This window comes from Thalia democratica, chromosome 6, assembly GCF_965202585.1.
Source record: "Thalia democratica chromosome 6, ktThaDemo2.hap1.1, whole genome shotgun sequence".
Lineage (NCBI taxonomy): Eukaryota > Metazoa > Chordata > Thaliacea > Salpida > Salpidae > Thalia > Thalia democratica.
In genome coordinates, this window is record NC_139170.1 from 15230331 (window position 1) to 15374509 (window position 144179).

Here is a 144179-nt window from a genome sequence, read left to right on the forward strand (position 1 = left end):
TCAATACTGCATACCGGTTATAAAATTTAGTTGATACAAATCATTAACCATAAAAAGTTGATAACAGCAAAAAATAACAAAATAGTTTTTAAAACGTAAGTACTGACGAAAATATTAAAGATTATATACCATTGCCAGTCAAATTAAAACAACTAAACATAATTTATGTAAATTAGATCTTAAACTTAAACTGCTGGTCAGTCGAGTCAAGAGCAAAAGTGAAATTAGAGAAGAACAAGAAAAATCAGTTTTGTACTTAACAAATATTTTGCAAATGGCAACTGATTTTGACCTGATAACGAGGTTTCCGGAGTTAAGAAAAGTTAAACAAGTAAAAGTGAGTTTAAAAGTTTAACTTATTTTAATATAAAAACAATTTTTATTACGACTAAGCTTTGAACTATTTAAGCTAAAAGGAGTTATCTAAAATCTTTATTTAAGTGTAAACCATTTTGTCAAAAACGAAATTTAAAGTTTTGTTTAACTTAAACGTGCTAAATATATACATTTAAACCTTATTTCAACTTGTAATTCAAACTTTATCTATTTAACAAAGTTTAAAACTTTTATAATTGTACATTTAATTTTGTAAGTTACATAATTATTGAACAATGTATTCCAAAACTAAGATATTTTATCAACTTAACAAAAACTTCAATTTGTATTTTGCGTAGTTATAAAATACAAGTGTTAAATTAATTTGTAGTTATTATTTTTAAAATAAAATTTCAATTTTACTGTTTTTCATTTCGAAATAAATTTTAATGTAAAATTAAAACGAGTTAACGTGTATTAGTTTTAAACTTAGTTTACAACTTTGTTTAGTATACAACTTAAACTTGTCTTTTTTTATCATTTTTTGTTATATATTTAATACTTAATATTTCATATGTTCTTTTTTATAAAAAAGTTTTACTATAAAACTATGTACAGATGTATACGAGTATGAATAAATCAAGTAAGAATTACGCTTTTCTTCATTTTCATTCCGCTAAACAGGCAGCCATTGCACTTCAAGCCATAAATAATAGAAGCTTTCTGGGAGTTGTCATGTCTGCACGTTACGCTAATCAAAAAGCAAAAAAGAGTTAAAAACAAGCGTTTCTGAAAAAATATTTTAATTTATATGTTAAAGTTATTAATATACTTAGACTTTTAGAACAGTTTTTTGTGTCTTTTATGTCTCATTTTACAAAAGCAGTTTATGTTTTTATCATGTCAGCTTCATACAAAAACAAATTAAAAACTAGTTTTTTTATAGTTTTTAATTGTTATAAATACTTAACTATTGAAATATGTTTTACTTTTTCATAAGTATTTTTAAAATTTATTACAAATATTTTCTTCATTTTAACTAATAAATATATTTCTTTCAAATGTAAATTATACTTTTTCATATAAAATATAAGAACAGTTTTTATTTATTATTAGCTTTCTGCTTAAGTTATAAAAATAACCTATGATTGATTATTATTAAAGTTAATTCAAAAAAAATCAAAAACTATTTATGTTATGCAGATATTTTTAAAGTTTTAATAAATTGAAACTATGTTTAAATATTTGATATTTTTACAAGTCGGATCACTCTTTTTAACTAAATAATGTTTAGAGATTGAGATACTTTCTTACGCTGCAAGTTGTTTAAACTTATAACTACTTAAAATAAATGTATTTAAAAAATATCGTGCATTTTTTAATAGGAATATACTATTTTGCTATGTACAAAAAACAAAACTAAGTCTGCTATGCCTTACACTGCAGTTAAACCTGCATTTACTTCGTTAAAAGCATTTCTATTACCAACAAACGCTTGCATCATATTCAATTTTGAACTTGTGTATTTTCAACAGACCTTTGTTATTACTTTATCTGTTCTTAATTTGGTTCTAATATTGAAAAATTGGAGTTTGTTTCCACCTAATCCATAAGTGAATTTTATTGAATTATGTAGTTTGTTTAACTTTTTGTGAAAGTTTTCAAATAAAACATTTTTCCTGAAAATTACAGAATATGTCATCCACATATCGGAGGTATAGCACTGGATTGTTTTCATCTTAGGTATTGAACAAAATTGAATTTTTGGTATTGAATTTTATCTTCAGACAAACTAGTAAAAATTCTGGAAAAAATAATTAAACCACATATTCCAAAACAGTTTTGTGTTGAAAATAATAAAGAGTATTTAGAAAAACTCTCCAAGTACGAACTTAAAGATGGTAACTACTGTATTAACTTTGGCGTAGTTTCATTATTCACCAACGCACCATTGAATGAAACATTACAGATGATAACAAATGGAGTAGCTAATAGTACCATACCGAAATCAAATAAGATCAAACTTTTAAAATCTGTTACTGGAAACTTTCTTCAGTATACTAAGAAATTGTTTACACAAACAGATAGTGTAACTATTATACTACTACTATAGCAAATTACTTTATGCGAACACTGGAAAAAATATGTTTAATATAAAATACCAAAGATGAAAACAATCCAGTGCTATACCTCCGATATATGGATGACATATTCTGTATTTTTCAAAAAGATGTTTTTTTTGAAAACTTCCACAAAAAGTTAAACAAACTACATAAATTAATAAAATTCACTTATGAGTTAGGTGGAAACGAACTCTTATTTTTGAAATTAAAATCAAATTAACAACAGAAAAGTAATATGTATTAATACTACTTATGTATGTATTAATAACAAAGGTACACAAAAAAGAAATTGATACAGATGTTATTTTAAACTTTAGTTCAATGACACCATATAAAAAGAAAGGGGCTTTATACTATGATTTGTGAATAGAGCAAAAATTATAGCTTCTACTGATAAAACTTACAAACAAGAAATCACAGTCTTAAAAAAAAATTTTAATTGGTTAGTCAAAGATATTTGTTGATGACGTAATTGAAAGATCTGTTATTGACAATAAAGAGTGTACTAATGAAAAACTAAGGATTTCAAGCTTTAGAAACATTCAAAAGTACCTTACATAGGAAAACCAAGTAGTGGATATAAAAAGAAACTAGAAAAAATATCAAAGAGTTATATAAAAAATTTAAAAGTTGTTATTTTTACAAGAAAAGTAGGTTATTATTTCAGCAAAAAAACAAGACACCTCACGAATTGAAATGTAATGTAGTCTACGAATATAAGTGCTCTAAGCATAAGAGCATCCAACAAATTGGATTAACTTCGAGAGAGAGTCAAAAAACATTCAAAAGGTAAAAAAAGCTGTATCTGACCACATTAGTTATTGTTGTATTTGGAAAAATAACTGTTAACAACTTTTGTATTTTAAATAAATGTAGAAATAAACTTGAGACCCTGATCAGCAGAGCTATTTTAATTAAACATTATGATCCAATTTTAAACAAAGAATTAACTAAACCGGGTATTTCCACACACTAAGAATTTTTGATTAGTTACATATATATCATTTTACCATGTATAAGTACTGATGTAGCCTGTAATTTTACTGTGGTTTATAATTTTAATGTACAACTGTTTATACATATCTTATTACTTCGTCTTATTACTAAGTCGAAACGGCGTCTAATAAACTATAGATTTGCAATGTGTATCTCTTTAAAATGGTATTTAAAAACTTAAATATCTCCTGTATATTATTACATTGTCCAACTAGAATATGTTTAGTAAAATGAATTTATCTCAACATAAGAGTTTAAGACTAAAAAATAAGCATCTTTTGAGTGATTCAGACTAAACCGGTTTTTGAGTATCAGTGCCTGCGAACTTCAAAATCTATGTTTTTAGGTTTACTATTGTATTAATAAAAATAAATTTCAAGTGATTAAGCTTGTAAATTATAGAAAAGTTTTTAAACTTCGTTTCGTTGTTGTACTTTTAACTAGTAAGTTTGCTAAAAGAAACTATAACTAATATAAAAAAAAACAAAAGTCTACTTACGATGAAGCGTAATTAAAAAACTTAACATTTAACCAGCTTAAATATTTCTTAGATATTTTAGCATATTAAATGATGAAGTTCTTAAATGCATTTTTAAGGTCAACCTAAGTTAAATAACGTATTGAAAGTGTTTAATTATCATTATTTTAGTAGTAGTTTTTATAAAAGTGTCCTTTTTAACGCCTATCTTAAAACTTATATAGTTTCAATACTTTTTAGTTCAAATTTGTTGTTAAGCTTTTATTTTTGAAATAACTAAAAAGGAGCACATTACTGTAAAATAAAGAATATAATATTTTTGAAAATATAAACTCAAAAAAAATTTAAAGTTAGAAAAGTGTTGATATCATTTGTTAAAACATTGTTAAAAAAAATATATATAAACTGAATTTAAGTGTAGAAAAATTTAAATGTTGGTGAAAAACTTTAAATATTTGCAATTTTTTAAAATCTACTAACAAAAGTTTATTAAAATAAGACTACATCATATAACTATTTTTAGATTTTTTATCTTAAAAAATAAACAATTTTAATAAACGAAAATTACTAAATTTATTATCATTTTGTTGAGTGAAATTTTTATAAAAATATAAAATACATAAAAGATGCCAAAAAAAAAATATAACCTTATTTGTTTAAATTGCAAGAGTAAAGAAAAAAACCATATAGTAATTTTTAGCTAACCCTCAATTAAACAGTCAAACAATTTTAAACTAAAGAATTTATTTTTGATTTGTTCCCTAAAAAATTATAAATTGATGTTATACTGTTTTTAGATATATCTATTACAATTCTAAAAATCACTAATGGTTGTTTAAAACAGTTTGAATCTTCAAGTTATTGTAAAGTTTATTTTTCTATACAATAGAGGGTTATATGATAACAAACCTATTAACATACTGATAAAATTGTTTTATTTTCCATTTAATATTGTTTAATTTAAGTTCGTTTAAAAAATCTTATTGCTCTCTAAAAGTAATGTAAAATCCAGCCCCGCTGTTTTTATAGTCAGAATCAAAAGTTATAAAATGATTCCAGACATCTGAGAAAAACCAGTGATGACTAAATTTACCGTAAGACGGGTAAATATTTGTGTATGTGCGTAGAGGAATGTTGCTTGCAAAATTACCGGAATAGATGGTTAGGTTGTCATTTTTTCCAAGGCCATGTATACCTAGACTTACATAAACACGTTTACCAGTTGTTGGAGTTTGCGAAATCGTCCATCTGCAGCTTAAATTTTAACCATAGGCTTTTCTAACATGTAGTCCGGGCGACGCAATAGAGTATCTGTTTCCAGGCCAACTTCTGAGCTGAAAGTCGTTACAAACGGAAGTTTGCTTTATTTCTTCAGGGCTGATATCTTTATCAAGTTCTTCAAATTCAATGAAAAATGATGAGTAATTAAAATAACAACCGCCGTCGCAATTAGAATCAAACTTGTAGTTTACAAGAACGTTACTGCTATCTGTATAAAAAACGTACTCATTCATTTTATCAGTAGAAGTAAACCCTGCAATTTGTTGTTCTCCACCAAAAATTCCAAGGAAATTTTTGAAGTGAAGACTACCATAGAAATTACTTAAATACACTTTTAACTTGAATGTTTTATTTTCGTTAGAACTTAGAGTCCAGTTAAACTCATCTATACCGTTAGTTATGTTATAATTTTTCGGAAAAATTATTCCGTTTCCTGAAGACCTTTCCCATCTTTGTGGTATTTTTGTTGGATATTCCAGTGTTTCTTTGTAGCTTATTTTAAAACTTTTCTTAACTTTATAAGACCTCTGATCACTATCAGAGAAAAAAACAATAAGAACTTCAGAAGAATTGATACTACATCTACGGTTTGTTCTATTCCTCTTAAATAAGCAATGAGTGTTTCGTTTGAAACTTTAGAACTGTTATACAAAGCAATGTAATCAGTAAGAAAATATACATTAACTATTTCAACTTTTATTCTAAAACTTTTTCCTCGATTAGTTTTCAATAACCATTTGCAGTTAGAGTTTTGAGGATAGTAATTAGGATAACTGAGCGAAAGTATATCACCAGATCCTCTTAGAAGCATAGGTACGCTTGAACAACTATTGTTAGGTACTGAGTCTGTATATGAATATGTTGTGTAACTTGTCTGATCTCTTTTTTCAGTGTTTACTACTGGGTTCTGCGTAGTTGCTTGATCATTACCTCGAGTAAAAATTAACGAACATTTTAAATCCACCGACATTAACGCTGCAGTCCGTTCTAAACACAACACTGACATAATTATCGTCTGTTTCAAAAGTCTGATTGCTTTAAAGCGTTAGAGTTAGTAAAATCAAAAAATATTTTAAGCTGTTAATCTTTTTAGAAAGCATTTGCAATGGAGTATAGTAATAAAGTTCAAAGTTCACATAGTTTTGTGAATTCACGAACACGTTGGAGGTTACTTCCTGCTGATTTTCTTCCTCTGCATTAAAAACTCCATGTTCTTCATCTGTAAAAAAGTACTTAAAAATATAGACAAAATTTAAAAACAGCTGCATTAATTTCAAACATTTATAAATAAAGTAAACGACCCCGAAGTAGCTACAAACAAAGTATACTTTACGTATTTTAAAATTAAGAAAGTAAGTTAAAACCTAGCATATTAGTATTTAAAAACAACTATAAATTCAACTTTTGCTACATTTAAATATGTAAAATACATAAAAAACGACACAAATTTAAAAAAAGCATACCTAGTATTTCCTGATTACGACTTCTTCGGTTTCTTTTGTGCCGAAACGAAACCCTGTAGTAGTGTAGTCACTGATCAAAAGACTTTCATCCATTTGTACTTTTGCGATAATATTTTCCTTTGCATACCTGTTATTAAATATCTTTATTTCTGATTTCAGCAACTGAAAAACAAATAGATCAAAAAAGAAACATACATAAACAATTAAAATATTCATTTTAAAGTACTTTTTATACATACGAAGCAGTGGCGTAGCGTGGTATTTTGGTCAGGGGTGCGCAAATTTTTTTCTCAAAAAATCCTCTGAATGAAAACTTTTGTAATTAGCTATAAAAAAACTTTTTATAAGTAATATAGTTGAAATAAATTTATTAATTAAAATAAGTTCGTTAACTGTTTTAAAAAATATTTATATATTACAAAATTAAACAATTAAACAATTAAATAAAAGTATAAATTTCATTAGAATTACTTAGACTTGCAAAAATGTAAACTTACTAAATAAAAATTGTTTTTATTACTTACAGTAAACTTTATATCTTTAAAAATTAATATATTCAATAAAAGGAAAGTATCTGTTTTATTTACGAAAAAAATATCAACCTCTTTAATATACAATACAACAGTGATAACAACACCTCATTGCACATAATTTTAATAAAGTTACACAGAAGTTAAAATAGACTTTATAACTGTTATTACAGTTTATTAAAACTTTGTAAAATAGTTAAAAGTATACTTTTTAAATTTAATTCATTTGATTGTACTTGTTTAAAATAAAAATCACAAACAAAGTTTATTTCTCATAGGCCGACACGCTTTTTCTTGTATGTTTACAAAAATAGAGTTCAGAAAACTAGCAGTAGTCTTAACAATGTAGCATAAAATTTTTTTTTTTTTATTGTTTAATTTTTCTTTAAGCGTGACGTATTTTTGTAAACTTTTTTTAGAAAAATAATCTGCCATAAGGTTATACTACAGCGGTGCGCTTTATTAATTGCGTGCTTTTTGAGTATAAATTCTTATGAAGTTAATGAACTTATAAAATTTTTCCTTATGGAGTTTTTCATCAACATCGGTGCGCATTTGCAATTACGCACCGAATCAGTATATTGAGTAATAACATATACTTTCCTAACTTGTCTATAATTGGTATTCAAAATTTCGTTCAACTTTTTGAATACTAGATAAACATAGTTGAAAAAAGGCAAATTAAGCAGAAAAAATAAACTATAAAGGATAAAGATATTACATTCTTTTTTTTACATTTTTCTTTTTTTGGGTGGCACGCATGCGCCAGTGTCCCTCCCCACGCTACGCCCCTGATACGAAGTATTAATACTTACTGTGTTGTTGTATTCATTTAAAAATTCTTCATTAGCGACGTCATGACTAATTTTCGCTGCACAATACTTCTTTATTACGCAACGAAGCATAAAAATAAGTTTCAACTTTAGTTTCCCCATTTCGGCTATAATTAAAACGAAAATAGAGATAAAGCTTATAAGTATAAGTTAATAACTAAATGAGATTAACATTAAACTTTTGTAATAAAATCGTGGTACTTTTTCAACTATACTAATTTGTTAATGAAATATATAAGATTTTTATAATATAAGATCTATCTAACTTTTTGAGTAACCTAAAATGTTGAAACTTCACTATTTAAATATGTTTGTATTTAAATCGATTTTGTATCTTTTTAAACTTTTTTTTATTCTTCTCAAAACGTATAAAAGCAAAATTTACAAAATTTTTTAACTAAGGTGTTCCACTAAAAACACTTTACTTGCAGCTTAATAAAATCTAAACACTTATAGACTTTAAAATAGCATGTAACAAAAAACTGTTTAAGGTTTGGTTTAGAATAGGGGTGGGCAACGTACGGCCCGCGGGCCGGATCCGGCCCCCGGAGTCAAAATGACCGGCCTCCAAACCTTTTATAAATTTAAATGGAATCCGGCCCGCGAACAAAATTTATCCGGCCCGCTTAGGAATTTTCAAAATGTATATGAAATCCTACAAGCCAATGTAAATATCAAAAAAGTTGTACAAAACCTTTTTTAAATTATTTTCACAAAATAAACTGTAAGACTTTAACCTGAAAACGTTTTTTTAAATGGCTTTTAATTTTTGTAGTAATAAAAGCACTTTTTTGTTATAGTACTTTGTTTTGTTTCAAGTCAATTGAATTAATTCTTTCTCAAATTATCCGAAATAATTGTTTGCTGAACTAACTTTGATGGTCTTACCTATCATAATGATTTTCATAAACAATGACATGTAAAAAATTGATGTCTTTCCCAGATGTGTAGTGAGTTGTTCTTATAAATGTTAAGAAAAATAGTTTTTAATAACATTGACAACTACTTTAAGTAAAACTGCTCAACTTTACATTTAGTAGTATATTCCAAGTTGAGACTACAGTTTGCACTCTTTTCTGCTATTGATATTTCAATTAAGAAATTTTTGATTAATTAAATGGTTAAGTTTAATGATGACTAACTGATGACAACATTTCAAAACAATATCTCATGAACTTTAAATACGATTTGTTTAGGAAATTTATATGTGTATGTTTGTAATGATAGTTTACAATCTAACAAAATTTGAATGAATTTTTATAAGTTTTTTTGAATAAGAAAATAGTAATTTGATATTATAATGTTAGTTAATTTCTGAATAATATTATTAATGTAGTCTCGAGTCAAGGATTACCAAATTTAGATAATTTCGAATAGTTAATTATGTTTAATGTTTTAGTTTGAAATCTTAGGCTCGAGTAATTTTTAGTAAGTAAAATATTGTTTTTATAAAACTAACTAGTATTAATTCGGTCCAGAGTTGTAATAAATACAGAATTATGAGTACTTAATAAAAATTAACTTAAAATTTTATACTTGAGAACTTTGGTAATTAATAAATTGATTCAAAATTTTAAAACACCAGATCAATTAGCATCTAGCCGTATCCAAGTCTTTTAAAGTTAGTTCTATTCGGATACGAACCTTGTCTAAAATTAGTATTTAGCCGGATCCGGATAATAATGAATAAAGATCCGGATCTAAAAAACGATCCAACTGAATCCGGTAGATCACTTACTCGAGCTGCTCCGGCCCGCTGAGAACTTTTTTTTTTTGGATCCGGCCCGTCAATTATTTACGCTGCCCACCCCTAGTTTAGAGTAATAAAGTTTAAGTATTTGTCGTTAAGCACGATAATACAAAAGAAAACATTTATTGAAGCAATGAATAAATACTATGATCTTTTACATCAAACACGTTTTAGCAAAGCCTTTAGTATAGCAAAAACATAAAATTAATTAAGTAATTGATATAAATTTACGTTATGTATTCTATTATTGCTAACATATGTAGCTTATATTAATTTAATGTAGACTGATGGATGTTTAGTTTGATCCAGTTTTTCAATAATTGTTAAAGTTACGAATATTCTATATCATACATATTTTAATAAAACTTGAAAAAATTACTTAAAGCTATAATACTTATGAAAAACAAAAAAACTAAAATTATTTAGTCATTTTCAAACAACAAATCGGTATTGTATGCAGTCCTTGAATTTTCATGTATTAATGGTTAAAAAAGTCTTAACGATCGAAGTTTTTAAAAGAAGATTTATCTGATAATTTAAGCACTATTTGTGTTCGTAACTTTTTTTGGGAATAATATTTTAGTTTAAATATAGACGTTTTTAGTTAATAACTGCAAAACTCGTGGTTTTTTCTTATGTTTTTTTAACAATACTGTGATTAAAGTTAAGCTCATAAATCTAACTTCATATTTCATTAAAAACAGGTAAGTCATTTAGTTTTAACATAATAAATTTTGAAAAGTATGTTAATTGACACGTTAAGAAAATTATTCATTACATACATGTATAGAAATTAAAAACATACTTATCTTTATTAACATTTAAAATGAAGCAAATGCTAAAGGAGTTTTAGGTAGTTAAAACGTAAAGTATTTCATATGTATAAACATTATCATTAATCATCTGCTACAGGTATTTAAAAAACTTTACTACATAATTTCTTTTATATAATTATATTTTACTGATAATTGCTACAATAATTAAAATTTGTCATAGCTATGAGATTGCTTTTGTACTTTTTTGAAAATAATTCAAATCATTAAACTTTTTCTGATTGTAAAAACTTAACAATTTTTTATTCTATAGTTTAAGAAAATTGTAAAATTCAAGTTAAAACTTAATAACTTTACAGAAATAATGGTAATTTGTTTTTTAATATTTAGTATATATATTTTTTATTTTATTTTATTTTAACAAGTTTAACAACTTTGCACACAAAACTAAATTTACATAACTATAAAAAGCTTTTTTTTGTAAGTTGTCTTTTCAAGTTTCAACATTTTTATATAGTGAATTTATATAACATATAAATATTACAAACAGCTATGACAATGTTTTATCTCTAATCACAATCGGTTTCAAAAAGTTCTGTTTTATACTTTTTAAAATAAAGAAAGGTTTACAGATGTTCATTGATTAAGTTCAAAATAAACCACGTTTATATGCAAGCATGTTTGCTTCAAAACTAATGAAAGTATTTATTGGCATACGTATGTGTAGAAGTTAAATAACAACCAACACTAAAACAACTAATCAATTAAAAAAAAGATCCTGCAAAGATTCAAACAGAACTTTTCGAAAGTAAGGAAATAAAACAAGCAATGTATATAAAAGTAACTACTCAAGAAAACTGCATTACAACGAAGTAAACTTTACTGTGAACAAAACTTGCTTTTTGAGTAAAGTCATAAACACAAATGGATAATCAATTATAAACCGAATTGGCTCAAAACGATTTGCACATCTACCAACTTGCATCATATATACTATTACTGAAGCAGCTTTAGTTCCTTTTTCACTTGCCTCAATAAAAGCTTTGTGAGCTACTTTATCTACAAAAAGTCTCCCATTTGTATGCAGAGCATCTTCGGACATTGCACTAAAATCTGACTTTTTTCATCAAAAGCATTTTTTATTCCCAACGTACGTAGAGTTTCGTTCAATTTACTCATATTCAGTTTTGAATTTCGGCATTTTCAATAAAGCTTTTTCACTTCTAAAATTTTTATCGTCTTTAATTTGTTCAATTGTTTTGACGTTTAATTTTTTGGTTACATTTTTTAATCCAAATCTTTCATCAGGTAAAATTACCAGCACAGTTAAATCTGGTTGCTTGTAAAAAATTTTCACTCACTTATAGCCTTTTTCGTAAACAGAAATATACAAAAAGCAACTTTCTTGAATTATCATTTTTGCAGTAGAAGTTTTCTTTTGTGAACAACAAAACTTAGCATTGTAGATGTTTCCTGGATAGAATTTGTTATACCAATCAGCTTTGAAGTAGGTACAACTGACTACAACACATGTAGTATTAGGGTGCAACTTAGTAAACAAATCTTTAATTTTTCCATCAGTATAACTTAAATCCCAATCATTGATTATAGCTTTTGACTTTTCAGCGTTGTTCATGTAGTCTAAGATTGCATTTGACATCTAAAAGCAGATTCTATTTAACTTTTGTACTTTGCAACCATCTGAAACTTTTTCAATAGAAAAACAGAATTAGCAAGCCTAGTTTGCTATTATTCGTAGTTGGAGTTTATTACGTTTTTTTAGCACTTCAAGGTTACCAAGAAGTTGATTATCTTCTAGAAATCCTAGTGCCTCTTCAAGCTGCTGCTTGGTTGTTACATTAGAACCTAATAGTAGCATTGAAAGAGGAAGGCAAATGCTCAGTGGTTAATAGAAAATATTTATACGTTCACCAATGCTTTCATAAAGCTTCTTAAAATGTTGACATTAAACGAATTAATATTCATACTGGTTTTTAGACACCATAAAACTTTAATTATGAAGTTTCTTGTTATCATAACTGACTAAATTACTTATAAAACTATACTTATGTTTTACCAATTAATAAAGGGTTTATTAAAAAGTTTGTTAGGTATAACAGCTTATTTTTACAATTTAATGTTTTATAGCCATATACAACGTTACATAAAAACTCAATGTTTATAACGGTTTACTATAATTTCTAACTCGCTATCATTTCTAACCCGATCATTTCTAAGCCGATTACTTCTAACCCAATCATACCTAACCCGATCGTTTCTAATCTGATCTAACCCGACAACTTTTAACCCGATTTGTATTGATATGTTTATTTATTATTGTTCTAAAATAAGGATTTGTTTTAAAATGAGGATTTGAAAATAAGAAAACATAAATAGATATGTTTGATGGTAGTAAACAAGACGAATAAAACTATATTTTTTTGTAAAGTCACTAATATATATTTTTTTCCAATAAGTAAGTTTATTAAATAAATTATTGTAACTATAAACTTACTTTTTGAACAGCTTAATACATTTTTTTACAAAAAAAGTGTGCGCTGTTACTTTAACACAAAAAACAAAATTGTTGATAAACAAATGTTTTTTGTGGACTTACAAAATATCTGTTTATCAAGCCAATTTATTTAAAAATTCAAAGTTGCCATTTCATCTTACTAAAGACTTAAAGAATAGCATTAAACCAAATATTTAAACTGAACTTATGCATAACTACATTAAAAATTATAAGATCTTTTATCTAAGCCAACCATTATTTAATACAAAATAATAATTAACTACGGCTCTATGAAAGCTTAAATTTATAAAAAAAAAATTATATACATTCTTACTTCAGTTTGAAATTGGTTCTAGCCTAAAGTGAAATTTAAATAAACTTCCTTAAATTTATTTGTTTTTTAAACTTTTTTTGTAAATTAGATGACTTACAAGCATTAATAGTAAAAGATTAAAGTTTTAGTAGCTATGTCATGTAAGAATGAAGGTTAACAAACATGCAAAATTTGGTTTAAAACTTAAGTATACTTAAGTTGTTAATTCTGACAGAAAATAATTAGTCGATGGAAGTTATATACTTCAACGACTATAACTTTTTAACCTCATAAAGAAATTATCAGAAAACAAAGTTTATTATCAAGATGAAAACGATAAACAAAAAATTAAAGTTAATAAGAACAATTTTTTTTTGCTATTTCATACTAAAAAATTTTTTTATAATTTTCAAGTTTGTTTCTACGATATCTGTCTATAGCATAAAGTACGTGTAATTACAAGAAATAAAACAAAAAACAACTTAAGCACCAAAATAATCAAAAAATTTGAAAATCTATACTTTAACATCCATATATCCCCACGTGTTGGCAATCTTGTGCTCCCGAACTCAACCAATGTTTTCTCCTCGCAAAACTCGACGGTGGCCCTCACGTCTTTGCTCGTTTCGCTCAGCGTGATCACTTTGCTCTCCGGCACTCCCCTTTTGCCGGGAGCGTTGTTTTCCACGGTGTTCGCCTTGTGCTGGTTTTTGTGGAAGGATTTTTGCGGGCGATCGCAGTTTAAAGCGCACTTGCGGTACGCCATTCGGTTGCAACTCCTTTCGAACATCCCGCCGCACATCGGACACTTCCCCGTGTTCGCGCTGATCCACACCGCGCTTTTGTCGTTGAACTTCATCAGCTACCTCTCGAGCTTTTTGCGGTCCAATGGGTCGTGCGTTGTATTGCACGTTGCAGTTGCGGCGGAAATCTTTACACCTGATTATCACGTCACAGTCGGCTCCGGGGCACTACGTGGTATTTTTGTTGCTGTCCATGTAAAACATGGCCAGTAAGCGCAGGAACTTTAATTAAAGTTAGTCATCTGCTAACGTGTTTAAAATAGTTTAGAAACTTACGAGCTGCGCGCTTCCTGTACAAAAGACGTGACTTATTCTGTTATCAACGTTTTCAACCGTTTAACATTTCAAGCATCTTTGCAAAACACGCATCCGCAATTAAGGTTAGCCGTTTGTCGGGTCAAAAATTATCCACGAAAATTTCACGCTCTAAAGCGGAAGAGTCGTTTTGAACTGGTAAATCTTCGACCTTGGGCACTTTTTCTTTCGATTCTAACCTTAGGAATTCAAGAGCTGTTTGGAGATCCCACTGGTTTTGTGGTCTCTGGTTTGGTGACACTGTCTGTATTAAAAGTCAAGTTTTAAATTTAAAATGTTATGCTTTCTATAATGTCGGTTTGGGTCAGCTGTTCAAAAACTGAATCTTTAGTCTCCTTTCTGACAAGCTCCTGATCTTTTCAAAGTCACTGTAGTTACATTCAAAGTCACTGTAGCTTTTTTATAAGCGCTGTAATTATTTTCATATTCACTATAATCAAAACTCGATCAGTTAAAAATAGCATTTCTGTATTTAAAGACATTTTCTGCTATTTTTTTTTTAGTAAATTGAAACTGTAAAGGTTAGATTTGTTTTTTAAATGTACAACAGTTGCTAGAAAAGTTTTAATAACTATTTTAATTTGATTGAATGAAAGTTTTGAACATTTAATGTACAATGTACGTAGCTAAGTAATTTTACATAATTTCAAATTTTTAGTTAGTCATTTAGTTTTTTTTTACATTTTTTCACCTAGATTTAGATACTTGAGTATGCTTTATAGCTGTGTTAATAACTCTAGCGTTGAACCTTTAAAATAACTATTATCACTTTAATATAGTCTAATACATATCTAAAACTAAGCAGATATATTTTTGACTTTAAAAAAAATGTTTAATTTCAAAAAGATGGTTATATAACCATTGATAGTATAAACATTTATAAATATACAAAATATGACTTGTTGAGATTGTCTAATAGTTGAAAATCTATATTATTTTTAAAAACAAATTTTTTATCTACAATACTATGTCAGCAGCATAAACTCATAATTCCATATTTTATTAGAGTTGATCCAGTCACAGTGTTACAGATTTTATCTACACATAACTATATCAAAACAAACCTATCATGAAGTTAAAAAGTAAAAAGTGACAGTTAACAGAATTATACTAAAACTACTTATAAAAACTCATAGTTTATTGAAAGATAAAAAAAGATGCTAAAAATATTTGGTCCTAGGACCTGGTGCACAAAGAACCTTTCGGTTATCGAGTCGCACACCACCGATACCTTTTAACGTCTTGTTAAGGACTATATAATAAATATATATTCCTATATAGTGTCCAGTCGGATATATTGTCGAGTCGAAATAGTAAATATGTATTATTTTTAATTTTAATTTAAACTAAGTTATTTTTCATATAACCAAAAACACTTAAATTGATCTAGTTTTTAGTTTTTAATCTAGTACTTATACTTTATACCAACAAATTAAACACCTATGAATTCATTTAACAAAACTTTGATGTCACCTGCTCCCTAGGAGTCAAACAACAATTAAATTTACATTCTGTTAAAAAATATTTCGGATTTATAAACTTTTCTTAAAATAAAACAGCTTCTTGTTAATCTTTTAAGAATATTTAGTTTTGAAACTTACGTAGTAAAGACTAATTCAATTTTTTGTAAACCGCGATGTAATTACCATTAACCGATTGTGTACTTTGACACCGCAATATTCATTTGTTTAGAATTAAATTGTTTATTGAACGATAAAAAAAGCGATCAAAAACTTTGGTGTAAGGACCTGAAGTACAAAGGAACCTTTCGGTTACCGAGTCGTACACCACTGAAAGCCGACATGTAAACTTAAGTTTTGTTTAATAAAACTTTGCCAAAACTAAATTTTTAATTTTGTTTAAAACAAGCATATATAAAAGTCATGACAATATTTGTAAGGATTTTAGTTTTATTTTTTTTATTCCATCAATGTGTTCAGCTGAAAAAGCAATATTAAACTTAAAAACTTTAAAAATTACAGAAGTTGCAATGATTAATTGAATTTTTTGATTAAATCTGTTAAAGGGTCTGACAAATAAATAATTTCACGTGAAAGTTTATATAGGTCTGTAAGCACAAAAAATGCATTTTTATTTTAGTGTATAGTATTAATTTCTAAAGCAAATTTTTAGGAACTTTAACGTAACAAACAGTTCACTTCTAAATAAAGTTGTTTGAAATAATATTATAACTTTTCAGAATTATTTATTAGTTTTTTGTATTTTGAAAAAAATTCTATATCTATGCTTAGTTTAACATTTTCAAACATGTCGTAGTATAAACGACGGTAATAAACCTGAGAAGGTATACTTTAGCTTATTTTTTTTGTCTAACTTTATAATGACATAATTTTGTATTGTTTTGTTTATTTTAACATATTTTATCTTACTTTAAAGTTTAATATTCAGACAAAAATAAAATTATTGTAATTTAGTGTAGTGTAGGCTGTAGGGTGGTCAGTAAAGGAAAGGGATCTATTTAAAACAGCGTCTCTAAAAGTGAAACTTTTAATACACTGTACTTTTTTTATTCTTATTATAGGTGGAACAACACCTCCAGCTTTCTACCCTACGCCTCGCCCCTGATAGCTAGTATAGTATCTCATTTGTTTTTTATTTTAAAAACTGTCAAAGTTAATTTGTATAATGAAAAATAAATATTTTTGTGTTATATATGCATTATAATAACAAAAACAACTTTGTTAGTTTAATTTTATTCTACTAATAAAATATATATTTATTAAAAATTTGTATCTATGTCCCTAATGTTTCTTAAAATAGAAAAAGCAAATGAATTGGTATGTCGTTCAATGCCCTAAAGGTCTTTTTACAAACTAGGTCTATTGACCATATATATTAGTGTCGATTTTTTCACGACCAATATACTTATGTAAAATTTCTATATTGTTATTCATTCCATAAAGGCTAAATTTAAAAAATTAAGGAACAAAAGTTATGAAATCCTCGCAATACAGTTTAGGCATGTATGCATTATATTATTTCTGATAAACTCAGTTTAGCTTAATTTGATAAAATTTGAAAAAAAGGAAAAATTACAGTTTGCTTTTCTCCTAAAGTGTTGTTATGTAAATATAGCTTAACTTCAGTGATTGCAGTCTGAAGTTTTGACTTCAATATAGTCAAATTATTTAAGTAAAGTTTTTAGATCTTTACTTATAAATTAGTTATGAAAATTTTGAACTGTATCAGTATGCTCACATAGATATTTGATGCTATTAAGACTTAGAATGTCTAGACTAGAGTTTCTCAAAGTTGGCAAAGAGGCTTCCTTGGGGGCCATAACAGAATTTTAGGGGTCATTAGCAGCAAAGTGATCAAATGGGGGCAGTGAGGTCATAATTTAAAACTTACACTTGATTTTGTGAAGCTTATGATGACGAGTAAAAAAAAAGTTATGCGCTTAAATGGTAGTTTTTTGAGAAACCTTGAGAGAAGGCCATAGCTTTTTTAATTTCTTTAAAGGGGGCCTTTTAGAAAAAAAAAACTGGGAAGCCGTGGTTCAGACAGCTTGAAGTAATAACATATATATAATAATGTAATTTTAATTAAACTACTTTTAAGTAAAAGGGTCAAGTTTAATTTAAGCTAATTTTGAGGAAACATTTTTAAATGCTGTACTTGTAGTTAGTAATGAAAACTTTCTCAAAAACTACTCAGGATATTATTGTAAAAAACTTTAAATCATTTATAAGTGGCAAGTATAAATATTATTTCTTTATGCAAGTGATATATTGTTCAAAAAAAGTGAAACTAATAATAATGTTTTGTAACTTAAATAACCAGAAGTATGGTTTCTATTTTAAATATTGTATATAGATTACCAGTAATTTTTTAATGATTTTTGGTAATTGTATCATCAAGCTGTCATTTATTGTAAAAAGATTAGTATTAGTTTTATAAATTCTAAATCTATTGCTGGTTTAGTTTTTAAAACGTAGCAGGTGAAATTATACATGTTGAAAGCTTCAGTTTTATTACTGAAAGATCTTTTTATACAACAGAGCCTTTAACTGCATTTTTGAACATTTGTTTTTTGTGTTTAATCAGAGCTGCCAAAAGACTGGGAATCCTGGAACTTGACAATTTAGGTCCAAAAAATAGGAAAATCCTAGAATTTTAAACTTTTTTTTAAATAAAAAGTAACAAAATTTTAATTTGATAAAAATAATCTGTCATAAAAATAAAAAAAACATTGTATCATTAATTTTTTCTTTAAAAAACACATTTAAGTAGTTTTACAGTATCTTTTCAATGTAGTTATATCATTTAAGACATATTTTTTAACTTAATTTTAATTTTATACTAAAAATAAACCAAAAAACTTCTTTTTTAAAAACCTGGAACAATACAAAAGCCTGGAAGAAATTGACAAAAAACTTTTAGCAACCCTAGTTCAATAAACTTCTTAAAAGAATAAAGCTATTTGTTGATTTTATACCATGAAGTATGGATAAGGCCAAACCTGTGACAATTTTTAGGCCTTGGAAAAAAAACTTTGTCTTGTTCACCTGATTCAAGTAATCATGTGATGTTTAAATAGATAATCATTTCCTGATTATTAATCAGTTTATGAGTTAAATTTGAAAAAAAAGTTTACCAGATTGCATAGGTTTTGAAAACTCTTAAACGTTAGGGCTAGGATTTGTAGAAATATTAGGGTAATTGTGAAAAATAGACAGGGTTGTGAAAAAACCTAGAATCCTGGAATCTGGAAAAATTTGAAAAAACCTAGAATTTCAAATAAAAGATGCTAAAGAACCTGTAATTTTAAGCTACTTTTACATGTAAAGTAATAACATTTTGATACAATACCAAATCCAAATAAGAAAAAGAAATCCAATAGAGAAAAATATACTGTGCTGGAAGGAAAGACTTAAGGTAATCTTAAATCAATTTGTATTATGATATATTACAAAAAACTTACTATATTAATAAAAAAGTTTATGTATCATTAAATTTATTTTTTATTAAAAACTATTTTTAAGTAGCATTACAGTATCTTCTTGATTTTGTTATACTATTTAAGGGAGTTTTTTACTTTAAATTTAATTTTGAACTAGAAATAGAAATGAAACTTGTACTTACAAAAATCTGGAAGAAACTCAGAAAACCTGGAGAAAATTTTCAAAAGACCTTTGGCACCATGAGTAGAGAATAATTTTTTTGATTTATGATTTTTTGTGTAAAATGATGTTTCACTCAATTAATATAGAAATATTAATAGATCCTAAGTCATAACAAATATCTCAAAACCAAAATTAATATTTTTTGAGACATTAAGGCTTAGCTTAAGTTTACAAAAAAAAAAAAAAAAAACTGTTAAAAAAAGATTAAGGCAACTATGGATAAAACTATTTTAGTTTCAATAATGTTTTTTTTTTAGCACCAGCCTTCAGCTTTTATACCAGTTTTCATTAGTTTTTTGTTATGTTAAGTGTAGTTTGTAAACTTAAAAACTTAAACTAAGCTTTAATGTCTCCATAAGTACTTATTTTGAGTTTTAAATAGTTTTAAATATTTTTTCTAGGTGAGGATCTTAATATTATTTATTAGTTAAAAACTTTCTACTTGTATGCAAGTTTAGATCTTTAATTGTTACTCTCAAACTAAATTAAAATTTTTCTAGATATTTATTCTGAACTTAAGACTAGTTTTTTTTAACTTAATTCTTTTTTTATAAGTTATATTTTGCCTGAAGTTATTAATTACTTGTTATTGTAATGATGTAAAAGGTATTAATCCTGATTTGAAGTACATGTTTAGTAATTTAGTTTTAATTGTTTAACTTATTTTAAGCTTAAGTTAAGGCCATAGGGGGGTCCAAACCTTTTTTTTACAAAAATTAACTTTGGCTTTTATATGAAAGCTTTAAGTACAAACTACAAGCTAGTTTTTTTAGAATTCAAAAATGTCATTTAACTTTTGAGATATTTTATTTTTTGTAAAAAGTTTCCGATACAAACATATGGACCACAAATTTTTCAGGGTCAAATTTCTTGGAAATTTTATAAATCACTAAAAATCTATCTCTTCCTTCATTTTTAAAGCAATCTTCTTCGAATTTTCAGGAAATGTCCCTTATATTAAAAGAAAAAAAATTTACTTATGAATTTTGCTAATATTAAAAAAAAATTATAACAAAAGTTAAAAACAAAAGTTCCTTTAAAACAAAAAAAATCTTAAAATTTATTAAAGTCCAAAGTAATGTTTTTTGTTACTGTATAAAGATTAGACTGAAAGTTTGAAGAAGATTGCTTGAAAAAAGTAGGAGGAGATAGATTTTAAATAAAATAGTCTTTTTTTGCTGTTTTAGGGAATGCTTTCCATAGGGAACCTTTTATGAGGTTAGAGTTTGACTGGACATATCCCAAAATATGATACGAATTTTTTTAAAGGATATAAAGGATCTTGAAACAAATTAGATCAACTTGTAAAAAACATGGCTACCCCCTATTGCCTTAACTCAGACTAGTTTTTGGTCAATAAGGCTGACTTTTTCTTCAAAAAGTAACTACCCTGTATTAGTATACTATAATGTAATATAAGATGTAACGTTAAAAGACGTTAAATCCTAGAGATCCTGATAAGCTAAGCTTATCAGAATATATACCACAGATGTTTTTGTGTTAAAACTGTGTGAGTCGGAATAAAGTTTTAACACAAAAACATCTGTGGTATAATGTAATATATAAATTTAAAAATTTTGTTGTATGAAATGTGTATTTATTAACTAAGTAAAATAGAATAATAGCTAAAAAGTAAAAATTACAACTTTAGCTTTGTAATTAAGAAAAATGTATATTTTTTCTATTTATATATATATGTACAAAACAACTTTAAAAACTTTTGTCATTTCCTAATTTTAGTGTATAGTTTTTGGATTAAATTATTTTTAATTTCAAATTTAATGATATTGGGACAAAAATGGGTTGTTGGGACAAGTACATTAAAGAAGTATTTTTTAAAACTATGCTTAGTTTAATTTAATTTATTTTTATTTTAGAATTAGTAATTTATATATCAGCTTAAATGTTTTAACTGGTCTAAGCACAAAAAATGAATTGTTTTAACTCAATTGTGTAATAAACTTTAATGACACAAGTTGTACAGCTACCTAGTACATATTTAAAATATCTTTAGCTAGCTTATGTTAAAATCCAAGTAAAAAAGAAGTATGATGTAAGTTTGTTATATAAAAATTTGAAGTCATACTCATCTGTAACAAACATACTTCAGAGTAGCCACAAATTAGGATAACTCAAGTTAGTTTAAATAGTTTTAAAACTTAGACAGGGTTCGTGCGCGTCAGGCTAAATCAGGCTAAGTCAGGCTAAATCAGATTTTTTATTAAAAAACTTGAGAATTTCAGTTTTTCTGATTTCAAATGCTTGAAAATTTTTGATTTTAAATTGAGAAATCTTTTTAAGATCAAATTGAGATGTGAATTTATTACTAAATGAAGATTTAGTTATTAAAGACAAAATTAGTCAGTATTTGTAAAAATAAATGTTTAATACCTTTTGTTGAATCTCTAAAAAAAATAAAAATATTTATTATTTTGTTTTGAGTAGATTATATACGTCAGTATTATAAAAATTCATAAATAAAAATACAGTTTAAACATTACAGTTTAGTTCAACAACTTAGCTGTTTGTTTGAATTTGTTTACATCAGCTATCTTTTTCAGAGCTTAGTTGGTTGAACTGTTTTAATATCTAATTTAATAGCTTTATACCAAATACTTTTTAAATAAAAACTCTTAGCAGTTTATTCATATATTTTACTGTTTGTTCAAAGTTATTAGAGATATTTACAACACTATAACTTAGCTTTAAGATATAAGTACTAAGTTTTGTGGGAGTACAAATTTTAGGTACAATTCATTTATCTTTACAAGAACAAAATATTAAATGTTTTTTTTTAAATTTAAGTATACACTTTTTAAATCTGGTATGACATCAACAATCAATGTATTTATTTAGAGTTTAGGGTTTATAATTATGTACCCATTTGAAGTATTAGTCAAAGTACTATATTAAAATTTTTTTATTTATTTTAATACTCGTGTAAGCATTTTATTTCAAATTTTTATAAAACACAACAATGTAAGTCGTTTTATTATAAATCTTTGGGTTATAATGTTTTTACTTAGTGCTTAATTAAATTGAAAAGTTGTTTTAAGTAATATATATTAAATTTATACTCTAGTAATATATTAGATATAGCACTTACATTGAAACTTGTCACTGAATTTGTTATGTTAAGGGCATAGGGGAGGTCAATCACCTTTTTTACAATTTTGTCTTATTTTATTGAGTTGTAACTAAGCTATGAGTTCCTTTTTGCAGATTTTTAAACCTAAAAATATTTTTAAGATAAAGGTGGTTGAAGTCGGAGACTACAATAGTACTAATCAAGACCCCCCAATACCAAAAATGACTTCTAAAAAGGATTTTCCTTACTTTGAAAAAATGTCAGGCTAAACTGGCCTCAGTCAGGCTAAATGAAAAAAATTTTGCCACAAACCCTGCTTAGACTAACTTAAGCTAGTTTAAAATTTTTAGAAAACTATGTATTAATTAGGCTTTTTGGATTTTTTCAGTTGAACTCAGGTTAATTTGGATATTTTTTGTAAGTCTCAGCGATACATGGGCTAATTAAACATTTTTACTCAGGCTAGTTGAAAAAATTTTTCTAAATTATAGGCTAGATTTTATGACTTAATTACTTTTTTCACAAATTCTAAATTTTAATGAAATCTTTTTTGTTTTTTAGGTACTTAAGCTTTATTAATAGTTTTTAATTTTTGGCTTATAATAATGTTTTATGTCATTTTTTTTCTTAAATTCAGGCTTGCTTGATGTAACTCATTTTAGTTTTTGGTTTACTACGTCCTTAACAATGACATAGTAAAGTACCTGTATCCAAGTGGTGTTTGAATCAATAACCAAAAAGTTTTTTTGTACACGATGTCTTATGGCCAAATACTTAGAACGCTTTCTTTGTCGTTCATTAAACAATACTAGTGGCAACCATGTAAAAATTACTTGTTTTTTTTTCTTTGACTTCAAATTTAATTATTTTAGTTAGAAGTGAGTGTGACTAAGGCTTTTTTGCTTGTAAGTTACCAACTATAACTTAATAGTTTTTTATTTACATTAATTAAATAAAAATGTAAAGATAACTGAAGTGTGTATTTCAACATTGCTAAATATATATATTTTTTTTCAATCAGACTATGTTAATAAATAGTTTATAAAAATATGGCTGCTTCATCAAAAGGTTTCATGCCTCTCCAAATAAAAAAATATTCTCTTGATCAAGATTATATTGTACATTCAAAAGATGTCCTTGGTCTAGGTATCAATGGAAAGGTCTTGGGCTGCACGCACAGAGTAACGGGACAGAAATGTGCTTTAAAGGTGTGTATAATTTTTTTAGAGACTTAAAAATAGATTAATAAAAGAATAACGTTTATTAAATCTATCATTACTATCTTCAATTAGTGTTAGATAGGTCTGTTTATTGTTTGTTGTTTGAATTAAGTAATTTGAAACAAATTTAATATAAAATTAAAATAAATTTGCAAAAACATTTTATGTCTTTTAAATATCTTTGAAATATTTAAATTGTTGCATAACATGAAACCTAAACCTAAGAAAATCCTTTAGTCTTAAAAATTTTAAGATAACTGAGAGTAAGTTTTGAATTAGGTTTTAATCTTTTGAATGTTGTTTTTAAAACAGATAAGTTATTTATTTTTGTTTATGAACTATAAATTGATATTTTTGGAAATTAGATTGATTATAAATTTATATTGAAAATTTCAAAGGATAAATTCAAGGTTGCCATAGATTCAGGCTAGTTTGAAAATATGGGTGACAAGTTAGTTTAACCTGTAGTCCTGATGTATCAATAAGTTCAAGTTTTCAGTTGTAAGTTCAGTATAATTAATGACTGGTATTTTTGTTTTTTATACATAAACTCAGGCTTTTTTTGGTGAATTTTAGATTCTTATATTTGTTTGCAGACCTTTTGATGTAAGCTTATATGACAGTAATCTTTACTTTTTTATAGTTATATCTAAATAAATGATATAGTTTTTTATACTTCTATTGATTACTGTTTTCTCACATTTTGTATTGATAATAAGTACTGTAATGTTCAGTTTTGTTGACTTATCTTTTATCAAAAAAAAAAAAACAGATTTTGACTGATTCAGCAAAAGCGCGCAGAGAAGTTGACCTGCACCACAGAGCTGCCGGCTGCAAGCACATTGTTCGCATTGCTGATGTGTTTGAAAATATTTTCATGGACAAAAGGTGCCTCGTCATCATTATGGAGAGGTTGGTTAAAATCATTGAAGCTATGGTAAACTTTGTTAGTGAAAACAACAAGCGTCATTTGTTGCTTAATTATTTTAAAGGTGTTATTCAAGATTTCTGTTATGTTATTAATTAAAGTAAACAAATTATTAAGTTCTAATTTTTTACATTTTTTTATGTTTAGATATTGCAATATATTAAAACAGTCTTGTGAAAAATTTTCTCTAAACGATTTTGTTATAATTAATATAATTTTTCCAATTTATGTTAGTACAATGTTTGTAAGATTTTAATATTTAGGCAACTTTAAACTCTAACATTTTTTACTATTACTTGATTATGCTGTATTACTTTCTATGCAAAAAATTTTTTAAATTAAACTTAAATACACTTCATTTATGCTAAAAAATAAAAAAAAAGTTGCAATGCCTATTTTGTTGCGGTCATGGTTGTGTTTTTTTAAAAATGTTAATAAATGTTGTGTTTTTATAAACATTTTTTTAATTGGAAGTTTGAAAAATTAAAAAGTTATTTTCCTAATGTTAAATTGTTGATGTTATTTTTTTTAATAAATATCATTAACTCAAGTAAAAAAAAAGTTATAGTTGTTTGTTTCTAGGGCTATTGAACCATCTTTATTAAATTTTTAGATATTCATTTGTATTGCAACCCAACATTTTTAAATAATAACTACAAAATCTAATTCTTTTAACCTTAGAAATTGGTTTCTTTTTTTTTAATGCAACATGTTCACTGCATTATACTTTTTCACTTACTATAAAGTTAAATCAAAAAAATGTACAGAATGCAAGGCGGCGAACTTTTCAGTTTCATACAAGAAAGAGCAGAGTCTGCATTCACTGAAAGAGGTTTGTTGTTTAAAAAAAATATTTTATCAGCATACTTAAAGATAAATACTCGAATTTTTAACATTAAATTTTTGCTTTTCTTTAGTAATACTATAATACTACCATGTTATTTTTGTAAAGAATTTTAAAAATGACTTAAGTTTTTAGAATCAAACTTAATACTGCAAGTTATGTTTATAAGTTTTTTTCGTATGTTTTTGTAACTTTTTTATTTCTCAAAAACCAACTGTTTTTTACATAAATAAAACTGTTTTATTAGGTACCTTTTTTAATGTTGATAAATGCTTTTAACCTAAATCAGTTTTGTGTGAATACAAAAAAAAAAGATCATTAACTAAGATACTTTTAGGCTGGTTTAAAAAATAAAAATATCAATAATAACAAAGTAATATTTAAGTAGTTCCAAAAATAGTTACTAATTGTTTAAATTATATATGGCCTTATATAACTTTAAATTATTAATATTATACTTCAATAATATTTTAATTATTAAATACTTTTAATTGCAGTAGTGGTTGTTTAATAGTATTTTAGTACAAAGTTGATAAGTTTTATCGACTAGATTATAGTATTCTTCATTAATTTTACAGCATTATACACTCTATAAATGTATAAATGTTGAAATTAGAATAATTAAACCAAGTAAAAATTAAAACTAGTTTACTTAAGAGAAATTAATTTTCTAAGTGTTAAACCAAATATAAAATTACGTAAAAAATCATAAGATGCAGATTGTGTTGGTTTTTAGTTTGTATATTTTATTAACATGAAAATTTACGTCTTTAGACAAGCTAAATGGTTAAAGTGAAAATTGCTTACGAAATAGTTTAGAAAGCATGTGCTTGTTTTATCCATTATGTGGAAGTATTAGAGTTTATACTGATTTTGTTTGTAGTTTCAACATGTTTATGAACAAATTCAAAAACCATTTTTATTGTTTTGCTTCAACTTTTGCTGACGTTGTTCAGTATTTTTACAATCTGTTTTTAAGTTTCAAATATTTATTATTATTTTCCATTTACATAAAAGTATAAGCTTGGATGATGTTTTTATAGTTGCTTTATTTTAAAAAGATAATGTAACGCTATTTGCTGTTGTAGAATTATTAGCTAGACATACTGATCATTAATATGTGAACTATGTTAATGCAATCACTTAATGAGTAATTTCTCAAGTATATGTCAGTCATGACTTTTCATAAAATTCTTTATGAACATCGTGAGTTTATGGATTTTAATTTATAAATAATAATTATTTTTAAAAGTGTTGTATGTTTTTCAAAAAATCTAGGATTAATTAGTTTTAAATTGTTTTTATATTTTTTTAGTTTACAGTATAAGCTCATTAAAGTAAAAAAAATACCTTGAAAAATACAAGCTATAGTTTTATTGCAAACTACCAAACGTGTTTACTAAATGTTGTGTTTTAATATTTAGTTTCAGAAATTTTGCAAATAAGGTTTCACTATTTTGTAGATTACATCATTAGTAAAAACATGACTAATATGAATTTTAATTATATTTATTTTTTATCAGTAGTAATGAAGTTTTATAAGTTTTAATATTCTAATGTAAACAATGTTTTTGGTAATTTATGCTTTTTTCTCATAAAGTTATTAAATAAATTGAAGTTTTATACAATGCTTAAATTATTTCAAAAAAAATTACAGTTGTTGTTGTAATAAAATCGGTAAAAAATATTATAATTGTGAAAAAAGTTACAAACAAACTCACTTTTTATTTACTATATGGGTATAAATTAGGGGTTGGCAACTTTTTGAGTTTGCGGCCCCGGTTACAAGAAAAAGTCCTTCGCTGACCAGACTTGCTAAAAAAGGTCTTCGTAGTTTTAAAAGTTGTACTAAAAATAGCTCTTAACTAGAAAAATTCAAAGTAATCATTTCATAAGCACTAATGTGAACTTGCAATAAAGCAAAGAGCAAGTTTCAAAATACTGATTATAAAAAAGAACATTTTTATTAGATTTGCAGAATTTTTTTCAAGCTTTAAATAAATTGCCGTATAGAGATTTCTGCTTAGCGGGGCGAAAGTTGTCCATCCCTACTCTAACGTTGTAAATGAGCCTTTTAAAACATTGGGTATGTTTTAAGTAGTTTTTTTTTTTGCGTTAAAAACTTAAAGTTTGTTGCCAACAACTCAGACTAGTTCAAAAAAAAAGTCTAAAAATATCTCATCATCAACTCAACTAGTGATTTATGTCATTAAAAAACGTCAGCATTAGTGATTTTAGTAAAATTTGTTTTATCATCGAATACTTTAAACTTTCAGTTATGCCGCGTCAACTCTTTTACACAAAAAAAGTAAATATCAAACAAACATTCCGAACTCACATTATGACATCATAATCACAGAGGCGTCGCAGATCATGTCTGACATCGGGAGCGCGATCAAGTACTTGCACGACCTCAACATAGCGCACAGGGACGTCAAGCCGGAGAACCTGCTGTACTCGTGCAAGGAGGTGGGCAAGGCGATACTGAAACTCACTGATTTCGGCTTCGCGAAGCTGACCACCGCCGTCAACTCGCTCAACACCCCCTGCTACACTCCTTACTACGTTGGTGAGTAACTTGAAAAAAAAAAAGTTGCCGAATGTTATGTCTTGTTTACGAATGCTAGTAACATTTTGTTGTTACAGTTTTACATAACTTTTTTTAATATATTTTGTTGCAGATTAAATGTATGTTTTGTTTTGCATTATTTTTGATTGAATAAAGTTTTCATTAATAAAATTATGTTTAAAATATGAATTATTCTTTGAAATTAAGTGTAACTAAGAGTTTTTATTAGTTTTAGATATACAACATTTATCAAAAGTCTTTTTAGTAACTAAAAAAAATGAATACAAAAGTAGTACATGCATATAAAAATTTATTCGTTTTCAAGTGTTTTAATTAGCTAGTTTTGAATTTTTATAATTTATTTAAAGGTACATATAACTCAAATAACAATATATATTTCGTGCTTAACTCTTCAGTTGTTTACTAAGAATAAAAATAGTTTCATTGTAACTAAAACTACTTATGTTTTGTTAATTACCCTTTGCTCATTATTATTACTTTTACATTGATTTCCTTTTGACTATATAAACTGGATTAAAAGATTTATTTTTATTTCTTAGTAAACAACTGAAGAGTTAACCACGAAATATATATTGTTATTTGAGTTATATGTACCTTTAGAATAAGTTATTGAATTGTCAAAAAATGTTTAATTTTTATAATTTGTTAATTTTTTAAATAAAAACACAACTTTTTTAAGGACCGTAAAACTAATATGTTAAAACTATTTGCAGCACCTGAAGTTTTAGGATCGGAAAAATATGACAAGTCGTGTGATATGTGGTCAATTGGGGTCATCATGTATATCCTGTGAGTTTAATGTATCAATAGTTTGTTTTACTTGGAGAATAAATGAGTAAATGTAGTATTATTAGAAAGTCTTTTAAAGATAAATTTATTTTAATTATATCAGTTTATATTTTTACAAAACATTGGCAGTTAGTAATAAAAATGATTATTGTTTTATTCTTTAAACTTTAAAAGCATTAACATTTTTAGTTTTTGTATAAATATATGTAATACAACTTCTTCAATTTTTACTTTCTCAGTAGTTTAAAATATGCACAAATTCTATCATATTCTAAATACTTTAACTAGAAGTGTCAACTTTCAGGATATAATCGTTAAATAGCGTAAAAGTGTTTGAACCTTAAAATAAAGATGTCAAGTTTATTACTAAAATCAAAAGAGAAACCCCATATTTTAAAAAGAAAAACTATTTTTCAAAGTGAAAATTCTCTATTAAAAATTTTTGAAATTCGATAAGACTAAATTATAAAAAAAATAGTAAAGCATGTGTTTTAGATAAATTACGCTTTTAATAGTCCTTTTAAACCTTTTTGCGGGCTTCTTTTGTTAGAAGCCTGTTTAAACATCTGATTTTTATTACTTTATAAAAACTTTTTATTTTGTTATACATATGATATATCTCAAAACTTATATACAACCCATGGAATCCGGTAACTTGTAAAAATATTAAAACTTAAATATCCCTTAAGTTAAACTTGTATTGCAAATATAAACTTTTTCTTAGTGTAATGTACTTACAATCAAGCTAGACTGGTCTTAATAACTGTATTAGTTTTTTTTTTGTTTAAGATAATTTGTTATTTAAAATATTTAAATGAATAAATAACATCAGATTTTTTTAAAAAGATTATAATAAAAGTGCTAGTGAAAGTTTTTCTTGTTATATAATTTTAACTTTTATAGTTAAAGCCATATTATATAAACATACGACAGGGCTAGGTTATGACCTAATTAGTTTTTTTCAATTATGCAAATAATAACAATTAAATGTGTGTATTTATCTATGATGGTTATGTGATAATGTTTTTTGTATTTTTTAGTTAAACTTACTTTTGATAAAATCTGATAAGATTTAAAAAAGGATAAAAAAGCTTTAAAATTTTAAAAAGATATTTGTAAATTTGGATTTCTCACAAAACAAGAGAAACTGTATTTACTTAGTGATGATTTTGCTTGTTCACTCAATATTTGCTTTTTAGTGTCGATTGAAGTTGAATGTATTATATGGCGTTTTTTATTTTTTATTTATTTACTAAATATTAATATTAGAAATTAATATTACTGTACATTTCACATTAGAAATTAAAAGCAAACCAGAAAATAAAAAAAAGTTTACTGTTTTACTTTAATTTCTAATAACTTAGTGTTTTTTTCTAAATCTAAAACTTAGTCCTGTTTGTTGTATAAAAGTTACCCAAAAACTTTATTTTCCATAAGTAACTTTTAAAACAATACGTTATGATATGTATGTTTTCAAATGTATTTATATAAAAACTAAAGTATTGTGTTTGCTTTTACGTTTAATTTATTGACTTAAAAACTTCAGTTTTGCGCATAATATCCTCAAAATATTACTTGAAAAGTTTGACCTTATAATTTTCACTTGGTTTCATTCAAATTGTAATATCCTGCATTTATTTTTTTAATTTACATTTAAAAAATTATACTTAAGAGCCCTACAGGGTGAAACTCTATATTTAGAATGTGTTAATAAAGTCTCAATTAGTTTCATTAAGAAAATAATCTTTTATAACTATGTTTGAAAATTTAATAATTTTTAAAACTATTTTCAATTTTATAAATAGTTTACAATTTCAAACAGAATTCGTTGTTTTCAATGTTAAATAGAAATCAAAACAATAAGTAAATTAATCGACTTAACGAATGAAATAAGTTTTGTAAGACGAGCATTTAGTTTGTGGTGTGTTGTGTTTTGAAATATCTCCAATGACGTAATTCTCTATTACGCAAGCCTTTATGACGCAATAAAGTAGCAGTTTTCACCTGCTAAAACAACTTTACATCTGCAATTGATTATAAAAAAAACAAGTTTTACTAATTTCAAATTTGGAAAAAAAAAGTTGTCGATAGAATTATTTCACGTTGGTCATTTAAATTGGTGATTTTAAAGTAGTTTTCAAAGTAAACTTTTGAAAGTAAAGTTTATCCATTTTTCATTAAACTAAAAAAACAGTTTTTGTTTAAATTTTCAGCTCACTATCTAGTAGTTAGGATATAATTTGTAAAAATTTCCACTCCCATATTAGAAAATTTGAGTTAATTTCCATCCTTTTATCCATCTCAATTAGTAATCCTTGTCATGAGCTCCTCATACCGATTGCCATCTTCACAACGCTCCTTCAAACATCCGAGTTCGAAGAAGCTGACATGTGTCGTGCAGCACAAGTTCGCAGATAAATCTGTTAAAAACCAGTAAATTTCAAACATTTTCACACGAGAACTTCCACCTAAAGCGGCTCGTCACTCGTGCAGCTTAAATCTGGCACATTTTCGTCGACACACTCTGTTCGCTTTAATGCGAGAAAATTGCAGTTTCATGTGGCAACTGCTAATAAATAATGCAGTATGTATACAGTACCATATCAAAAAGTAAATTATTTTAGATGTAATACAAGCGCTAATATCAATCACAGTGAAAATTGTTGGACGTTGGACTTCCTTCACACTAAATTCCTTATTTGTCACTATTGATTATTATTTGAACAACCAGTAATGTAGTTCTTCTTATTTTTGATTAACAAACACGGTGAAACATATAGCAAAATACTCTGCTTAATCAATTGATTAAACACAAATAAACATTATTTTTACAATAAATTTTAAAAATCTGGCAATTTTCCATTTTCGCCACACAACTCATTGTGGCGTCATATAAGAGCAAACACTGTTTGAAGTGCTGCACTTGCGTTGGTGTTTTCATTCGTTGCTATTTGCAAGCACTTTGGAATTTCGAGCCACACACAAAACACGAGGCATATTTTCTTTAATCTTTTTACGATGGCTCGTTATTCGCACTTTCAAATGTTAAAGCAGATAATAAGTGTCGCTTCGTAAATGTTATGTCGTTCAAATGAAGTATTTATTTGTGTATGAATGTAAAGTTTTTTGTTTGGTACTTTACTGATGAATTTATTTCAAAATTTGTTAATCTTCGGTCAATTTTAAAAATATTTTGCCTAGATGATATTTTTTTTTGTTATTTTCTTTATATAGTTGATCGGATTACTTTACATTTCCTTTTTTTATTTAGAAAATTTATAGAAACTAATCAGTATTGCTAGATTAATAAAATTTAACCCTTAAAAAACGTTTTGTAAAAGTTACAATAAAATAGTTTGGTATGAAATTTATCCTATTACTAAATTCTCACGCAGATACACATTTTTACTTTAATACTTTTTGTTCTTTTCTTTTGCGGTAAAAGCATACTCGATTAGTATAAATTACAGATAAAGCACACAATTTAGTCTTTTTTTTCGCAAATCAATATACACAAAACTATATGCTAGTGTTTATGCTGGTTTCAGTTTGTATTAGCCTCACTTAAAATAAAAAGCTCCCAAATAAATTTCAAACGTACATTAGACATATGTGCATTTTTCAGGTTTTAAATGAAAACTTTAGATTGAAAACAGACTCCATTATAAACTAAATGTTTTTTTTTATAAAAGTTTAAATTTAGTGTAAAAAAGGTAAAAAGGTCATTAGAAGTTTTCAAAGTATCCTGATTATTTCAATTTGTGCAGGTTGTGCGGGTTTCCACCATTTTACAGCAACCACGGTCTGGCAATATCGCCGGGAATGAAGAAGAGGATCAGAAACGGCCAGTACACGTTCCCCTCCCCGGAGTGGGACGCCGTGTCCGAGCAAGGTACATTGTTTGTAAAACTAGAAAATAATTTATTAATCAGTCCATATATATAACATTAAGTGGAGAATTTATATTATGATCTATGAAAGAAAAGTACATAATCCGTATGTACAGCAATTGTAATTGCTATACGAAATTAAAAGTTACAGTTTATTTAGTTACAGTAATTTATAAATTTTCTCTGTTTGATATAGTTTGTTGCGGATAGATTTTTACAAAGTGATCTATACAAGATTCCATACCAATAACTTGTAAATACAAAAATTATGTGTTTTAGTTTATTTTAGAAATTTAATAAGTTTCGTAAACATAAGTAATTGAATGAAGTCAATTCGATATTTTAAGATGTGGTATTATTTATTTGTTTTGATGTTGAAGTTGCTTGAGCAAATATTTTTTTTTCAACTAAATTAGTTGCTGATTATGTATATTTTTAAAATTTGAGTAACAGTCTAAAGATATATTTTGATAATCAAACTGAGTTAGTAAAAAACAGTCAGCCATACTAAATACGAAATTTTAGTTAAGTTTGTTTTTTAGTCTTTCTAGTAAGCAATGTTTTATCAGATTACTCTTTATATTGCTAAGTTTAATAGCAAGTATTGACATAATTGTGTTTAAAAAATAAAAGTTAATACTAGGAATTTTTTGCTTCAATACCTGTCATTGTTAGACAAAAAAGTTGTTTTAAAATCTATTCAGGGTAGTAGAAATCAGTTTATATAATATTGCAGAAATTTTAAATTGAAAAATAAAAAATGATTTTTAATTATATTACAGCATGTTTAAGGTTCGGCTTTTTTTTGTTCTACCAGTTTCCTATAAAGTATTATGTACTTTACATATACATGTACATTGATTTTAAAGTTTAAGGAAAATTTTGGAACTAAACAATACTTATTGATTTTTTTTTATATCAACATGGCAAATAAACATTTGCCAACAATTTTGTGAGCTCATTAATTATTAAAGAACTGGTTGTTTTAAAATAAAAAAAAACATTACTAAAAAAATTATTATAAATTCAAGTTGTTTATAATCAAGTTGGATTTTTGTTTTTTATAGTTTTAAAGCAAACAATTATATTAAACTATGTTTTGAAAAAAAAAAAATAAAACGTGAACATTTTTTAAATATCGCATTAACATTTACCATATGTTTCCGTTTATTTTGATATTTTTGTGTGATATGTCATTTGCATAATTAAGATACTTGATTGATAATATAAAGCTTATTTTATAAAGTATTTAGTCTTTTGTTTTGTGGTTGGTATTTGCTAACATGTTAAAATTTTGATTTTTTATAATGATATCGAGACTAGTTAAAAAGTTTGCTCGTTTTTGTATTATTCATTAAAACCTTTTTTGTATTTTTTAATATATATTTTTTTGAATTTTTTGCTGTAGTTTGATTAATTTCTTGTTGTATTTTTAGCTTCTTGTTGGTCATAATTTGACATTTAAAAGTTAGATTCAAATAAATAAATGTTAAAAATTTTAATTTGAAAAGAATTTTTAAAAATTATATAATAATTTGTTTAAAACTAACAAAAAGACACGTAAGAAATGTTTTGCTGATATACTTAAAAAATATTTTTAACTTTTAACTGTTAGCTGAGTGCTCTCATTTTAATCAGAGTTTTCCTTTTATGAACTGATTGTGAAATAAAACCATATGTCTAATGAGATTTCTATGGTTTATGGGAATTTTGTAGAGAAAATTTTCTAAAGTCTGTGTGCTTTTTGAACTTATTTTTTTTTGAAACTTTAATTCAATGTTCAATGAAAAAATTCCACACGTTTGATATATTGAATTCGTAATGTGTTTGAAAATAAATACTTCTAGTAAGTAGTTGGTATTTTAGTATGTGTCTGATAACTTCAATTAAATATATATAATTTAGAAATTACTTCTAATTAGTATAAAATTTAATCAAGTAGAATTTGGTTTTTTGCTTCCATAAAATAGTTTTTAGGTTTAAATTTTGCCTAACTAATGTTAAGTTGTTGAAATATCAATAAAATAATCGTTGTTTTGAAAAATATTTATAAATGGTGTTATATTGAACATGTCTAATATATAAAAATATTTCTTATCAGGCTACATAACTAAAGTAATAGTATAATTGAATGTTAAGTAAATATGTTTTGACATGTAAACACATAGTTTAAAAAACGTAAGGTTTTATGTTTTTTATTATTGATATATCTATGTTGTATATAATAAAAATAATTAAGTTTTTTTTTTTTTTAATTTTAATTCCATAATTGTTAACGTTTTTAAAAACCAATTACAAAAACTGTTGCTAAACATTCGAATTATTTTAAAAACAGTTTTTACGTTTTAAACACAATATTTTTTGAGAACTAACAGTAACTGCATTCACATATCATCTCCTACACTACAAAAAACACTTCACCACTTAATCTTGTTTACCACAAGTTCAAAATATAAGTATGGCATAATATAATATGTAGTTTGTTTTGTTTTATATTTTGGTATTTTTTGTCGATTCGTTATTACAGGTTAATGTTTTTGTCAATAGAAGCGTTCCTTTTCAAATTGCAAAATTATTGATGCATTATTCTTAATTTCACCAAAGAAAACTTTTTTACGACCGCTAGGTTTTTTAATAAATTGTTTTAAATAACCGAACTATTTGTGAGTCTAAATTTTTCTAGATTACTAGGTTTAATTGTTATAAGTGATGACTGTTCTACTCTTTAAGTAAATCAGTTTGCTGGAATAAAAAAAAGAATCCTTGAAATTAATTTCTAGTATAAAATATATGTATATAAATTTAATTATATTTTAAACATCAGTTTTATTCAGCTGTTTCGTATATGAGATATTTCTATCTCAGATAAGCTAAAGTTTGTTAAACATGTTTCACAGAAATTTAGAATTTAAAATGTTTATAATTAATATGACGTAGTAATTTTTAAAGGTTTTTTGTGCAGTAAGCTAAGTTTAAAAATACGCTGATTTTAGTTTTGTTACTGGCTTAAGAATTGTGCATTTTGAAAAAGTTTTAGTGATTGCTAAAAATAATTTTGTAAAGTGTAGAAAATGAAGGTTGTATTAGAAAAATGTTTTAAACTGCTCGTGTGCGAGGCTTAATTTTACTTTGATTAGATATTTAGTTAGGTTTAATTTTGCTAAAATAGTTTTTTTGGTAATTAATAAATATATTTTGTCTTTCGCTTTTCTTTTTTAGTGTTATGGTCTTGTCTGTTAAAAAAAAATCTGAATTATTTCAATAAATACTTAGCTCCAATTTAACTTGTCGAGCATTATTGACCAAAACTTTAAATTTTTTTTTGATATATGTATATATACAAAGAAATAAAAATGATTTGTAATTTAAACATTTTTAGTATTTTTACAAGTGTTTTTATTCTTTTTTAAAGGTAGTAGTTATATGGTTGTATCATTGTAATATTTGATCATGTTCTATTTAAATGATGCACTCAGTCTTCTAAATACTAATAAGATTTTAATAAAGTTCAAACATTAATTTATTGTTTTATGACTATGTTAAAATCAATTAATTTAAGAATCATTAATTAGCATTAGGTTATTATTTACTATAATTGTATATAATATACAATTACAAATAAATTTATTCTTTCAAGACTTTATTTTACAAACTAAGTTTCGGTTAAAGACCTCGTCAGTGCTTAAATAAATCTTATTCAAATAGGATAATTCAAATAAAATATCTTTATTTGTTTTCTAAAAATCAAAACATATAGTATAATTATAAGTTATAATTAACGCTTTATATACTATTAAAAGAGCAAAAAATACACTAATCTTAAAATCTAGTAGAAAAGCAAAGTTTACCGCATACTTTTAGTTTTATGTTTTAATTTTAAAATGCTTAAAAAACAAAGCTGACACAAAAATGAGTTAAAACACAATACAAAAAAATAACTGCGCTTGCTCAAACCTGCGAAGTGAAGTGCATAAGCTCTAATTATTTCTAATAAATATATTAATGCGAGCTTCAGTGTAACAATGCGGTGCGCTTTTTATTCTGCTATAAGCGGCCGGTGATGTAATTTACAATGAGCACTTTTGTGTTGATCACAAAACTTTGCAGCAAAACAACTCATCAGAAAGCTGCTGACCACTGAACCGGAAAAGAGAATAAAAATAGAAGAATTTATGAAAACACCTTGGGTCATGGTATGTTCTTGTTTGAGCGGCGCGTGTTTATTTTTAGAATACACAAAATATACTTAATTGATAATTTACATTGTAACTTTGTAGAGTTGTTATATTGATTTTTTTTTTAATAACTGCTTTTGTTTTACAGTAAAATAAAGTTAACAAATTAGTTTAGAATATTTGAATTTATTATGTTGTAGCAAAATGTAGTTTGGTAAAACTTATTTGTATTAAAGCAAGATATTTTAACTTCATAAAAAACAGTCGGGTACTCACTTATTATAATAACATATACTAATTATTTTCCTATAATTTATTAAAATTAATACAGGGTGGTAGCAACGTTCCACAAACACCACTTTACTCTGCAAGAGTTCTCAAAGAAGAAGAAGATCAATGGCCTGAAGTACAAGTAAGATATTGTATTAATTAATATTTCTCTCATAGTAATATACGAAGTTTTTAGTTTAGGGTTGGGCGTCATTTGAGGTCGGTTGGCTTAACTTTTGTTAAATAAAAGTATTCCTGGACCGAGTATTTTTGTATTTAATAATCATAAAAGGACTCTGTAAAAAAAAACTATAGTGAAATAAAAAATTAATATGTACTACATTGCACCAAAAATCTATTAAAAGCACGTTATTTGTTATAAGAAAATTTCAAGTATCTTTTGTTTTCACAATCTGCTCTAAGCTAAAAAATACTAAAACCTCAGGTAAGATCCTGTATTTGGGACATAGACCAGTATTAATAAATTAGTAGTATAAGTACAGCTATTTATTTAATTGATATTTTAAATAATTAGCTTTAACACTTGTCAAACAATTAGGGTTGGTTCAATTTTATGAATTGTGTCTTTTGTAATGAAAATGCACCCTTCATATTTGATCTGGTATGTATAATCTTGAAAATAATGTTTAGTTTGATTTACAAGTTCATTAAATATTAAATATAAATGAATAAAGTGACTCGTTTTAAATAATTTTCTACATTTACAAAAAGTAAAAACAGTTTTTATTGAAGGTTTTATTTCTTTCAAAACTATTAGGTCAAGTATAATTGTTTAGATGCATAATTTTCTCAAACAAAAAATTAAACAATTTCAAGCAAATTACAAAGTAATAAGTATTTTTAAAATCTGTTAAAAACCGTTATTTTTTTTTAATATAAAGTATAAGCTTTCAATAATTTCTGACAGTAATTTATTTAAACATGAAGAACTATAGAAATATAAGTTTGGGAGAACAAGTGCAACCATAAGCAGAAGTATTATTAAAGTCTTAGCTTTTTCCGTTTTCTCTAAACAAATGTCATGTTTTATGAAAAAATAGTGCAAACAAGTATTAAACAGTTTAACAAATTTCTCATGGTCACAAAATTTTCATGAAGAAAATATGTGAACTTATAGTTACTCAGAAATAAGTTGTACAGCTATTGAATTTGATTTTAAATAAAACAAGTTAATAGTTTTAGTGAAATGACATTTTAATACATCTACCATTGTGCTACCACTATAATAAAATTTTAATTAGTCTACAGAAATTTTACTGTTATTACGTCACAACAGGACGAAATGGCGAACGCGCTTGCAACGATGCGTGTGGATTACGACCAAGTTGCCCCCATCAAAAATTTGGACGCGGTCAACAACAAGCTGTTGCAGAAAAGATCGAAGAAGAAGAAGAGGTCTCAGTCAGTGGAAGGTGTCAAATAAGAAAAACAGCGAACAAATGTAACCCTGTGTTTCCTTGTTCTAATTCACCTTTTTGCAATATTTAGCTGTTGTTAATTGGGTATGCCATATTGTTTTGGTAGATATTTTTGTAGTTTTTCGCTAATAGATGCACTTTTTTTTTTGTTATTAGATAAGTTGTGTTTAATAATATTGGTTTTAAAAGTTTTAGTTTTACTCGATTTAGTTTATTTAAAATTTTTCGGGTAGCCCAAAACAGTAATGAAAAAGAATAATGCGGAAACTAGTACATCAGTACAGGTTTGTGATAACTGTTTTGTTTTCTCGAAAACGTTAAACAAAAAAGAAACCCATGAAACTCTCACATTGATGTTCCTCAACCAAAAGTTAATACTTTTTAGAAATTTAAAAAACTCAAAAATTACTCTGTGTAATAGACTTGTTTTCTACATAGAAGTAGCATTTATACCATATATATGTAAAAAATAATTTCAAGTAAATCTTTAAAGTCAAAACTTCAAACATACTTGCAACAGTCGGTAAAAGACTGCTAAATAGCAAGTACTTTATCGCTTTCATCAAATCACTTTCTCATTTGTATTCGCCCGCGGTCATTGTTCAACCAACGACTTTTTCATTGTTGCAAATTTTCTCCTCACATCTCCTGGTAGTCGCCTGGCGGGAATTTGTACTTTTGTGACGTCACAAAGATTTCTGGTGTCACTTTTTATCAGCGGCCAAATCTACAATGCGTGTTTTTTATTTTTGAATTTTTGTAATTGAATAAAATTCTCGCTTTTTTTCTTGTTCAGTGTGAAAATGCGACCAAAATGAACTAGAGTTTATTTTTAGATATTTTGTCTTTTTATTGTCTTTTCCAAATCACGTTTTCATTACGTTGGATCTATTCATTACGTTTATTTAAGTTTTCTTTTTAAACGTCATATAACAGTTTTTTTGTTTTTTAGACCGGTCAACTTTTAATTTTTCAATTTTACAAAACATCAGTTTCTTTTGTAATTTAAATATTGTACTATATAACTTGTTTTTTTTATAAAAACTTTAACAATTTATAAGCAAAAATTTAACTTAAATCATGACAAGTAAGTAAAAGCCTGCTATACAGTTATCATGTTTATTTGCTGTTTTTTACAAATAATATGTTCATTTAAAATAATTCAAAACAACCAGTGTCAAAAGATAAAAGTAGTAAAGGTATTTTTAATTAATTAAAGAGTCAACCGGTTTTAAATATTTAAGTAATTTTATGTTTACATTTTTTATTTTTTACAATTATGATTATAATCAAGATTGCAATAATTCAATTGCTGTATCTTTGTTTTTGATATCTATTTTGTTGTTGTTTTTTAGTTGTTCAAAATGATAGTTTTTTGTTGAAACTTATTTACTTAAAAGGCAAAACAATGGTGTATATATATTTTATTTATTTATTAAAGTTCGTATTGCAAATTGATTATAAATGAAATAAGTATTCAACTCTACAATCGTTAATTTTTTGATAATGTTATTTGTAAAAATATTAATTTGAAATTTAAAAGTAGCTTGAAAAGTATCAAATTTTTATCTTACGAAACAAATTTCTACATAGATAACATAGAGAAAGGCAATTTATAATTTTTGGTCATAGTTTTTGTTTTGTTAAAAGAACAATTAAATTATAACAACAGTTACATTTTTTATCAAATTAAAAAATAAAAACTTCAGTCTCTATTTGTAAGGATGTATAAGTCATCACGCTCTGCTGAACACGTTGCCATGCAAACGCGACTTCCGGTGACAAAACGGAAATCACGTGATTAGCCACTGATAAAGTGGTATGAATTGAGAAACCGTCTTTGTACTTGAGGCTTGCTGTTGAAGAGTGGCTTGTTTTGTAAACAGTGGCTATAAGCGAATGGATGATGTAACATTCCTCAATTACTTCTTAGTGGCTTGGCGGAGTTAATTTAATTTATGTGCGGCACTACCCAGGCTAAATTAATCTTTTAATTTTATGTTTTCGGCCTCTAGTTTATTAAGTTTTTTAAATATAGTTTTCATAAAAACTTATAAATAATCATGACCATTTAATAAAATTATAAAAGTACTGCAAAATTAGTATACCTGATTTATTAAACTTAGTTTTTAATGATATTAGTATTTTTGTAGCAAAACTTAGTTAGCAACAAATTTTTGCATTTGTACTCAAATTTATTTTAAAAATTTATACTATTGTTCAGTGGTCTTCATCCTTATTAAAAGATGTAAACAGGAAAGTAAACTTTGGGCACAGTAGTCTATAAACAATATAAATACACTACTTGGTGTTTTTAAAAATACAAACATGGTTTTGAAAACTGTTAATTTATACTATATTTGACTTTTTATATTAAAAAAGACTAAACTAACTTCATTCAAAGATACTTAAATTAATTTTATGTGCACACTAGAACAATGTCCAAGCACCCTACTGTGAAGTGCACAGGTGTACACCATGATGACTACTTATATAATTAAGTGTTTCTTATTTATAAATTTTTTTATCATTTTTTTTTTGTAGTACTACTAGTATTTCTTGTTTAAAAAGTTGTGTACTAGTTAATAAAAAGCTAATTTTACACTTAGTTCAATAAAACAAATAGTAAAAAAGCTATTCTTGTTATATTAAAAGTTTTTCTACAACTTTTTACTACTTTCAACTACTTTAATTTTTTGTTAAAAGTTGTATAAGTCATAATAACAAAACTTAAAATATTCAAAAAAATAATTTCATTAAGGTCTGGTATTACTAAAGTACTCATCTTTAAATTTAATTTAAAGATCTTTAAAACTATATTCTAGATTTAAATCGAGACTGGTTACGTTTTTTATTTATAACACAAAACAAATGTACACTTTTAAAAACTATCAGTAGCTGACTTAGTATTGTTTAAGTAAATCGAAATTTTGTTAATTAAATGAATCTTTAGAAAAATATTTTAAAGCAGTTTCTTCTTAAGAAAAGAAAATTAGTTTTGCTTTTTGTTATCTGGATACGTATTAAAATTAATAAATTCATTTTAAATAAGTAAGTTAAAATACTGAAACTAGGAATAACAACATGTATACCATAATTAAAATAATATTTGAAACAACTTTGTATAAATTTGCATTACAGTAACCTCTCGCTTATTTACGCACATTGTGTCCACAGAAAAAGTGCGTAAAGATATGAGAGATCGTAAAGAAACGAGAGGTACCAAATATACTCACTATAATTGCTGTTTTTTGATATTGCTTCTGGTTAAAAGCAGACTGGGGGGCACTTTCCCACTTTTAACTATTTGTTTACTTCATTTATAAATATGAAAACAAGAGATAAAACTATACATATATTAAAAAAAAAAAGGATTTGAATTTCTTTAAAATAATATTAATACGAGTAGAAATAATTTTATTATTTTAATAATAAGTAGAAATTATCTTTATCTTTACTTATATGTGACATTTATATTCTATTCTACTTTGCAAATTCAATTTATAATTGAACATTTCTTTACAATTATAAAATGGTGTTTATTAATATATAGGGCAAGACTGCTGTATTATTTCTTTGTGTTTTAAACTCTCATTATTTCATTATAGTTTCATTATTAAACACAGTCATGTTTTCCTTATTTTATAGAATTCTGAAATGCGTAACTAAACGAGAGTGCGTAACGTCACGAGTGCGTAAAGATCCGAGAGGTTACTGTATTCATATTCACTGAGAGAGAACTAGTTGTTTCTTTTTCCACTCCTTAAATCAAACTGCTAGTGAAATTTTTTTATGAGTTCCAGTATTTTTTCATCGTCATCTCCTTCCACGCTGGAAATTTTCTTCCCGTTTTTGTACAACAAAGTGGTCGGGAACACAACGGCGCCGGCCTCTTGCGCGACTTCGTGGTCACAACCTGCATTCAATTCCAAAAAACTTATTTCGTATTTTTCTGTTATCTTCTTAACCTGAGCATCAAACTTTCACACTCAGGTCTCCAATCAACAGTGAAAACGAGAAGTGACAAGTGTCCGTAGTAGAAGTTTTGTGTTTTTCCATTGGGTATTAGTTTTTACCTAGTTTTTATTATTGTTTTACTACTAACAATCTTTTAAATAAGCGTATTTCAAAATAAATCGATGCATATTAAACCTTAACGAAATATTTCAAATGCGTAAAAACTAACAAAAACAAACAAAACGTAGAAGATTAGGTATATTTAAATGGTATACTAAAGCAGCCATAATAAGAAATTGTTGTTTTAAAATTTAAACAATAGATATTAAAATTGTATAACATAAAGAATAATACTTTCTAAAAACTAATATACAAAGTTATAGTTGAAAAATAACTTTGTAAACCAACATTAGTATATATACATTTTTTAAAATAATTCAAAGTTTATTGTAAACATCAGTAGTTTAATATACTGTAAACAATAATTTTTTTGTTTTTTATTTATTTTGTTGCTCAGAAATGTCTTTAAAAGAAACATTTACGTTATGTTAAACTTAATAATAATGATCAGGACCTAATTTTCACAAGATCAGAAGCTATAAGTTAAAAGCACTGTGGTGGTTATTACACAAAAGCTCACAATTGTAGAAAGGCTCATTTAATACCATGCATTGAAAATAAATTGTACTTTTGTATAAGCTTTATAAGGAAGTAAAAAGTAAAAAAAACTAAAACATAAATATTTAGTTTGAAAAACAAGTAGTGCTTACTACCACTAACTTTATATAACCAATTAGAGTTAGTTTCTTTACAAAACAGTAAGTAACTGGATACTGAATTTAAAAAAAAAACAATTTTACACTTAATTAAATTAACAAATTAGATATGACAAAAAACATTTGAAAGAAATAGGTTGATTATATAAAATTTATACTTTTACTTTTATACTTATAACCCGCTTTCCTTTGCTATTTAAGAATAAAAAATAGTACCAATTTATTATCTAAGCAGGTTTATCAGACAAATTTATTAATTTACATTTGGTAAATTACTAATTTCGCTACACTTTATTTGATGTTAATAGTTTTTAAGCTATAAATTTTAGATTAGTCAACTAAACACATTTAACGTCATATGAAGTCATATCACAGTTTTAAACAAACTGTTTTAGTTTACACTTATGCAAAAAGAAAAAAAAAAACAGAAGCTGTACAAGTATAGTTTTGTTTATTTTGTTTTGTTTTTTCCTAGCCAATGTGTTCTCCAACGTGTGCATACGTGCATAGAAACGATTATACTGTGCACAAAACTTCATTAGTTCTGAAATTAAAACAAAAAAAGTTCATATTACATCAAATTAATTTATTAATTGTTGAACAATTGTTTTTTATTGATTGACAAAAAAAAAACACTCAAAAAATTTAGGCCAACGACTTAATGCACGAAACAACCTTTGGTCACCGAGTCATACACCACAGATAAAGTTTAATGTGTTGTCCAGGACAGGACTTAAATCCTTTTAAATCTTACATCATTGTATTTACCAAGTTTAGATATAAATACTATTAAAAAATTTAATCAAATAGTAATAGAAGTGGTTTGTGTAATAAAACCAAGTATTGTAAGCACATCATGTAACGTACACATAGTTTTTTCTTTGTTATATACTGTTCCCAGTTTATGAGTATTTCAGGAACCACTGTACGATCTACTTAAATTTTAACAACAGACTTCTTTAAGGTATTTCATTATTCATACATATGTCTGTATTTTTTTTTGACCTTAGTTCGATTTTTGTATAAAAAGCATATCTGACTTTAGACACAGCTTAACTTTGAAAAATAGTAGAATAATTCTTATTTTTGTTGGTATATAATATTTAACTATATCTAAAGATAGAATTTAACACTGTTGATTTTTTTTATGTACTTTATAACAGTGATCTTCACGGTAGTTTAAATCTGTTCATACTAAAACATGAAAAAAAACCTTGGTTTAACCCAACCTCAAACTTCCTACAATAATGTCAAGGACCTTTATTTTGCCTTCACCATAAACTCTAGAAATAAAGTTTAAAAGTTATTTTTTGCACTCTAAAAAATTTGGTACACCATAAATAAAACTTTGTGCTCACAGTTGTGAAGACCACTAAGCAACAGAATCTCTGAAGTTAATAAAGTTAAGCCTAGATTAGATGAACAAGCAATTTATTCAAAACGGGCTAATAAATAAAGTTATCTATTTATTTCAAGCCAGGGATTGGCGAACTGTGGACAGAGGGCCACATGCGGCCAATAAAGGATAAACCGCAGCCTACAAATATGCAAATTTTGTCCACGAAAGAAAACTCTAAAAATGATCTAAACATTCAACATAGATCAGATTTTTTGGGTCTGTTATGAAGAGTATAAGTAAAATTACAACTGCGGCCCGCGAATGTTTTTATAATCAAAATTTTACTCGCGACCACCAAATGCCTGCCTACCCCTGCAATAAGTTGTATAAGATTATTTTCTTAAACATCTAAAAATTTCAAAGTGGTAAAAAAAACTAGTATTTCAGTTTTTGTTCTTTTTTTTACATGTGCTGACCAGCTGACTTGTAACCAAACCATCCAAATGTAAAAACAATACCTGCTTAAAAAATTAGGATAATGAATGTTTTTTAGAGACGTGTTCAGCTCCAACTCGCGCAAAATTCCCGACCGATCAGTTCCCACCTGATCAATTCCACCCGAATTATTTCCCATACAAATCACCTTCCACCCGATCAATTTCCACCCGGATAAATTCCAACCTGAATCAATTTCCACCTGAATTAACTCCTATCCGATCAATTTCCACCCGAATCAATTACCACCCGATCAGTTTAGTACGTCACTTATACACAGCATCATTTTTCCACGGGGAGTTATTTTTGCATAGTGTCATTATTGCATAGGTGTCACTTTTCCACGAATTATTACGTTTTTTTGACAGCACTTTACACAAAGCGTTCGGTTTGCATGGCTTCATTTTTTTACTGGTGCCATGTTTAACAAATAAAATTTATCTAAATACATTTGTAAAAAAAAATTAACTAAAATTGTATTAAATGTAAAATTTAATAATTTTAAAATTAGTTACGTATTAATGTAAAACTAAAAGTAAATAAAAATAAAATCCAATTAAAACGATTTTAAGTAGTAAAAAATGCTTAATAAAATTTATTATCATAAAAATAATTACGATTTCGGGAACAATTATTTTAAGTTTTGTTTTTTTGAATGAACTTTTTAATTTGTTTTTGATATTCATTGGTTTTTATTTTACCTGGTCCGAATATCCACACTTAATTATACGCTTTTAAAGCAACAACTTTTTAAAAAGAGAGTCTGATAACATAATAACTTTTCTAGACAAGTTAAGTGCCGACATTAAAAGCAATACACCTTTTTTTATTTTATTTAGAATTTAGCCTACAAAATTTATACCGTATTTTAATTTCTGTATAAATTTAAATTTTTAACACTACTACTTGCTAAAATAGTTGAAAAAAAAGCTTAGATAGTTTTAGCTTATCATATAATGTTTAAAGAAAACATGCTGAAAAATAATTTAAAAGTTACGTAGACTTTCGTGTAAAACAAAAAATAAAAACTAAAAGGCACACTAGAACAAGAATCAGTACATACATTCTACAACAAATAACTTCTGATTTGTACGATAGATTGAGCTTGTAAGACACTAAGTTAATTTAATTAAAACAGTATTTACACACGAATCTTGGTTAAAATTATATAACAAAAAAGTAATTAATCTAATATATTGCTTAAAACTGCACTTACACACGATACGGGGCAAACAATTATAAACTAAAATACTTTAAATTATTTTAAAACTAACTTTACTTTTATGTTAAAATACTAACATACACTAATAGTTTTAAATAAAGTCTTAAAATGCTGTAACGTGCATTAATATACAAGTTTAAGCAATTTTTTTAGCTATAGTGGTACGTTTAACATTAAAAAAATGATTAGTAAAACTACTATACTGTTAAACTATCTAAAAATAAGTAAAACTATCAAACTCTTGTTTTACTTTACCAAAAAAGTTTTAAATTAGAAAAGTTTTTTAAAGAGTCTTGACATTTGTATAATTCAACTAAAAAGAATATAATTTAACATAATTTTCAAAAAACCTATTTCGTGCGTGTTTTTGTAAGTCTTTGTATTTTATGTTGTAATTTTGATTTTACACCATGACAAAGTAATCTGTATATTGATTTGTATTAAAAAATTAAGCAATCAAATATATATTTTTATAAACATTTTGCATAAAAATAAAAATGTTTAGTTTTAGGTTACTTTTACATTGATTTTGATATATTTTATACTAAATAAATTAAATTAAATTTTCCATGTGAGAAATTAAAATAAAGTTTTAGATTTATTGTATTTTTTAAGGTGAATGAAATCTTAATTTAACTTAATTTAGTTTATTTTAAATATAGTTTTGTATTGATAAAGTTTCAAACTGGGCAAGAACTTCATCTATGTAAAAATGATGACTTGTTCAAAAGTGACGTCATGCAAAAAAGGATACTCGTCAAAAAGCGACGCTTCGTGAAAAAATCCTGTATGAAAATGACTCCGTGCAAAAAAAAAAGATACTTGCAAAAGTGACGAACAACTTGGGTGGAAATTAATCCAGGAAGGAAACGATCAGGTGTGAATTGTGCGCATGTGGAAAATGTTTGTATACCGTTTTTTTATAATTCTATGCTCACCATTCATAAAAAAAAATGTTGAAGTTTTTTTATATGTGTTTGGTGCTTGTTTTAGTCTTACAACTTATAATTTTTAGCTTATTTATGCAAGTAGGACCTAAATCTATCATGCCACTAAAGTTTAAAATGGTCTAAAACTGTTTATAGAAAAGTTTAAAAGTTGTCTTCACTGTAATGTAGAGGTTTGAAAATGAATAAAAATTGAAGTCACATGGTCAGTTTTTAGTGAACTACAAGAATTAGAAGTTGTATATTTGAAAAAAGGTTTGTCAAAACTAAAATATCGAGCTAAAAATTAAGTCTTTTTTAGCAACTTTATTTGGGGAGTTTTCTTTAGTTTTTATCGCTTACTTTTTTAAATTAAATGCCGCTATTTAAGATTACTTAGTGCAGTAATAATTTTTTTTGTATTTTCAATATTTTGGTCTAATGCTTTACAATGTAATGTTATTATTGTTTGTATAATTTGAAATTTTTAATAATCATGCATTACAAAAGTTACAAAAGAAAGAAAGAACTTCGGTATAATTTTTTAATTAAAATGTATCACTCTGCGAAATAAAATGCAAGTCAAAAAAAGAGTCATCCTAGAAAGTAGAAGTTTAACAAAAAAATTAAAACTTTTAAATAATTTAATTACCGAACTTTTTAGAATAAAGAAAACTTCAGAAAAGTTTAGGTAATTAAAGCTGAATTATAAAAAAATTTCAAGATTATAAATTTTTCAATTAAATAAACTATCTAAACTATTTGTTAAAAGTCATATTAAAGAAATATTGCTTTGATGATTTTAACATAAAGGTAAAAGCTAATATTTTGAAAGTTCATTTTATCTTTTTAAAAATATTATTTAACAAAAATATGATTTTATACGTGTCAGTTGTTGTTATTTTTATTTACTACTGTGAGAAATATTATATGCATGTAGACATATTAGAAAATGTTCTTTACTTAAGTTTTGTGAAAACCGGTCCTTTAGTTTAAATATACTAGAATATCGCTGAATAAATTTCATATTAAGTGGTTGATAAATATAATAACCGGTTAGCAAAATTTAGTTTTTTACTTGTATAAAACTATTACTAATACTTCGTTTTTATATTAAAAAACCTTTATATTAAGTGCTGCTTAAATAGAATGCAAAGCTAACTATAGAGGTAAATTTGTTATCTAATAACAAAACATAATAGATTTTTTTTACAGCACAAAAATAAAATAGGATTTATGAAACTAGTTTTTATACAGTTTAGGAAGTCGTTTTAATTATAATAAATAAAGAGTAAGGGAAATGACCTAAATAAACTAAACGTTTCGAAAAAGCTTATACACAACTTATTTATTCGGGTATTTAAGAATTGTAGGGTGCTGGGCTAGACTCAAACGAAGGACTGCTTTGCTCGACTTATACTTTATTCGGATTCGAATTCTAAATTTTCATATAATTTCCTTATCAAATTTTTCCTCGGACTTTTTTTATTTCACCGTTGCGATGATGATGATCATGCAATTTTAAATGCAATAAAATTCCTTCTGCAACAAAATATTTAAAACAACTTGCTTATCAATTGTTTTTCACTTGTACACAAAAAGTGCTAAATTGTAACATAAACTCTTCAGCTTAGCCTTATTTTAATCTTTTACACTGGACTTAAACAGCAAGTAAAGCAAAATATAACGTAAACTAAAATTTTATCATCTTAAGGAACACAATTATACTGTTTCACCGCAAAGCGATTTTAAAATTTTAAATCTGTAACAAAATTATAATGGTAAAAATTAAAAATAATATATAATTTATGTAAATTAAGTTATATATTGAGAAAAATAAAATTTAAAATAAAACAAAAAAAAGTATTTAGAAAGATATTAATGCTGTAAAACCTTTATAAAGACTTAAAAAAACTATTATAAGGTATAAAGAGGTAAACACAAACGATTGATATTATAATAAGGCAATGAAATTAAGAGGATTTCAAAATTTAGAATTGGAAACTTATTTGACATAAAACACGTTGTTCCTATGATTAAATTACAATGTATTGTTTTTCAAAAAATCATAATCAACTTGCAATCTCCTTCTTGGATAGATATCTCTGTAAAATTTGTTTTTAACTTAACTCAATAGTTAAAATATAATGTATCTTAATTAAAGGTATAAAATTAACAGGGTTTCTCAGAATTTCTTGAGCTGTTTTAGGATCTTTAAAGGTCTCATAACTATAATTTGGCTTATCACGTTTACAACTGACATAATAAGTAACATTTTGAAATTTTCATATCATTCAAATAGGCTTCTTATGCCGGGCTTCTTGATTCTAAAATCAATTTTGCCAAAAAAAAAATCTTTTTAACGTATCCTCTAAAGTTTTTTGCAAATTTAAAACTCGCGGTGTCAATTTATCTACGGCAACACATCTTTCAATTCTTTCTAGCAGTTCAGCCAAATGCTCACCCGACAGAGCTTCTACTAGTTTTCTAATATATATTTCATCTTCATTCACCTGTTTGCATTTTTTTTAGGGACCTTCACAGAAATGGGTAAAGAATGAGGAACTTTTTTTTCAAGATCATCACAGGAGTAAATATTTCATTTTAATTTAAAACATACTAGATACACAATTAGTTATTTTTTTGATACAAAATACAATAAAAGAAAACAGTCTCCTACAACCTATAAAAAGATTGAAAAATTATTTTTAAATGCATTATTGTATTATGTTTATAAATAATTATTAAGCTGTTGATATAAAAAAAAATAAGATGCGTAATATAAACTTTAATTTATTTTAAGTATTTTGCTTTAAATAATTTATTATTAAATTAAAAACAGTATAAAAAATGTATCTCATTTAGTTTTGTGTCAGCTATCAAAGATATAATATATTATTTTTTTGACTCTATATTTAGCAACTAACACTAAACAATTTAAATTTAGCTAAACCGTTTATGGGATGAAAATTCTGTTTTATTTACAATTGAAATTAATTTTTGTATACTAATTATAAGGTAAATTCTAACAACACTTTCTTAAAGATAAATTCTATTTATGCTTTAATTTTAGTAAACCATTAAAAAAAAATTAAAATGTAAAAAATAGAATTCGTTTAATATATTTTGTAACAAACTTTACTTCACTATTATTAAAGGCAGTTTTTTTTTTCAATTGCAAAATTAAATTTAAGCACTATAGAAATTCTTGTTTTAAGGTAAAAAGACATACAAAACATTTATGTAAATGTTATAATAAAAGTACTGTCTTTGTAAATATGTACTACAAATTTTAGTATTTTTAATATAAAATAGTTTATACTTAGTATATTTTTTTAATCATAAAAAGAAACTGTTTAAACGATCATAACAACAAGTTATTAAACCTTAAACTAATTATTTTCATATATTTACAAATAGTACAAATTTATTAAGTTAAATGAAATTTGTCATGAAAGTTCAAAATTGCTATTTCACTCGAACTAGTTTTTTTGAAGTTACTCATACGAAAAAAAAAAACTTTTAAGTTCATACAGCGTATTACCAATCGAGTAATAACGCTAAGTTTTAATAAAAATAAAAATTGAAGTAATAATTACAATAAACGCATAGCTTTAGTAATGTCAATTATATTAAATATAATATCAGAATGTTTTATTTTAAATTTAAGCTAGAAAAAACGACTAGATGTGTATACAACTTTTTTTAAATATTTATAATAAATAATGCATTAATTAAGTCTATATTTTTAAATAGTTACGACTGTAAAACTTGTTAATATTTTATTACAAATCATAAAACTCATACTTAAAAAACATCCCATGTAACTTTTTAATAAACTAGGTTAATACTTGCAATAAACTAGTAACTAAACATTTATTTCTCGATTCGAATCTCATGACTGCAATTTTTAAAATAATATTGTTAATTAATTATTTAGGCATCAATAAATTGTACATTTTTAAAGAAATCCTAACCATCAATTTAATTACAGAATTAATTAATTATATTTAGAAAAAATCAAAATACTATTAGAAAACTTAAAACACAAAAAGTATATTATCTAAAATTTTTAAATATTTCATTTACCATACTTACCTTTTTTTACAATTATTATCGAAAGTATCATATATATGCGAAAACTTGTCACATAAGGAAACTTTTTTAAACAGATTGTACTCGATATTTACATTTAAACCAGGGACCCGAAAACTTCGAGCTGTCGGCTAAATGCGTCTCTCAAAGTTAAAACTAAAGTTATGCCAAAAAGTTTGTTTGAAGTTGATTAGTCAGAAAAGTCTGGCAATATTACCAGATAATAACCAACCTGGTTAGTTTATGTTCTGCTTACTTATAATACCATTTTTTTTTATATTAAGGTACTTCTATCTATTTTTTTTAATCCTCGGAAATCAGTGGCATAATCTCAATTAGTGATACAAATGACATTAAACTCGTAATAAAGGGGTTTTAGGGCTAAAAGTTTAATTAACAATAAGTTATCTTGTCGCTACATAGATCGACATTTATAAGTAATGTATCTTCAAAGTTAACCAACAACCATTTGTTTTTCTACAGTTCTAATTATAATACGTTAAACTAATCTCTAGGCTAAATAATTAAAATTACAAACTTTAGTGAAAAAAGTAGCATTGGTTTACACATTTTAGCCTAGTAGGAATTTTTAAGCATCACTTTTATATATTCAAATTTATATAAAAATAAGTTTTACGCCTTCTTTCAAACATATTCTTTATACATTTAGTTTATTTTACAACACATATTTGCAGTTTAGAAATAAATATTTTCTTTACATTAATAAAATATAAACTAAAAGTTTTTATTCTTTAATATAACTAGTTTAAACTTTTAAGCAAGATTGTACTCGACGAAAGTAGGATTAGACAGTTACTAAAAGTAAACAGTATTGTACTCAATAGTGAAGTAGAAAAACAAACATGCAACTACTTCATGTTAACTTGCTAAAGAACTGAGATATTTCTTCAAATTGACAAACTCTTTAAGTACTCTACACCAGAAACGTTTATTTCACGGTATTTAGAGTGTTGTCTATCACTAGTAACAGAAAGTTGTAACCAATTGGACCAAAGTAAAACAATATTAAAAGTTTAAAAAGCCACTCTAGTTTGGCCCAGCGGAGATATCCTCCAGTAGTCAGTTTACATGAATATTTATTCGTTTTCGCTGGTTGCGATGCTGAAAAAAGCAAACTATTTATGTTGAAAATTACATACATTTTAGTAACAGTTGGAAACAAGTAGCAAGTTTAAATCGACTTTTTGTTGTTTTACGGAGCATGTGTACATGATTGCAGGCCTTAACAACGGTATTACTTTAACTTAGGGGTGGGCAACGTACGGCCCGCGGGCCGGAACCGGCCCGCAGAGTGAAAATGACCGGCCCCCAAACCTTTTTTAAATTTAAATGGAATCCGGCCCCGGAAAAAATTTATCCGGCCCGTGAGTGGATGATCTGGCCCGCTAGGCATTTTCAAAATTTATATGAGATCCTACCAGCCAATGTAAATATTACAAAACTTGTACAAAACTTTTTTTGATTTATATTCACAAAACTAAATTATAAGACTTTGACCCTGAAAACGTTTTTAAAAATGACTTTTGATTTTTGTGGTATTAAAAACATTCTCTTTTGCTATAGTATCTTGTTCTGTTTCAAGTCAGTTGAAATAATTTTTTATTAAATTATCCAAAAACATTTGTTTGCTGAACTAACTTTCATGATCTTATCTACCATAATGATTTTCATAAAATATGACGTGTAAAAAATTGCTGTTATTCCCAGATGTGTAGTGAGTTGTTCTTATAAATGTTAAGAAAAGTAATTTCTAATAAAATTGACAACTACTTTAAGTAAAACTGCTCAATTTTAAATTTTAGTAGAATATTCCAAGTTGATACTACAGTTTGCACTCTTTTCTGCTATAGATTTTTTAAATAAGGAATTTTTGATTAGCTAAATGGTTAAGTTTAATGATAACCAATTGATGACAATATTTCAAAATAATGTCTTATTAACTTTAAGTATGATTTGTTTAGGAAATTTATTTGTGTATGTTTGTAATAACAGTTTACAATCTAACAAAATTTTTAATAATAGTTATCAAATTTTAAATGTAAAATACAGAAGTTTTTTATTTATTTATCAACTTTACTTTTACTATAATGTTTGATGTTTTGAAAAAGGTTGCCTCATACTGAGACTACTAAATAAATTTGCTAGTAAAGGCATTTAGACTAAAGTTAAAACTTTTTACTCGCCATCTCACTGAGAATAGCTTCACATATTTCGTATAACTTGAGACTACAGAACCATCACTAAATGAAGAATTTCACATTATTTTATCACCGTTGACTTTTAACACCGAAAATGCACCTGGTAATATACAGTTAGAACTAATTGAACTACAATGTGACAGTACACTAAAAGAAAAGTTCAAAACTGAACGATTTGACAGATTTTATACCTTACTTAACAAGTCAAAATTCGTTATTTAAAAAAGGATGGCAATGAAATTACTTGTTTTCTTTTAGTCTACATATATTTGTGAACAAACATTCTCAACCATGAATTTAAACAAAAGTAAGCTGCCTTCAATTATTAATGATACCAATCTGCATTCATTACTGAGAGTATCTACTTTAAACATACTTCTAGATTTTAAACAACTTGTTAAAAACTTTTATGATCCACAAATATCTCATTGAATTCTTTTCGTGTAATTGTTCTTGCTAAACTCTTTAAACTTTACATATGAAATATTATGTGACATTTTTATGTGTTAATTTTTCGTTTAGTAATATTTTAATTAGTGAAATTGATATTAATCTAAAAGTCTATTAAATTAATATTTTTATCATATTGAAAAAATATTAATTAACTTTATTTTTTTTTAATATTTCGTTATTTTATGTTAGTACTTTTGTAACAGTATTTTAGATGCAATGTTTGATAACATTATTTTTAAAGTACAGAATTTAGTTAAATAAAAAAAGTTGTTTATATACGTTTGATATTTTGAAAGTAAAAGTATTAAAATTTTAAGCCAAAGTAATTTGTTATTTAGGTTTAACTTTTTGTAAATAAGTTGATATAAAAGTTTAAATCAAAAATATATTTTTCGTTGGTTTTAGTAGATTTTTAGATAAATTTCATGTATTATTAAACAAGCCAAAGTTTGTCATATTCAAAAGATGACCATGAAACTAGTTTTTTTTGTTCGAGACTTCATACATTTATAAACAAACATTTCCGACCAGAAACATCAAAAAGGATAAGCTAATTTCAATCCTAATCGGTATTCCAGTGCACTTGCAGATTTTCGCAAACCGTCATGCAACTAAATTTAAACAACTCTAATATATTATTGACCATAAATGTTTTATCGGAAACTTTTAATTTTTTTCGCTTTTTATGGTAAAACTGTTTATTGTATCAGAATTATTTGTTGTTTCGTTTCTTTTATACGTGCAAAAATATGTAATGTATCTTTATAGGTTTTTTTAAATTAAGATATAGTAGTTTAGTATTGAAATATTAGTTAACTTCTGAATAATATTATTAATGTAAACTCCAGCCAAGGATTACCAAAATTAAATAATTTCGAATTGTTAATTTTTTTTAATGTTTTAACTTGAACTCTTAGGCTCGAGTAACTTTTAGTATATAAATTATTGTTTGTAAAAGACTAACTAGTATTAATTCGGTCCAGAGTTTTAATAAATATAGAATTATGAGTACTTAATAAAAATTAACTTAAAATTTCATACCTGAGAACCTTGGTAATTAATAAATTGATTCAAAGTTTTAAAATGCCCGATTAATTAGCATCTAGCCGGATCCAAATATTTTGAGATTAGTTTCTATTCGGATACGGAACCTTGTTTAGAATTAGTATTTAGCCGGATCAGGATCTAAAAAAGAATCCAGCTGAATCTGGTAGATCACTTACTCGAAAGGCTCCGACCCGCTGAGCACTAACTTTTTTGGATCCGGCCCGTCAATTATTTACGTTGCCCACCCCTACTTTAATTGATACTTGCATCGCGTTTAACACAAAAGAAAACGTCTGGGAAGAAGTTGCCAGTCTGAATGAAGAAGGGACAAGGGTGGGTGCCGCAGTATTCATGGGAAACATCATCGTCTCCGGTGGTTGGAACGATTGATGGTATTACTTGTCAGGCATGATTGAAGGAAGGTGTTGGCACAGCGCAGTTGCCTTGGAAAACAAACTGATTATGATAGGAGGCGCCAAAACACCTCCAGGTGAAGTTTATGATGAACGTTGTGACAGGTTCGTTTCTTTGATACTATCCAGGCATTCTAGGAAAATTTATTTCGTGTCTGTTAGAACGTTTCTGGTCGGTAGCAAGGTTGTTGTTTTAAGTTTTGGTAGTTTGTTACGACCTTGATAAAAATAAAGCCGTGTAAAGCTGGGATAAATCTCGACGCTTTTTTGTTTTTTGAAGAGTTTGCGTTAAAAGTAATAAAACATATTTTAATACATTTCTAATGGCTTTTGCTAAATACTAGTTCATCACTATTCTTAGATATATAAGCGTATAAAAATCAATAAGTAGTTTAATTTATTAAACTTGAAAGTATTTTTGTCTTAAATATTATTAAAAACTTTTTTTTTGTTTTAAAAATTTGCTAAACTATCTAATACATAACATGGTTTGAGAGTATTTTTTAAAATAATGTTTAAAAGCTACAGTAAAATCCTATTTACAAGTAAAAAACTAAAAAAAATTGTATAGCGCTAAATTAGTTGAGTAACTGTAGTAAGCCTTTATTTTAAATTAAAAAACTTTTAGTTATTTTTTACTCTTAACCGATTATATTAAAGTTTTTAATTAAAAAACTGAAGTCTTAAGAAAGTTACTAAAAACTTTTTTTTAACTTATATTTTTAAATTTTTTATATTCTTCTCATTTAAAAAAATCATAAATGTTTAAATTTTTATTTTTAAGACTGAAAGTTAAACTTAAATTTTACTTTTTGACTTTTAAAAAACAAAACTAACGTTAAGCTAAAATAGAATTAAAAAAAGGATTTTGTTTCTGTTTGTGATTACTTTACACAAATTACTCAACACCTTTTGAATGAATTATGAAATAATAAACTTAGAAGATTTTGTAATGTGTTGTATTAAAATAATATTGAAGCAGAATTTTTTTATATTTTATTTTAGTTTACATATATCTTATTCTGAGGAATTATAACTAAAGAACCATTTTAATAATAAATTTTTGTTTTTTCATGCAATAAAATAAAAGTTAATACTATTTAATACTACTTATTGTTAAAAAGCGGAGGTCGAAAGCATTTCATGAAGAATGGGCCTGATTTACAGAAATAAATTATTCGTGATTTTGTTTTAAATTTTATTTATAATGAAAGTTATAATTAAGAGAAAATATGTAATGAGTGCATATAAGTCGAAGCTCAATTATTACAAACTTACTCCTTATATAGATAGTTAAGTTTCTAAAAGCATTTGACTTGCTACCAATATATTTACCTTATAGTTTTTTATGCAGTAAACTGTTGAATGTTTTAAATCGTTTTATTAATCTATGTGAATAAACTATCGATTTATTATATTGCATAAGATTTATTCTAAACAAGTATGTTATTGTAAAAGCGCAGTTCAATATTTGTTAATTGGTTGACAAGGTCAAATTTTTTTCTCACGGAAACCGGTCACAAATAAAATAGTTAAATAGCATATTTATTATTGTTTAAACAAGTATATTACAAACAATCTAAAACTTGAACTGCTTATAACTTATGTTTCTACTTTAAGTCAGGATACAAACTAAAACTAATAAAAAAAATCAACTTCACGATTCTAGCATAAAATATTTGGCTAAAAACAAATTTAAGAACTAGGAGAAATTAACTAAAGTTTTCAGAAAAGAGAGTATGAACGCTTGTTGCGCTCGGTACAAGGATAAGCAAACAAGTTGTCATGGTAACTTATCCACTTGGTGACAACCCACTTGTTGCCAACAGCAACTGGGCACCCGGCGTGCTTCGAGTTGAAGGCGATATTTCCGTCCGGTCGCTTGTTGAACCATAGCAACGAGTCCCCTTTTGCCGGTTTCGCGTTGACAAGGGGCCGTACGAAGACCGTTGACCCGCCAAATTCCACGTCACTAAGGTAAATAAGAAACGTTGCTATGCGATCGTTGGGCTCATGGGCGTCGCCGAATGCGTCCTCATGCGGTTCGAAATGACCGGCAAGACCATAGTTTGCCGCTTGGAAAGACTCGGAGTTGGTCAGATCGAAGCCCGTCAAGTCGCCGATCCTTTGAGTTATGCGTCTCAGATTCGCATCCTTTTGCTCGTCCAACCACGAAACTTCGCAAATTCTTTCATCACTGATTTGTTCTCCGTCGTCGCCTTTAACTTTAGCTCTTTTCAAGGTTTTTTCTGCGTTTCCTACAAGCTTGTCAGCTTCAATGTCACTTAATAGATTGTAGAATCGCACAATGTGAGGCTCTTTGCTCAGTTCTTCTATTTTGAAAGGGGCTAAGACCAGGCGTGGGTTGTTTTTGTTGGTCCACAAGTGGCACTTCAAGTTTTTAGTTTCCGGTCGTTCTTCTATTTTTTCTGACCTACACAAACTTTCATACGTGCGAATGTCCAAATTATCGTCTTCATCATCTTCATCAATGTCTTCAACTTCAAAATACTTGTTGTTGTTTATCACAAGCGTAATTTTACTCTTTGAATGTTTGCTGTGAGCGTACAGTCGGCGAAGTAGAAAGTTCACGTGATCGAGCTTGAACAAACGAAACGAGCACTGAGCTAAGTTCCACATGACGTGGTGACACCTGTCCGATTCGCTGATGCCGCAGTTCAAAAGTTCATAAGAAATAAGCAACCACTCGTAGCAGTAGTCAGCATTGTATGATATTTGCGCTTGCACACCGAAGTTTATGCAATCGTCCAAAGTAAACGCTCTCACAGTTTTTTGGTTAAAAACTTTACCGCTGATCAGATCTTCAGTTTTAAGTTTGTAAGACTGCTGAAGTCTTAATATCGATTTGTACGCGCCTAACATGTCCTTATGTTGTGGAAACACAAATTTTTTCGAGAAAACATTAAAGCTACAATTATTGTTTATTTGTTTGTTCAGCTCGTTCCAAAAATAAACAAATCTTTTGACTAAGCTGAACTGATTTAAAGGATTTTTTAAGTATTCATATGGACTTAATGTTTTAAGTCTAGAAATGTTCCGTAACGTTTTTAGCTGTTGAGTTGTAATGTTGCTGCAGTTTTTTATATTTTTACTATATCCATTTAGTTTTTGCACAGCATTGACTTCGTCTATAAAATACTCTTCTAAGAGTTTCACTGACTCAAATATCTCAAAACTGTGCAATACTGGAAATATGCAGACAAGGAATAAGCATTGCATGGTAACATTGTTTACTGAGTATTCTGAAACAAGTAAATTGTTTATTAAAAACTAACTAGCTAAAAGTTAAATAAATTTTTAGTCAAGTTTCTTTTTTGAAACTTTAGTAAAATTTCAATACATCGCAAAATATTACATTAAAAATTGTTAATGATTTTTTTGTAGGTTTTAGTGACTAGAAATTTGTAAAATTATTATAAGTTTTTACATACACAAATAATAGTTTTGTTATAATAACTGTAACACAAAATGCAAAAAAAAAATTTAAAGCTCATTTAATTTTTCATGGTGTCAGAAAAGATGCTTGAGATCTATTTTGATAATTAAATAAGTAGTAAAGTAAATAGAAACAAATTTGTTTTAACATGTATACTTAAACGAAATTTTGATGGTAGTTTAAAAAAGTGCCAAACCGAGTGCTTTTACTTTAAATGTTGAATTATATTATAGATAACCTCTTTGTGATTAAACCTAGAGAAAAAAAACTGTTAATAAGAAAAAAACACTTCGCTGATAAGCTATATTTTTAGGAAAAGTAATAAAATTCTAACTCTATCTGTGTTAAAAAAAAAAGAAATCACTACTTTTAAAACAAATAAAAGTTCATAGACTCATAAATAATTTTTGATCAGCTTTACTTTTATATTGATGCAAAAGTACAAAAAAAACTAATATTAGTTTTATAATGCTTTTTTCAAATAGCTAGATTAAAAAAAAACTTAATCACTCTGCCAACTACCTTTACTATTTAATTTTTAATTTGTATACTTTGTACTTTTTTTTGGTAAGAAAGCATCTGGTTAAAAAATAAAGTTACATATTTCTAACTCATAACTAATAAAAAAAAGTTATAATACAATTATAAGTTAAATAAATGAATAAACTTTACTGCTACAAAACTTTTTTTTCAGTAAATTAACGTTTTATAAACGACAATAAGGAAGTTATAAAGAAATGTCGAAATCTTTCAAACAGTAAGCATTTTGATAAATAACCGGTTAGATTTGTACAATAAAGGCACTTAAATTTATTATATTACTTACTATTCTGTCGTAAGACTTTAGATATTTTGTTAAAATTGTTTATGTTCAATACTATCTGATTAGAAAATTGAACGTTTCAAATTTTCTGTCAGAGATTATAATTAAAAAATACCAATTAAATTGGCTCACTAGACTGTGCTTAGTTTTTTTTAATATTTAGAAGTGTTTAAAGATCGCAGTAAAAGTTTGACAGCTTACAGAAACATCAGAGACAAACTTACTTTATAGAGTTAAAAATTTTCTTCTGGTATATGATTACCATTTCTAGCTAAATTGTATTTACACAGGCACATTAAAAACAACTACAGCATAAATTCAAATTAAAAAATTAACTAGCCAACGTTCATTTTAAATTAAAAATTCTTTCTAAAGGTTTAGTTATGTAAAAATTAATAAACATTTGCTGTACAAACTCAATTTGAACAAAAAAGATCGTTTATTCTAAAACTTCTTTTTTTTAGTTATTAAACTATTGCAGAAGTAGTAATAAAAACTAGCGACCTTTGAAAAAAAATCGAAAGTTTAGATTTTAGAGATAATTTATTATTCATACGTTGTTAAGTTAAACTAAAAATAAAAACATGCAATAAAACATACTTTTGGACGTAAAGTTACAAGAAAATAATGATTTTTGTTGTTATTATAAAAAAATGGGATCTGTAAAGTTATGTATTTTTGTTATAAGTATATACTAATATATAACGTTTCTTAATAAAAATATGCTGCTAAGTGCAAACAACTAGTTTCCGGACCAAAAACTATAAATTGATAATAGTTTTAGATTTTTAGTTATTATTTTGATAACTTTGTTAAATATATAGGAATACTTTCAGCAAATTTTGTTTAAAAAATCTCATTATGTTTAAATTATGCTATTGACAAGTACGTCACATAAGCTCTTTAAGTTCGACTCGTTAAATTTTAACAAAGTTTCCTTTAACAGTTTGCGAAAAAGTTTGAATAAAGGTAAGTATAAATAAATTTTGTCTGTTTGGAAAAAAAAAACTAATAATAAAAAATACTATTTGCTGAATACTTTATATCAAAAATTTACTACAATACCAAACAATTTTTCTAATTATTAATTATTTCTAAATTTGTCAAAAAGAAAAACAAGTTGAGATAAAATGTTAGCAAACTCTTTTAATGATCTATAAAGTTTGAGTAAAACTACATTTAATGCTATTTAATAAAGTTTCCGTTTAAAAAGCAACCAAACATATATTTCTTTTATTTAAAATTGTAACAGTAAATATAATATTGTAAAAATAATTTAAAATAATAAATAGATTTTTATATAATAGAATGATAAGCATAAAATAGCTAAATATCGTTAGAAATACTTTTTGAAAACAGTTTTGTTTTTAAAGTTTAACCCATGAGCTGATATTTATCTTATATCTTGTCCTAGACATGACATTAAACTGTATCCTTGGTGTATGACTCGATAATTGGAAGGTTTTTTCGTATTCTAAGTCGTTGGACAAAAAGTTTTAAGCGCTTTTTTGTCGTTCAATAATCAATAGCTTATGGCTAACTAAATGTGACAACTTATTCCTTAGAGTAGTTGGCAACTTAAAACGTAGCTTAATTTGATAAGAGTAACTACTAATGATTATTTTTTAGGCTTAACATGCACTCGTCTCTTAACTTACAATAAAAAAATATTATAGTTCAAAATATTGTTATTGACGTATTCAGCTCATGGAAATTATTACTAAATATTATAGTAAACTTGTTCAACCGTTACATAAAGAAAATTATTTGTGTAATTTTAACTTAAGCCTTAGTTTTAAGAACTTGACCTAAAACAAATTAGCCAAATGAAAATTAGGCTACCCGACAAGTTAATAAATTGAAATAAAGTTTTACGAGAAATCAAAAATATATTTTGCTAGATATCTGATGATCGAAAAAGAAGTAAACAACAAAATAAAATTGTATTTAACTTTTAAGAAAAAAAATTCAAATTAGGATGATTATTTCTTTATTAAAATATTTTGTTAAGTATTTTTTACGATTTCAAATATAATTTTATACAAAATAAATAATTTTTTTTACCTCATCTAGCCATAACAACAGACCAGTACAAATTATAATGAATGAAAGTAGCTTAAAAAAGTTGAATAATATTTCAGTGTGTGTAGGTCAAGCAGTTTCTGAATATAAAGTAGCACGGAAGTGATTGCTTTTAACATCGAAAAAGAAAACACTGAAAAAAAGCCTCTGGAATGGAGAACGTACCAAAAGTCGAAAAGATACCAAAACTTTCGCACAGTCTCGTTGAAATGGCGGAGAAAGTAAAACGTCAGCTGACGAAGCACCTGAAACTGAAGAACAAGAACCCTCAAAAATCCATCAACGGTTCCCTACCCCTTGGTTGCTATGTTAACGAGGAAATCAAGGCAACAAGGTCGCAGGCTCAGAAGGTCAGCGATGAAGAAGAGTTTGCTTGTGAGTATCCGCCTTCCCTGCACGCCGCCAAATCGTTGTTTCTAGGAGGGGGGTTTCCCGTGTGTGAGAGAGTTTTTGACACTTCGATAACGGTCGTGGTTTTCTTTCAGTTGTGCAGATTTTTTCGGCAGCTAATGAGACAAGCTGCTAAAAACTTTTGATGAATAATAAAGCTTGCTGAATATGTTTTATGTATGTTTGTTCATTCTATATGTTCCCTTAGTTGGCAGTGCTTTAAATTTTCTTAAAAAGCTTAAAAAATATAGTAATAATGAATATCAAAAAAATGTTTGCAACAAAAATTGCCTTTTTTTGCTGATACAGAAAAATCAACTTATAGAAAATCAAAAATTTTATTTTATGTAGTTGTTTTAAGGTTGACTTACTTGAACTCCCTAATAAAAAAATAAAATTTTAATTATATTTAGGAAGTAGTTTGTTTTTCCGATAGGAGATGCTGTTGTCGGTTAAAAATTTTGCAGGATAAATTACAATATATCTAAAAGATTTTTATACAAGCTGGCTGTGAACGTTCGATAAGATGCAAAATTCAAACTATTAAATTAGAAGATGAAATTTTTGTTTTTTAATTTAGCAGCTTCAGTTTATTTTTGAAATAAGGTTTAAAATTAAAAAAGTAATGATTACGTATTTTAAATTACTCTTATAATTTTTTTCTTAGAAAATTTCTCATAAAAATTGTAAGAGCTTTTTATAAAAGGAAATTTCACAAAATAACCGTACTTTTTTTGACTATCGCTTTTATATAGTTTAAAAAACTTTCGGTTAATATATAAAATAAAAAAGGTGCCTTAAATTCATTAAGATCAGTTACTTAAACCGAATATTGAAGAATGTAAAATTTAAGTTCTTTATTACAAACGCATTTTTGGTTTTCCAAAGTAAAATAGTACGTAACCATAATTTACTATACTACGTTTAGCAAACTTTAAAAGATTTACGTAGATCATTATGAAAAAGTGTCCGTTACATTACTTTCAACTATCAATGAAGATCACACAAACTATTTGTTCACGTTATATTTTCAACTATTCGAAAAGCTAGATTTTTTTTCTTTGTCATTTTGAAGTCTTATTACAACCCTAAAAACATTTTATAGGAATTTTTAAAATGCTTTCTGCTTGGTTTAAAGCTACATACTCCGTTTAAAACTTTCCAGTATCTCACCAAAACACAACATGAATTATTCACACCTTCGTATTGTTCGCGAAAACGTTAAAAACTTCAAAAGTGGACTTTGGAAAAAAAGTGTGTAATTGCTTGCGCGAAGAAGTGCCGAAGTAAATTACGCTGTCGGTTGAAAGCGAGCCAAGCAGCGAGCTGTAACTTTTCAGCGAGAGACGTCTTGTTAATCCGTTAATTCTCTTTCGCACGCGACTTCTCGAGGCCCGCATTTCCGATCACCGTCCAATGGCCGGGCCAACTCGTCAGTTTTCGCAGGAATTCGCCGAGGGGCGCCGAGCTGTGCAACGTGACGTTGAGACGCATTGGAACGTTGCTAATTAACCGCCAAAGTTGTGCTGGAGATTAAACGATGACGGGGTTAAATCGACGTGCAGCTTCAGTGGCGCTTCATTTCTGCTGCGAGCTAGAAGTGTTTGATACGCCTCTTCCAAGCATTAAGTGTACGTTTGTGTTTTTTTTAGCAAGAAGTTTTAGACAAATAGCTGTGTTTTTAAAAGGACTGCTTACGAAGTTTCATAAAACAACTAGTTTCACTGACGTATGTTATTTGATACATTCGTGCGTATTTTAAGACTTAAATAACTAGATTCAAGTTATAACAAATTATCTAAGTCTTTTTTTACGTGAGACGTCTTTGATAAATTAAAATCATCAATAGTGTACAAACTTGTTAGTAGAAATACTTGTTTTATTCTTTGATTTTGTAAATGTTTAAAAATTAAATGTAAATAAAAAACATTTTATAAAATTAAACACTAATATTTAAAGTCATAAGATATTTTTGTTTCCATAGTTGTTAATAAAGTTTAAAAAATGACTTTCATAAAGCTTATATACATTTTAATTTTGATTTAGTTTTATGAATAGCTAAGTTTTATATTACTTTTTATACGTTAAATAATTTACCGTTTTAGAAAAGTACTTTAAGTTAGGTGTTATATTTTAACTGTTGAAAAAACTATTTATCGTTGTAGTGTTAAAAAAAGTAAGATATAAGTTTTTCTTTAACGTCTGTAGCTTTAAAGCACCAGACAACAAAAAACACAAAATATGTAGTAAGTGATGTGTCTTTAGTAAGCTGGCAAGTATTAGTTACATGCAAAATCTAATTATAACGGAGAACTTGGCTTTAATCGCGTTACAACCGAAGTTTGATGATCTGCCATGGTAACATTGTTGTCATGGTAACATTACTGCCATAGATGTTGTCATGAACAGCTTTTTCATGTAAAGAACTGTCTTTCGAAATGCTTCTTAAAATTTACAGTTACTTAGGTAGTTTGTGCTTAAGGGAAATTTTTATCAGATATATTTAAGTTCGTTACTTTAAACAGGTTCAAATTAGCTTTATCTTTCAAGTTTCTTAAACGAATATTTGTAGTTTTATAAGCTGTTTGCTTAGGTCCGAAGTTCCAAAAGTTTTGAAAAACTGTGAAAAGTTTACAACTAAGACAACATATTTATTTACTATTCTTTGAACTCTTAGTATATATTCATTTTATTGAATTGGAGTCATCTTATTACTTGATTTTATAAAATAGAAATAAAAAGGTTTCTGATTAATGAATAAAACTTATTATAAAGTATTTGTTATATAAAATACTTACAATTACTTCAAAACAAATTTACTATATCCGCTGCGCATTAAAGCATAGCTGTATTTTTTATTATAATTTAAAACTAATTAGATGTAATTTAAGTACACTAATTAAATATAATAAAAACAAACACATACAGTAAATACTTGTAAACTTTTTTATAAACTTTTATAGATTTCAAAACCTTTATAGTTATAAAACTTTTTAGATAAAAAAGCATATTTAGTAAAATCTTAAAAAAAACTAAAAAAAGAACAGTTTAACATTTATAAGTGATAAAAAATTCCATTGTAACAAACTGCGGTACACAAATCTAAAAATATATGACCCGCAATGTACTTTTCAGCTAAAAGTTAACTTTTTTAAACAAAAAAAAGAGCTTTTGGTATAAAGTTACAACTAAGCTTTTGATTTAATGTTTAGTTGTTATAATTTTGCTATTTAGTCGAGTTTTTGGTTTTAAAAAGTACTTTCAACTTATTGTCATATTTTTTTGAAGTAACTGCTGTCCACTGAAGTATCTTTTTTATAAAATGCGGCCCGCAAGCATTTTTTTTAGTGAAATTAGTCCGTTGCATATTAAAAAATTTCGACCCCTACCTTATAAAATTAAATTATCTATACTGTTTTAAAAGTATTTAGATAGTCTGAGTCTAAAACTTTTCAAATTTAGTTTGGAGACTTTTTAAAAGTAGTTTGTATGTTTATATTTTCTACAATAGTTGTTTTATTTATCTTTTTTTTTTAATAGTTATAAACGAAATCTTTTAGCAAGTTCATAGTATAAGTAGTTTTAGAAAAGTTAAACGTTTTGAAAGCTTGTTGTAAGTACCCTCTAAAACTAGTTTTTTTTTTTAATTTTGCATTAATAACTACTTTTCTTGATAGTATTTTTATTTGTTTATGCTAATCAATTAAAAGTAAAACTTATTAAAATTAAGTAAAGAAAAAAAAAAAGAAAAATAATTTAAACTACATTTTTCATCATATTAGTTGAATGATTAAAATCATAAACACAATTCATACATTATCTTGTCTTGGAAATGCCGTGACGGCCCAAAATTGAAACAATAACAAAGGAGCATATGCCAAAAGCTTAGGTGAAGTGAAAAAATAAAACATGAAAAGCCGAAAAAGTACTGCATAAAAAATCTAATCAATTATTTTTGCACGCCAATGCACGAAAGTAAGGTGGTAGGTAATGCAGTTGGCTGTTTACTAAACATCGCTTTTGTGTTAAAAGTATTTCAGTTTACAAGTTTTGCGCGATGTGCAGTTGAACTTTGTTGACTCTGCTTTCTCGCCCAGATTAACTCTTGAAAACAAACAGACTGAAAATAGCGAGTTTACGCTGTTGTACTCTTATGACGTCATAATGCTTCAACCCCGAAGCCACCGTGACAAATGGTTGCATTTTTCAAAGAAAATAGGCGGCGCAGAGATTAAAGGACAAACAAGCACCAAAATTTCAACTAAAAGTTCAAAAGATTAAAACTAAATGTTTGAAAACCATTGAGTTATGACCAGCAAGGATAAAAAACACGCAGCCAGTTTTCAAACCTGAAGCGCTGCCTATTTTCGCGCGCGCAGCGTCAAAACAAAAAAAAAAAGCGTTTAGATGCTTGATAGCTACATGGTTCGCGCGAAAGAAAAGCTGCAAACGAGAGCTGATTTCGACTCGTTAACATCAATCGCTCTCTCTCTTATCTCTAATTGATTTAATTTCAGCCTTCTCTTTGTTCGGCTGCCCACGCTTCAAGTTCACGACGATGAATTGTAGCGGATTTAGACTGAAACAGATTAATAGCCGAGATGTCGAGGCAGACTGGAGTCGGCATATGTTGAGCGGCGGAGTTATGATTCGGCTACAAGCGTGTGATGAGAGCAGGGCCATTGATTTTTCACTGAGTGCAGAAGAATGAAACGTAATGAAAAGCAATTGTGGCAGAAGGTTTATTGAAAATTTTGTTTGAGTAAATGTTTTTGAGGATTAACTTTCTCTGTTATCAAATTTTGCAGCATCAGCAGAAGTAAGAGTGTTTACGTACTAAAAACAAAAGCTTTTTCCAACAAAACATAAAGTTTATTTTATGCAATTGTTTCGTGGTTCAGGGGCTCTAAAAATTAAAAATTTTTTCAGTTAAAACAAAAAAATAAGTCAAGAAAAGACTAATAAAAAACTAGCACCGGTATCTATTTAAGTTTTTTTTGATAAGATATAGGTTCGGTGTTAGCAATAACAAAAAATTTAAGAGTTTTTTATATTATTAAGATTTTTCTTCATTTAGAAACATTTTATTTTCTTTATTTTGAGGTTTGAAAAACTAGGTTAATCAGTTTTAAGTTACTGATGTAGTAGTTCGTACATCAATGTTGTTTTTGATTTTTCAAAGTAAAAGTTTGATGTACATGCTTTAGTACTTTATACTAATATCTTCATTTGCTAAGTAGCTATTGCCAGGCTTATACTTCAAGGCAATTGACCCCGGGAGGGCGCGGGGTTACTGTGGTAACAAACTATTAGATGACAACGAAGCTACTTTGATAATTAAGCTTGCGTCAAAGACGTTCGACCACGTGACCTGAATATGCTATTAAATGTTTTAGATATGAACAACTGATTTTTTCTTTCTAGCTGGCTACCTTTTGAAAGGTGTTCAAGTTCAGTTTTTTTGCCAGTTTGCAGTAAACTTTAAAAAGATAGTAAAAAATAAAAAATAACAAAACGAAGTTGTTTTGTTAAGTAGATTTTGTGCATTTTAGTGACTTAAAAAAGTTTACTTTAAAACAAGCGTTTTTTTTGAGGTAAATGCAACTAGGTATGATATTTATTTGTAAGCACGGTAAACATTTGGTTAAAGTTACTGCAAGACGTTTGATCATAACTAGCAATTTGTAGCTTTTAATAGTTCTTGTTAATTAACCACTAAATTTACAGCGTATTAAAGTATTAAGACTATCAAAAATAGTCTGTATGAAGAAAAAAATTATTGAAAAATTGATCACGATCTAAAAATAGTCAATGTTTTTGTCGTCGGTAAGACGCACATTTCCTTTTGTACTTTTTCGAACAAACTTCTGTGACTATTGAAAGCTTAAACAATTACCGAACGATTAGCTGCTGCAAACAGAAGGCTTTCACCGGTTTTATTAAAACATAATACACATGTCATTTAATTATCACCTTTATGAAAACTTATGCAACTTCAAGCACTCTTTTGCGCTGATGTACTTTCATCGTGCAGTAACACACTGGTACGGTTTTGTTTTCACCACAATAAACTACTTCCCTTGCTTGTGTTCCAGATTACTTTCTTATATGAGTTTTTATAAAGTTCATCAACTTACTCTGTTTGTATTAATTATTCATATACATGAACGGTATCTGTGTGTTTTTAAACTTTGTTTCAGGTCGAAAAAATTATGTCTTTTGTGAAACTGCTTGGTTATGTAAGTTAAATCAATACATTATATTTTCTATCAAATTTCTCACAACTGATAATTTTATAAAGTCAAAAGTAATGTTAAAATTAAAGTATTTAAGAACATACAGCACTTTAATTAAACTCTATAGTTTTTTACCCAATATATTTATACGGTTATATTTTTTTCAAAATACTGGTTAGTAATGATCAAAATAAATATTAAAGTTAATTTTTTATTATAAAAGTGTTTTGACTCAAAAATTAAAAAATTTACTGGCGAACATTTTATTAAGACTTATAAAAGTAATGTTTTTCCTAAAAGTTAGAAGACATCTTAGAAGATAAACATATTTAGTTTAACTTAAAAAGTATATATCTTAAGTTCTACCTACTGATGAACACTATATTAGATAGATGTGTACAGCTGAAAGAATATTTAGTATGTTTGTTAAATAACCGAAAGTGTGACGTAATTCAGTTCAAACTTTTAAACCGAAATAAAGTGCAATTATCAAACAAAGCTGTTTAGTTTAAAGTAATTTGTGATTAATTACACGCCTGAAAACAGCCGAGTTTTTAGCTTTTTGCTACATTCAAACCGATTTCAATTTCAACGCACATCATCATAAACACGCTCACAGGGCTCACATAGTGAGAAAGTGAATTTATTTATATACCTAGAGTTGTGCTTAGATTAAACCCGACTAATTAAACAGTTAACTTCAATTAACTCTGCTGTGATTTAATTTGTGTTTGGGAGCAGGCAGTATAGCGCACGTGGCAATAGCAGCGCAAAAATCCATACGAACGGCAGAAGCGATACACCGATGTTGAGGAAAACAATGCATTAAAATTCAAAAAGTCTTGTACCCTTGCAATATACAGGCAACACGAGAATCTGAACAAAAACAAGCGCGCAGTGCATTGAGAAAGTTATGTTACCTGATTTCACAGTGAAAGTTCGTACTCTTGAACGAAAAGCTTTTAGTTTGAACGAATTCCTGCATATATATATATATGCATGTGTTGTATCATTGTTGCTTTTTTGTTTCAAACACATTTTACTGGGTATGAAAGCTAGAACGCAATATGAATATCAAGTATAAATGCTTTTTTTATTGCAGACAGTTTTTGTAAATATTGCTTTTAGCTATATCAAGTGTTGTTAAGTTATTTTTTCTGTATTTTGACTTTTCGTAAAGTATATCGTAACATTAAGTTTAATTGTTACAATATCCACTATTTTATATTGTCGTCAGTAGTAAAAACTAATTCTACTGTTCTCTTCATAGCATAAACGTATAAATTTGTTAATAATTTTAAATTTAAATAGCAGTAGTTTTTATACAATAGTCAGTTTAGTTCATAGTTAAACCCTATTTTAGAAAAAAAAAATCATAAGTAAGCGTAAGTATGAACAAAACATTATAATACATTAGTAATGTGTATTAAATCTTACAACTTCACATAAAACTCTAAAATAATGAAACATATAAAACGAACTTGAAATAGTCCTCTAAAAATACAATTTAAGTTAATTAAGATTTCATGAAAACAATAACATTAACTAAAATATTTTAACAATAAAGTTCTTTCAAGATGTAATTTTTTTTTTATATAGGTTTTAAAAATAAATGCTCGTAATAAACTTAGTTTATATTTTAAACATGTAAAAAATTATTGTTTGTGGTCTTATTGAACTAAGTATTACTTGACAAAAGTCGATACATTTTTTTCAAATTTTTTGAGCTTTAAACAAATAAAATAATATTATTTGTTACTTGTTCTTTAAAATCGAACAAGTTTAGCGCAATGGCGTTCAGAGAAAACTTAAAATACTATTAGATTTGTTTTATAATGAGCTTTTGAATTGTTTCCAACAATTTTATTTTATAAATGAGCCATGCTGGCACCAGGCTAATAAACTTGAAAAGCTGTGTTAACTTTATTATTGAATGGTCAAGACCTTATCATAGTAAAATTGACTTCTAATTGTTCGCTACACGCGTTTATTGTTTTATTTGCCAGATTATAATTTTTTCAAAGTATTAAGGCTACGCAATCAGCAGTCGTAAAGTGCATGTAATTTAGTAACCTTTATGTTATTTTTCAGTAACTTAAGTTAGTTTTCTGAAAAAAATGTAAAAAAAAATGTAAAAAAAAAATAAAAAACACCAAAAAAAATTCAAACTACGAGTTAATTAAATAACAGGATTGAACAAATTTGCAGTTTGATTACTAACGGTTTTTTAATAAAAAAACAAAAACTTAATGTTGATTTAAGCATTAAAAGTGTAACAATTTATTTAGTTTACTGTTATTTTTTTCTAAGCAAGTTTTAAGCGTATATGTAAGACTTTTATAAATGCCAATCAAATGTTCATTGTTTTTAAGAAATTAGAAAAAAACAAACTTGAGAAAAAGTGTATTTTTAATTTGTTTTTTTTATAGAAAAAAAATTAAAATCTATATTTAAAACTAAATGAAACAATAAAAAGACTGCAAAAAACAAAAAATAAAACGACAAAAAGAGATGAACAGAAACTTGCAAATGAACGACAGCAGCTCAATCTACGGATCTTTCCAGGAAAACCCCGCTGAGGAGAAAGAGAACAAGAAATCGGAAATTACCCTGAGCAAGTCGCAACCACTGAACCCTCAACTCGCTGTAGTGACGTCATCGTCATCACTCGCCTCATCCTCAATCGGAAGTAGCTGCGAAAGAGTGACATCATCGAGGAATGACGACGTTGGCGGAATGATGACGTCATCGACCACCACAGATAACGAAAAGAATTCTCCAAAGTCTAAAACTTCTAGTCTACAGCACAGGTTTTTTTTTTCGATCTACTTAAGTATGTACAGTATCTTTGTTTAAATTTATAATTTCACAAAAAGTTATACTACTTTAAGTGTTCAATAAGAAAATGAAAAATTTTAAATGCAGTACTCAAAAAGTGTATTTTTATTTGCATTTTATATACATTAAGTTATTAATGGTCATTTAGCAAAAATTACAAGCTTTCTAATCAATTACGTTTCAATTTAGGCTTAGCGCCAACTACCAAGACTTGAGATTTCCTAATAAAAGTTTTGAAAAGCGGAAATCCCCTGTAGTACTAAAAAACAACGATCTCCTGTGGCGAAGTTCAGATGATGATGACGTCATAAAGAATACGAGTGGACGTCATCCAGTTCATAAAAGACTGAGATCACCTTATGTTCGTTTAAGTTTTTAGTTTAAACATTCTGTTGTACATTTTAATAAATTATTAAACAAAAAAAATATAAGTGTTAAAAAACAAACATTGATAAAGTTTTTAGCTTTAGGTAACAAGTAAATCGATTGAATTAATAAAACTCAAAATTTATCACTTACCATACGATAATCAATTAGTTGCTTTTCTTCTTGACTTAATATAAATAATTTAATTACTTGTTAAACCTGAATATAATATAAAATAATTTGGAAAAAATCTATAATTTTACTAATTAAAACAAACAGCTATAAATTGTAGCTACAAGAAAGTAAAACCTTATGTTATTTTTTCTTTATATACAAAATTACTAAAAAAGCATATGGCATGAACTTTATTGTTAACGACACATGATAAACACATAAAACAACATTTACAGGGTATTCAATCATTTTTCAACTAATAAAGTGAAGTAAGTTTAGATATTAACCTTAACTTAAATTTTAAAATGTAAACAGAATTTAATACTTATATTTTTCGTATTATATTTTAAAATCTTTATTTTACTGGGCTAAAACAGATTTAGAAGATAAATCAATGCAAGTGAAGATTATAAATACATAAATGATTTATTACTGACTTCAATAGTTACCGGTTTAGTAAACCGCTATTTAATAAATTAAATAATAAATTGTTTGTTAGTATTTTAATTTTTTAGCAAATTAATTTTTTGATATATCAACATTTTGCTTTATATTTTTGTTATTGATTAAACTAAACAAATTAAATTATAAGTTAAATTTAAAGTATATAACTGATTATATCATTAACCTGATGTTTACTAAGGTGTTTGCATGAACATTTTGTTACTTTAAACGGCTATTCTTTTATTTTTTACCACTTGTAACAGAATTAGTAGTTTACTCTAGACATTTAATACTTTACTTTTTATATCTTGAAATGTGTTTACTAATCATACTCTACTACTATCAGTGTATTAACTAGCTGAAACTTGGTAAACAACTCAAACTTTGTTTGAAATCAAAGCGTTTAAAGAAACAGTTGGTATAAATACATGGTAAACCTTAAAAAAGGAATTATTTTTTGAAATACTTAAAACAGAAACTAGGCAACAAAAAGTTACCTGACAACGGAGTGCGAAGATGGACCTCCCATTCATCTACTTATCCATCGTCAAGCCCCACAAACTCCATAGCAACCTCGTCTACATCCGATCTGTCTGACAAGAACAAGGAGCAAGAAAGTGACAAGCTGCTTGGCATCAAGTGAGATAAGCAATACTTTTTTAAAGTTGTCTTGATGCTTAATCATGATAAATATTGGTTTTTCTTATAAATAAAAACAGAATGCTTTATTTTTTGTTAGTTAAAAAGTTTTAAATCAGTATAGATTTTGTTAATTTTTATATAGAGCCCCTTTTTTATATTCTAGTCACTTGTTAAAGTTCAAAGATAAATTTAGTAATTATAATTTACAGTTGTTAGTAAGCAGTGTATGAAAATATAAAATTACAGCATTTTTTACATCTTATATTTGTTAATAACTTTATTTGACACTTTGTCAATAGTAAGTAATACAATTATATATTCACTAAAAACATTTAAACTAGTAAGATAAAACTTTTATGTTTATCAAGGCCTTAAAAATAAGAATCATATAACAACTTGAATAATTCTTAGCTAATCTCTGTGTCATCAGATGCAAGTTAGTGAAAACTTTAGGAAAATAAAAATTAAAAAAGTTTAATACTTTAATTATCAAGCTACTTTATGGATATAAAAATACTAACATGATAAAGTTATAAATTAAGCTGACCCTCAAATATTAAACTAGATCTTCGAACTTGAAGTCTTATGAAATAACTTATTGTTGCAAAAAATAGTGTTTATATGTAGAAACGGTAAATTATTTCGTTGATCACAAGTAACTGGATAAAAAATTCATTTGATAATACTTAAAAATTGAATTCTGAAAGTTAAAAGTGCAAACCTCTCAGCTTGACGTCGAAAACCGAGAACCGGATCCCGAGGAGTCCGGCTGCGACGCCCAAAAACATCGAGACGTACCGCAGGACGTTCAACAGCTGGCACGAGCGGGAGGAGAAGTGTCACTCCTCCAACTTCCCGCCGATAATCCCGCAGCGCCACCTGCTGGTGGTCAACGTGAGCGGGAAGAAGTACGAGATCGACCTGAGAAGGTTGAACGAGCACCCGGAGACGCTGTTGGGCGACGCGAAGAGAAGGGAGGTGTACTGGGATCCGTACGAGAAGGAGATTTTTTTCGACAGGCACCAGAAGTCGTTCGAAGCCGTTCACAACTACTACATGGGCTTGAGGTGCGTTAACATTTTTATGAATCTTGAAAAAATAGATCACAGATCAATAAATACAAAAAACGTACTCTTAGACTTATAAAACATAATTAACAAAACAAAAGTTATAAAAATTTTATGAGTAAACTACACTATTTGTGATATCAACCATTTGTTCTATTAACATTACTGGTAGAGCTGAACAAAACTTTATTTTATTAACACTAAATATTTTTTTATTAGTCTAGTCATAATTATTTTGTTAAAATAGAAATTTATTTTCCTTAAAAGTTTTATGCTTTACCTTTTTTGATTGCTTACTTACAAATTCTGATATGCATTACAGCCAGGGAGGCAAGCTGATCCGACCGGACGACGTTCCCCTTGACATTTTCCTGAACGAAGTGAGATTTTACAGGTTCGGACGAGACGCCATCAGCGAGTTCCTCAAGCTCGAGGGTATCTTCCTCGAAAAGAAGGTCAAGCTGATGCCGGAAACCGAGATAAAGCGGATAATATGGCGGATATTCGAGGACCACGACAGCTCGTGGGAGGCGCGCATAATCACGTTGATGTCGGCCGCCATCATAACAATATCTGTCGTCGTCTTCTGCATGGAGACGCTGGACGCGTTCAAGTCGCTCGACGACAAGTTCGCCGAAATCCTGCAGCCCGCCATGAACGCCTGCCTCGTCCACCTCAACAACACCAAGTTTCCCGCCTTCCTATTGGCCAACAAGTCCTACTCGGAGCGCGACTTCATCGCCGACTCGATGACGAAGTTGAAGCTGTGCGCGGACGACACGCACCTCAGCAACGCGGACCGGTACCTGACGACGAGGTGCGGCATCCACCTTGGCGACGAGAGCATCGACTACGTCATCGAGCTGCTCGGCAACAAGACGAAGAAGAGAGCTGAAGGTGGGGAGAAACCGCATCACCTCAGACATCAGGAGAAAAACTCGTCGAGTGCGGATGCGGCGCTTCGGTACACTTACCTGCAAAACCTTGATAATGTTAGAATATTTTTCATTGAAAGTTTTTTATTTACCATAACTACTTAGAAAATTGTTTTAGTGTGTGTAGTTTTCATTAGCAATGATTTGTGTTAACGTATGCCGTTCAGATAGTGAATTCTTTTTAATGCACAAATTAAAATAAAAAAAAAGGTATAACTTATGATATACAAAACTTAATTGATATGCATAACGTATTTCTTATATAAAAAATAGGTTGTTTTCACTTTTTAGTTAAAAGTCAATTAAGTTAAAAGTTTTAATTATTTTCTTTCTTCTACAAAATCTGCTCGAATTTTATGACTTTTCAAATAAAGTACAAAGATATTTTTTTTTTGGCTGAGATTCTTTTTTTCTGATAAAAGTTGTTTTAAATTATTATTAGAAACTATTTAGTTTAAAGTAATAGAATGTGTTGCTACTTGTAAAGATGTTCAAAAAAATAAACCATTTGTATTAAAAACTTAATTGAAATAATTTTTGAGAACAAAGTTACAAAATAATCTTACTAACACAAAAATAAATAATTAAAACTATAGTTTATATTACTTTTAAAGGAAAAAAAAAACTTTTTAACAGATAAATGAAACTTGCGTGCATTTAAGCAAAACGAAGACAAAAAGATCAAGGTAAGTTATAAGAAGATGTTAAATCTTTTGTTTTACACATTTCGTTAAGACTTGTATGTATGTTTTTTGTACTAGAGTATTTATACACTACATAATTCTAGTTAAAATAGAATTATTAAGCTGTTGTAAGAAATATAAGTATCATTTATTATCTACTAGTAAATTTAAACTACTACGAACTCTTAATTATATTTTAGTTAATTAAAAAACCGAAATATAATCGGTTAGTTTAAAAACATAACTTTTTTATAGCAACTCTCTGTTTCAGGTTTTGAATTAAAGTTTTAAATGTAACTAACAATTTAGGTACTACTGGTATATACTGGAGTCTCATATGCATCTACCCGCAGGAATAATATTCATCATTGAGACTTCATGCATAGTCTGGTTTCTCATTGAAATCGGTCTCAGGTTCTACTGTTCGCCGAAAAGAAAGAGGTTTTTCATGGTTGGTTTTCTGTACAAAGTTTTTGCTAAATAACCACATCGGTTGTACAGTAGTAAGTATGCGAGACAAATTTTTTTTGTAAAATAACAGTAAAAAATCAAAAAAGTGTCAAGTTTTTAGTTTTGTTTCAGTTACTTAGCTTTTGATCTTTACTTGTTTTTTGTTAAATAAAAACTTTAATCAAAATCCTATAGAACCAAAAACAATATATCTTCAACATTTTGCTTACTTTTAAAATTTAAAAAAGTTTGAGTCAGTGTTGTTTAAAAAGTTTGTTGAAAACGAGTTATAATTAAAAGAAAACTGTTGTAAATTTTATTATAAGATAAATGTCATAAAATATTTTTCATCTGAAACAGTAAATAGCTCATACATACTAAACTCATAAGAACTATTTTGTGAAAATTTAAGGAAATAGCTAAATACAAGCGTTTTAAGCACAGTATACGCACCAGCTAACCTATGTTTTTACAAAGTTTTTAAATTAAAATAACTCATTAATTCAAAGTACATTTTTACAGAACTTTCTAAACATAATAGACGTACTAGCTATTCTGCCTTATTTTATTACATTCATCATTACCACTATAGCAGTTGAAAGCAGCCTCAAACCACAAACTGCTACTATTTTAAGGTATTTTTTTTTTTTGGCAATTTGTTATAAACACAAAAGTTATTTAGTACTACAAAAGATAAACAGTTGTCTGACGTGTAATTTAACATTAAAAAAAGTCTTGGGTTCAACATATAATTCTAAAACTTCTTTTTTTCAATTTTCATCATATCTTAAGTAAAGTTACAAAAGATCAAAGTTGTTATCTAAAATATAGCTGTTTAAATTCTCGAAACTTTTTATACTGGCCTAATGTTTGTTTAAAAATCATTTAAATTCTTTTTAATTTATTTATTGTTACAAGTAATAAAACACCTTTGTAAATTACAAAAGCAATTTTCGGTCCTAGGTTTGTATTAATTATAAACACGTAATAAACGACAAACGTATCTATAGAGAATTGGTTTAAACTCTGGTTTAAAATGTATATCTTTGCACTTTTGACTTTGGTTAAACACGCGAACTTACGCGGCAGGCAACTTTTTATTATACAATTTTTTAAAACTAAAACGTTGTTACGCATCAAACATTATTTCAACTAATTAATTGATATAACTGTAAAACAGCATAAAGTAAGAATGCATAAGAGTTTTTATTACTTTATTTTTGACAATTTTTTTGAGAATATCTTTTACTTCAGTTACAACTCTATCTTTTATTAAATAAGTTTCATTTATACTGCTTTAAAAGTTAAATATGAGGATAAAAATAAAAAATTGTGCTTTTTATAAGTTAAAAAAGCATAAACTTGTGTTTTTTGTAAATATTTTCAATAAATTTATACATCTGTGTTTTGCTTGCTGTTTTGTTTTAGTTGCGTAAAAGTAGAAAAAAAAAGGAAACTTAAAACTTTTGACACTAATAGTTTTTTTTTTGAGTGTCGGCTTAGTTTTTTTCCTTCATAAATAAATAACAGAGTAATTTCATAAATTACCGTCGCTTGTTACTTTTAATTAAACTCCAATTTTTTGAGCGAAGCCTCTTGAATGAATTTCCGTCGTGAATTTATTAGTTTTTCCCTTCAGCCTATTTGCGTTTTCGAAAAAGCAAGTGTTTACTAATAAAGCGCCAACAGTTAATTTATTATTTATTGAAATGGAGTTTGAAAAACAATTTCTCATACAAGTACATGTCTGTATTTTTTCCATTAAAAATTCATTGAACTCCGTTCTTTTTCTAAGTTAATAAACAAGGAAATATAAACTTTAAGATGAGCTAAAAGTGAAACTTTACTAGTGCTTTGATAGAATTAGTTTTTGTGTTCAAACTTAAGGTTTTCGATCAATATTGTATTACAAAAATTATTTTTTTTAAACTAATTGTCTACGTTTTTCATCATAAAGAAGGTATGTTTCATAAATATTTAAAAAAACTTAAGTTCAATATTTTTATAACTCATACAAAAAGCTTCACAAACAATTTTAGACGTTTTTGTTTTAAATTAAGACAAATCGTACAATAACGCCACATATTATTCATTTAATTTTCAAAACGTAATGCTTTTAAATTCCTTTTTAGTCGTTTTATTCCGTTTATATTTACAGAACAATCCGCTTAGTAAGAATGCTGAGAATATTGAAATTATCAAGATATTCACGAGGATTTAGAATATTGGGATTGACTTTAGTCAGAAGCACTCGAGTTTTATTTCTTCTGGTCTGCTTTCAGGTTCAATTACCTTGATATTTATTTAGCTTAAAGATCAAATTTAACTCGTTTATCTTTTCAGATAACTTAAGCTAAAAAAGTAAAAAAGTAAATTATAATGGATTTTTTTCAGTATAAAGTTTAGAAATACTTTCTTTGTTTTAATTTTAAAACAGTAAAACTTTTTTTAACACGTATATAGAAGTGTTTTAAATATTTACACATATTTACTTTTTTTAGTAGTGTTTAGCTTCAGATATTTTTGCGGTTTAACTAAATGTTTTTTAGTTTAACTATATCAAACTAAATTAGATTAAGTTTATTTTTTAAGATGAAGCGTTATCACTTTTAAAAAGAGTGTTCAATTAAACTTAGTTTAGATTAGTATTTTTACGTTGAAGTCAAGTTACAATTTTATAAAACAAGTTTAAAACTTAATTTTTTTTATCTTGTATTGGGACGTAAAAAAAAATTAAATTTAAAGTTTTTTGAGCGGTGATCCAACTGTGACTCATTGTAGATATCGAACAGAAAAAAAATAAATTAACATACAAGTTTTCAATCGATACCTTATATTATGCTTGTTTAAATCGAAACAATGGTCAACATAGCACAAAAAAAACATGCTGTACTAATCCAGACCTTATGTTTATACTTAAAAAAAATAGAAATATTACTTTCTTTATAAAGTTATACCTTTTATTTTAAATTTTCTCAAATTATATTGGACATACTTTTTAAATTCAAACACGAATTATTTGCTAAATATATACAAAAAAAAATTGTTAGGTAGTTTTGGCCATATTTTTTTCGAGCATTGGATACTTTGTAGAACACGATGAAAAGCAAACCAAATTTACAAGCATCCCTGAGTCATTTTGGTGGGCTCTTATCACCATGACAACTGTAGGGTGGGTTGCTAACTTTTTGTTCAGATTAACTTTAAAAGCTACAACAAATTTAAACATATGTTGAACAAGTAGCATTACATTTTAAATTGGCTGTAACTTTTACTCAACTTAATTTTGAACAAAACTTTTTTAAATTACTCTTTCAAACTAGCGATAGTTTCTATTCTACTGTTAAAATAAATATACAAGCAAAAACGCTTTTAATTATAAAAAAAAGTATTAAAAAACAACAACTAGTATTAAATAAACAACTTCTACAGTTACGGTGACATTTGTCCTACTACACTTTGGGGCAAAATAACAGGGGCATGCTGTGCCATCATGGGAATTCTGTCCATCTCTTTCCCGGTGCCCGTTATTGTTTCCAATTTCAACTACCTCTACAACCAGGACAAGTTTGTTATTAAAATACTTAAGACAATTAAGCTTTTTATAATAACTACTGTTCTTAGGTTTATTGTAACTCGATTATTCTTGAAAACTGTATCTCATCTCAATAGTATAACTAAGTATTTGTGTAAGTATTACTATTTTCGATTATGTAATGACAGTTTAAAAGCTTAAATTTCAAAGTGTTTAAATATGTACACGCCAATAGATTTTTCTAAACAACCACATGCTTTTCAACCTTTATCTTGACAGCACGTACGGTTTGTAATGATCAATACAAAACTGGCTTTGGTTTCAGTAAAATTTGTTAATTCTATGTAAAACGTTACCTCTTATCGTTATTTAAGCACCGTATGTTTACTTTATGTTCTCGAGGCGAAATCTGTTGAAGTAAACATTAAAAAATAATAAAAAGCGAAATGTGTTAAAGATTACTTATATTTAAACCATCTTGTTTTAAAATTGTAGTATAACTACTTGATAAAAAACTTTTGTAAATTTTTGAATAGCATCTATACCAAAATATACTTTGTTATCTAAAGTTAACTAGTTTTATCAGTTCGAGGATTGATGGTATTTAGTTGTAATTAATCTATTGCAAGTAATTCATGTACTTATTTAAACAGGTTTGTGCGTATTACTGAAAAGTTTAAACTTTAAAATCTAGTGCTTTCATGTCGCAAGTAAAATGTAATAAAATGTGAACAGAGATGACTGTAAACTTGAACCTGAAGATCTGATGAACCAGGATTTCGATGACGTCTGCCCCCACTCGGAAATTTTTTCAAGGTTTGATGTAAGTATTTTATCTTTTCAATTAATTTTGAGTTTAAATCTGGGTTACTAAAATTAACAAAATCCTAAATTGATATGATTGGCTTGCAATAAAATAGTTATTTCGATGTTTTTCTTGTTATAAATTTCCTTCTTTATATGTATATATAATCTACACTATTTTTAATTTAAGTTAAAATCAATACACCGCTGCTAGAACAATCTAACTGTTATAGGATCGCATAAAGATGCAACAAAGAAATCTAATAAAAATTAATGTAAAACATTTTTTTATACTTTATGAACACATCGTAAAAACTTGTTTGTAATAACTTATACCATATGGCTAATAATAAATAACAAAAATTATCGAATAAGCTTAAATTAAACTCAGATTTTTCTTTATAAAAAACTACTGATTATTGATCATTTAAATAAATCATTTAATATAGTTGTACAAGAGAATAAACTACAAGTTTACCAAAATTTTATAAATTTATTTTGGACAACTTCTCCGACATTAGTTTTTATATCATTCACAATACACTCTATCTTTAATCATAAATAAGGTTTCATGTTTATGTTGCATATAAAGTTAAAAAGATAATTAAAACCGGCAACACTCACAGCGATTCTCCAACTTGAAAGTGCGGCGGCGGGACACGGTGAAGTCGACGGAGGAAAAAGTTGAAAAGACGCCCATGCTGCTGTGGGACCTGGTCAAGGACCACTACACGAGCAACAAGCGGGGCAGCGACCAGCAAAGTTGCGGGTCGTCCCTCGACCCCGGGTCGCAAGCGTCCAAACTCACCACCGAGGGCGCAAGGTTGGTTGTGTTTGCCGGCTGAAAGTCTTAAGTTGTTTTACTCAAACTATGTGTTAGGTTTTTAGTTATTTAGCTCAAACAAAACTTTTCTTATATACTTTTTTTTTTAATTGAAACAGTTTCTACTTAATCCTAAAGTTTTTAATCTAAATTGTAGATTACATATTAAACAAATAAATTAAATTTAACAAATATTCTATCAGGAACCATAAAAATACTGAATTAAGTGGCGACGTACGGCCCGCTATATAGTTTTTAATTGTAAATAACTTGCGCAAAATGAATAGCTTGTATTTTTTCATGACAATTGTTTTTAGATGTGTTACTTTATTCATCTTCAGTAAATTCTAGTGATTATTGAATGTTCAAATTCTCTTACAACTTAGCTTTTAAATAACTTTATAAAGCTTTTTTTTTTTTTTGGATAAAACGCGACCCGAAAAACTATTTGTTTACAAGTCCGACCGACGACTGGGAAAAGTTCCCCATTTCTATATTAAACAAGTTGATTTTCCATATACTCTGCCTAAATGCAGAAAAAATACAGTTTGAATAAAGAGTATAGTATACAGAAAGCTTCTCTTAGTCTACTCATAACTAGTAAAAGTTATAAGTAGAACTCTACTTTTGTAAAGCTGCAGACCTAAGCAAAAATGATATTAAAAACGCTGTTTTTTGATAGAAATTAGACTAACTTTAGTTTTTGAATTTAAATTTACATTTCAAAAAACGTTTACAGCTCAGAGCCTAAAGCTTCGAACCGGAGCGATGACGTCATAGAAAAAAGAAAAAGTAAATTTGACGTCATAAAGGAGCAAATTTGTGTTGAAAACGACAAGTCGCCTGATTACGAGAAAAAAACTAACCAAAACGGATCGGAAGAAAAATCAAATTTGCTGATAAATAACAAACGAAATTTTGTTTTATGATGATTTTTTATTATACTTCACCCAGTAAACATTAAAAATATAATTCTCTCCTTGTGTGTTGCTAATTGATATTATTATTCTTAAATAATTTATTTACAAGCTTAAATAAAATAACGATACATAAAATATAACTTTGTAAAAAATCTATTGTATAAGTTAAAGATTTACAAATTTAAATTGAAAAAGCTGTTTGATAAGTACTGCTATAAGTAAGTACTATATCAAGCTTACTTGCTCAATTTTAATCTGCTAGCTTTAGGCTCAATCCGATAAGGAACATTAAAAATTTAAGTCAACAAAAACATCAGCGAAAGTTTGCAGAAACCTTAAATTTCGTATGCCGTGAGACAAGCTCAAGTTTAACAAAAGGGTTGATCATACCAATTCGATCATCAGACCACAAGCATCGGTAGACTTTCTCGGTTGTGACTGACTGATGAGTCCTAATGAGGACAAAACCGGTCTCAGTCTACCGAAGATTGTGGTCTAACGATCGAATTGGTATGATCAACCCTTTTTTTTAAATTCAGTTGTATCCATTATAATAATACAAAGGTAAACATGTTTGATTTAAAGTTTTTATATCAGCAGAGATATTACAATGTAAGAAAATCAGTCTTTAAAAATGTATTATCGTTTCAAAATTTTATGTTAATGAAATTTAAATAGTTTTTTTACTAAGACATTATCTTGATTAAATCCTTTTGTATAAAAATAAATTCAGTTAAGAATTAAATTTATAAAATAATAAAATGTACATAGATCCTTAACATTACATTTTCTAATAAGGAATGTATTATCATAAACAATATGAAAGGACGCTAAGATGTATTAAATTAAAATGTTCTTTGTCCAAAGTGACACTAGTTTTTAATCAAAATTTTATAGAAGTATAATCAATTTATCTAAAACTACATTTTGAAGACTTTATTGCGATTTATTAAAGGGACGAATTTAAAATATCATGATGAATAAACTAAAAGTTATTGTTTATGTCTTAAAAACTAACTTAATTCTTTTAAGTTTGTTTCCATAACTTAAACTTTAAATAAATATTTTCTTAGAAATATATTCAACAAAATATCGTTATTATTCAGCATATTTTATTGGTTAATAATAAAATAAGTTATTGTTTCATTTCAAAATAATATCAATTTAAACAGCGATAACTAAAGTAGGCAATATCTGCTTTAAAAGGCTTTAATTTACAAGAAGCCGAAAAAAAAATGCTGAAGATTTTTTTAACTTTAAAAATAACACGGTCGTCAAATAGACACGGAGGGTCACTTTGGCACGGCGACAAAATGACACGGTGCGTCACTTTGGCACAGCGACAAAACGACACGGTGCGTCACTTCGGCACGGAGGGTCACTTTGGCACAGCGACAAAACGACACCGTGCGTCACTTTGGCACGGAGGGTCACTTTGGCACAGCGACAAAACGACACGGTGCGTCATTTTGGCACGGAGGGTCACTTTGGCACAGAGACAAAACGACACTGTGCGTCACTTTGGCACGGAGGGTCACTTTGGCGCAGCGACAAAATGACACAGAGGGTCACTTTGGCACAGCGACAAAACGACACGGTGCGTCATTTTGGCACGGAGGGTCACTTTGGCGCAGCGAAAAAACGACACGGTGCTTCACTTTGGCACGGAGGGTCACTTTGGCGCAGCGAAAAAATGACACGGAGGGTCACTTTAGCACAGCGACAAAATGACACGGTGGTTAATAAGGGAAGGGACGATTTGTTGTGAAACTTCATTCTTCATTGGTATTGACAACGATCTTATTTTTGTAGGAAACTTTTCGGTTTCCTGTCTTTAAACCGGTTTTGTAGAATTAGCAATAATCACATTGATTAACTTTAAAAACAAAGACCGCAGGAATTTTTGATTGTGACTTCATAAAATAAAGTGAAACACGTAATGTTTATACCTTCTATTGTCCATCGTCGTACTTATAAACAACACACTCATTTTTAAGCAGTAGCAAGGTGTTAGGTGTGCTTAAAAGCTGTGCTTAATAAACGACAAATAGTTGTTTGTTTCAAACAACGTTCACAAAGATGCAAAAGCAGCAAATTTTTTAACAAAATACGACTGCCAAAATCAAAGGGAATTTATTTTTGATTTCGTTCGAATGGAAAAACTTAAACACAGCTTAGTACTAGAACTTGAAACGAGTAACAAAAATTAATTAATGGCTTGCTATTTTACGACAAGAAAGATAAAAACTCATATAAACATACTTTTTAAACTTCAGCAACATTCTGATTTAAAAAATACAATCTACATTTTAGATCAATCATTCAGCACATCAAAACAATAAACTAGTAGATGTAAATACAGAAGAAAATTTGTTTTATAAACTAAAACTCAGACGTTATCGAAAACAACTTTTCTGCTGTTGTAATTCTAAATTCTAATGCGGTTTTTATTTTACGTTTTTATGCTTAAAAAAATTAATACTTGCGCTCTTTTGGCGACTTAATAAGTTGCAATTTTGAACTAAAATACTGCATTCCCTGACGACCTACGTTAGTAGCAACATCTTCAAAAAATCATTGTGCACTTGACTTAAAAGATCGAAATTTTGCGCCTTTATGCGACTTATTTTAGTTGCAACATATATCGTGCACTTAGAAGTAGAAGCATAAAGCTCTTTTGCAAATAAAATTGTGCACCTAAGCGCTAAAAATGCATAGATAAAAGTATAAGTACAAATAACTGCAAATAAATTAGCTTTTTTAGCAAAATATTCCCTACATCAAGCATCTATTTAAATAAAACTCAATAAACCACTAATACACACTTGTAATACAATTGTAGACTTACTTTAACAAAATACATTTTTTCTTACTATTATAATAGTAAAACTTTGCAAAATAAAACATTATCGCAATTGATATTGTCAAGATTTTAAACTCGTTAAAAAATTGATTAGTAATTATCTAAATTATTTTCTCGCACCGTTTTTTAATGGATTAGGCGTCTGATTCCTATTAGAATATTCCTAAAGCTCAGGCAACTCGTGGTCTTCAATGTCTCAATACAGATATTCGAGACCACGGGTTGCCCATGATAATTAGGTAGATAGAACATCGCTTTCACCAATTACTCCCAATTGCCTCATACTTTCAAGATGTTATATCAAAATTTTATATCAAAAGTAAATAATTTTTTTTTTTACTTTTTCATCAGAAAGAAATTAACTCCTAATTATTAAACAATATTGTTTTAAAATTTTATAAAAAATTATTTAAAAATCCTAGAAAATGTATTCATTTTTACAAAAAACTCCTTTTTTATCTGCAAGATTAAAAATAGAAAATTTAATATTATTTTCATAATAGGATTAAGACAAAACCGAGTTTTTTAAAACTTTATAATAAAAATTAAGAATATAAAGTAGCAGAAATGTTTTACAAGCAAATTTAAATCTGCTTTTACTGTATTGTTATGAAATTTATTTACTCATTTTTTATTAAATATAAATGCTTTTTAATTCTTTATATGCAATAAAATACTATAATATCTGTCATACTCTAAGTTTAACTTTTTATATTTTAAACTACAAAGTTTTGTTAAAATAAAAAAACTTATAGTATTAACTTTAATAGAATGGCTGCAGCTTTAATTAGAAGGCTGCAGCAGCAATGTTCTATGTATAACCTCTAGTGATTAACTTTTTTTAAAGTGATAAATGTATAAATGAGCATGAATGGTTGCATTAGACCAGGGTTTCCCAAACTCATTTACTAAATCGCCCCCTTTTCAGAAATTTGAAAAATAATCGCCCCCACGATTTTACAAAGTAGTTTTTCTCTTGAGTACAAACTTTTGAGCCAAAAAAGGTGTGTTTGAAATGTAACTTAGTCTGGTATTTCTTATGCAAGCATTTTTGTGGCTGTTTTCAAAGTAGTTTACAGGGCTTGAGAAAATAAGTTACAGTTGTTTTCTTATACGCCCAGTAAAGTGATTTAAAATAGTTGATTATTAAAAAGCCTTGTGTAATCTGTAATCAATCCTGTTTAAATATGAATTGTTTTAAAAATAATGAAACTTTTAGGGTAGTGGTGGACAACTTTTGAAACCAGCAATTAATATTTACTAAAAAATCTTTTCTAGTTTCAACTCGTTAAAAAAATGTAATTGCGGGCTGCATAATTTAATAAAATAACATATAAGAAAATTAAACAACTCGATCAAAATTGTAATAAAATGTTTTAGTATTATTGTGATCTAGGAAATGCTATTGTGAACTGAAAACCAAATTGAAAGTGTATTTCAAAATATTAAGTATCAAAAAAATTTTTTTTTTGCACAAGTACTTTTCAAGTTATTTAGCGGGTCGAAATTTGACTGGATCTTAACCGTACATTACCGATCTGAAATCTTAATTGAAACCCGACATTTTAATAATCTCTCATATAACGAATTTCGGACATTTAGTAGTTAATACTAAGTAACTTAATTAAGCCGTTAGTTATTAGCCTATAATAATTTATTAAAGGTAGTGTTGAACTATTAAAATAAACAACACATTCTAATTTTTAATATATTAAAAATTAAGATAAAACAAAAAACAGTTGTATTAATAGTTTAAAATTTCTTAATATATAGATTTTTTAATAATAATAAATCAAATAAAAACTTTAATGGTTATCAAGACTTTTTTACTTATACAGATCAAAAAAGTAATAACAAAAATATGTCAAATAAATTTCTTACAAACAATTACTTTTATCACTACGCTATAAAAACTTTTAGTGTAATATAAAACGACAAATATAAACTACAAAATTAACCAGGTCAAAATAAAACTATTAACAGATTTAAAACATAAACCATTTAATAAATACAGTAGACTTTCGCTTGAAATCGCACTTTGAACAAAATAAAAAAGTGCAAACTAAAAAATTATTACCTTTTTTTTTTTACAAAATGATAAATTTAAATATGTTAGTTACAATAACGTTATGAATAAACATGAAATCAACTAAAACATAAAACAAACATTCATTAAAAAAATAAATTTATATAAGATATCAAATATTATTTAATTTTTGTTTTTTTAATACTTAGTTCGTAAATGACTTTATTTTAGTTAAATTTAAGAAAATATAAGTTTGCAGTTTTTTTTGTGTAAAAAGTGCGAAATCAAGAGGAAGTCTACCGTAATTAATATTTATTAGGTATTATTCAAACCTGTTGTAGAATAAATTACTTAGTAAATTTTTTATCATAAAAAGACTTTTTAGATACATTACAAACTAGGTCAAAAAAGAAGTAATTTAAAAGATCAAATAAAATAAAAAAAACTTTTATAAAATAGTGTCTGCTACTGAAGTCTAATATAATGTGAAGGATGAGGTTCATGACTGCTTGCAAGTTTTTTTAAAATCTGGTTCTTAATCAGTAAAATAAAGCCTCCTTTACAAATATCTAGATTAGATCTTTTGCTCAAGATGTTGATAATGAACTGAAAGTTTTTTCAACAACATAGCTAGAAGGAAAAACTATAAACAACAATCTAAATTCCTCTCAAATGATTAAATACTTTTGCCTTGTTTTTTTAGTCCAAAAGCTTTCATATCGTTCTTTAGAAAAATTTACTTTAAGTTAAAGGTTAGTTTGTAAGTCTGAGAAGGTTTCCTTTAAGTCGTTTACTTCAAAAAGATCTGCCTCGAAGGGATCCATATTTTTATCTATATGATAGCTTTTTTGTGACAAATCAAAATTTTGACACTACACTTTTGACTATACAATATGTTGAAATTGTTAAAAATACCAAATTTTTTAGGTTTTTTTTTTCCTAAATTGTCAAATTCTAGGTTTTTCCAGGTTTCTAGGTAAATTGGTAACCCTTTTTATTTTTATTTCTTAGTCTAACTTAGTGACTTTTCAAAAATCAATTAAAAATATCATGAGGTTATAGTTGATAATAGATAACATAGATTTTTACAAACCATTTATGATCCCAAATAACATATATGTCAAGTTATGGTGAGAGGGATTCCGATCGTCTATGATCTATGTAATTGTCAAATAAGAAAACATATAAATGAAAATATGTAATTTACTTGAAAGTAGGAGTCATAAGTACTTGATTTTTTTCTCTATATTTTACATAAAAAAATAAACTTTTTTGTTTAAGTTTTATCTCAGAGTCAAATATTTAATAGCAAGCTAAAATTAGTAAAATAGCAAGATAAAAAATAAAAACTTTATGACAGCCCAAAATTTTAAAATCGCCCCCTTTTCGCCCCCTTACTAGTTATCGCCCACCCTTTCGCCCCCTTACTAATTATCGCCCCCCGATTTACTAAAATCGCCCCCAGGGGGGCGATATCGCCCACTTTGGGAAACCCTGCATTAGACTCTTAATTTTTTCTCAACTGTTCATAATACTATTTTTAACTTTTTCATAAATTTAGGCTCCAGGACCGTTTATTTTAATTATTTGCTTTTAGACAAGTTTATTATACATATTCAATACAGAGTTTTAAGTAAACATCCTAACTTATTAAATTTTGTTGAATATAAATATATATACATATTTAATATGAATAGCTAGTTACTACAAAAGCATCTGTATTTTTAAAGAGTATAATAAATCTTTTGTATTAATTACTATCAAAATTTTACATTTAAAAGTTAAATTACCGAAGAAGTTTAGTTTTGCTTATAAGTTTGTTAATCCATGCTATAGTGACACACCGTGTCATTTTGTCGCTGTGTCAAAGTGAGGTATCGTGTCATTTTGTCGCTGTGCCAAAGTGACCCTCCGTGCTAAAGTGACGCACCGTGTCGTTTTGTCTCTGTGCCAAAGTAACCCTCTGTGCCAAAGTGACGCACCGTGTCATTTTGTCGCTGTGCCAAAGTGACGCACCGTGCCTAAGTGGCGCACCGTGTCATTTTGTCGCTGTGCCAAAGTGACCCTTCGTGCCAAAGTAACGCACCGTGTCATTTTGTCGCCGTGCCAAAGTGACCCTCCGTGCCAAGGTGACGCACCGTGTCATTTTATCGCTGTGCCAAAGTGACGCACCGTGCCAGAGTGACGCACCGTGTCATTTTGTCGCCGTGCCAAAATGACCCTCCGTGTCGAAGTGACGCACCGTGCCAAAGTGACGCACCGTGTCATTTTGTCGCTGTGTCATTCTGACACCCACCCTTCCTGTGAACCCCATGAAAAAAAAGAAAAAGAAATAAGAAAAAGAAGATTCTTAGAATATCACTAAAAATGTTGTTTATTGACTTTGTTTTGGATATTTGATAAACTTTGAATAATTAATGTTGAATTTATAACACTGAAAGATTAAAATGTTGCAGTCACAAAAAATGCTTCTTTTTGCTTAGCTGAAATAGATTATAAATAAAATTTTAATTGTGACGTCATATTAGGTAAAATTTTTAAAGTTGCATTTGTTTTTAGGAAACTTTTTACTAAGATGCTGTTAGTTCCCATTATAAATTGTTACTAGGTGTAAATAACTTTTGATTAAGTGTTGTTTTTGAACTAGTAAGTACAATTTTAATTAAAAATTGTCCAATATAATCACTAAAGTTTTATTTTACTTAATTTATTGTATATAATAATGTTGTGTGAAGCTTTTGTGTTATGTTGTTATATAATAATGTTGTGTTTGTACTTAAACATTTATATCATTTGTTTATGTGTCAAACAACTGGGTTTAAACCTTGAAAAGTTCAATTCAGAGAGTTTTCAAAATCATTTTTAAACAACTACCCCACCTGGCAATTTATTCTTTTATCATTTAATGTTTTTTTAATATCTTTTTTTAAGTTGTTTTATTTTTGTATATCTGTTGGCCACAAAATTTATTCTTGATTTTTTAAAATTTTCAACTCAAAGAGAATTCAAAACCATCATTAGAATCCCTGCACCACCAAGCAAACATTTAAATAAAATTTGAAGGTATTTTAATTAATTGTAGAAGTCTAGAATTTTCTCCAATGAAATTTCAATTTTTATATATTAAATTACTTGAAAAAAATATTTTTATTATGAATAGATATATAAATGTAAAGAGTTTTAAATTTAATAAAATAATTTGTAAGAACTCCATCTATACTAATTGAATTTTTAAATTGAACTGACATAACTAACTTACTCTATAAAAAAATAACTTTTTTATCGGGAAACAATTTGAAATAAAAAAAGAAACAAAAATAAATTTTTATAAATATATTTTAGTTTAACTATACACGTCTAAACATTTTTTTTCCTGAAATTTCAATTTTTATAGATTAAATTACTTGAAAAAAATACTTTTATTATAAATAGATATATAAATGTAAAAAGTTTAAAATTTAAAAGAAATGTTTTAAGAACTCCATCTATACTAACATTTAATTCAAAATTGAATTTCTCTTTAAATTTTTTAATCTAGTTTTAATTATTTAATAGTATTGTTTCCTAATAAAAAAGTTTTTTTTATAAAGTAAGTTAGTTATGTTTGTTATATTTTTGTTTTAAATAACAGATTTGATTTTTGATATACAATTTGTAAATTCATAACTTATTTCTGGTTCTTGTAGTTTTAATTTATCTAAATTTAATACAGTATAATAAATAAATTTAAAAAAAATCTTTTACTACTTACATGTCTTTTTATTTCTAAGCAGAAACAAAGCATTTGAAACACAGAGTTTTTCGACTAAATATTACGTACTTAACTGGCAGTGCATACCTAGGAAATGCGTACTTAAGTGGCAAATTAAGAACAAAAAAAGTTGTAAACCCCCTTTGAAAAAAGTCTAGACACGCCCCTGCATCACAGTCTAGATTATCGGAAAACGAAAGAAAATTCTTTTTGAGGTAATTCAATGAGTCAGCGGACAACAAAGAAAGACGGACGTTTGACAGAAGTGCTTTTGAATGTTTACTTCGATCTTTAAACTTATGACTCAACCACCGTTCAGAAGCGTTAAAAACTTCAATTTCGGAATGAATGTTTAAAGAACAACTTGAAACTATTTTTTCTAAAATGTAATAATCTAGTTCTAAAAAACTATTAGTTTCAGCTACTATTCCAAAGTAACATGTATAAAGTTAAATGTACATGTAGCAAGGTGTTTTAGATTGTATATCTTTGCCAGTTGAAAAAACAAAGCAACAATTTTTAAATTTAATCTGGATATAGGATAAAAATAGTAATTTCTAAGTTTTGTCAACACAATTTTTTCTATTTTTGTTTGTAAAAATTTGAGGAGTCTTTCTTCTTTGCATTCACCTAAAAATAAATTTTCTAAGTTTTTACAAAAACTTCAGATGTAAGAATATATAAAACAGAAACAAATTAATCTTGTAAATTTTCACTGAGCCCATTTAAAGGGTTTTGATAATTTATTGCAAAATATAAAGTAAAAAAAAACAGTACATATGTATCATAAAGCTATAGTCTTCAGCTGTTTTGATTTCGAAAAAAATAAAAATCTAGATATATATTTTTTCATACTGATTAGTTATAACTATTACCTGTATCGGTACCCATCTGTTCCTGTCTGTCGTCTTTACCGTTTTAATTAGACCTTGTCAGGATACCTTGCACAGAGAGCTTCTTCGATTTTGAGGCCTTAGAACGGGTGACGTTGTTTGGCACTAATTTAGTTTTAGTTATATACTTTCCTGATTAGATAATATAAGCTTTAGGTGTGAATAAGTGAAATCGTGCTTTTAAAACTACAATAAGTGAGAGTGACACTCGATTACACAATTAAAGTTATTACTAACAGTTCACGATAGAAGTTCTTTTTAACCATGCTTTACAACGTGTTGAAGCTTTGGTCGTTAAATTCTTTGTCGCAGCGTTTAAGTAGATTTTGCGAATTTATTGATAGAAACGATTTTTCCAACTTTGTGCACAAGTGGAATAGAGTTAAATCTAGTAATGGTGTATAAACCAAAAGTATCAAAAAAGGTAACGCTATTTTTAAACAACCGCCTATATATGCATTAAAAAACACATTAGTTCTCTCAAATAAATAATATTGTTGTAGGAAAGCTTATCAAAATCCTTTATTTTACAAAATATTCCCACGCCCTAAGGTTATAAATTATTTATTACTTATGATTCCCGTTTTAAATAGATTATTTTTAGGAGTTCTTATATTATCGGTACATAACTATCCTGCATTGAAGTAGTTTATTATTTCTTTAACAGTTTTCAATGTTAACACTTAAGCTTTGTTCTTCTCGGTAAAAAAAAATATACTGTTGAAGAATTCTTACCTTTATAACTTTGTTTTCTCTTAATCAGAATTTTGATGATTTCTTTTTCAGAAAAACTTAAAGAACTTTCAATACACTTCTTCAAAAAAAATTATTTTTTTGGTACAGTTTTAATGAGATTTCATTCAATATAAAATTATCAACAATATTCATAATAAAAGTTAAGTCGTAAGCCAAAAGTTTCTAAAATTCTATATCATCACAGGTAAATTTCATCATGACATAAACAGTTAGTAATCCAAAAAAACTCTTAAAAATACTGTTTAAGACACTTACAATTTTTTCACCCCTCCAAAAAACAAATAATAAACTCCTGAAAATGAAAAAAAGTAATCAAGTTTCAAATTGTATCTTCTTAAAAGTTCTTTAAACTTATTTAATAGTAGTTTTATTAATATAAATCAAAATAGCAGGGATGGGCAATGCACGGATCTTGAGCACCTTTCTTACTTTAATGGAACACGGCCCTCGAAAAGTTTTAGTCCAGCCTATCAGAAAAAAAGCTACTTTGCGAGAATTTCAATTGTCAAAACTTACTTTAGATATTCCTCGTTTAATAAAAAGCGAAAATTAACGGTTTTCGTACAAAGTAGAAAATATTTATATCTTATACATGATAGTTTTTTCGCAGTTGGAAACAACTTTGCTGCTTACACCTAACATATATAATTTATAAATTTTACATTATTTATATCAAGAATTATTACTAACACAAAGGTCCAGGGGCGTGTTTAAGAAAAAAATATATATAAAACTAAACTGAATTAATAAAAAAAACTGCCGATCGAGGCCGTTACTTTTACGGAATTTTAACCTATGAGTTTAACATACTTTTGTTATTAAATAAGCAAAAAAATAAAGTTAATTTTTAATTTTGATCCTAAAGTATTTTAATTTGTGTACTTATAATCTTATTCTTACAAGTGGTCTGTAATACAATCAAAGATCTTTCCTGAAAGTTTAAGGTAAATTGCTTTAAGATTGAAGTATGAGGTAGATTTTCAATGATTTTTTTTGAATGCCAAGAAAATTGGCTTTGACAGACTTTTATACTATAGAGCTAGAATGGATTTTTTTCAACTGAAAATTATTTCACAAAAGTTAATCAAATTTTTCTATAACTTTCTATTTTATAAAGAAAGTATATATTAGTAAATACTATTTAAATACAACCAATGTTTTTTAAAATATTTTCGATCTTCTATTTTATTAACAAGTTATACTCACTTTAAATATATTTTAAGCTTCTTTAATAGTTTTATTTATAGTAGCCTTATGCTTTTTACAATTTTTTAATGGTTTAATTGTTATGTGTTTAAATCTAAATACTAAAATATTATGCCATAAAGTAATTATAATTGTATACTTTGACTTTTAAATTTTGTTCTAACTGAAGGTTTGATTAATTGAGTGAAAATCATTTTTAAAATAAAAATCGTGACTGAATAATCTTGTATTCATACAAAACTATTTAAATCAAGTTCTAAAACTTTAAGTACATATATTTGTAGCTCAATTTAAATCTGTGGTGCTTACATTTATTTAAACTGTTTAGTTTATTATGATACGTTTCTGTAACATCATTGAAAAGAAAAACCTTTAGTTGTTATTGTATTTAGTTTTAGCTTGTATTTTTATAAACAAGTAAAAATAATGTTTTAACTGTTATTAGTAAAACCAGTTATGTCAAATATGTGTAATGCTGTTTTACGTAATAGACTGGACTGCTTCAACAAAACGTGGTACTAAAGCTTATTGCAAGTGGTGCAAGTAAGAGCTAAATCCTAAAATTGGCACCTTGATACGTCATTCTTATTCTGAAAGACATAAATGCGCGTCCCCAGTCCCTAACAACCACAAAAGTCAATTTAGGATGGAAACAACCTTTAAAAACCAACTTAATAACTTTCTTAAGGTAAAAAATGTCAGACGGAAGTCAGGTTAGCCTTGCAGCAAGCTCTTCACGGAAACATGACTGAAGGCGAACACCAGATAGATGTAATGAAGAAACTTGGTGTAGCTCATCAATCAGCAATGCTTTAACGTAGGAAAGCCACGAAGATACTCTTGGACCAATTTGCAGAAAAATAATCATTAGTGACCAAATGGTAAAACGTTGTTCTGTTTACTTAAACGAAAGCACAGATGTTAAGGGCAAACGTTTTTTAGGTGATAATAATTGCTTTTAATCTTCGTTAATTTAATAATACTCAATTTATATAATTTTTACTTATATTCTGTTGAATACTACGAAAATTTACAGGTTATAAATTATTAAAAGTAAAATATCAATTATAAAACATAGTTTAAAGATCACATACTTTATTTTCTTGACATTTTTCCAATACTTATTAATTTTCGTAACACGTAAGATGTAAACAAATTTATTTTATTTTTTATGCAAGGAGTTGGACATTAATGTCATAAGCTTTAGTAACTTTAGATTGTAATCAATTTTATAAGGAAATTTTTTAAAAATGTAGTGCTAAATAATGTATTTTTACATAAGCATGGTAATTAAAATTATCAGCTTTATTATAGCAAACACTCATTAGTTGAAAGTATTAGTATAAACATTTTTTTTATCTAAAATGACAGCCTTCCTAATACAAATTACTTCTTTTCTTCTGAAAAGCTATAATAAATATGTTTAAAAGGCGTAAAACTATACTTATTTTATTATATCTCTACTAAGACATTAAAGAATTTTTGTAATAATGTATTTTATAACATTTAAAGACGTAAAAAAGTTGTTTTAAACTAGTTAACAAAAGTCTTTAAACATTAAGGTTTGTTTTAGCTAAAAACTTTTTGTAATGAAACAATAAATAAGTTGATATAATAAAGACTTAAATACTAATTTAGAAATAAATGAAAAGATTGAGAAAAAGATTACTTTAGGCTTGTAGAGTTGTTTTAATCTTTTAAAGCTTAAACCTGAAATTAACCAGTTAAACAGAACTTTTTTTATAAGATTATAAAGTATATCATAAAAATTATTGTTACTAATTGTCTCTATTTAATAAACAAGGTGGTGAAATAATTAAATACGTTGTAAATTAAATAGTTATGTAGTTTTACATTTTAATAAACTCGTTAAAGCAACAAAAATAAACACCAAGTTGTGAAGTTTAAGAACATGTAAAATAAGAAGTGAGAGTTATAACTTAAAATGAAGAACTAAACTGAAAATGTAAAAATAAAGAGAATAACTTAAGCGTACCATTTATTTTGCTCACTAATTTATTTTTTCTTCCTCCCTCCTGCGGTTACGTGTGTCATTTTGAAAATTTTGAAATAAAATAAATAATACAATCTATTTAAAAAAAGGTAAAAGTTTTTGTCCGAATTTGAGTAAACGTGCACCCTATATATGTAGATATTTGGACCTAGTGTTAAATTTATAATGAATATTAATTTGAAAAACGTTACTTTAAAGTTAGTTTGAAAAGATTACGATAAAAAGAAAATGAATTTTTAATCCACCTTTTTTTGGTGCAAAAATGGCTTTTATAAAAAAAAAACTGTTTTTAAAACATACAAGTTAATTTAAACAGAAGAATATGACTTTGATTATAGTTAGTATCAATGAAAAAATAAATTTAAAATTAGAAAATCAATAAAAATTATCACAACAAAAATAAAATAAATATGAAAAACTTGTATAGTAACCCAAAAAATAATCTGTAGAAATAAAACATCGTAAAACTAAGGGTTGATTGAAACAACACTTACATAGAACAGTAAATATTTTTGTTAAATCATAGTCCATAATTTTTTTTTAATTGTTGGTATTAAGTGATTAGTTTTTTTCATTTATCTAACAGTGCAATATGAATTCTTTTTAGCTTGCATAGGATGCAAAATTTTATATTTTTTGCATTATTTTTTACAGACTCAGTAATACTCCATTCAATTCAATATATAACACTATTTTCGTTTAGGTTGCATAGGTGGTTTTCTACTTGTGTACATGGCATTTGCTAAATGTTATCATACATGAACCTTCATCTTAAACTGAATCCTATATTTAATCTGTTTAAAAGACATATAAAAGTATTAGCAATAAAAATCAAACATAAAAATATAGCAATTTTTAGTAAACATCTAAATTTGAAGTTTTTGTCCCTGATAAGATAGCTTAACTTTACTAGTTTTATTTGGGGATTTTGTTTAAATTCACAATTTGGCTTCCTTCTTTTACACTAAGTCACTTTTTTTCGGTAGTTTTAAAGCACAAGCTAAGCATGTAAGTTGTATTGTATTCTGTGATAATTATGTATTTGTTAATGTTTTCCAAGTTTGAAAGTTTAAGAAAAATTACAGTTGTGTTTTGTATTATGAAAGACATGTTTAAAAATGGTTTTATAAAACTAAAACTTTAAGTATTTAGTTGAACATTGTTATTTTTTTTACAGAATGTTTTAAAAATTTCTGTTATGTATAAGTTTTTTTTTTTGTTTTATAAAAATTTAACTCAAAAACTATATTCAAACAAATAAGTAGGTACAAAAAGGTAGAATAGATTTACAGTCAAGTAATAAAAACAAGTTTATAAGAATATTTGATATGAAGTAAGGTATGTTTTAAAATAGACACATTTTGTATTTAGTAGTAGTAGTTGTTTATTGAAAAACAGATAAAAAAGTGTTTTAATGTTAGATAAATTTTATTTAACATTTAAGTTTACACATTGGTCTGTTTACTGATGTTTATTCTTTTGTAATAGAATAGTTATAACCAATTTACAATTAAAATTTGATAGTTAAGTAATTTTAATAAATAGTGTAAAAAGTTTTATTGATATTAAAAAAAAATCAGTGTTACTAAAATTTATTGATTTTATTTCTTTATCAAAAACATTAGGTACTTTGAGAATTTTCATTTAAAATATCTTCTAATGTATAATCAGGGTTTTCCTAACTTTATTTCACAAGGTCCCCTTTAAAGAACTAACAAAGCTATGGCTCAATCTAATAAGAATTATCAAAAAAACTATCCTTAAATACGAGCATGTCCATTTTTTGCTCGTCATCATGACCTCCAGAATATCTAGTGCAAAATTCAAATTATGGCCTTGTTGCACCTTTATGGACCCTTTACCAGGGTTGCCACTTTACCTGGAAAACCTGGAGTTTGACAATGTAGGCAAAAAAATATCTGGAATTAGTGAAATTTTGAGTAAACCTGGAAAAACCTTGAATTTTAACAATTTTCATATTTTTCAGTAGTAAAATATCAATTTGACCTAAAAATCTTTTGTATAAATAAAAAGTTTTTGTCATCATCAACTTTTTTTTTTTTTTAAATATTTAGATTAGCTTTACAGTATGTTTTCAATGTTTTTAAACTATATAACACAGTTTCTTACCTTAAACCTAACTTTAAACTATAAAAAGAACCAAAAATAGGTACTTTTAAAAACTTGGAAGAAATTTAGAAAACCTGGAAACAATTTGGAAAAAATAAGTGGCAACCCTGCTTTACAGCTTGTGGCCTCCGTGGCCCCGCAAGGGGCAAATGATACACTTTGAAAATCTTATGTAAATAAATTGTTTTGTTTGTTTTGCAAGGTTTTACTTTGTTTTAAAATTGTTGTCCAAGTTAAAAAAAAAATTGGGCCAGAATAATAGCGTTTATCAAAATTAAAACTCATAAAGTTATATTCATATCAAATTTTGTACTAAAACTTATTTAACACATTTCTCCTCTGTTTTGTTTCTTTTATTTACTTATAATGTTACTGGTTATTCATTACCTATAATAAAAATTTTAAATAGTGGCAATTTTATGATTTTTAAATTGTGTTAGCCAAAATTTTAGTTTATCCTATAGTAGTGTTTTTAAAAATCTAGTGCGTAATGGTTCATAATCATATTAAACATATGTTTGTTATCATCCCCTTGTGCACATTAATTAAAAACACTGCTTTTTAGTAGCTTATAGTAAGGTAGTTAAAAAATAATTCTTAATACTTATTTGTTACATTTGTCTGTTGTTATTTCAGAAAACCATACAAATTAAAATCCATTTTACAAGACTGCTAAATAAAAAAGCTACTCAGGACACTCTGGCTAGATCAAGTCAGTATAAAACGTTTTAAAAACTTCAGACTAGTTTAAGGTTTTTCAAAAACCTCAGGCTATTACTATGACTTCTTATTTTTTAGGTATTAAAGCAGGGGTCGGCAGCCTTATGTAACTCGCGGGCCAATTTTCCTAGCAACAACTGCTCGCGGACCGCATTTTTAAAGAAAAAACCTTTGAGGGCCCATTTATTTTAAAAAGTTTGAGTAATCAATAGTAAAATGGTATTAAAGATCAAAAATATAATAAATTAAGCAACATTAGAGCCTTATTTAAAAGTATTTAATGGACTAAGAGCCTAACTGTAAGTTTTAACTACAAAATCTTTAATTTTATTGTTTTTGAAATATATATTTTGGACTGAAAAGGAGCTCGCGGGCCGCAGATTTTGACTTCAAGGGCTGCATTTGGCCCGACAGCCGCAGTTTGCCGACCCCTGTATTAAAGCTTGACTAACATAAAATTCTCACTTTTTAACTTTTTAGGTCTTTTCAGTTTGCTTAAAAAACTCAGGCTGTTATTGAGTAACTAAGGCTAGTTTTGCGGTAGGTGTCAAATATGCACAAAGGTACACTTTGCACCGGTTGAAAATTCTTTAGTTAATTTTTTATTTATTTTAATTTAACATTAAATTTAATTTTACTATCACTGTTACCCTTAACCCTTACCCTTAGTCGATATTTTTTTTTTCTTTTTGTTTTATAATTAAATAATTAAGTCTAACTTTTTACTTTGTTGTTCTTTTTTTAATAACTAATTCAAATAGTTGTTTTTTATATTTTACTTTTACTATCAGTGTTAAGCTTTACCCTTATCCTCGGTCGGTAGCTTGTTTTATTTAATTTTATTAATTAATATTTTTGTCCTTTATTTTTGTTGTTTTTTATTACAAGTTTCTTTTTAATTTATTTTTTTGACTTTCGTGCAAAAATGTCCCGTTCCCAGATTTTTTGGACAACCAACCTAAAGTTTTGACTTTAAAGAGTTGCAAACAAAAGAAAATATTTTATTTTAAATAAAATTCTGTATTGAACCATTCCTTGACATTAATTATTGTTAAGGACTTCAATGGAGATATTTTACGGTCTAAGGAACTTTTTTAAACTAAAATTCTAGAACATTTAAAAATTTATGGAAATGAAGTGATATTATACGTTGCTTTTAATAAGAAACATTAAACTTCTATTTAGATTAGATTATTTAAAGATTAAATTAAAAGTATTTCCTAAAAAAACTTTCAATTAGAAGTTTTTAAATAGTGTCTTATAAAAATTTACTTTTTAATTCTTATAAAAAATAAAAAAAAGTTTTAAAAAAGAGCTTACCTTCTTTTTTTTTGGTTATATTAACCTTAAAAGTTTTTCTATTACTTGTTATTGTTTCTTTTTTTGTGCTTCAAAAAAAGTTAAAAGCCTTACTTTTTTTTTAATAACATTTTTATCAAACGTGATATCAAAAAAAGGCCTATAAAAACTTAAAATTTAATTTAGATAAAAACTACAGCAAAAAACTACATTTACTGCTTATTTAACAAAACTAAACATAGCTTTAGTTTAGATATTTCTAAGGTACAGTAACCTACCTTATCTTTACGCACTCGTGACGTTACGCACTCTTGTTTAGTTACGCATTTTAGAATTCTAAAAAATTTTAAAATTTTAGTTTTTTTTAATGTTGCACAAATTAGGTTTATTGTATATTTAAAATTTAAAATATGTATTTAAATGCTAACTCACCTCTGTATATCTTTAGACTTTGTAAACTTTGTAAAAAAATTTAGTAACATAAACAATTTTTATTAAACATTTTCTTATATTTTATATATTTTTATTCGAAAGAAGTTGTCCATTACAGCACTAAATGCATATTTTTGAATAGGCTATAGAAACAAATTTTAATGTAGGCACCCACCACACCATTTTTTAATTGTAAACAAGTGCTTAATTATAAATTGAATTTGCTAAGTAGAATAGAATACAGTTGTTAAGTATCAAATAAGTCACATATAAATAAAGATAAAGACAAAATCTAATTATTATTATAATTAGTAAAATTTTTCTACAAGTATTATTATTTTATATAAACTTAAATCCTATTTTTTTCAATGTATATATAATTTTATCTTTTGTTTTCATATTTATAGCTAAAGTAGACAAACTGCTAAAAGTAGGAAAGTCCCCAGTCTGCTTGTAACTAGAAGTAACATAAAAAAACAGCCATTATAGTAAGTATATTTGGTACCTCTCATATCTTTACGATCTCTCGTACCTTTACGCATTTTTTCTGTGGACACAATGTGCGTAAATAAAAGAGAGATTACTGTAGTTAAAAACTTATTTTAGATAACTTTCTCTATAAAGTACAAAAATAGTTATACATATATAGAGTAGCGTTTGGACCAAAGTAAAATATGAGTTTTTAGTGTTGCTGTAGGGCATTTTATCACTTTAAATTTTTTCAAATTTTCTAAGATAGGTATAAGGGCTTACTAGTAGTACGTTATTTTCAAACAAAAATCAATCCATTGTAGTATTTTGATTAAAATATTTTTGTTTGATTTTAAGTTGATTATTTATTAGTTATCGCAATATGAATTAGCTAGATACTTAAATAATTTGTTAGAATCAGTTTAAAAATATTCTGCAAGATACATTGTAAAACGTTCCTTCGAATATTTTGATGAATTGAAACAGCAAAAAACTAATGATACTTTTTTTTGCTCATTTCATGTAATAAGCTTTTTTACAAATTTAACTCTGAATGAGGAAATTGAAATTTGTGCTGATACATTATATAGCTTAGAAAATCATATTCTAAAATGAAAAAAATTAATTAATAATAAAACTTGCAACTGAAGAAGTTGAATTCAGTTTTAACAACGAATTATGTATTCAAATTGATGGTATAGCTGTGGGGTCGCCTTTAGGACTTACACTGACCAATATTTTTATGGTCACTTAGAATATAAAATGTTATCTGAATTAATTCAAGGTGTAACTACGCTAGATACGTAGACAATTTTTTTTATTATTAGTGACAGTGAAAAAGTAAGCTCTTTATTATTCGAGAAATTAATCGCTAAATGGTGCTAACCTGTTCACCATAGCAAATAATCAAACATCGATCTTGGATGTTTTGATCAAACAAAAAGATAATCAATTTTTCACGTCAGCATTCAGAAAACCTTCGTTCACGAGTCAATATCTAAATTTACAATCTTATTTCAAATCAGGAGGAGAAAAATTGATTCAATTGAAACCTTATTTCACAGAGCTAAGAAAATTTGCTCTCGAGAAATTTTTGAGATTGAGCTTAATGTTATGAAAGAAATGCTAATAAAGAACGAATATCCTAATCCTATGATTGGAAGAGTTTTTTAAACTGAAAATAATGGAGTAAATTACATAAAACCTTATGGCCTTTAAAAATTTCTAGTTCTTTTAATTTTGCAATAATCATATGGAAAATTGACTCTGATTGAAAGAAACATAAAGAACTTAACCGAAAAGCTATTTTATTTTAAAGTAATTTTTACATAAAGTTCTGTTTTTATTACTAAAGGTAATTGCCTCATATCTAACAAACATAACAGTTGCGTGGTTTACATGTTTAATTGCTATTGTTCAAACAGTTATATTGGTCAAACGTCCATTAACAAATTGACATATTAACATAGACAATTAGTATAGCAACTTCAAATGCAATGAATAGATCTTCAATATCAGAACATTTAGTTACAACAATTTGTTAAAACATTTTTTAATGAAACGAATTCAAAATATTAAGAAGTTGTAACAATATTTTTGACCTGGTTAAAACTGAAGCCATATAAATGCATTTTATTATACCAAAGTAATGAAAGCAGAAAGATTATGATTATTTGTTTTCCTTGTTTTAGTTAATTAATGCTTTCATGTTATATTTAATTATGTTTTTCTAAAGTTTTAATTACTGTTTTGTTTTATGTTTTGCTTGATTAACTAATTTCTGATAGAGTTATAAGTTTAAATATTTCTTTATTTTGTTACAATTGTATCACACTGATGAAAACATGTCGAAATAATTTAGTTTAATAAAATATCTTGCTTGTTTTCAATCAAGTACAATAGCAGACTAATGTTCAAAGTATTAATAATATTAATTGTAATTGTAACTAATATAACTAACATAACTAATATTGGTTGTAATATAATTATTAAAGCATCAGTAGTAATTAAAAGTTATAAGTAAGTTGCGGGCTGTAGAATTTGGTTTAGCTTTCTTAAATAAACACATAGCCGCATTTCTGAACTAAACTTATTTAAAGTACAACACTAAGTTATGTGAAAAATATAGACCTTATTAAATCAAAGAAGTAGAGAAATGGAATATTTACTTTATAGATTAAGATTGTGACTTATACAGCTTAAACTATTTGTATTGATGATATTTAAAATGAATCGCCGTTTTGGGAGGCTAAATATTAAATTATTTTTGCCGATTACCTTCTAAGTAATTGTTTGATGTTTTAGTACTAATCAAATACAAACAGACTTTTTTATTCGTAACTACTCGATAGTAAATAATGCCACAACATTTTTTTTTGTTTAAATTAATTAAAAAAGATATATATGCCAGGTGTAAGCAGCAAAGTAGTTTCAAAGTGCGGAAAGACTATTATGTATAAAATATAAATATTTTCTATATTGCACAAAAACCGTTTATTTTTTGCTCTTCTTTATTAAACAAGGAATATCTAAAGTAATTTTGGCAAATGACATTCTTGCAAAGCAATTTTTTTGACAGGCTTGACTATTAATTTTTGAGTTCCGTGTTCCACTAAAGTAAAAACGGTGCTCAAGAGCCGCACATTACCAATCCCTGCTTTTTTGACTTAATTTATAAAACTACTTTTAAATAAGTTTAAAGAACTTTTATGAAAATATGACTTTAGACTTGATTACTTTTTTTCAATTTCAGGAGTTTATTATTTGTTTTTAGGAGGGGTTAAAAAATTATAATTGTTCTGAACAGTATTTTTAAGAGTTGATTTTTGGATTACTGCCTGTTTTTGTCTTAATGGAATTTACCTCTTATAATATTACATTTTAGAAACTTTTGGCTTACGATTTGATTTTTATTATGAATATTGTTGATAATTTTATATTGGATGAAATCTCATTAAAGCTAGACCAAAAAAATTACATTTTTTTGAAGAAGTGTATTGAAAGTTCTTTAAGTTTTTCTGAAAAAGAAATCGTCAAAGATCTGATAAAGAAAAATCAAAGTTATAAAGGTAAGAATTTTTCCACAGTATATTTTTTTTACCGATTAAAACAATAAAGCTTAAGTGTTATTATTAAAAACTATTTAAGAAATAAAAAACAACCTCAATACAGGATAGAAATAGCTATTCAGTATTAAAAAAATAAATATATCTAGGTTTTATGTGTTTCAAAACCTAAACAGCTGAAGATAAGCATTAAGCTTTATGATACATGTGTACTGTTTTTTTTTTTTTTACTATATTTTTTGCAGTAAAATGTTTAAGTCCTTTAAGTGGGCTCAGTGAAAATTTACAAAGTTAATTTGTTTCTGCTTTATATATTCTTACATACGTAAGTTTTTGTAAAAACTTAGAAAGTTTATTTTTAGATGAATGTGAAGAAGAAGAACGCCTCAATGTTTTACAAACAAAAATAGAAAAAGTTGTACTGAAAAAATTTAGAAATTACTATTTTTACCCTAGGTCCAGCTTAAGTTTGAAAACTGTTGCTTTGTTTTTTCAACTGGCAAAGATATACAATCTAAAACACCTTGCTACACGTACATTTAACTTTATACAATGTTACTTTGGAATAGTAGCTGATACTAACAATTTTTTAGAACTAGATTATTGCATTCTAGAAAAAATAGTTTCAAGTTGTTCTTTAAATATTCATTCCGAAATTGAAGTTTTTAACGCTTCTGAACGGTGGTTGAGTCATAAGTTTAAAGATCGAAGTAAACATTCAAAAGCACTTCTGTCAAACGTCCGTCTTTCTTTGTTGTCCGCTGACTCATTGGATTACCTCAAAAAGAATTTTCTTTCGTTTTCCGATAATCTAGACTGTGATGCACTGCTGAACGAAGTTTTGGAGAGTAAAAAAAACTCACTTGAAAACAATATAAGTGTGACTTGCTCGCACAGATACTGTGAAAATATGAACTTTAATATGTATGTTTGTGTAAATGGAGACTTCTACTATGATATCAATTTAATCGATGAAGAAGTTGTTGACATTGATATATTTGATGAATATCATGATCATCATGTAAAATACCACAGAACAACTTACTGTAATAGACAAGTTTTTTCGTTTTTATCCAATGAAACAATGAGGAGGGTTGAAAAATGTTCAATTATTGATATAAAAAAGAAAGATCTGGTAGCAAATCATGCAGGCTGGAACAGAGTTGCAGACATGTTCGATGACCGAAGCGAGTTTTGTGTTTGTTCATTTATTGACAAAATATTTCTCATTGGCGGCAGCCTTAACCAATGTAACGAGAAAGTATCCACTAAATCGTGTCTTCACTTTGACACAAAGACTTACAAATGGAAAGAAGCGCGCGAAATGAAAGAGGCGAGATCGAGCGCGGCCTGCGTCGCTTTTGAAGGAAGAATCGTCGCGTGCGGGGGAGTGAACGGCAATATGTTGAAAACAGCAGAATCTTACGACTTCTTCGCTGACAGATGGTCTACGATGCCGACCATGATCACTTGTAAGAAAGGGCACAGTTTAGTTGTTTTGAAAAATAAACTTTTTGTGATTTCAACACGAATGTGCGAAGTGTTTGACAGCAAAGGTAATGCTTTTGTTGCTATCAAACCCCCAAAGAAAGAAATTGTTAATTTGGTGGGTGCCATCGCAACTGAAAATAAAATTTTTGTTTTGCAAAAATATGCACCTTTTGTTTGTTACGATGTTGATAAACAAAAGTGGTCGGAGGTTCAAACAGAAGAAGATCCAATTGTATATCGAGAATCTTTTTCTTGTGTAAATATACCTAGATATGTGTATTTTTAGAAAGGTAGATTAAGTATTTTAGTTCATTTTAAAGCTTTTCACAAAAATATTTGCTGAAAATACTTGGAAACAGTCCTGGACAAGACATGAAAAGGTATCCTTAGTATGCGACTCGATAACCGAAAGGTTCATCCTGCACCAGCTCCTAGGACTAAATGTTTTGATCGTATCTTTTTTCGTTAAATAAACTAGAATAATTTGTGTTTTGACTGTTTTTTGATTGTTTAGGATAAGAACATGACTTTTTTATTAACTGTTTTGGTTAGTTTTGAATGTATTAAATGTTACTAAAAAAACTTACTAACAACAGTTAACAGAACTAAATAAAAAAACCAAAACTACTCTAAGTTAGAATGTATAACTTAAGCCACTATACATTATAGCAATGATTTGACAAATTTTTTCATGTATACAACCAGGGTTGCCAAAAAACCTGGAGTCCTGAAAAACTTGAAACTTTTCATTTTAAGCGAACAAAACCTGGAATTTGAGAAATGTAAAAAAATAACTAGAATTTTGGCCTTTTTAATTTCTTTAAAAAAAAGTTTAGGAAACCGTGGTGTAGACAAATTTTTTTATAAACATCGAAAAAATTTTAATTTAAAAACATATATAAAGAAGCTTTAAGATATCTTTTCAATGTTGTTATACTATTTTACACTTTTTTTACCTTAAATTTAATTTCAAATGAAAAATAGACCCTATAACGTGTAATTTTAGTAACCTGGAAGAAACTTAATAAATCTGAAAAAATTTTCTAAAAGCATTTGATAACCCTGAGAACTTAAGTAGGTTGGATTCTACTGAACTTTTTATACTTTATAGTTTCTACTTTTTTCTTACGTTTTTTTTTTAATACAACATAATAAACCAGTGAATACTTAGTTTCAGGATAGTTATTTATCAAATCTAACCAAAACGTTTAACAACTTTTTGTTTTTTTAAAACTTTCACAAAAATAAAATAAGGAAAAAATTATATTTAGATAAATTTTTTTTTTATGTTTACTCTTTTTTCAATTATACAAAGCATAAAACAAAAAAAAATATGAAAGTTTATTAAAATTAATCTTGCATTAACCAAATTCGATCACTGAAAAGACTTTTATAGACGGGGACATGTTTTTAGGGGTTTTATTTTTGTGTTTAACAGGTTTACTATATTTTGCATAACATTTGTGGGTAGATAATTAGTATAGCACAGCGACACTTTAGCACGGTGAACTTCTGCAGGACGTCCTTTAGCACGTTGCGTCACTTTAGCACAGTTGGCTACTTTTAAACGGCGTCATTCTACCACAGTAGGTCACTTCAGCACGGTAGGTCACTTTTACACGGAGCGTTATTTTTGCATGAACTAAAGTTTTTCGAAGTATTTTTAAGGAAGAAACATTACGTGATGCGATTTTAAAAATTATTTTAAGTAAAAAAATTTTAGTATCTATAACAATGTTGCTAAAAATTGGATTTTCTCCAAAATTATTCAATATTGTGAAGTCTTTTCATACTAACACAAGGGCAACCATTCAATATGATGGTAGTGTAACTGATTCATTTGAAATCAAAAGTAGGGTAAAGCAAGGCTGCGTACTTGCTCCAACTTTGTTTGGAATCTTCTTTTCGATGCTATTAAAGCATGCTTTTAATTCATTGACCACTGGAATCAAGCTTCATACAAGATCTGACGGACACCTTTTCAACCCTTCAAATCTAAGAGCTAAGCGAAATCTGAAGAAAGTCACCATACGTGATCTTTTATTTGCTGACGATGCTGCACTCGTGGCTCACTCTGCCCAAGACCTGCAGACACTGCTGAATCAGTTTTCTTCGGCATGCTCGGATTTTGGCCTTACTATAAGCCTTAAGAAGACTAAAATTCTAAGTAAAGGAACAAATATTTTACCATCAATCAAGATCAATTGTAAGAATATCGAGAATGTAGATAACTTTGTATACCTTGGCTCAAATGTTGCGTCAAACGCATCATTGGACAAAGTAATAAATAGTCGCATTGGCAAAGCATCAGGCACTTTCGCTCGCTTGACTGCAAGAGTTTGGGATAACCAAAAGCTAAGCATTCGAACAAAGGCTAACGTTTACCGTTCCTGTGTCTGCAGTACTCTGCTTTACGGTAGATGGACGTTACCTAGCGTACAGGAGAAGAAAATCAATACCTTCCACCTACGATGCCTTTGTCGCATCCTTGGAATTACATGGCAGCAAAAGATCACCAATGAGGAAGTATTGAGACGTACTGGTCTTACCACTATGTACTTTACCCTCAGTCAGCGCAGGCTTCGCTGGCTCGGTCATATCCTGAGAATGAATACTGAGCGGATCCCAAAGTTTCTATTGTATGGCGAGTTGGTCGTTGGCAAACGAAACCGAGGACGTCCAAAATTACGTTTTAAGGATGTATGCAAGCGCGACCTAAAAAGCTTAAACATTGTAACTGATGATTGGGAGTTGCTTGCAAATGACCGTGCCAAATGGAGATCAACTATACACAAAAGACTGCAAGAAAGAGAAAAGGAATATTTTAGAAAAACGAAGAAGAAGATGAAGAAATGAGAAGCAGAATGAATTTAATTGTTTTTTTGTGTGTTTGTGTTTTGTTTATTGCATCACTGTGTATGTTTTTTTTTTCTTTTTAAACATGTAATTTTTTTATTTTTTTCTCTGTGCACAACACGCATAGCCGATCTCGGCTGATAGCGGGCCTTATTATTAACAATGTTATTCAGGGAAAAACTTAAACTTTCAAGACTTTTATTGACTCCAATTATAATATCATGTAATAACTATTATATTTAGGTAAAGAAGATATTACTAGAACTTTAGTAAACTAGAACTAAGTTTGTAAAAACTACATCAAAAAACATTAACTTTAGATTTAAATAGTTTACAAATACATACATATATAAATAAATATTTAAAAAAACTCAAAAAAAAGTAGCCCAGAGTACACGAATAAAAAAAAAACTCTAATATATTAAGTTTGTTTAAATATTTTGTTATTTTAAGAGTAAAAACACAAAATTACCGTTTATTTTTTTCTAGCATATTAAGTATACTTAATCCACTAGAACAAGTTATCAGCCCAAAAATATGGAAAATTGCGTTTGTCTGCCGGAAGTAAACAAAACTGTTATATTTTACAACAAACAAAAAGTATAATGTAATAATTAAATAAATTAATTTGATATCAACCGTTTTTAAATCATTAAAGTTTTAAACGTCGTGTATTTTGAATTATTTTGGTCATTTATAAATTTTTTTATTAACAATGTAAACGAGATAAACTAAGCTAGGATTAACACTTGGTTAAATTAAAGACTAACAAAAATTTAATTTTTATATTTTTATCAAAAAAACCAACACAACAAAAACTAAACAATGAGTCTGAAGCGAAATTGTATGAATTTTCCTTATGATATTCATTTAAATCGGTGTTATCATATAACTCAGAGACAAGAGCGTACCTCCGCTCATCTGTTTGTCGATGGCGAATAATTTTGACGGCGGTGGTACCTCCGCTATAGCGTTTTGAACGTTCAAGTCCCGAGAAATTTACAGCATCATTAAAAAATCAACAAAACTCACATGATTTTAATGATTGCCTCCAAGCACGCTTTAGAGGGCACGATAAGCGGCGTCTGCAATAATATTAGTTCTTTCTTTTCTAGTGAGAAACCGGTTATGGTGGTTTCATAACACTACGGGAAGTAAAAGCTGTCCTCTATTTCCATCATAAATACTACCATTTTTTAACTTTATTAGTTTAATCAACAAGATGCGTACATTTTTGGTTTTTACTATATAATTATAAGTTAATAAACAAAAAAAAAATCTACTCATACTTCTCTTAAAATTTTACTTTTTAAATAGACGTATTTTTATTTGTATCTATTTGATTGTTTTTTAATTTATTTAAAAAACCAATAGAAAGATTTAAAAAGTACTTGTTTGAAAAGCTATTAGGCATTTGCGGTTTGCTTTTGTGTGAATAAGGCAAAAAACAGCTATAGAAAGAAAAATATATCTAGTCTTATATTTGTTTAAGTTTGTTAAAATATCTAGCGAAACACTTAAGTACACTTCTTTAAGCAACTTAAAAGTTTAAATTCTTTTTGTTTTTAAATGGTTAGACTTATTTTCAGTTAATTCAGTACTAGTTACGCTTTAGATAGTTTATATAAAACTTGTCTGGTTCAGTCATTTTTGTTTATAGTAAAAATAGCTAGTTAGTTGCTATAGCAGTTTAGCTCTAACCTAATGAAAAACTACAGTTATAAACCGCATGACTAAATTTTACAACGAGGAAATTTTAAGAAAATTGAAGTTTCAATGATATTTTTACCATTCCTAATGATAATAAATACTATCATAAAAAATATTACCGGTTATATGTACAAGTAACCTCTCGCTTGTTTACGCACATTGTGTCCAAAGAAAAAGTGCGTAAAGATATGAGAGATCGTAAAGATACGAGAGGTTATAAATATACTTACAATAATGGCTGTTTTTTGATACTGCTTCTAGTTAAGACAAACTAGTGACTTTCCCACTTTTAACAATTTGTTTACTTTATTTCTAAACATGAAATCCAAAGATAAAACTATCCATATATCAAAAAAAAAGATTTAAGTTAAGGTAAAATACTAATTTTTTACAATAAGTAGATTTTATCTTTATCTTTATTTGTAAGTGACTTATTTGAGACTTAAAATTTATATCATTCTACTTAGCAAGTTCAATTTATAACTAAGCATTGTTTACAATTTAGAAATGGTGTGGTCTCTATATTAAATTTTTTTTCTGTAGCCTTTTACAAAAACATGCATTTGGTGCTGTAATTGATTTCTTATTTTAAACGAAAATAGGTAAAATTTAAGAAAAATGTTTAACAAAAATATTTTATGTTTAGAGTTCTAATTTAATCTCTTATCGTTAACAAAATTTCTTATATACTGAGGTATAACTAAATGTTTATCAATTAGTCAGGGTACATAATTTTAGTAAGTCTAAAGATATAGAGAGATGAGTTAGCATTTAAAAACATATATTAAATTAAAAATATACTATAAACCTAGTTTGTGCAATATCAAAAAAATGAGATTTTTATTTTTGAAATTTTTAGAATTCTAAAATGCGTAACTAAACGAGAGTGCGTAACATCACGAGTGCGTAAAGATGTGAGAGGTTACTGTATATCACAATATGACCAATTTAAATAGATGCTTATTTTATATATTTTGTTTTATAAACTAATTTCTTTTGAAGAAAAGCCTATAAAAAGTTAGGTAGTACAGTTATATTGTACATTCTAAACCAGGGTTTCCCAAAGTAGGCGATATCGCCCCCCTGGGGGCGATATTAGTAAGTCGGGGGGTGGGGGGCGATAACTAGTAAGGGGGCGAATTGGGGCAGTTTTTATAGTTTTGGGCAGTCATAAGATTTTAACTTTCTATCTTGTTTAATTTTAACTTTCCATTAAGTATTTGACCCTGAGGTAAAACGTTAACAAAAAAAGTCCATTTTGTTTACATAAAGTATAGATTTCATTCTAAACATGTAGATAACAATGTAGAGTTATCAGAAAAGTCGAGATAAGAAAACAAAACAGTGTAAAATCAGAAGCGCGTACAACAAATCTACACAAAGTATTAGATTCTTATTATTTGTCTCTCATAGTTGCTAAACAAGGACTGCGTCACACCATTGGGAAAAAAACGTTTATTCCTGTCTTAAAAACAGTTCTAGAAAAAGTCATTCATTACAAAAACACGCAGTAACGTTTTACGTTCTATTTCTTTAAGCAACAACACGGTGAAAAGACGTATAGATGAAATGTCAGAATGTGTTGAATAAAAGTTAGTTCGAATGATGTGCAATAATTTTTTTCGATGCAGGTTGACGAGTCCACTTTGCCGAAAAATGAAGGTCTTTTTCTTGTTTGCGTGCGTTTAATAGTTGATGATACATCATACGAAGAACTAGCGTTCTCCCAACTAATGGAAACGCATATCACAGTAGGTTTGTGGTTGAAAAATTGAAAAATATTTTGAAGTAAATGAAACACTTTCAAAACATCATATTAGAATAGCAACAGATGGTGATCCTTCTATGATAGGAAAGTATCGTGAATTAATCACACATTACAAAGAGTTAAACCCTGATATATTTACTTTTCTCATTGCGATATACATCGCCAACATTTAGTTGCAAAAAATTTGAGCGTTCGTTTGAATTACTTATTAAACTGTGTGATCAAAACTGTCAACAATATAAAAATTCGTCTGTTTAGCAGCTGTGCAATGACAACGATAAGGTTTTTGATAAGTTGATAATTCATACAGAAGTGAAAAGGAAACCATTTAGAAAGTTTTCGGCTGTTTTTAATTCAGTTATTGATTTTTTTTCTGCAAAGTATAAGGTATTGGCAGGCAACCTTGTTAAAAGAAAAATAGGCATTGCTTAAATGTCAGACTTATATGGCAAGATCAAAAATCTGAACAAAACTTTACAAGGTTAAAACTTGAATCTTGTAAAAGTCAAAAGTAAGATAACCAGTTTCAGAAACCAATTTGAACTGTATGAAAAAATTTCAAAAATATTCAATTTTCACAGTTTGCAAATTTGGAAAACTTAAAACATCAAATAAGTGTAGGTGAAGTAGAAGTATTTTTATCTGGAACAGCTTAAATGTGATATCGATAAACGGTTTCTGACGTTTTTAAGTTAAACGTCCCGAAGTGATTAATTTTGTTAGGTTATATTTGTATTTATACATTACAGTAAAAGTTTTTTTAGCGTAGTAAATAAAATGTTTGTATAAAATATACTTATTCGAAAGATTTTTGTTTTTACTTATTTAATTGTTATAAGTAAAAAAATTTTGTAAACTATTAATTAAAGTTTTTATTTCAAAAAAGATTTTTTGACTTTAAAAAAATATAGATTTGAGGTCTCTATTTGAAATGACTTCAACTATTTCACTAAAAAGATTTTTAAAGTCAGTTTTATTTTCTTACTTGATTTATTGTTGTTAAAAAATCTGTATATCGAGGAATTTTAAACTACTAGTACAACTGTTTTTTGATTTATCTTAAATCAAAATACTTGACAATTAAAATAATGTGTTGTTTATTTTAATATTCAAACCCTAGCTTTTAATTTTTCACTATTTTCCCCTGTAAAATTATTATAGGATGGCAGCTGGAAAACAAATTCATTTTTTAACAGAATTAAATAAGCCATCAAAACGACTGCTACAGTTACTAAACAAAATTTTAATCTAACATTTTTTTTTTAATTGATTACTCTCTGTTCACAAAATTAACTGTAAAACATTTCATTTTTATTTTTTAACTTAATTAAAAAATAAAATATTTTTAGGATCAAGGTTTTGTTTTTTTAAGTTTATTCCAAGTCAAATAATGTTTCATGGTATTCTATTACGAAACATGTAGTTTAAAGATTTAAAAATTTACTTTTTAATGTTACAACTAACTTGCTTATAATATCTATCAACATTGAAATTAATAAATTTTCTGCATTAACAGAAGCTATTAATAAAATCACTTTTCATGTGAGATAAACAACCAGTCGGTCAAACTTCCTAAAACTAGATCAGCAATGATGTTTTAATATTTATTTCATTATGTGTAAAATAAGCTGTTCATTCTTTTGTAGTTTTTTAATCTATAGTAAAGTAATTTTAGAATATGCCTATTTGAAAAATAATTTAGGTATATTGTGAGACTTAAATAAGTTACATAGCATTCACTTCTAAATGTCTGAAATTCGTTATATAAAAGATTATTATAATGTCAGGTTTCAGTTAATATTTTAGATGGGTAACGTACGGTCCAGATCCAGTCAAATTTCGGCCCGCTAAGTAAGTTGAAAACTACTTGTGCAAAACTTATGCGAATAAAGTTTAGCTTTTTGATACTTAATACTTTAAAATACGCAAAGGTCACTAAAAATAAAACTGCGGCCCGCGAACATTTTGGAAACTTGAAATTTAGCCCGCGAGCACCAACTGCCTACCGACCCCTGCTTTAGGTTTAGTTAGATGATAATGGAGAATTAATAAAAGGAAATATCAAATTTGCAAATGATTACTGTAAAAGCAAATTAGAATGATTTCTTATCACATCCACGATTTCACAAACTGGAACACTAGAGAAAACAAAGTGTTCGTATATTAATAAAAGTCTAAGTTGAACTAACTGTTTTAAAAAATAAAACTTTGAAAAAATAACTTAAGTTAATAAATTCATAGTTTTATCTTTAAAAGTTTGGCTGATTTTATCAATTTTAAACGCAGTTCAAAAGTTTATAAAAAAATACAATACTTTAATATTTTAGTTTATATATTTTCATTCTGTAATATAACTTTTTTTAAACTAGCTTATTACTATCTAAAAACAACATTAATAAGTTTAAAATATAAGTCTTAAACTATCACTTAAAATTAAGTATGATAAAGTACTAAGTAAATTTTTTAAATTTATCTTGCTTTTAAAATTTATTTTAAAATTATAATTTTTAGTAAGTTTATAACACGATTCAAAACAATGTGAAAAAAAAACTAAATTATACGATCATTATACTAAATGCAAAACATTTGCAGCGAGTATTAAAAAGAAGCAAAAATTGAAGACACTACTGGCCCAGCTTATACTAAAATGAAACTCATAAATAACAAGATTACTGCGGCAAACAGTACAGTAGTAGGCGATGCATCAGAAGTAAAGAAATATATATGGATGAATTTATACACATCTTAAACACATCTACGTTGATCATACCGGTAGTATTGCAAATTCAGATGACCTGACTAGTCATTGCTTTATCTGTCAATATACAGAAAAGAGTAAGGTTTTACGAAGATTTCCTTAGTTTAAAGTTTAAGCTGTCAAGGCAAAGCTATAAACAGACATTCTTCAACTCCAAAATCGTATATCTTCGTTCCAGTATTCTTTTTACTTAACATAGTCATTATTTAATACTGCCTTAAACTTATTCTAATTTTGACATTACTTTAAAAAGTAAAATAAATAAAAGAGATTTTAATAAGAACCCTTCAGAAAATTTTTCTATAGTTGCTTTGCTACCAAAAAATAGAATTTGTAATTTTATGACTTTTATATACGTCTTATAACTTGTAGGACTTTTATCGTATTATTCATATTTTTAACTAAAACATTTGACTTTAAACCGTTGTTATTAAACAAAACTATTAAACATGACTACATTAAAACTAGTTTTAGAAAACTACAAACCTCAGTTACATAAAAAGAACTTATTGTTTTCTTTTTCTAGTTTGTGTTTTAAACCTAATTTCGGTATATTTTTATTCATATTACGTTTTCGTTTATCTAACTTCATTTACCCAATAAAGTATCATTTAAATTAATTTTTTTAAGTTTTTTAAAATCAAATCATTTTGTATATTTAGTACGAAGTCTCTAATGTACTTACTGAACTTTTATAATTGAATTGTGTTCCAAAACAAAATTAATATTAGTCATCTTTATGACACTAAATTTAACAAGTTCTTTTTTGTACAAGTTAAAGGTAATCAGCAAGTATTTATTTAATTTATTGCGAAAAACACTACTGAAAGTACCACTATTCACTACACAAACGTTTTCTAAATGAAAACATCCATAAACTGTCGACAAAGCATCTGCACAAATTTACCACAAATAATGGTAAGCATGACGTATTTAACGCACCATTTATTTGAGGACATTTAGGTCAACCAAGCAAACCGAACACTGGCCGCCTACAGTGAAATTATTGAACATTGCGATTCTTCTGCTCTTGCGTTTCCACGATATCTTGCTCTTAAGTAGTGTTTGGGTTTGGCCTGACAGTTACATGACAGTTCAAACTCGGACAATTTCAAGTTTTGATAATAAAAAAAATTTCAAGGGTCACAACTCAAAAGTACTATATATTTGAAAAAGAAAATGCGTATGTAGGTCTGATTAGTACCTTCAAGCACATTCTGTTTTTGAAAAAAAATGTTTACTGATTTTTTTCATAATTAAGAAAAATTACTATACTTTAAAAATTTTCAAAAAAAAAAAAAATATCTGTAAGCATTAGTTATACCTACATACGCATTCTTTTTCAAATACGTATAACTTTTTAAGTTGTGGCTTTTTAAAACATTTTTAAGATTCGAATTATCTGAATTTGAATAGTCGTGCACTCTGCCTGACTTCCACAAAGTTTTTAAAAATTTATGCTTAATGCAGTCGTATAACCAGAAAAAGCAAGAAAAAAATGTGTTGTTGGTTTTGTATTAGCTTAATTGAATTAAATAGTTCTAAAAAAATTGTAAACAAAATAAAAAGTTTGCAATTTAATCTACAAAAGAATCACTGTATGTAGGTTTAAATGTTTTGACTGTTGTTTTAGTTTTGTTTTATGAAAAAATTATTTGAAATTTCATTAAGTTTTTTATTACTTTTTAATTTCAAGTTTTCTTTTTTCATTTTTCTTAACAGATTTAGTTGTAATCTCGTACTTATTTTCTAAGTTTACTAAAATTCAAAAGTTTCTACTGTCATAACAAAATAAATTACTTTATGACTTTGTAAAATTCAAGACTTAAGTATAAGTAATTTAAATATTAAGTCGTAGAATAAATTGGTTTTCATTTTGTTAGATTTAAAGTTTAGTATATGACATAAATTAAAAAATATTGATCGATTTTTTTTAAAGATTTTATTATTATTTTTAATCAAGAATTTGATTTAAACTTTTTAAAAAAGTTTTATACTAAATGTAGTAAACCAGAGGTTTCTGTTTTTAAGTTTTGAGTTGATCGTAGTTTTGTGCGTTGTAATTCAGTTTTTGAACTGACTTTAGCTTAAACTTAAGTAAGTTTTAGTTTTTTATTAGACTTACTTTAAGTTTATAAATGATTTTTTGTTCCGTGCGTTTACCTCATATTGAAGGACATACTTTATTATACCTACAGGTGGAAAAAAAGTTTCTTTTGTTTTAATTTGTTAATTAGTCTTTAATTGTGGTTTTTGGTAATGTTTGTTAAGCTTTATTATATTCTTTTTAAACTTTTTTTTTCACTTTAAGATTCTTTTGAATTATGTTCAGAAACTTTTTAACACTTTAGTGCATAAAGATTAACAGAAGGAAAGGTTAAACCAATTGCTTTATTATTGTTAATAAATTATTTTTATATTTCTTGTTAAATTTAATAAATTATCTCGCTTGTGTGACCACATATTTAAATGCATACTCACCATACTTTTTTTAGAAATTTTAAAGAGCTAGCGACTGCTTGAGTTTTTAAACAACCTGTTTTAATCACTTTCGACATTTGTTTTAATAATAATTGGGAGTAGTACACTTTTTTTTTCTATAGTGGTCTGTCAAGTTGAAGTTTAGGTCTAAGAAGTTTATATCTATCACTAGGTTCTCAATTATAATTTTGATTTAAATTTTACAGCATTTAGTACTTCATTATATACTGTTTCTTTTTATACTGTTTTTATATCATATTTATATTATATACTGTTTTATTTGTATCTTTCTTGCAGATTTTTTTATATTCATATCAATTATTCCGTCATCGCTGCACAACTCTATGAAGTTTTTAGGTAACGTATCTTTTAACTTTTTAGTAAATAAAAACCCATCATGTATTTCGAAGACTTTGGCTACATGCTTTCCTCACATGGTAATGTCTAAAAAGCTGTTTTTGTTGTCATTCCTTTTCTTTTCGAATCATACGCATTCTTGGTTTATTTGAAAGGATTTTTTTTTAATAAATGTTATCGACAGTCATTTTTTTTTTGTATTGCGCTGCTAAATTCAGCACTTCCTTAAAAATCATTCCACTTATTATTGAGTAGACTTTTACAGCTCATTTCATAATTTTTTTACGACTGATAGCTTGCGCGCAGTTTTTATTGTGATTGAAATCTTAAGTTTTTTTTTTTAATATTTTCTATTATTAATATGTCCTATTTTTGAAAATAGTTGGTTTATAAGCCTTGATTCTGGTTTTTCGTAAAAATTGTTCTTTTGGTCATTTAACGTAATATAGCGTTGTTTTTAAAAAAGATAGTTTTCCCTAACTTAAAAATTAATATTTATTTGCTACTATACTTGTTTGCCCTTTTAATAGTATTTATGACGCTTTTATCATATTTTATAATTTTCTTACAGCGGCCATTAACATTTTTTGTGAAAGTTAAGTAATTATTCTGCTTATATTTTTTTTACATTAAACCTTTTTTTGTTTTGTTTGAAACTTATCGTTTATTTTCTTATTTTGTTTTCTATAATTAAATATAAAATGTTAATTACTATTCTTATCAGCTTATTTTGTGCGGCTAATTAGTTTTTAAAAATAGTCTTACTAACAAATTACTACAAGTAAATACACTTGTAAGGCAAATATTTTATTTTACCCAAAAGTTCATACAAAAGTACTAAAAAGAAAAAAGAAACTGTTTATATTAGTTACAAGTTTCTGAGTCAGAAAAAATGTAACTTAGAAAGATAAAAAAGTAAGCGGAGTCCATTTAAATAAGTCAAAGACACCATGCTCATAAAAAGAAAAGATGTGAAGTTTACAGCTACATGTAATATAAGTAATTTTGTAGCCGAATGTTGGAAACACAAGTTAATTGACAAAGCCACCGGTCACGAGAACAGCCCTCCCCCCTCCACTGAGGTTGCACTTCGTCGTTTTGACTACGTGGTCGAACTTGTCGTAGACGAGGCAGTAGTCTTTGTTGTTTCCGTTCACGTCTCTCACCCAAAAGTACCTCAGGTCGGATCTGCCAGTTGCCACCGGAGCGAGAATTTGCCTGAAATTAGTTTAGTGGGCTTTAATATGCAAGTTTATTTTTTGTGCTGTCTTTATTTATAAAACGACAAGTGGTTTTATGTTTTAGATGAAACAAATAAATGAAATTTTGCATTATTTTGCTCCTTTCGGCAGAATTTATAAAAATACTAACTTGAGATTGTCCATAGACTCATTGTATATATATCTTTTAGTACTTTCCATTTCCGTCTCCCCTTCCTTATAAGTAGGTACTACAACCTGTGTGGAGATACAGTTTTTAAATTTGTTGCGAAATGGTACGTAGCCTTATAATAAAAAATTTAAACTTTGATACTTAAACTTTAATAATAGTCTAGATCAGGGTTTCCCAAAGTGGGCCATGACAGATGCTCAGGGAGGCATGAGCAGCAAAGGGACCAAAGGGGGAAGGGGCATGATGTCATAATTTGAAACTTACACTAGATATTCTAGAGTTGCTGATGAAGAGCAGAAAAAGAAAATAAAATAAAAAGGTCTTGGGTGTTTATTATGGTAGTTTTTGAGAAATTATGGTACAAAGGGGTCATTGCTTTTTTAATTTCTTCAAAGGGGGCCATTTGAAAAAAGTTTGGGAAACCTTGATCTAGATTATATACTCTTGAACTAAGCAACAAAGTTCAACAAATTATATTTTTTTTACAAAAACTTTGAATAAAAAGTAAAAAAAAATTTAAATTTCTAAAACTTTTTTTAAACAAAAAAGCTTAAAATTGGCTGTTTTCCATGCTTTTCTTGAAAAAAAAGTTATTTTTTTTTCTTAGGTAAGTTAAATACTAATTTACTCAAACAATAAAATTAAGGAATTATTTTTTTAGCAAAACGAAAATGAGAGATAAATTTCTAAGCAAAAATCAAATGAAACGCATAACCACGATTGTTTTACTCTCATGACCAACGCATTATGACGTCACAAACCTTGTAACCTTTTTCAGTTTGCTCGACAGTGAAGTTGGTTTTGAAGTCGGCAGCCGAGTTGGGATAACTGCCGGGAAGGTAGTTGTTGTCATTGTAAAACATGTATCTTCTGTCTCTGTGGTCGTTGGTCATGTCTGAAATTCTGCTGTGACAAAACTTCACTTTCCAATTGAACCCTTGAATAATGGTTTGATGTAAATAAAAACATAACAATCTCGTACAAAACATTTTTTTTGCTCTAATAGGTTAAAATGTTTGGAAAGTTTAGGTAAATATTATTTTCGGCATTACCACTTTTATAGCCTTATGGTATTGGAAAAAAATATATAATTTGCTTTTTGGAAAAAAGTTAAAGGAGCAAGGTAATTTTTAGTTGATAATAAAACAGTAACTTCTGCAAACAAAATTTGTTTAAATTTGCATATTTTTTTACTGCCAGTTAATAACTTGTTCTCTAACTTATTATTTTTTAAATGTGTAAATGCATTATGCTTAAACCAATTATCAAATCAAAGACTAGCGTAAAGCTTTATAATTAATTGCGTAATCTACTTTATTTCCTTCTTAATAAAATGAAACAACAATTATAAACACTACAGTTTTTTTTGCAAAAGTCAGCTCCTTTTAAACGTGCAAGTGGACAACTTGAAAACACTTGTTTAATTTTTTTTTAGTTTATACTTACCGTGGCAATAGTTCCACGTGTTTAAATAATAACACCACGGCCTTGCACTTGAGCCGCCATCTCCAACCTTCTTCCAATCGTAGACGCAGAAGTAGTAGTTCTTGCTTCCATATTTCGATCTCTTCAGGTCGCAATAGTAACCCTTACTATCGTTGATTCGAACGTCGTACAAATCTGTGCGATATTTTGGTGAACAGTTTTATTTTGCTACATTTAGGGAGTTGCTGATAATTTAAACACAGTTATTTTTTACCTGAACTCAATTTTGTGTATTTTAAAGTCTATTTATATCATTTTATTTTTAGTCATATTAATAGTACCAGTAATGTTTACGATTTATTTCTATGAAATATATCTAGTTTACCATAGTGTTACGAACACATTTTAGTACGTACTTATCAACCATAAAGGTTTGTTGTGTAAAACTGTAAAGTTTTTACAGAATTTCAAGCTAAATAGTTTCTACTTAAAATAGAAATAAAATTTAAACTTACTGACAGCTCCATTTGACAAGCCACAATAGGCTGCTAAAATCTGAAATAAAAACTAAATGTACTTTCGTCTTAATTTAATAGTATAAAAAGTTTATAAATTAATATAGTTTTAGTATTTATCAGCATGCTCAGATACTATACTTTTATTATATTACACTTGACTACAACTTGTAAAACGATTAAAATAAATACTACAACATGTATAAATTTAAGAATTATTACAAAAAATGTTTTAAACAAACCATAAACAAACACAACACGAGTTTCATTTTTCTTCTTAACCAATCTGTTTTGAAGTTTTGGTTCTAATAGTTAAAAAACTGTTAATGCTCTTTTATACAGAACGTTTATATTATTTAATTAAATTCTTCCTCGTTTACATTTCCTCGTTTAGCAAAATTATGGTAACTAATTAAGTGATACTGCTATTGTATTAGATAAAACATAATTATGTGTATAAAATAGTTAATTACTATTATTCGAGATAAGCTTAATATATTTCTAATAAACTGTACTTTAATTACACAAATATGTTTTAAAATCTAAACAGCAGAAGATTATAGTACTAAGCTATATGAAAAGTATCAACTCTTTGTTTTGAACGTTACGTTTCCCAATAAAATGTATACATATACACATACAATAGAGTTAGGTTGACTAGATCAATTTTCACTGGGCCCATTTAAAGGACCATAGTTTATTACATAATGTAAAATTAGAAAAAAAAAAAACAAAACAGTACAATTATTTTATACATGCTTTTGAATATAATACAAGCTGTTTGAATTTGAATTGAATCGAATGTACATTACATTAGTAAACAAATTAAACAGAAAAGAAACATTATGAAGTAATACGAGACGCATACCAGTGCAAAAATCCAACTTTTTCGAAATCACAAACAAGTGGCTATAGAATAAAAAAAAATATTAAATTTTAAGATAAGCTTTTTCATATGTCGGCAAGACGGTAAAATTCGCTTCGCTTATTTAAGCAACCCTTTTGTTTAAACGCATATACAACAAAGTTGCTTCTTTTAAGAACAACCTACATACCCGGTTATTATCATTGGCTATAGGCTGGGTCTTTTTATCACCTCTCACGTTATTCTAAAGTCGACATTTAGCGCTCTAGGTCACAAACATACTCTGAAAGCTCATTCTTGTTTTCACACACAACGCAGTAAAAGATTTTTATGGTTAGCATATTTTAATCTGGACTAAGTTAATCATATACAAAGTATGTACGTGTACATTGTTCAAAATTAAAAACTAAAACAAAAGAACAGCTGTTTCATCTTGCTTCTGTGAGTAAAATTTAGAACACATTACAATGTTTCTTTTTTGTGTGATTTGTTTACTCATGTGCTGTACTTTTGAGTTATTAATTATATTTCAAATAGCTGATGATTGTAGCAACAAGCTACATGAAACAATTGTTATATACTTTTTAAACTGTTAATTTTAAACAAAATGTTAAAAAGCCTTTCCAAGCTGAATTAATAAAGATTACTTCATAAAACAAACCTAGTTCTGTTTTGTATATTAAGCAGTATATTTATAAAAGAATAAAAAACAAAAGCAGGGCAACAAAAACAAGCAAGTTTAATAGGTTTTATTGTTGTTTATGAAATTTGAAAAAATAATTTTTAAAACTGTAAAACAAATTTCTAAAGTTGTACTCTAAATTTTTATACTGTAAACTATTAAATGTTTACTTCGTTCGTTTAAAGTTTTTATAATATAGTTAAAGGAAAGTATTATAGTGGTGTGCGACTCAATAAGAGAAAGGTTCCTTGTGCGCCAGGTCCAAGGACCATTTACTTTGAGCGCTTTTTTTGTCGTTCAATAAACAATAAATATTAAAAGTTTTTTTTATCAGATAACTAGTTTTTTCTATTGAACGACAAAAAAAAGATTCAAAAAGTTTGGTCTAAGGACCTGGTGCACGAAAAAACCTTTTAGTTATCGAGTCGTACCCCAGAAAATTTTAATGTCATGTCCAGTAAAGTTATTAATAAAGTTTATTAAAATTTAAAAATGAACTAAAAATATTTAAGCTAAACGAAATGCTTACAGTTTATACGCTACGCTATGTTCTATGAAAAACGTTAAAACAAAAGTACTGTACTAAAAAGAATTATACTCTTATAATATTGAAAATCTAAAAACATTATTAGACGATTCAAAGTAATGAAAAAAAAAACAAACTAAAGGGAAACGACAAAAAAAACAGTATAAGTCTAAAAATTTAAAATAAAATAGAACAAAATAAATTCAAAAATAATTCTGTACAGTAACCTCTCGCTTATTTACGCACATTGTGTCCACAGAAAAACTGCGTCAAGACACGAGAGATCGTAAAGATACGAGAGGTACCAAATATACTTACTATAATGACTGTTTTTTGATATTGCTTCCAGTTAAAAGCAAACTGGGACTTTCTAACTTTAAAAAAAAATTAATTTATTTATAAATATGAAAACAAAGGATAATACTATACATATATAAAAAAATGATTTAAATTTATATAACATAAAAATACTTTTAGGAAATTTTTACTAATTTTGATTATATATATTTTATCTTTATTTATATGTGATTTATTTGATACTAAAAATTTATATTCTATTCCTTTTAGAAAATTCAATTTATAAATAAGCATTTGTGTTAAATGTAAACTCTATATTTATTAAGTATCACTGCTACTTTTTGCTAGGAAGTTTCATAAGGTTTCTTTTTTAGATGTTTGTTCATATGTAGGGCAAGAGTGCTGTATTATTAGTTGTGTTTTAAACTTTCATTATTTCATTATACTTTCAATATTTAACATAGTCATATTTCTTTCAGAATTTTAATTTAAACTCTTATTGTTAACAATATTTCTGATGTACTGAGGTATAACTTAATGTTTATCAGTTAGTCGAGGAACATAAGTTTACAAAGTCTAAAGATATAGTGAAGTGAATTAGCATTTGAAAACATATTTAACATTAAAAATATAAAATAAACCCTAATTTGTGCAAAATTAAAAAAATATTAAATTTTTTTTTTGAATTTTTTGGAATTCTAAAATGCGTAACTAAATGAGAATGCGTAACGTCACGAGTGAGTAAAGATGCGAGAGGTTACTGTATTAAAATAAATCAAACAACCAACATTTTTTCAAATATTTGGTATGAAATTATGTTTTAGCTAAATAAGAATAAAAAGTTAAAACTTTGATTAGTAATTTAACATAAATTGTATATTCAACATTAAAAAGCGATAATTATCAATAAAGTTTTAAAAGTTACTTTAGGTAGGGTGATCAGATTTTTAAATGGTTTTTATCAATCTTAATAAGAAAATATTCCATGAACCTATATAATTTCTTTTCTAAAAACTTAAATTCTGTTGATTTTCCACGGTTTATTTTGCATCACTTAACATAGTACTTGCTCAAATAGCTGAATATTTAAGTAACTTAAATTTTATTATTGGTTTTAGTATTATACTGTTCCTTGGCAAGACATTAAAATGAATGTGTGGTGTACTACTCGATAACCGAAAGGTTCTTCGTGCACCAGATCCTAAGATTAAATAATTTGAGCATTTTTTTATCGTTAAACAAACTATGATTGTGCCTTAATACACTTGATTTTATTATTTCTTTTCCGGTATCACATCAGTAAATACCTTTTGAATTATTTTTTTCAGTAACTGCCTTTCAACCTTCTCAATGTTATTAGTGCAGAGATCGGCAAACTGCAGCAAAGCAAACATCTGCAGCCCGCAAAATTTTTTTAGTCAAAAAGCAACTAAAAAAAATTGTTAAAAACTAATAATTTGGCCTTTCTCGAAAACTTATTTATCTATATAGTATCTATAGGTATTTATCTCAATAAACGGTGGACGAGATATATTTTTAAGAATTTTATAACTATTTACCGTTTTAGTTTTCTTCTCTCATAAGAAACCTACTGTACTTTTTAACTTTAACTGGCTATACATCAAAAGTTAGTCTTAATATTGATTATTTGTATAAAGCATGTTTTAGTTTAATTTAAACTTTAAAAAACATATTTTAGTTGTAACAAAAGTAGTTTGACCTCCCTTCCTATGCCTTAAACTTAAATAGTACCTTTTTACTAGTGCTCTTTTTTTTTGTTTATTTTATCGCATTTTTAGTTTAAAATAGTTTTTCACATTTGTGAAGACAAAAATTAAGAAATAGCTATGGCACGCTAAAACGTCTTTTAATACAGTGCGAACCACGAGCAACTGTTTTTTTAGGAAAACTTATAGAAAATAAGGTGATTATTTAAACTTTATCACTTTTTACAGAGCCCACTTGAGGTTGTTCTGAATAATTTATAAGGAAAATGCGATTTTAGAAATTCCAGAACATGTATATTAATTCTATAGGATGTTTCATAGCTGGTTTAATTTAAAATAAATAGCACTTTTGTAAACAAAGATGCAAAAATTATACAAAAAAAAACAATATGACGTAGTTATTGAATGTTGTACAGTACAAATATTTAGTGCAAAAACTAATATATATATAGGGGTAAAATTTCAATGTTTTTTTTTAAATTGAAGCTTAATCTATTTACATTATGACTTACATACATTACTGTATTTTGTTTTGTTTATCTTTTAAAGACTTATTAATATTAAAAAGGCTAAATCGAGAAACTTTTGATGATTAAGTTTTTAATAAGTAATTAATTTTATAATTAAAAAGGTTAAAAAATACAACAGTGTTACTTAATGACTAATGTTAATTGTTTTTACTCACAAGTAAAAAAACAGAATATTTTAAAATGTTTTCAATGAAGAAAGCTTAAAATTGACTTTATTGCATTAGTTGATTTTTATCTAAAATGTTTGTCGCTATCCAAACGTTTTTGCTTCGTGAGCTGCATTTCAACCGTGGGGTGCTTCTTTAAGTATAAAAAATTTATTATTTTGATATAGATAATCGTTTGTTTTAATTAAAGCAAACCAGTAATCAAAAAACTAAAGGTTTTTAATTTTATAAAACTTGTTGTAATTTTTCTAAGATACATCTAATACTAAAGCCGCTTTAAACACTTTCGTGTGTATTTTGTTTATTTTTTATTGTAAAATATCAAAGAATACCTAAAATCTTTATGGCTAGTAAATACTTTTTGTTGGTAATAACTAAATATTGAAAGCTATTTTACTGTCTAATTTAAACTATTTTCAACACTTACATTAACTTTAGTTGATCTTTATAATGTAGCTTATTATTTTCATTTGACTTTTTTTTAACCGTCTTATAAACGTACTTTTCAAATTCTTTTTTACTTATTGTATTAACTTTAAAATGTTAATAACAAACCTTAATGTTTTTTTAAGTTCCCTTAAAACTTTCAAGCAGATTTAGTAATTTTTTTTATTTAAATGGGATAGATTTTTTTGCAGTGTATATTTCGAAAATAATCTTTTAGCCTTATTTGCTAGCTAACTTTAAAATAGTTATATTGAATAACTAGATTGAACTAATTTTGTTAACAAGTTGCAATTTCAATCGTAGTTGCTTTCATTCGATAAATTATAAATTCTTACTTTCATTAGAAAACGATGAAGTGTTCAAATATTTCAAAATAACTTGCATCTACTAACTCTCCTGCATCGCAGCTTCAGTATCATTTAACCTCAAAATCTATTTGATAAAGCCTATAAATTCGATCAATAGATAATAAAATTCATTTTAGTTGGCCTTCTTACTTAACTTTTTGAATAATTAAAAAAGTACACACAAATATCACTTGTATAAAAATTGTTAAGTTATAAGAACTAAGTTTTAAAGTTATCAAGTTACATTGATTGTTTGATTTAGGTCAAAAAAAGTTTGCTTAGTGTTACACAGTAGTTTCTAAACCTAAAAAAAATGCAAAGTTTACTGAAGAAGAGAAAAAAACTTAGTGCTTATCAATTTTTTAAGCATAAACTAGTTAAAACAAACTTTTATTTTTGTTTAAATCATTTTAGTTAAAATTGTTTATACGTATTAGTAGTTTGGTTTTGTATCAAATAAGGTAAGTAGATAATCTTTTAAGTTTTAATTAGAGTAGATAAAGTACATTAGTGCACTGCTGTTTACCAACGCACTCTTTTTTAGGTTTCAATTTAAAAAATACTTAGGTTAGTAACATTAACAATCATTTTTCCTTTAAAGTATTGTTCATTGAAATTCAATGAAATATAAAAGTTAAATGACGAAATGCTCAAAACTTTAAAGAAACATATAACTTCTTTTCTTACTTTTAAACACACATGTGAAACATCAAATAAAAGTTTTTAATGTTTATTTCGAATCATAATTTATTTTATGTAAAACATGACAAATTAAAAAACAATCAAAAATAAACGTAATCAAAGAAAATGATGACGCTCATCAACGTAGGTTACGTGTATAGAGTTAGTCACAAGACTTTTGATAGTAAAAAAAAATATATATATGTTATTTTAAGGTAAATGACAAAGTTTTTTAAATCAAGATTGGAAATTGGACAAAACGAAGAAAAATGGTAGTTATTAAAAAAGGTTTTATGAAGAATGAGTAACTGTTGCTTTCTTTTAAAATAATTAAAACAATTATATTATCTATTTTAAAATAAAACAAGCCTCAGTTACATAAAAAGAGCTTATTGTTTTCTATTTCTAGTTTGTGTTTTTAACCTAATCTTGGTATATCGAATGTCTATGTTTTTCTACTTTTAAAACTAAATACCTGTGTAACTACTATAAAAAGGGGTAAAAAAATTAAGCAATAGCTTGCCAAAATGGTTACTATCAAATTTTAAAAAACTAGACTAAATACTATATAGCTTACAATGGTTTTAGTTTTATAACCATGGGCAAATTAATTACTAACACTGCTTTTAACAACCTTGCTGCTAAGACTAACGTGTTTTTCTTTATTTTTACTATAAATATTTTAAAAGGGGCCAAAAATTTATTTTAAAAGAAAGCAACAGTTACTTATACTTCATAAAATTTTTTTTATAATTATCATTTTTCGTTGTATTGTCCAACATCCAATCTTGATTAAAAAACTTTGTCATTTACTTTAAATTAAAAGTTATATGTATAAATAATATGTACAATGTATTATTCAAAAGTTTTGTGACTAACTCTACACACGTAATCTACGTTGATGAGCGTCATCATTTTCTTTGATTACGTTTAATTTTGAGTGTTTTTTAGTTTGTCATGTTTTACATAAAATAAATTATAATTTGAAATAAACATTAAAAGCTTTTATTTGATGTTTCACACGTGTGTTTAAAAGTAAGAAAAGAAGTTATATGTTTCTTTAAAGTTTTGAGCATTTCGTCATTTAACTTTTATATTTCATTGAATTTCAATGAACAATACTTTAAAGGAAAAATGATTGTTAATGTTACTAACCTAAGTATTTTTTAAATTGAAACCTAAAAAAGAGTGCGTTGGTAAACAGCAAGGCACTTATGTACTTTATCTACTCCAATTAAAACTTAAAAGATTATCTTCTTACCTTATTTGATACAAAACGAAACTACTAAGACGTATAAACAATTTTAACTAAAATGATTTAAACAAAAATAAAAGTTTGTTAAAACTAGTTTATGCTTAAAAAATTGATAGGCACTAAGTTTTTTTCTCTTCTTCAATAAACTTTGCAATTTTTTTAGGTTTAGAAACTGCTGTGTAACACTAAGCAAACTTCTTTTTGACCTAAATCAAACAATCAATGTAACTTGATAACGTTTAAAACCTAGTTCTTATAGCATAACAATTTTTATACAAGTGATATTTGTGTGCACTATTTTAATTATTCAAAAAGTTAAATGAATTTTATTATCTATTGATCGAATTTATAGGCTTTATCAAATAGATTTTGAGGTTGAATGATACTGAAGCTGCGATGCAGGAGAGTTAGTAGATGCAAGTTATTTTGAAATATTTGTACACTTCATCCTTTTTTTAATGAAAGTAAGAATTTATAATTTATCGATTGGAAGCAACTACGATTGAAATTGCAACTTGTAAACAAAATTAGTTCAATCTAGTTTATTCAGTATAACTATTTTAAAGTTAGCTAGCATATAAGGCTAAAATATTATTTTTGAAATATACACTGCAAAAAAATCTATCCCATTTAGATAAAAAAATTACTAAATCTGCTTGAAAGTTTTAAGGGAACTTAAAAAACCATTAAGGTTTGTTATTAACATTTTAAAGTTAATACAATAAGTAAAAAAGAATTTGAAAAGTACGTTTATAAGACGGTTAAAAATAAGTCGTATGAAAATAATAAGCTACATTATAAAGATCAACTAAAATTAAAGTAGGTGTTGGAAATAGTTTAAATTAGACAGTAAAATAGCTTTCAATATTTAGTTATTACCAACAAAAAGTGTTCTACTAGCCATTAAGATTTTAGGTATTCGTTGATGTTTTACAATAAAAAAATAAACAAAATACACACGAAAGTGTTTAAAGCGGCTTTAGTATTAGATGTATCTTAGAAAAATTACAATTAGTTGTATAAAGTTAAAAACCTTTAATTTTTTGATTACTGGTTTGCTTAAATCAAAGCAAATGGTTCATCTATATTAAAATAACAACTTTTTCAATACTTAAAGAAGCACCCCACGGTTGAAATGCTGCTCACGAAGCAAAAACGTTTGGATAGCGACTAACATTTTAGATAAAAATCAACTAATGCAATAAAGTCAATTTTAAGCTTTTTTATTAAAAACATTTTAAAATATGCTGTGTATTTACTTGTGAGTAAAAACAATTAACATTAGTCATTAAGTAATACTGTCGTATTTTCTAACCTTTTTAATTATAAAATTATTTACTTAAAAAAAACTTAATCATCAAAGTTTCTGGATTTAGCCTTTTTAATATTAATAAGTTTTTAAACGATAAACAAAACAAAACATAGTAATGTATGTAAATCATAATGTAATTAGATTAAGTTCCAATTAAAAAAAAACATTGAAATTTTACCTTTATATATATATTAGTTTTTCCACTGAATATTTGTACTGTACAACACTCAACAACTACGTCATAATGTTTTTTTTTTGTATAATTTTTGCATCTTTGTTTACAAAAGTGCTATTTATTTTAAATTGAACCAGTTGAACATTTAAAACATTTTTTTTATATATGAAATATGTTCTGGAATTAATATACAATTATGGAATTAATATACATGTTCTAGAATTTTAAAAATCGCATTTCCCTTATAAATTATTCAATAGCAGTTCAAGTTGGCTCTGTAGAAAGTGACTAAGGTTAAATAATCCCCTTATTTTCTTTATATATATATACGTATGAATATATGTCATGGTCAAGGAGTTATTTTTTTGTAAATGATCAGTTTCAGTAAGAGGCAAAACTTAAAAATAAATAATGTACTAAAAAGAAATTATCGGGCCTAAAGACACAAAGAATTCTGATTTTATATAGCCAAAATATAAACTGCTATTTATTTAAAATAAATAAAAGTTTCCTGCGTTTTAATCTATTTTCTACAAGTGGTTCAATCTTATTTACTGTGTAGCTTAAAGCAAAAATACAATAGTTTTTTTAATAGTGCATAATCATGGTTTTTTTTTCTCTTAAACTTGAAATTAAAAATTTTATGCAAACTAGTTGAGGGCTTACTAAGCAAGTAAGCTCTGATAAAATAAAAGCATTGTGTGAAATAGCAAAAACATCAAATAAGTTTAGTTTAAGCTGCTTTTAAGGAGTGCAAAGCACAAAACTTATATATTTTACCTATTATTTACATGAAGTTATAGCATTTAGTTTTTTTATATTCAATAATTTTAAATAGTTTTCTTTGTTCCTTTTTTTTATTTTTGAAAACCAACCTCATAAACCGCTACTAACATAGATGTAAAGTTTTAAAACTATTCTTAAATTTTAGATTATTTTTTTTAACTATGGTAGTCCTTTTAAACTCACTGTAATTAAGACAAATTTGGCTTTTAAGGAGATAGACCAGAGGTCGGCAGCCTTTTATTAGTCTCGGGCAGTTTTCCTAAAAAAACAGTTGCTCGTGGTTCGCACTGTATTAAAAGACGTTTTAGCGTGCCATAGCTATTTTTTTTATTTTTGTCTTCACTAATGTGAAACACTATTTTAAACTAAAAATGCGATAAAATAAACAACAAAAAAGCACTAGTAAAAAGTAATTATTTGAGGCATAGGAAGAGAGGTTAAACCCTTTTTGTTACAACTAAATATATAGTTTAGAAACTCAATTAAACTAAAACATGCTTTATACAAATAATCAATATTAAGACTAACTTTTGATGTATAGCCAGTTAAAGTTAAAAAGTACAGTAGGTTTCTTATGAGAAAAGAGAACTAAAACGGTAAATAGTTATAAAATTCTTAAAAATATTTCTCGTCCACCGTTTATTGAGATAAACACCTATAGATACTATATAGATATATAAGTTTTCGAGAAAGGCCAAATTATTAGTTTTTAACGATTTTTTTTAGGTATTTTTTTGGCTAAAAAAATCTTGCGGGCTGCAGATATTTGCTTTTCTGCAGTTTGCCGATATCTGCACTAATAACATTGAGAAGGTTGTAATGCTAGTTACTGAAAAAAATAATTCAAAATGTATTTACTGATGTGATACTCGCGAAAATAAAAACAAAATCAAGTGTATTAAGGCACAGCCATAGTTTGTTTAACGATAAAAAAATGCTTAAAATATTTAAATATTTAATCTTAGGATCTGGTGCACGAAGAACCTTTCGGTTATCGAGTAGTACACCACAGATTCATTTTAATGTCTTGCCAAGGAACAGTATAATACTAAAACCAATGATAAAATATAAGTTACTTAAACATCCTGCTATTTTTGCTAGTACTATGTTAAGTGATGCAAAATAAACCGTGGAAAATCAACAGAATTAAAGTTTTTAGAAAAGAAATTATATACGTTTATAGAATATTTTCTTACTAAGATTGATAAAAACCATGTAACAATCTAATCACCCTACCAAAAGTAGCTTTTAAAAATTTATTGAAAGTTATCGCTTTTAAATGATTAGTATACGATTTATTTTAAATTACTAATCAAAGTTTTAATTTTTTAGCTTCATTTAGCTAAAAATTTATTTCATATAAATTTTTGAAATGATGATGGTTGTTTGATTTATTTTAATACAGAATTATTTTTGAATGTATTTTATTGTGTTTTATCTTAAATTTTTAGACTTATACTATTTTTTGTTGTCGTTTCCCTTTAGTTTATTTTTTTTTCATTACTTTGAATCGTCTAAAAATGTTTTTAGATTTTCAATATTATAAGAGTATAATTCTTTCAAGTACGATAATTTTGTTTTAACGTTTGTCATGGAACATAGCGTAGCGTATAAACTGTAAGCATTTCGTTTAGTTTTAACATTTTTAGTGCATATTTAATAAACCTTATTGAGAACTGTACTGGACATGACATTAAAATTTTCTGGGGTACGACTCGATAACTAAAAGGTTTTTTCGTGCACCAGGTCCTTGGACCAAACTTTTTGAACCTGTTTATTGTCGTTCAATAATTAAAATTCGTTATCCGATAATAAAATTTTTAATATTTATTGTTTATTGAACGACAAAAAAGCGCTCAAAGTATTTGGTCCTTGGACCTGGCGCACAAAGAACTTTTCTCTTATTGAGTCGCACACCACAATAATAATTTCTTTTAAATATATTATAAAAACTTTAAACGAACAAAGTAAACATTTAATAGTTTATAGTATAAAAATTTAGAATACAAGTTTAGAAGTTTATTTTATAGTTTTAAAAATGATTTTTTCATATAATACATACAACAATAAAACCTATTGAACTTGCTTTTTTAAGTTGTCCTGCTTTTGCTTTTTATTCTTCCAAAAAAATACTGCTTAATATACAACATAGAACTAGATTTGTTTTATGAAGTAATCTTTACTAATTCAGCTTGAAAAGACTTTTTAACATTTTGTTTAAAATTAACAGTTTATAAAGTATATAACAATTGTTTCATGTAGCTTGTTGCTACAATCATCAGCTATTTAAAACATAATTAATAACTCAAAAGTACAGCACATGAGTAAACAAAACACACAAAAAAGAAACATTGTAATGTGTTTTAAATTTTACTCACAGAAGAAAAATGAAACAGCTGTTCTTTTGTTTTAGTTTCTAATTTTAAACAATGTACACGTACATGCTTTATATATGACAAACTCACTTCAGATTAATATATGCTAACCATAAAAATCTTTTACTGCGTTGTGTGTGAAAACAATAGTGAGCTTTCAGAGTATGTTTGTGACCTAGAGCGCTAAATGTCGACTTTAGAATAATGTGAGAGGTGATAAAAAGACCCAGCCTATAGCCAATGATAATAACCGGGTATGTAGGTTGTTCTTAAAAGAAGCAACTTTGTTGTATATGCGTTTAAACAAGAGGGTCGCTTAAATAAGAGAAGCGAATTTTATAGTCTTGCCGACATATGAAAAAGCTTATCTTAAAATTTAATATTTTTTTATTCTATAGCCACTAATTTGTGGTTTCGAAAAAGTTGGATTTTTGCACTGTTATGCGTCTCGTATTACTTCATAATGTTTCTTTTCTGTTTAATTTGTTTACTAATGTAATGTACAGTCGATTCAATTCAAATTCAAACAGCTTGTAATATATTCAAAAGCATGTATAAAATAATTGTACTGTTTTGTTTTTTTCTAATTTTACATTTTGTAATAAACTATGGTCCTTTAAATGGGCCCAGTGAAAATTTATCTAGTCAACCTAACTCTATTGTATTTATATATGTATACATTTATTGGGAAACGTAACGTTCAAAACAAAGAGTTGATACTTTTCATATACCTTAGTGCTATAATCTTCTGCTGCTTAGATTTTAAAACATATTGTATAATTAAAATACAGTTTGTTAGAAATATTTTAAGCTTATCTAGAATTATAGTAATTAACTATTTTATACACATAATTATGTTTTATCTAATACAATAGCAGTATCACTTAATTAGTTACCATAATTTTGCTAAACGAGGAAATGTAAACAAGGAAGAAGTTAATTAAATAATATAAAAGTTCTGTATAAAAGAGCATTAACAGTTTTTTAACTATTAGAACCAAAACTTCAAAACAGATTGGTTGAGAAGAAAAATGAAACTCGTGTTGTGTTTGTTTATGGTTTGTTTAAAACGTTTTTTGTTATAATTTTTAAATTTATACATATTGTAATGTTTATTTTAATCTTTTTACAAGTTTTTGTCAAGTATAATATAATAAAATTATAGTTTCTGAGCATATTGATAAATACTAAAACTATATTAATTTATAAACATTTTATACTTTTGAATTAAGACGAAAGTACATTTAGTATTTATTTCAGATTTTAGCAGCCTATTGTGGCTTGTCAAATGGATTTGTCAGTAAGTTTAAATTTTATTTCTATTTTCAGTTGAAACTGTTTAGCTTGAAATTTTGTAAAAACTTTACAGTTTTACACAACAAACCTTTATGGTTAATAAGTACGTACAAAAATGTGTTCGTAAAAGTATGGTAAACTAGATATATTTCATTAAAAAAAATCGTGACATCACTGGTACGTACTATTATTATGAATAAAAGTAAAATAAAAAAAAGACTTTAAAATTCACAAAATTAAGCTAAGGTAAAAAGAATTTCTGCTTAAATTATCAACAACCGCTAAATGTAGCTCATTGTGTAATAAAACTGCTCACCAAAATATCGCACAGATTTGTACGACGTTCGAATCAACGATAGTAAGGGTTACTATTGCGACCTGAAGAGATCGAAAATTGGAAGCAAGAACTACAACTTCTGCGTCTACGATTGGAAGAAGGTTGGAGATGGCGGCTCAACTGCAAGGCCGTGGTGTTATTATTTAAACACGTGGAACTATTGCCACGGTAAGTATAAACTAAAAAAATTTTTAAAAATTGTTTTTAAGTTGTCCACTTGCACGTTTAAAAGGAGCTGACTTTTGCAAAAAAACTGTAGTGTTTATAATTGTTGTTTCATTTTATTTTGAAGGAAATAAAGTAGATTACGCAATTAATTGTAAAGCTTTACGCTAGTCTTTGATTTGATAATTGGTTTAAACATAATGCAGTTACACGTTTTAAAAATAATAAGTTAGAGAACAAGTTAATAATTGGCAGTATTAAAATTTAAATTTAAGCAAATTTTGTGTGCAGAAGTTACTTTTTTATTATCAACTGAAAATTACCTTGCTCCTTTAACCTTTTTCCATAAAATAAATTGTATATATTATTCCATTACCATAAGGCTGTATAAGTGGTAATGCCGAAAACAATCTTTAACTAAACTTTCCAAACATGTTAACCTATTAGAGCAAAAAAAATGTTTTGTAGGAGATTGTTATGTTTTTATTTACGTCAAACCATTATTCAAGGGTTCAATTGGAAAGTGGAGTTTTGTCACAGCAGAATTTCAGACATGACCAACGACCACAGAGACAGAAGATACATGTTTTACGGTGACAACAACTACCTTACCAGCAGTTATCCCAACTCGGCTGCCGACTTCAAAACCAACTTCACTGTCGAGCAAACTGAAAAAGGTTACAAGGTTTGTGACGTCATAATGCGTTGGTCATGAGAGTAAAACAATCGTGGTTATGCGTTTCATTTGATTTTTACTTAGAAATTTGTCTCTCAGCTTCGCTTTGCTAAAAAAAATAATTCCTTAATTTTATTGTTTGAGTAAATTAGTACGTAAGATAACCGACAAAAAAGAATAAACTATTTTTCAAGAAAAGCATGGAAAACAGCCAATTTTAAGCATTGTTGTTTAAAAAAAGGTTTAGAAATTTAAAACTTTTTTTACAATTTATTCAAAGTTTTTGTATATAAAATATAATTTTGTTGAACTTTGTTGCTTAGTTCAAGAGTATAGAATCTAGATAAAGGTTTCCCCAAACTTTTTTCAAATGGCCCCCTTTGAAGAAATTAAAAAAGCTATGACCCCTTTGTACCATAATTTCTCAAAAACTACCATAATAAACACCCAAGACCTTTTTATTTTATTTTATTTTTCTGCTCTTCATCAGCAACTCTAGAATATCTAGTGTAAGTTTCAAACTATGACATCATGCCCCTTCCCCCTTTGGTCCTTTTGCTGCTCATGGCTCCCTGAGTATCTGTCATGGCCCACTTTGGGAAACCCTGATCTAGACTATTATTACAGTTTAAGTATCAAAGTTTAAAATTTTTTAATATAAGGCTATGTACCATTCCGCAACAAATTTAAAAACTGTATAAATATACACAGGTTGTACATCCAGATAAGCGTGGAGCTACGGAAATGGAAAGAACTAAAAGATATATATATACGATGAGTCTATGGACAATCTCAAGTTAGTATTTTATAAATTCTGCCGAAAGAAGCAAAATAATACGTTTTCCTTTAGTTTCTAATTTAGTTATTTCACTTAAAACAAAAAAACAAATTACATGTCGTTTTATAAATAAAAATAGAACAAAAAGAAAACTTGTTAACCTTGCATATTAAAGCCCACTAAACTAATTTCAGGCAAATTCTCGCTCCGGTGGCAACTGGCAGATCCGACCTGAGGATGTTTTGGGTGAGAGACGTGAACGGAAACAACAAAGACTACTGCCTCGTCTACGACCAGTTCGACCACGTAGTCAGAACGACGAAGTGCAACCTCGATGGAGGGGCGCAGGCTGTTCTCGTGACCGGTGGCTATGTCAATTAACTTGTGTTTCCAACATTCGGCTACAAAATTACTTATATTACATGTAGCTGTAAACTTCACATCTTTTCTTTTTATGAGCAATTTGTCAATTTTAACATTCTAAGAAGGAGAATTGTAAAAAATAAAGATTAGTTTTGTTTGAGTTTTTTTATAAAATAAATACTAAAATATGAAGTATTTTCTATAAATTAAAAGACTATAAAAAGCGTATTTATATGCAAATACAATTATTTAATGGTTTTATACGTTAGAAATAACTTTGTAGTTTTGAAGATAGCTAAATTTGATTCAACCAAAAACCTTTTAGTGGCATCTAATTGAAATTATTTCGATGTACGACTCGAACTTCAAAATGGTTTTTCGTACACCTTAACACCGTACACCCTTTACAACTTTTTAAGCGCTTTTTTTATCGTTCAATAAACAATATGTTTTCAATTATGCAGCAGACAAAACTAGTTTTTTTTTTGAATTGTTAATAATGTTATTAAGATTTTTGTTTTAATTTTTTGTTGGCAAAGCTTTGAAAATAAAAGATTATATTTTTTAGTCCTATACTTTTAGGGGGAAAGGGTTTAAATTGCACGAGTGCACAAAAATGCACAAGTGCAATTTTGCACGAGTTACATTTTGCACGAGAGTTAAATATACAGAATAAAGTTTAATACAAAAATAAACAGAAAGAAAACTTAAAAATAATTTAATAAAAAGCAAAAAATAAACTAACCGAGGGTATTGGTTAGGGATAACAGTGATTGTAAAAATAAAAAGACAAATAATAAAACTATATTAAAAAGAAAATTAAATAATCAAATAATAATTAAAAAATATAAAAAAGCTACCGAACGAGGGTAAGCGTTAGGGGTATTAGTGATAGTAAAAAGTGAAAAAAGAAGTAAAAAAAAGTAAATAAATAAAAAAAATTAAATAGCAAAATAAAAAATAAATAACCCTACCGACCGAGGGTAAGGGTTAGGGGTAACAGTGATAGTAAAAAAATTAACTAAAAAAAATAACAATAATAAAATCTTAAAAAATCAAATAAAAATTTAACCCGTGCAAAATTGTCTGCTCGTGCATAAATGTCTTTGTGCAAAAGTATCTTCGTGCAATTTTGTGCACTTGTGCAATTTTGTATGCTCGTGCAATTTATGCAGCTACCCCACTTTTAGGATTGAGTATAAAGCTTTATTTGGTCTTCAGTTTAAAACTAAAAGTCAAACATCACAAACTGGTGCACATTTGTAGGTAAAAAGTCTATTCTCTTAACGATGTACTCAGATATGTAAATAGTTTCTTCTGCAAACAAAAATTTTACGAAGTTGTAGAACGCAATAAAAATATATCTTAAGATCGATGTCTGACGTTTGAACTTCTTTAAATTTTAGATATCACCATTAGTCGCAATAGCAGAACAGTGTAATGGCGGATCAGGTATAAATATTTACCTGTATTTTGTTTAAACTGTATTGGTACCTTTTTTTTCTGAAAAATATATGCTTGAAAAAAAGCAAGTATAACATTATTGAACACGATAACAAATCGACGTTTATATAGACATGGTTGTCAAAATAATTGATGTATAAAATGACGTTTTGGTTACCAAAAGACAATTAGAAGACAGTATCAAGTTTAAAAAAAACAACTTCACATACATTTTTAGATAAAGTTTACATAGTTTCAAGACCTAAAATCAAATTTTATACTAAAAAAATCTAAGATACATCCATAAAATAAATAAAACAAATACCTGAATTAAAATACCCGTTAGAATTTGTTAGACTCTAAAGTTGTTGGTGTATAGATATTTATATTATAAAAATTATACCAAACTGTATCAAGCCTTACAAATGTTTATAAAATATTTGTAATGGAGACTTATATGTTTTTTAATAAAATAAAGAGTCCTTATATAAAAGCATTGCCATAACTCAAGAAAAAAAAGCTCTGTCTGAAGCTAAATAAACTTTTGCTTGTTTAGACTTAAAATGCTATGCTGAACAATTATGTGCAACTTTGCTCATAGAGTTCTGGAACACATGATTTACAGCGTATTTAATCAACAGCGGTCTCGTTTTAGTGAGAACGGGTCTAAATTGCACAACGACAAAAATGCACGAGTTCACTAAATTGCAGTAGGGAATTAAATTGCACGTGAACAAAATTACCCGGGTGCACAAAATTACATGAAGCCAAATTTGCACGAGGGCACAAAATTACACGAGGAAACAAAGTTGTGCGAAGACGATTTTGCACCAAGGATCAATTTTTCACGAGTTACATTTTCGCACGTGAATAAATAAATAAAGAAAAAAAGGAAAATTAAAAATGAACAGAAAAAAAAATAAGTTATTTAATAAACAAAAATTTAAAAAAATTTACTCACCGAGGGTAAAGGTTAGGGGTAGCAGTAACAACAAAAAACTGTCTTCGTGCAAAATTGTCTGCTCGTGCAAAAGTGCCTTCGCGCAAAAGTGACCCTTCGTGCAATTTTATCTTTGTGCAATTTTGTGAACGCTTGCAATTTTGTCCCCTAGTGCAATAATGTACGCTCGCGAAGTTTAGACAGCTACCCAGTTTTAGTACTATTTAGTTTATCACAGTTATTTTAGGTATCACAGTATTATTACTTCAACAGACTTTAAATACTTTATACTTATAAAAACAAATTATGCTTGAAACTGAAACCAACACTTATTTTAAAGAATATGCTTATGTCATACTGTTCTGTATTGAAATATTAAGTTTAAAAAATAACTAACTTATACTTATTGTTACATGTAAGATATCAATGAACCATAATTACCTATGCAAATTGATAAAAAACTGTTCTGCTATTTTCTCCTAACTCTTCAGCCATTTTAAGTTAAGTTCTATTAAGTTGAGTTTTTTTTTCTAAACTTCTACTTTTATGACCTTATTTGTCATGATTAGATGACTGACGATATAACTTTGAGAAACTGTAGCATGTATAACCGTTAGAAATACACCAATCTCAAATTTTGGGAAACTATAATGATTATTGTTTATTAAACGAAAAAAATGGCTCAAATATTTGGTCCTAGGACCTGGTGTACGAAAAAACCTATCCTATCGGTTATCGAGTCATACACAAGGATACAGTTTAAAGTTATGTCCAGGACAATGCCAATTAATTTAAAATTCAAATCTAATTTTATTTTTAAAACTGTGATGAATTTCTTTAGTTTAATCTTATACAATTAAACAATGCCTTACTAAATTATCAATTTCAGTTTATTTATAGTCATTAAACCCTGACTAAAACAGAATAAAAATAAATTATGAATCTGTTAGAATTGTCTATTAAGAAACCTTACTTTTTACATAACGTTTTTGTTAAATTACAGCTCAGCTAAAGTTAGATTTGAGTTTGCTCTAATAATATTTGTATAGTATTTTTTATAAATAATTATACTTTTTACTGAATTTACTGCATTGGGTTTAAGTGTAAAAGAATTTTAATACTTAAATTTTTTTTGCATTAATTCAAGAAGCTTTAAATATTTATTAATTTAAACCTCAAAGTTTGTTAAGTCACTAGAAGTAAAAAAAAAAAAATACATAAAATCTTCATTCATTTTAAGCCAGGGGTCGGCAAGCTGCGGCCCGCGGGCCAACTGCGGCCCGCGAACACGTTTATTTTTTTAATTGAATGCGGCCCGCGAAAGAAAATTATGTGGCCCGCGAGCATGTAAATGTGGCCCGCTGAGCAAGATTTTCTTTTTAATCAAATATTTTTCGGTAGTTTGATTTAAATTGATTAATTTCGTTTTAATTTCTGTATAACAATTAAAATAAACTAAAAGACTTTACTGCTTTGGCATAAAAATCTGAAAAAGATAGATTAGCATTCGACTAGTATTTTTTCACAGTTTCACAATAACTTTTTTCTTACAACATAACAGCAAGTTACTATCTGAAACAGAGTGTAAAGAGTTCTTGGATTTAGTAAGTTATATATAATACTTATTTAATAAATAAACTAAATGCAAGTTTTTTTCATTATGTACAAGAGTAATACTCATTGATTGACTAAAATGTCATTTTTTTACAAATTAAGTATTTAGTTTAACATGTAATTTATATTTATGTTTCTTTTATAGATGTTTTATAACTATATGTTATATTTAAGTGTACACAAACACATTAAAAATTAAATAATAATAAAAACTTAGGTTTATTATATTTTGTTTTCGACACATTTTGATTTTTTAGAAGTTTTCTGTGCTTTTTAAATTAATTCTTATGCACACAAATGTACTAAGATGCTCATTTTTGAACCATTTTTTTATTTAATACTTAGTTAGATTAAGTTAAGTTTAAAACAATGTATTATTATTTTTACTTCTTTAAGCTATATCTAAGTGTGTACAGACAAACTTTAAATAATATTTATGACATAAACTAAAATAGTTTTTGGTAGGTATATATTTTCAGTTTTCAAACAATATTCTTTGGCAAATTTTTGTTTCTTTTGCCATTTTTTGCGTTGTTTAATAAATTATAGTACTCCATAGTTTACAAAAAATAATAATTTCAATCGAGCTATTCCACGTATTAAATTTTGGTTGTAAATGTGCACTACACTTTAACAAAATACTTTTTTGTGGAAGTTTTATACGATCTAAATTTATTTTCTAAAAATTGGAGGTCAGAAAGCCGTGTGGAAAAATCGTCTGATAAGTTTTTAATTGTGTTAAAAAGTCAAAATCTGTTCTTAATTTGATGTTTTCAAAATTTGTGGATTTTTGTACAGTTTTTTTTTTATCTGAAACCTTTTTAGTCTTAATTTTGTTTCAAAAGTCATAACATTTTACTATATCTTATATAAAAACTTTATTTTCCTTTTAAAACCAAGTTAGGTTTTTAAGTTGCAATGTAAGAAATACCAGAAATTAAAGATAGTATCAAGTTTTTATCTTTCTGAGCAGTATTATTTACATTTACTTGTAAGAAAAAATACAACTTCATTTCTTAACTCATAGACTCGTTATAACATCAAGCAAAAACTTAAAATCAACACCCATTATACTGGTGCTATTAAAATGTCTTTATCTATTGTTGTACTTTGCATTGAAATTAAACCTAGAAATTCTTCTTAAATTTCAAAGTTAGTAAAAAAACCTCTTATAAAAGTTCTCAGATGAGCAGTATCTATTGTATCAGTGCTCTCATCTTAACAGATTGCTTAAAGTACTAATTTTATTTATATAGCTTTATAATCTTCAGACATCTTATAAACACGAATTCTTGTTTTTATTTAACAAATAAACAAAAAATTATTACAACCGCCAAAACATTTTCTTTAAAAAAATTTCAATTCTTAACGGTATCTACTTTTTAGTAATTACATTTGCTACTTTATAACTTGCCTTAACAATTTTTTTCTGGTCATTCTGTAACTACAAGAAGATAATCATGTGCTTTGTTGAAACTGACTTAATGGTTTGTTTTTTTTTGTTTCTCGCAATAACTCCTAACTAACGTTTTCTAATTCTTATTGCTCGTTTTATGTTTCACATTTACTCTTTTTTAAAGGAAATACTTTATTGAAGATAAATAATTGCTCTAATGCTCAATAAAAAAATAGTTTTGCTACTTTATTAATAGCTTGATGAATTTTATCCTTTATTTAAAAATACAAAAGAAAGTTAATTGTTTATTCAAGCTGACTTATAATATATATTTTATAATATATTTAATTGTGAGTTGATAAACTTTTTTATCTCTTTATTTAGTGAATTTTATTCTAAACAGGGTTGCCAAACAAACAGGCTAATTTAAAAGTTTGAAAAACTCAGACTAGGTTAAACCTATTTAACACATTTTTTGAAACTCAGGTGTGTGTAAAACTTTTATATTTGAATGAATCTTCGAATTCTCATAACAACTTTTATGACTGCAGTGTAGTTTATTTCTAGCCTACTTACATATTATGTACTTTTTGTAATGATGACATTTTAGTTAGGTATTTAAGTTTGATTAAGAGCAAGTTTTTAGATTTTTCAACATTTAATAAACTTAGACTGGTTGATATAACTCAGTCATTTTTGCTTTTTAAGTGGCGACTATGTAAAAGACTGATTTATTATTAATAAGTTATTTTATTAAAGTTTTTCAGTATCAATTATGTTAAAAATCTTTTTTAGTGGTTTTACCATACAAATAGGTATAGTTTTTATTTAGTTAACTAATAACTAAATTTTTAAAGAATGAAAACTTTCCAAAACGCAAATATTATTTTCATAAATAAATTAAATAGAAGAAGGTTCGGCAAACTCCAGTTCGAACTTTATCGTTATTTTTTGGAATTAAAATAATAACTTTGTTGTTAAAAACCAACAGTGCTATATTTAATATTTTTAAAAGTTTAGTTTTGGTACTAATTTTTAATGAAAAAATCATGCATAAATAACTCAAATTAAAAGTTTTAAAAGTTTATTTGTATTTTTTCTAGTCAGATTTGCTAAATTTTGCTAAAAAATAAGATTTTAATAAAAAATATAATAAACTCATAAAGATTCAAATGTGAAACAAGACTGTGTTAATACTTTAATTTTGAATTAATTTATTCTTTACCGATTTAAAATTAAATATATCTTAGGATTAATACAAAAAAAAAATCAACACTATAGAAATTTTACTTTCAAACTGTAATATAAAAGTAATATATTATAAAAACACCCAACAACAAAAACACACTACTCCTTACTTCTAAGTTATACACATCTCATTTGTTACAGATCTTTGGTTTGCGAGTTCTAGTGAATAGAGATTGTAGAACCTAAGTGTTTCTCTACATAATACTTTTATAAGAGTATTATTAAGAACTAATATTAACAAAAATATCTGCATAATATTTTGAATGTGCAATGCATGTACTTCTTAGCACAACTAGAATTGTTGATGGATGGTTGTTCACCTTTGGAATTTTTCTCGCTATTAAAAAAAAAAGGTAACTATTGTTTTGTTGTTGTACAAACTTTATATTTGTTTGTATTATTTTACAAGCACATAACGACTATTTTAAACTTAACTGTCTGTTATATCCGGCTCGTTAATTGTAGAAATATATCGTACCTCGCTATCTATGTATTTTATATCAAAACTTAAGTAAACCTTGAACTGTATATTTAAACAGAAAAAATAAAACGTGATTATCAATATATTATTTTATCATTGAAAGCTTAACGTCTTTACAAATTTTTCTCTTCAAAGTTTTACGGTGAAGCAATTCTTACAGTAGGTAATAGCTTGTTGATTAAGTAGAGTTTCAAACTTGTCGTCATTAGATCAAACATTGCTTCTAAATTTAAAATTCATGAACCAGTTATTGATGTTAGGTAATAACTTATTATTAAAAACAATTAAGCTAAATATTGTTTAAAGACTTACACAACATTGCTGTGTTGTTTTACCTCAACAATGAAGAACATTAATTAACAAACCACACAAGTTTAAAGAATATATAGATTAGTTTTGAATAACTTTTTAA

The 144179-nt window shown here is 27.0% G+C and overlaps 4 protein-coding genes across 5 annotated transcripts in view; 3 read left to right on the forward strand and 1 right to left on the reverse strand.

Moving 5' to 3' along the window:
- Positions 1-1092, forward strand: part of LOC145838847 (uncharacterized) — a 4766-nt gene extending 3674 nt beyond the window's left edge. Inside the window, exons 5-6 of the mRNA XM_082946470.1 lie at positions 177-337; positions 1000-1092. Of these exons, the coding sequence (XP_082802596.1) occupies positions 177-337; positions 1000-1092 (254 nt within the window). The remainder of the gene's footprint in view (positions 1-176; positions 338-999) is intronic.
- A 22660-nt stretch (positions 1093-23752) lies between these two features.
- Positions 23753-40323, forward strand: LOC145838528 (MAP kinase-activated protein kinase 2-like). The gene is made up of 9 exons (XM_082946140.1): positions 23753-23931; positions 24716-24855; positions 25639-25703; positions 28075-28284; positions 29019-29094; positions 32862-32986; positions 37092-37177; positions 37491-37571; positions 38727-40323. The coding sequence occupies exons 1-9, from the start codon at positions 23773-23775 to the stop codon at positions 38871-38873; spliced, it is 1089 nt and encodes a 362-aa protein (XP_082802266.1). The 5' UTR covers positions 23753-23772; the 3' UTR covers positions 38874-40323.
- A 17212-nt stretch (positions 40324-57535) lies between these two features.
- Positions 57536-58693, reverse strand: LOC145838848 (prolyl 4-hydroxylase subunit alpha-1-like). The gene has a single exon (XM_082946471.1). It carries the CDS (start codon positions 58691-58693, stop codon positions 57536-57538), a length of 1158 nt encoding a protein of 385 aa, XP_082802597.1.
- Positions 58694-71233: 12540 nt separating this feature from the next.
- Positions 71234-82538, forward strand: LOC145837859 (potassium voltage-gated channel subfamily A member 6-like). 2 transcript variants are annotated; one of them, XM_082945323.1, is made up of 14 exons: positions 71234-71608; positions 71826-71997; positions 73096-73259; positions 73991-74329; positions 74652-75321; positions 75901-75950; positions 76257-76398; positions 76920-77032; positions 78556-78679; positions 79448-79569; positions 79830-79964; positions 80668-80755; positions 81363-81559; positions 82299-82538. In XM_082945323.1, the coding sequence occupies exons 1-14, from the start codon at positions 71310-71312 to the stop codon at positions 82486-82488; spliced, it is 2805 nt and encodes a 934-aa protein (XP_082801449.1). In that variant the 5' UTR covers positions 71234-71309; the 3' UTR covers positions 82489-82538. The 2 variants fall into 2 exon arrangements, with proteins under 2 accessions (XP_082801449.1, XP_082801450.1); XM_082945324.1 differs by lacking the exons at positions 81363-81559; positions 82299-82538 and having other exon boundaries at positions 80586-80709.
- The last annotated feature ends 61641 nt before the right edge of the window (positions 82539-144179 follow it).

What these genes read in the sequence shown, in the direction of transcription:
- LOC145838528 (XM_082946140.1), top strand. Translation starts at nt 23,773, where the DNA reads ATGGCTGCTTCATCAAAAGGTTTCATGCCTCTCCAAATAAAAAAATAT. An exon ending in CTCGTCATCATTATGGAGAG is followed by an intron (nt 24,856 to 25,638) that starts GTTGGTTAAAAT and finishes AAAAATGTACAG; the next exon opens with AATGCAAGGCGGCGAACTTT. An exon ending in GGACGCCGTGTCCGAGCAAG is followed by an intron (nt 32,987 to 37,091) that starts GTACATTGTTTG and finishes AAAACTTTGCAG; the next exon opens with CAAAACAACTCATCAGAAAG.
- LOC145838848 (XM_082946471.1), bottom strand. Translation starts at nt 58,693, where the DNA reads ATGTTAGGCGCGTACAAATCGATATTAAGACTTCAGCAGTCTTACAAA.
- LOC145837859 (XM_082945323.1), top strand. Translation starts at nt 71,310, where the DNA reads ATGAACAGAAACTTGCAAATGAACGACAGCAGCTCAATCTACGGATCT. An exon ending in GACAAGCTGCTTGGCATCAA is followed by an intron (nt 73,260 to 73,990) that starts GTGAGATAAGCA and finishes CAAACCTCTCAG; the next exon opens with CTTGACGTCGAAAACCGAGA. An exon ending in ATCACCATGACAACTGTAGG is followed by an intron (nt 79,570 to 79,829) that starts GTGGGTTGCTAA and finishes CAACTTCTACAG; the next exon opens with TTACGGTGACATTTGTCCTA.